Consider the following 144,179-nt stretch of genomic DNA (forward strand, 5'->3'; position numbering starts at 1 on the left):
TCCTTTCAATCCAACAATGTTTTTCATGATGTTCCTCAATCTGACTCCTCACGCGGTGACCTTATGAGTGGCTCTAATGATGTAAGTAAAGTGAAATCAAAGTTTCTTCGGCTCAATGTATCCCTCTTAAATCAGTGCTGCCGTTCCTGTTGAGGTTCTCGACATGAGGACAGCTGCCATTCACAGAGTTCCCACTGATACCAAAGCTGATTTCCCTTTGGAGTTAAAGTAACAAACAGAGCCTAGTGTATCTATTATAATTTTCTTTTCAAACAGTCTCGAGAGACCAACACCAGTGGCATTACAACAACCTCTGCGTCTTACACGGAATCAGTTTTCTTTGATAATTTACATCATTATGTCACCTTGTAGGAGGAATGCAAATTACAGGCCTGCTGCGCCTTTGTTGATACGCTTTGCCAACACACTTTAGTAATGAATAAGGCCAAGCTTCAAACACAGACAGGTGCTGGGTGTCTAGTAACTCTCACTATGAACATCCTGAGTAGAAAGTCACACTGGGTCATTGTTGATTTGTTGCAAATTAGCACCATATGTTTTATCTTTGAGTTTACATATGAATGAGTCAAAACACAGAAATGGGAGGCTGGAGGTGGGCGAGGGGATGAATATCGATGATTCTTCTGTATGCCTGGTCTGTGGAAGATGTGAGACAGGGGGGTGAAATGGGGGCTGCCATTCAAATGTCCATCATCTGTTCAGTCTGTGAGGTAGGATAGACAATGCCGGTGACGGTTGGTGACAGAGACAGCTGGTTTGTCCCACTAGCCCCTGCCTGTGATCCAATGTGAGGTGACGTAGCAGCCAAAAAATGCAAAGAAGAAGGCCAAAAAAAAATGCTCAGAATAATCAAAACAGTAGGTCTGACTTGTGCCAACAGGAGACCAATGCCCGACTGGCACATCAGACAATACCTTCCCTGTCACGGCGCCTCGCTGCTCCTTCTTCTTTCCATCTGCCCTTCTCCAAGTCTTCAGCCACCAGCGTAGGGGCACTGGGGGTTGTCAGTTAAACCAAGTAACCTTTCTGCTCTTTCATTTCTTCCACCCCAAATTTGAATATGAAAAGGGACTCTCTTACCCAGTCAAAGACCATCACTTTAATGACATTTGGCAGTCATTTGATTTATTAGGTTTTAGAGGGTGGAGAGAAGAAATCCACTAAATATTTCATATGCCATGCTAATCCTTGTAATATTGCCAGCCGAAGCCGTGTACCTGCATCGCTAAGACGTGAGGCACATGGATTTCTTGCAGTCAGATGGCTGGAAATGCCTGTGAGTCTACTGAATAATAAAATAGCAGTATTGAAATATTTAGACTTTGATTCCCATTAAAGGAATCTTTAAAACATGAGATTTACGTTCCAGGAAGAAAAGAATAGTGATAGCGGAGACGGAAATCACAACACACTCACGCAGAAGAAAAACCTTCAGCCAGCCTGAGTAACAGTGTCTCCCTCTGAACTCCTTCTAAAAAGTAAATTTGGCGAGATCCAGACGGTGCGGGTTCAAACAAAGAGCACGCAAGGCAGAACAAATGGCTCACAAGGAGCCGTTTGCGTGATGGCATGTGTTGTGTTTCCACGGTTGATGTCGGGCGGAAAGCACGAGTGACGAGAGATAGGGCCTGCACATATATAAAACATTCTGCGACAAAAGTAGCTTCAGAACTGGGAATGAAAGGAAATGAGGTGTCAGCAGTTTCATCCCACTCGCAACACTTCTCTCATCTCAGCCCTGTTTGACATTTCCACAGCTGCTCTGAGCAGTAAGCGTTGTACTGAGGATACCAGTGCTGCCTTTGTTCACGGAGCTTTTCGTCCATTTGACGGTGTTCCAGAGAGTCTGAGAGACGAGACAAAGAGTGACAGAGACGTAAACGGAAGCATGTGGTTGGATATCTACATCCTCAGACCTTGGGGCCTAGAGTTGGCTCGCAGCACACAGGCCTGATGTGGAGACACTCTTAGGCGAATTTGCCACATGCTGCCTCCTTGCCTCCAATCTCAGAGCACTTCTGGTTAAATTTGTCTCTTCCCCACAAGTTCTTGGCAGCTGCGACTGCCCCTTTTATATTTGACATTGACCTTGCTGTGACATCACCCCCTCTGGGCAATGTGGCATCACCGAGAGATATGATGAAAGAAACCAATGGCAGGCCACCATGACTACACACAAAACAGTCACCACTTTGAACTCTCTGCCTCCTTTTGTTTTCCCCTGCAGTTTAAGAGCACGGGTGGTCAGAGCCATGCGCTCGTTGCCACATTATGCGGCTCACATGTGGCCCGAGCCTGAGTAATGTGCAGCTTTTTTGGTCGGGCCATGTCAAGAGACACGCCACAAATATCCACTAACTGAAATAACAACAACTGTACGACAGTAAGTGCCACACATCTGAAATTTCTATTTTAACCAACCAAAACCAGTGTGCTTTTCTATTCTTTTCTACATAACTGTGCTGCTGAAGGCTATTTGCAATATGCAATACCCAAAGGCTTTGGAGCTGGTAAGACGAGAATTTGTTCTATTGACTAGAGAAGAGACTGTGATCTTACTTTTACCAACACGCTCCTTTACTTTGGGAATATGTGTCACTGTGGCATGTGTCACAAAATAGTAGTGTTTGTAAGAGTGATAGCTGTGCTCACCTCCATTGCCTTTAAGAAGAGGCAATGCAGATTAAAGGGGATGTAAATTTGAAGAAGTATATACAGTTCTTCCCTTATTAACCGATAGCTCCTCACAGCTTATTACTACAGAATATAAAGCCCCCTAGGAAGCTTAAAGAAAACGAAAACCCAGTGGAGACGCTGTTCTACATTTGCAAGGAGCAGTATCGTAGGTAATGAAGTAGATGCGAGTAAATTTGTGTATCTCTTGTGCGGTTTCTGAATTCAGATGTGGACCCCGTGCGTGCGCGTGCAGCGGCGCTCGTGATGGAGCTGCTAGTTATACGAGCTAATCAGAGCTACCAGGTGTGTAATTGGACATAACGGGCATCACTCGAGCAGAATGGGCGGGAAGAGGCAGTGTGGCTTCTTGAAGGCCCAGGCAGCTAATTTGCACACAGTGATATTCCCGCATTGACAACTGGAGGCAACTAAATGAGCTGGGAAAAGGCAGCCAGACAGTGTGCCACCGCGCACCCCCTTGCTTGATTTGCCACCAGGGCTTCTGCACCCAGGTAGCACAATTACTGCCCATTCTATGTCCCTAAATTGTGAAGCGGAAGGGAAGTGACACCCATAAGGCGTGCGTCACTGTAATCGAATCTAAATGAAGACTGTGCATAACCAGAGCTCCCACCTGAGACAGTGGGAGAGATGTGACCGCGCCAGCCTGTCAACACCGTGTCAACACACCCGTTCACAGCCCCGTCTGCATGCATAATCACACCAATCATTACAGTGTCAATGAAGATAATGCAAATATAAAGAGTGGAGGCAGGAAGGAGGAGGAAATGGAGTGAATCCAGGAACGGCTCGACTTACACCGCCGATGTAGGGATTTTTCAGCAATGCAGTGATGGGGAGAGAAAATGTTCAGTTGAATTTTGATCAACTACACCGAGGTTACTTTACACCTGTTGGTAGGAAGAGCACATCCATCACACCTACTGCATATCAGAGTGAGGATCTCATGTTTCATTTTTAGGAAGTAAACATGTCACCATGGGACGACTTAGCTAGACAATAGACATACAGTTTATCTTCTTCGTGGAAGTGTCCTCTCATTCTTTTAGGCAAATAAGCCAAGCTTTCTAACGGAATTAATGTCATGCTATCAAGAGATCAAAATATTATTCTTAATGGCTGTTGGTCTCCACCTAAACTAAATCTTGTCCAATTACTGACAGAAAAAGTAGGTTATTACAACACAAAATCGATGTGCACTTAGGGAGCTGAAATTTTGCCAGTAATAAGAGTTTTATTAGACACTAAATTGCATGTTGCGATCTGAAAATAATGAGCTACGTGCATAAAATATGTCTTGGCTCATGGTTTGACATGCTCAGGCTGTGACATGTTGTAGCACAAGGTGTTGCGTATGCGCTCGTGTCATTAGCCGGTTAGCAAGGTGGCCTGCTAGCTCAAAAGATGCATTAAAATAGTTACAGAGACAATTATTGAAATCTTTTCCAAAAGAGACAGTACATCCAAATATGATGGCATTAGTTTGTTTTTTTTTTATTATTTTTGTCGGCGTGTCAGTCTTGATGCACCATGAAGTTGGCTTGTTATTGAAACATTCAGCTGATGAAACCTTCAATTAGTGTGTAACAGCGAAAATAAGCAAACGCATTTCAAAACAAACCCAGTTTAGGTTCACAAAATCTTACCATTAGTCTGGGATTTACTAACTGGTCATGTGTCTATTAAAGCATGTTGCCTACCTGGGAAATATATAAAAATTAAGAATGACAATAGATTAAGTGGAGCATCGTCTGGACAGACATAACTGCGCTCTTGTAGCTGCTTCTCTCTCTCTCTCTCTGTGTGTGTGTGTGTGTGTGTGTGTGTGTGTGTGTGTGTGTGTGTGTGTGTGTGTGTATATTAACTTGCTCACTATTGCAGGAGTTTAAATGATTGCTGATGTCAGAGGGGACACGCTCCATGCCACCCAGCATCATTATCAGCACGGCCTGGTGCCAAAGGGAAGCATTAAATCTTCTGCAGCAGTCCAGCGATTGAGACTGCCACTGTCATTAACCTGAGGTGACGTCGGCGCAGGTCGTTTAGCCTGTTAGCCGCAATACCCGTTGACATCTACAGAAGGCTAACCCGCCAGCAATAGAGACGTGCATGTCTTTGAAATGCAGAAACCAGCCTATTATGTTACTTTATAATTAAAAATAACCTAAACAAATTGATATATGTCTAATTAAAGAGGAATGATAAAGAGTCACAGCTTCTATGAGATATTTTGGGAAGCTTTTGCGCGGTCGCTAAGGACTTGAGTGAATTTAATTACAATTAAACACTTTTTAATGCTCATTATCATCTGAATAAATGAAACAGCCTCACTAGAATATTAGTGAAAAGCCTCCTTTGTCTTCTTTTTTTATTTGAAGTCTCCTGAGTAGCCCAGCAGCAAGGTGCTAAATTTGATCTGTGTTTTCTCTCCCGTCACTCCCACATTTCACTCATTCTGCTGGCCTAAACAGTCTCCTCAGCGAGCAATTTCTTTTCCTGTCATGAATACCAGTTTCAAAAAAAGAAGAAAAAAAAAAAAGAAAAAAGCAATCGACAGCATGGCTCTGGTCAAAGTGAGCATGGCAACACCCTGTTTAACGACGACAGTGTACTTTGTGCTGTAAGCGTAGCACATGATTTTTCAGTACAGCAGATTTTTATTTTAAGAGATCCAACTGGCTCCTCCGGTGATGATGAAGTGGCAGCGCGGGGATACAGGAAGTCGGCCCGTCTCGGGAGGCTTTGACCAGACACGTTTTCCTCTTTCTTTAGCCCTCAATTAGAAGCGATAGTCTCCCACTCCCGCGATGTCTCCCTCTCCTCAGCAGAGATATATTTATCTGAGGATAATTGGCCATTAAATCCTCACTTGACAACTGTGAAAATGCCACCCCAAGAGTAATCTGGCTGCCAGAAAATGACAACGGTTGGCAGAGCTGTCGACTGCTGGGAGCCGCATCAGGAATGGATGGATCTGTTCCACACACACGTGCACGCATACACACCGAAACAGAGCTGGCTGTACTAATCAAGTTCCGTCCTGTTTGCCGGCTTGTTATTCTCGTTTATTTGTTTATATTTTTATTTTGGAAAAAGGGGGAAACCCCTAATTATGATCCCTATTAGGAAACAAGTCTCAGCATTAAGGATGAAACAGGATACATTTAAACCCTTCTGGCAGCTAACTGAAAAGCGCTTTTAGCTGTATTTATTTTCATTAACTCTGCAACCTCCCCTGCTTTGATCACTTTATCTGGGCACTCTATATTCAATTACAGATGCCGTGCTTCTTTGAAAGCCCCTACATAAAATTGGACTCTTCTCGGCCTGACGTCTGTCTGACTCGAGCTGATCCTTATCGTGAGGTTCAGAAATATCTGAGCTTACCGGCTTTTTGTGGCTGTCGAAAGAGGCTGGCAGAAGAGAGTGGAAAGACAAGCGTAGCGCCATAAATTTCTGTCCCTTACGTCCAAGTGTCTTGGCTGTCTCTCAAGCGGCTAACAGGAATCAGACTGAGCTGCAAGATACAGTAAGTGTAAATATTCTCATAGGACTGGGAGAAGAACGGATCTTTGATGGTGTTTGAACCTTTCGGTCTTCGGTAAACATACAGAAGAAGTTTGAAACTAAGATCATCTTCCGTTTTGGTCAAACCTTGAATGTAACGTTTTGCACAGTCGCATGGGATATTGAGAACCTACACTTAGAATGTGTGTTGTGAATGATTCTTAGCGACTATCACATCACATTTGACCTTGATATCTGTAAAACTGACTGAGGTACAGCCATTTTCTGTGCTAAAGTTGGTTGGCAGTGACAGCCATCTTGAATGGGACTAACTCTAAAAGTGAATCAGCTATAGATGTACATCAAATATTTATTTTCTGAAAAGTTTAATGAAATCCATTCTGTGATTCCTGAGTTTTTTTGCCAACAGACAAACAAGGTTGAATCCAGCAGTCAACGCTAAAGTTTCAAGCAAAGATCTTGTGCACAGAGTAGCACTTGAGTATGTGTTGTGGAGTAAATGACTGAGATACACCAAATTTTAGCCCAATATGTGTAAAACTGACTAAATAGTAAATTCATTTGGCTGTGGCAGCCATTTGAATCAGGTTGTCTCCAAAAGTTATTCTGTTGTAGATTACTTTCTGTATTAAAATACATCAAGAGGTTCATGAGATATTTTGGTAACAGACAGACACATAACCACACACATACAGTACACAGGCAAAAACATTATTGTCTGCCTTCGCCTTTTGATAATTAGAGTTCAGACATCAAGAGCCTTTGATAAGAACTCGCCAAAAGTAACATTAGATGTGTTGTTTGGAACGTTTACTGTTTTCTTTTTTTTTTGTTTATTGTAAAAGTAAAAAACCGCTGACCATGACAGAGCGGTTGCCACAGGAATGTGAACTTTATCTCTCAAAGAGGAGGCTCTCTTTTTTTTCTTTTCTTTATCTGCTAAACATGTGCTGAAAACGAAAGGCTGATTGAATTACTGTATTTACCGTGGAGGCGTGATGCTATCTCTGACCGAAAGGCACTGCTGCCATAAACTTTTTCTACTCTGTCGCTGCCCACTGCATTAAAAGTGGATCCACTCAGCTCCCAATCTAGGCCAGAGGTCGGCTGTGATGCTTACAGCACGGCACTCGGAGGCTTTCAGTCCAATGTAGCCGAGAGAACGGCGTAACACGCCTTCAGCAGAGCCCATCTCTTGAGGTGTCATTCATGTTGCAGATCCTGGGCTCGGTAAAAATCACAGCACCGTGGCAGAGCACGATCTCTGTCCAGGAGCCTGAGAGCATTCTCTGATACTGCTCAGATGATGACGAACAGCAGGGCCGAGAGCGAAGAAGTATTATTACTAATAATACAGCTCGAGGCAGGAAAAACGGGGAGCCTCAGTCTAAAAGCTCCAGACTGTGTTGTTTATTAATTCAGAACAGTGTTTCATTTTCACAATCCATGTTATCAAAAATTCCAACATTGTCTTGAGTGCTAACTCATGTTGGAGCGATAATGGGACGGAAAGTACAGGAAAGGTGGATAGAAGCATAAACTATTCACCAGAGAGCTCAAGACAGGTGGAAAGGAAATGAGAGAAAACAGTGTTTTTGCATTCCCCTACCTCTATCCACCAGTGACAACACCCAAAACAGATGCGCTCTACGTTTTAACAGTTTGTCAGAGGAGCTTTTGTTTGTTCTGTTGTATTTTTTTTTTTTTTCTGCTTCCCACCCCCTTCTTTCACATCAGTCCATTGCTCCGGAGGCTTCCTCGCTGCTCAAAAACAACAACACTCTCCCAGTTGACTCTGTTTGATGACCTACATTACATTCGCTTTGCATGGAAGTACAGCAGCCTTACATGTTTGTGCGCGCATAAACTATGGTGTAAATGACTCAAACAAAAGGGGAGCAGCAGGGATATGGGGCTGAATGAAAGTGTGCACCATTCTAGGGGGACGCACTGCATCAAGAGAGCTCCTTGTAGTCCTAAACACCACCACTGAGGGTTAGTGTCACTGATGATGGCTTGTGTTCGGTACATTGCGTTTTTTTTTTGTTTTGTTTTGTTTTCCTGTGTGTGAACGCACACAAACCGGACACGTGTACTCATCACCGCTCATGAAACACAGCTGGCGCTCCTCCGGGACCAGCCTCTTCCTTTAACGAGATCTGACGCGTTTTGTGTCAAAACAGTGTACAGCGGTGCAGCGCGTCCTCTGTTTGTCTTTGAGGCCGTGCGCTGGAAATCTTCAACCAATGCTCATCTGTGGATGTGATTTGCAGAAAATGAGCCCAAATGAGTTTCATGTGGCTGGACAGTGAGCGCGCCGGGATGTTCTTTGATCGTAAAGTAAGACCATATTGTGCCACAATATACCCGGTTCTATTGTATGTACAGTCGCTGTGCTTAGCAATCCGGTACAAGCCTCTGACCAAAACCACATATGTTCAGCATGAATGAAAAGTCAACTCAGTGATGTTCATCCAACAACAGCTCCTTTGATTACTGCCCTGTAGACACGGTGTAGGCTCCCCATCTGAAACACTTGTCTTTAGAGTGCACCCATGGCACTGTTGCAACTTGCGTAACGTATCATGTGGACTTGGAAAGCAAAAACGCACTTCTGAAAAAATAAAAAAAAGCCATCACACAAATTAAGCCCCTTCAGTTCCCCCTGATTTCGAAAAACTAAAAGTTTTTTGTGTTATCCCTGAGAGCAGCACTGAAGCTGAAAGCCAGTTAAGCCCCATTAGGAGCCTGCGTGCTGTGACGATCTCATTGGAAGTGCTGGATGAAAATTGCCTGGATTAATGTGTTAATCCGCCTCTTTAAAATGCTAATGTCCATTTTATGCCCATTAAATCTCAGTGTGCGTTTTCTTTGATGCATGCAATTTCTATCAATTAAACACAGAGGAGTGAAACAGGCAGGAGGGAGATTAGTTCCTAGCTTCAAGCATGAATTTCTCCTTCTGGTTTCATATTTATCTCGAATGGGCAGGGAAGGGGGTGTAGTTTGTTTGGAATGGGTTTGTGAAATACAGAAAGAGCAATGCTGAATGTGAGGAATTCTGGAAGCCCTGGGTGTCTTTCAAATAGCTTGAAATAAGCCTCTAAACATCCACCAGGAAGAGGAAATGTGTAAACATACTGTACTGTTTTTAATTAAAATCAGAAAATCAGACACAACATTTTACCTATTTAAATATGCAGCTGAAGGAGAAAAGGACAGATAACTGGTTACACACTATGTACATATAAATGTGTATATATATTACAACGTTCGTTCAAAAGGCAAGTAATAATAAGTGTGTTTGTGTGTCGGTCAGTTAGCAAAATATTATATGAACAGATGGGTAAATTGGTAAATTTAAAATGAACCTTGCAGAAAGTAATAATTTCATATACAACTGATTTAATTTTGGAGTCTATCAAATTCAAGATGGCTGCCACTGCTAATTAATCTTAGCAAATACCAAAAATGGCTGTAACCCAGTCAGTTTTACAAATATTAAGCTAAAATGTGTTCTGGTAGTAGCTGTGTCATTCACATCACATATTCTGGGTGTGATGTCTTGGCACAACGTTATTTTTGAGGTTTGACCAAAACATAAGATGATCTTAATTTGGAAAGAAACGTGGTTGGCAATATGCATCCCTTCAACGAATGCATGGCCTTTCATTTTGTTGTTTTGGCAGCAGTTTGATTGTTAACTGCTGTAACATCAAATAAATACAGAGAGCATATGCATAATTTCACATGCACCATATGACTGATTATTATTCAGTTTTTAATTAAATGTGTATATTTTATCAATGGCACCCGCCCACAGCAGTTTAGTCGTTTGCATTTTCCATAACCCAGAGCTGATTCCAGAACATGTACAATGAGATTCATGACGGCAACTGCAATAAACTTTACACGTGAAATTTGGCATGCCATTGGTAGAACCTTCATGACTTCAGACACATTCAGCTAATATTTTTTTTTTTTTTTTTTAATGTGAAATATTGCAAAGAACAGCATCCATTCAGGAAATTTGCTCTGTTTTAGTTTACTTTCATCAGCTTTGCTTTTGCACACATCAAGAAGCTGTTTTTGATCAAATAAAATGTCCCATGGAGCAACCAGACTTGAATGAGTTCTGAGTAATGATAGCTTCACACTGCAAAAAAAAAAAAATGCATCTAGGTGAGCAAAAGAGCCAGAACTGCTGCTGGATCCCAAAACAACACTAAAAGAGGAGTCTATGGTTTGGATTTACTACATTCATAATAAAGCAGGAGTTATGACCCCAAATGTGTCTTGTTGCTTCATGTACTGTAACTGTTATTTATGGATCATGTAAAAGATGGACGCAAGCTGCCAGTAAATCACCCCCAGGTTTGTAGCTACTGTTTGGTACGACAATGTATTAGAGACAATGTATTATTGCTCAGAGGAAAAGAAAAACTGAGGAGAATTTGGTTTGATTCTGAATTTTGAGATTAAAGTCAAAATGTGGAGAAAAAGTTGAAATAGTGTTTCAAGACTAATCCTGGGGAAGCAGGAATGTAAAAAAAAAGAAAAACGAGTGAGTTAGTGAGTTTCATTTTTTTAAAAACCTACTGCTAGTCAGAAGGTGGTCTGGTGAAGAGGTTTTTTGGGTGACTGACAAGCTGCTGGGGAGTCAGGCCAGAGGGGAGTGCATGTTACATATAACCACAGTTTTATTTACGCTTCCTACTTATTGGTTTGATAAAACTCTACTCAGTGATAATTGGCATGAGGACAATGTAAGCCACCTTGCTTTATAAAGCTAAGGCTTTGCCCTTCAGGCTCTGTGGGCAGAAATAGTGTGCAGTACCAGTCCTTATTGCAGTAGAACCAAGAAAGTTTTTGTAAACCGCATGCACTGATATACAATCTGTGCTCTGATTTCAATAAACCATGTGCAGCAACTTGCTAATTTTTTTTTATTAATTAATGCATGTCTGCAGTCAGCCTTAAGACAAGAGCTTACATTCATGGCACACCCAAATTATCAATTATTGTTCACACAAATATGTTCCAAAGTATCTCCGGGAATAACAGGAGACAAAATTGTGTCAGACAAAAAGGTCCTATGTGATTCTGGTGACACTACAGTATGTTCTAAAGATCTGTTTGAATAAAAGTTGGGTAGGCAGTTTATAGGAAATCCTTAAGCCCTCATCTGGCAGTCTGTGTTGTGTTGACTTCTGTTTTACAATTAGGACTCGTTTTAATTAAAATGAGCCTGTAGCATGTTGTCTACTTTTCCTAAAGTTGAATGTAAGTGAACATTTCTACTAAACAGCGCTTTGTTTAATTAGACTACGTCCAACTCTAGTTATGGAACCCAAAAAGCTATATTTCTCATTCTCAAACATGATGAAGTCTGTGAACTAATACAGTTTACCAAACTGAAAGGACAGCTTTTGCAAATCAGTTTGCACAGTTTTGCTAAACGGAATAAAATGGACTGTAAATCAATGAGAACCATTTTTTTTTTTCTGTTTTTGGTAATCACAGGAGCCTTTAGAACTCAGTCTTTTAACTGAAAAAATAAAAAAACAACAGTAAAACATCTTTATAGAAAGTGAAGATAAACACAATAGGACTGGAGTTACTCCAACAGAGCAATGCTGTTGAGACAATTAGAACAGTTTTATATATCTAGTTGATATGCAGGTGTATGGTAGGGCTGAAGATTTCAGTTACAACCTTATTTTCAAACAACTTTTAAATATGAGTAAAATGGGATTGCAATATTTAACTTAATCATTTGAACCTGCTGTGGAAAATATTCCTGTTTTAAGAAAAACACAATGTACTTTGTGCCGAAAAAGTTAGAACATGGCCATGTTTATCAATTTGCTGTATAATCTTAGAGGGTAAGTTTTATGATTTCACTTTGCCATTGGGTCGGCGTACATATAAGCCATCAGTGTTGGTATTTCAGCTATAATTTCGTGTGTAATGACCAGAAATAAAAGTTAGATATTAACCGGCCTGACAACCATAAATGTTTTACCTGGATAAGACCCTGGGGAAGGAAGCCACCATCACCCTTCTCCACCAAATCAGTACCTTTCCACTGAAACTAGCAGGCCTTTGACATAAACTATAACTAAAAAATAAAAGTATAAAAACACAAAAACAATAATGAAGGAACAAAAAGGATTACCTGAAAAACAAAACACTGACAACACATAAAAAGTGTCACCCTCTGTTGAGTTGAACGCTAAAAAGATGAAGTGACCAGTGATTTGAATACTGAAAATATGAAATGATGAAGGTAAAAGTTTCCCCGAATTTGGGGCAACCACTTACTCGCTGCTAAGTAAATATATTCCTACCAGAGTGTGCATCCTTTCTCTTGCTGCTTTCCTTTCATCTTCTGCTCATAAATTCTAAACCGCTGTCCTGCAGCGGTCCAGTTTGAATGAAACAAATGCATGAGCACACGTGTCTTTTGGAGCGAAGGAGATTTTAGCTTTTCCTCCAATAAATAACACATTTTCTTTGGTTGCAGAAGACTCCCACGGAGAGAAGGATAAAATCTGAGTCCAAATTGGTCCATTTTATCTGAGATTTATGAGGTGTTTGGAAAGCTGCACCCTGGTTTCACTTTTGGTTTTGGATGTGTTTTCTTTTGGTTTGAGTTGCAGCTATTTACAGAAGTTTCCTAAGATTGCACATTACTCCTTTTCACATAATTAGTTCTGAGATGTTCCATCATGTGATTTTTGTTTGTTTGTTTGTTTTGCTGCACAAAATGTTTTCAGTCTTTTGTTTCTTGGTTCCGACTCATGAAAAAAAACTTTTTTTAATACAACAACAATTTTTTTTGGCCTTACAATCCTAAAATCACTTAATTCTTGAAGTAAGGGAATGGACAAAATGCGATTGTGACACACACCACTTAACAATCACATACTTTATTATGTCCAAGTCATTCATACATGCAGTAAAGATCCTGTAGTTCACATCTGAGAAAGCATGTCTACTTCAAGTTTGACCATAAAATACAGACCTGGGAGTTGGTGAGGTGATGCAGAGTTATCTTCCGATAACAAAGAAAAATCCGTTATAAGATTAGTACGTGTCAAGCTCCAGCAATCCCCAAGTATTGATTACAAACCACAGTGATAATTTACTGAGTTGAATCATGAGTCAGCGGGAGGCTGCAGCTGTAGCTTAGACGCAACTGAACTTTGTGGTGAAAACTGTGGAATTTTTTTTTTTTTTTTTTTTTAAATCCCACAAATGTCAGGATGACTCGTGGATGCCCTTCGCTGTTGTGCAAAGCATTTTAAGACCAGGAGTGTCATAGTTTGTCCAATCACAGAGGCCTCTGTGGCTGACCATAAAATGCTTCCAGATTTGTTACACACACACATAAACACACAAGCAAGCGCAGCTTCATTGTTCAGAGTTAAAATGCTTCCAGTAAACTAGCATTTATCATGTGAGCACTATTTTTGAGGTAGAACACAAGGAATGATTTATGGAAGCATTTCAACTTCTCTCACACTCACCCTCCATCATGAGCAAAATGTGTCACCATAAAAGTAAAATACACCCTGTGCTACATGGTGAAAATGTACTAACACATATTTTATTTACTCAGCCATTGTGTGATAAGTTGGCGAACTCCAGTGGAACAGTTGATGGCTTTTTAGAAGGTCCAGCAATATATATATATATATATATATATATATATATATATATATATATATATATATATCAATAAAACCTAAACCTGGATAGCTTCTTGAACTCCAAGTTCAACAAGCATCTAGAACTAATTATGTTTTTTATTTATCTGTACATTTTCCATACCTTTTAATACACTGGCCTCTCCACAGGCACAAAACCCTCCCTCGGCCATAAGCATATGTGGACTGTTCAGTGGGATGGGATATTTTATTAAAATCAACCTAATTTTCCGTGATATATTAAATCTCTGCCTCAGTAAACGCGAGCCCCATTCCATTGAGCAAATTAGAAGCTCACTGCTTGGTGCGATCAGAGACCTGGAAAATGAGGCCTGGACTGGTATTAGAGAATGTTCACAACTTACTAATGGCCAGGGGATGAAATAGATTACCACAGCATTTATTACAGTTCAATAGCACAGCTAAGCAGCCAAATATAAGCAAACAGTCAGCTGCGACTATTTGAACACGTGATTGTTAAGGATGACCATTTTGTAGTCTGAACCCCAATGACATTTTGCCACATATCTCTAAAAAGCTTATTTGATATTCCATAAAAATGTAATTATATTGATATTAATGAAGTTTTTGTTTTAAATTTAATAGCAAAATGTTTTAGCAGTTAGTTTCCTAAAGAAAATGAAAAAAATATGTCTAATGTTTTCTGTGCTGATTAGGAAAACTTGTTTGTTGCTGTTATCTTCATTTCCCATTGGCACAGAATGCAATGCAAGCAAAACAAGTGTAAATGCTGTAAAAATTGGTAAACACCAGGCTCAGTCTTAGACATAGGGTGAGGAGCTTGTCTGGGGCATCTCAAAGAAGAGCTGCTGCTCCTCCTCACTGAAAGGAATCAAATGAGGTGATTCGGGCATCTGATTAGGATGCCTCCTGGGCGCCTCCCTCCAAAGGTTTTCTGGGCACATCTCACTGGTAGGATACCTTGAGGAAGACCCAGAACTTACTGAAGGTGTTCTGTACATCCTTCCTGACCTGGGAACGCTTGGAATCCCCCAGTAGGAGCTGGTGAGAGTTACTGGAGAGATGGATGGCTGGATTTTCCTCCTAGATCTGTTGTCTCCAGTACCGGACCACAGATAATTGAAAGAAAATCGATGAATGGATGGATGGAATCATTGTTTTAAATGTTACTTTTAGAAAACAACAGTTCTCAATGTTAGCCTCTCAAAGCTTTACCAAAACATAAAATATATGGAACAGAATTATGACGTGACCAGCCATAACTCTGTACATTGGAGGTTTTGTTGTGCAAAGTCTGGCCAGTTCAGTACCTGACTTGCATCAAGATTGTGCCAGAAGGAGGCATCAGTACTAAGAAAATGTGTCCAATTGAGAAAATTCAGTAAACCATTTTTCCAATATAAGCTCAAGTAGGATCTCTGAAAAAAGGTCATTTGTATTTTTGCATATAGCAATAATGTGCTTTAAAGGTTATGTGTGCACGATAACACATAGCTGTACAATCAAATAAAAAAATAAAAATGCACACCAAATGACTGCTCAAGTTTCAGGGTTTATTTTTTTATATTTCTCCAAACTGAGATCATTCAAAGAGCTATCTTCAACAAGTAAGCTATTAATTGTTCATAGCATGTCCACACAGCACAACTCTTTAACACTGAATTATTTCCTAACCTTTTGTAGCGTATAATGATCTAATCTAAGGTCCTGATCAGCAGTACTAACATAGGTATCAAGTTACCACCAAACTGAATAAGCTGCCTTAACTTTGAGTTTCTTTATTACCTATACAGAAAAGTTGCCAAAAAAATGTGCAATATAGCTCATGGTAAATGGTATTTTTCTAAAAACTCTTCACAACCCAGCTGAAAGTGGATAGCTAAAAGTTTTCTTCTCCTCCCAACCACCCAAACCTCAGGAACATTTTTTTCTGCATGAAAACAGAAAAAGCCTGCCCATTGTCATGTTGTTCTGCTTGTTTTAGGGTTGAGGCAAAATTAGTTGCAACTGAGTTTGAGGTCCAGAGACAACGTGCTCCGACGATGTTCGGCCCACCATTTGTCATTATGCAATTTGTCTGAACTATTTCAACAAACAGGAAGTCCCTTAAAACTAGCAGATGATCTGGCAGGGGCATGTTTCCCCCTGACAGGCTCATAGGAGAGCAGTGATTGAGCTGGACAGATTCAAGATGGTGTGGTTATATCTGATGCCTGAGACTGTCCTCCAAGTTTTTTTTTCATGAGAAAGAGCCAGCACATTTTGGACAGCCTGCCAGGCACTATAGCGCGTGAGAGCTCTAAACCCACAAACAACATTGTCATTCTTGTACTCTTTTTGCCTCTGGTTTTTCTCCCGAAACCCAAGCAGCCATGTGCTCCAATAACTGAGGCAGCGTTTTGGTTTGCACTCCCAGATTTCCATTACTTCCCCTTCCTGTCGTCCAGTGGTTCCAGCTGGTGTTATTGGATTGCATATTGCTGCACGATCCCAAGGGAAGGCATTGTTATGGAAGTTGGGTCTAGTGCACTAGAATCTATTCTAACTTCATTCAACAGCCTCACTGTCTTAACACCACAGCTGTCAGCGGTGTCACTACATGATGAGCTGTGACACCACCGAATCTAGCAGCGCTTTGTCACCCTGATACACTTAAACAGAGCTCTGGCTCGGCAAAGACATGCTGTCAAGTAAGGAAAGACCATTATCTGCAATAGACACAAAAGTACAGGGGATCCCTGCAGACACAGAGATGATTAAGGGCTAAGTGTCATTCTTCCTGTCTTGGTGTATTTTTTTTAAAGAGCTCTGTCTCTTTCTGTCCTTTTTACCATACACCCCAGACTTATAGCCCTATCTCTCGCGCCTGCTCTGAAAGGACACAGACCCTGACAACCATGATGGAGAATTATCCAAAGCACGGTCACACGCCACATCTTTACAAAACAACAGAAGAAGAAGGACAAACGATGAGAACAAATCAATGCGAGGATTCGGATACAACTGGAAGGCTATCTTTGATGAGCACAAGGGGAGTTGAGTGTGAGTTAGATTTGCAGATATGGAAAGCGTTTGAGGAACGCACGCAGAAGAATCTGCGTCTTGGTTCTCGGGACTAAAAATAATGAAGTTAAGCCTTGTCGACATGGGCTTGGCTCTAGGTGTCTGATGGCTCTTGCAGGCCAGTAAAATTGCCCGATTAAAGAAGCGTTTTCCACTGGCATGGGGATGCTTATGCACTTAGTGCAATTAGTTCCATGCATGAACACAAATCTGACGTACATATTCTGATCACGCTTTTTTCAGACAAATTTCAGAGAAAGCTCTTACGTGTTTGAATTAAACATACATTTCGTTTCCATGAAGATAAAGTGCAAACATTCGACTCTATTAACTAGGTTAGCCAGTAAATGTGAGCCTACATCTAGCATATGCACAAAAACTGGAAATTAACTAACAACTTGACCCCGTTCGCCCACACACTACTTCAGTCAGGTGTAAAAGTGAATATTTTCCACACACAAACAAAGATTTTAGCGAGAATTTGATGTCTTTAAAAGCGATTCCCAAAGCAGAGATTTTTTTTTAAAAAAACTTCATTTTTGCTATATTTCTGTCTGGACAGGAAACGCGGAGCTTTTGAGATCAGTGCACAGAGAACCCAGCCAGCTAGTCTGGCTCTGACCTGAAATTCAACTAATAAAAAAATAAATAAAACAAGTATAAAAAGCTAATTACTTAGCCAGTCATACTTGGATACTTTTATCTGCCTAAAGACTACAGATGAAGTGACAAATCAATGAAACAGCAACTCTGTGTGGCCCCAAAATTGTTTTCTAACAAGAAAAAATTAAGCAAATGATGTAGTGTGATAATTACAGAGAATATAGATGGCAAATAGTTTCTACAACACAGTTGAGTCTTCTTTTTTTGGGTATTTGGGCTTATTTAAGATAACAGTGTGTACACAGAGGCCTCGGTTTATTATTTTAGATGCAACAATGCTATTGTTTTCCCTTATTCATATTCCCAAAAAAATTATGTCCTCAAATATTGAACTTCTTATTAAAGTCAGTCAAAACTAACGCGCCCCGATCAAAACTAAACTGTAGCAGCCTCAACAGTGCTATTAGTATTCAGAAACAAATTGACAGCCAGGCTTCAGTCTATTTCAATCAGCATTTGTAAAAATCTGAGACACAGCTGTATCAATAAAAAATCTCATATACAGCCTAACTCGAACAACTGCACCTCTTTCAACCCGACACTGTGGGTATCAAATGTTCTCGGAATAATGAAAAACAATTATGTGGCTAAACAAAGACGAGGTGGTAATAGGCTTTTGTTTTATATTTATTCTCAAATTGAAAATAGATTCTGCGGCTGTTGTGTGGTTTTCTTTTTCAATATCATGTGGGTCATGCTCGGGACATCCTCCTAATGCCGGTCTGCCTGCAGCATAATTATGTCGGAGGTTTTCAATCTAGATGAATTAGGCAGCGAGTCAGTGTGAGAGCCGGGGACAGGGGCAGACAATCCGCCTGAAACGGGGAGGAAACAGAAGTCGGCTGCTCAGATTGTGTCTTAATTAATTATTCAGAGGCCAGATTTTCTATCCAATGACCCCGGTAAAGAAGCACAAATTATTTAGCGAGCTGCCACATCAGAGCTTGGTGTGGGGACATGAAGCGCGGTCTCTCACTGAGGTCGCCTATCACAGGAGGCATGTGAACCTCTGCTCAAGAGGCCCGGCTGCATGGCACACGGCCTCATGGGTATTGATGGCTGTATCAGGGTACAGGGGTAGAGTTTCTCTTTCTGTCAACCATCCAACCTGTCTGCATCTGCCAGGTCTGATAAGAAGGGTGAAATGTACGCCCTTGTAATCAACAGTGACTGATTTGGACAACACAAGATCAGATACCCGTTCCTGTTTGAAAAGGAGCGACAGAGATCCTCAAAGAACAACTGATAGCACAAGTCGGGGGGAAATAAAGTATTTCTGAACGCTCCTGGTGAAGTCTCTAAAACTGAGCCCCACTCCGACGAGGCGACCGCAAACATCCCTGTATAAAAATACGACGAGACAACTCGGTGTATTTGTGCTGCATGCCACCAACAAAAATCTTGAACTTCGACACACAGCGAGAGGAGAAAACCATGTGGCGGGGTGATTGTCACCCTGTTATTTTTGTTGCTCTTAAATATGTTTTCCATTGCCAGTCAAGATGTGCTATAACTTCAGAGTGTGCCAGACAGGGACAGAGGAGGAGAGGCTGGGTGAAGAGAGGGGGACAGACACACACACAGACACACACACAGCACGTTTAGGTGTGTGTGTGTTTGTAGTCTCTGTGATGTGATAGAGAGTTAGCCTTGATCTTGTTAGTGGTGATTGGGGTCTCTGTGAGACCTCACACACTGGGTTGTGGGTGTAATTGGCGATGGCAGGCCGGCCTGTAACCATGTGGAGGGAAAGGGAAGAGGAACGGGGAGGAGAACGCAGGGCCTTTGTTTGTGGCAGCCGCCACATGTCTGCCTGTGTGGCAGTGCCGCACTGTCGTGTGCACGTGTGTGTGTGTGTGTGTGTGTGTGTGTGTGTGTTTGTGGAGGCTTGGTTCAGGGAGATGATTGTTATAGCACTCACGCTGGCTTTAAAAATGCCTTTTTAATGGGAATGCGTTTCACAGGCGAGAGCAACGAGGTCTGGGAAGCCAACATCACAGCAGCAGGGTACAGGAGTTCAGCATGTGCTGGCGTTAGGACGCTGCTCAAAGGTGGAAACAGTCTGCCATCTGCTGTCTGCTACAAGTATAACAGACACACTTTGCAAAAATCTCTTCAAGCTTGTGTTTTTCAGATGTTTTCTCCTCTCCACGACAGCCATATGCCACTACTGCTTACACAAAAACCAGATAAATGAATAAACTCCCAATTCACGTTGAATAATTACTCCATAAACATCTCATAATTGTTCATCATAACTGTCTAAAACTTGTCTTGACTTTTCTATCATCGCTTCTGTAGCTTTTGTCTTTTCTGGCTGCTAATTCTGCTTGTAAACAAATGTGACGAACATGTCATCAGTCGTGTAACTGTGGTTGCAAAGTACCTTAATTAAAGATCCATTCAATACACGACCTTTTCCACTTACCTCAAGCACTTTCAGTGCTTTTCCTTAATGAACAAATAAATTATGCAGTAACCCAGGCTCAGCCAACAAAAGGCATTTGCTGCCTAATGTGTTTGCCTAAATAGGAGTGAGGAGCAGGCCTTCCTTTTAAGTGGATAAGGTGCCTCCGTTCAGCTTGTGGGAAGTGTCTCGTTTAATTTAATTCAATAATCCCGATAAATGAAATAAATCCCTTTTGGGACATCCATTCCTTGAGTAGCGAGATAATAAAAAATGAGGTTCGCAAAGAAAAAATTAGGACATTATGGTTGATTGAGCTTTTACAAAAAGCAGAAATATTAATACAGAGATATTCTTTATGTTTATAATTTTGCAATAATGAATGAGGGCATCCATGTGGAAAACAATCAGAGCCGAAAACGGATGACAGTGATTGTGGGGGGCTTAGTGAAAGAATGCATTAGCCTTTTCACGCACCCGCGATGCAAATTGTTTCACTTAAACTTTTTAAATACCATTCTGTGTTCTGACTTCATTTGAATAAGTTTGCTGATAAGAAAGCATAAGCATGAACTTGAAAGGCAGATCGTGAGTCTCAGCAACGCATTTATTCACAGCGTGATTCACGGGAGGGGAGGAAAAAAAGAGAAAAAAAAATTGAAAAGAATGAAAGAACATGATCTTCATTTGAAATATTCAATTTTGTGCTGAATTGATATTATTTGAATATAATGAAAAATACCCATATCAAACATTAATTTGAATTTAATGTGGATGCGTGTTTGAATGAATGAATGCACCACTCCGCCCAAATTAAAATGAAAAACTGGCCTTTTTCTGGAGGCTGGCACAGGTTTTATTGAAAAGATTTCAAATTTACTCAAGCAATTCTGTTTGGGCCGAAATTCATTTGATAAATGTGTTTTTGCACTACTCATTTTTGATATAATTAAGTGGCTGGCCTGACTGTGTGTGCAAGTGACTCAGCTAAAAAGCCCAAGTCTTTTATGGCATTATGCCGTGTTTTTTTTGTCTGTTTGTTTGTTTTTCAGAATGTGCTCACCCTGTTATAAATATATACCTGGTTTATATTCGACCCATGTAGGAGCTGCTGTGAAAACGTAAATTTATAGGAGCAATGACTTTAAACACTGTCAAAGCCTTCACTTGCTGCTTCAAACAGTAGCACTAAATGTTACGATCAACTTAAAAAAAGATTTGAGTGTTTTTGGATCTTAGAAAACCTGTCACGCCTCTTTCTTAATGATAGACCTACTCTAAGTAGGTCTGTTTTTGTGCTGTACCTGCTCATTACCACAGCGAACCGATTTTATTAACCCCCACCACCCCCAGCACACCCACGCACACAAACAGACTTATCACTTGTTTCCGGCAACTGCAGCCTCTTGTAAGTCAAATTGATTGAGCCGTTCTTGAACATCTGTTGTTCAGCCGAGCCTCAAAGGTAATCCCACTAATGGCCCTCTAAGCTATCCACATAAACACACACATAAATAAAAATGTTTCCAAAGAGATTTGCTCATTGACTCGCCGCTAATCAATTCTGCAGCCGCATCTGTTGATGAAGGTTTGGGAAGTACAGAGCAAGATATATGCAACGATCAATGGCTGGCACGAGGCGGACTGGGCAGTGAGTGGCAGTCACAGCTCCGCTGGGAGTCAACATTTACACACAGATGGACCGGGCTCGCCGCTTGTCTTGCCAAAAAGCTGCTGTATATATACAGTATATAAATATATATCTATATACAGTATATATACACACACGTGTACATGCAAAGCAGAAACACTGACTGGCAGAATGTTGTCCATCAATGACACAAGAGGTAAAAATTACGACTCTTATGAAGCGAAGTCTGTAAAGTGAACGAGTAACATTTACTAAATCTGAGCTGCCGAGTTCTGGCACAGACTGATACGACTGCTGCTGGATGAATGCCACTTCAGAAAGTAGCTTTTGAAAATTTTGAGAAAAGGCAAAGGCGGGGGGGTGGCCTTTCAAACTGCTGGCCATGCTAATTTTTCATCTTCTGTCACTGACTAGAACTGATTCGTGTATCTGAGACGTTGTGCAGCGTCCACTTAACGAGGATTAAAAAAAAAAAAAAGGGTAATTACCAAAACTGAGCAGCAATTCTAAACAAAGTCTGGGCTCACAAATACCAACAGGAGCTTCAAAATGGCCCACCACCAATTACCGGAGTCTCAACCTACAGTTAATGTGTTGTAACTATGCTTTTGTCCTCTTCGCAGGAACGCTGTTAATGAAGATAAGGACAGTTTCCTCCTGTCCGGTCTGGTGTAGGTACTCCGAAGCTTCGCTCTCGACTTTTCCACAAAGACAGCCATACCTGCCGCGCTCTCAACGTGCTCTCCATAAGGAGAAAGTCGGAAATTTCACCAACACTTGGGATTAGACGAAGAAATATCTGCATATGACAGACCAAGCTGGGCTTTTTTTGGATCACTCCTGCTGCCAAGCAATACTCATAAATTTAATTTCCAATCTGCTCTCCTTTTATTAGTTTGGGTGTTATTAAATGAGATTGCTTCATCTTAATATAATATATTTCCAGAGCCTGTGAATGTGGCTTGGAGCTGATATTCAAATTCAATAACATGGCCTGTACTTAGTACATGGCACTAATAAATGCCAATGTATGATGCATATGAAGACGGGGCTCAGCCTGGAAGTCGCAGAGGGCAATAATAATGCTGCGGATGTCCTTCAGAGGTGAGACATGCCTCACTCCGCCCCTGGTGCTCCACTACTCATATACCTGAAGAAGCCCAGGTGACCTACATAGAGAGCAGTGCTGAAGACAGGGGGAGACGGATGTTCATATCGCCCGGTGTTTTATTAACCAGACGAGACAAGACAAATCCCCGAGCAATGTATACACTAGCTGTGCTGATGCACCCCAGAGAGGACTATGTAAATCACAACACTCGGCCGACCTCTAACCTTCATCACTGCACACTGAGGAGAAAGTCCGTTCTGAACAGACATCTGGGCCGTTCGGTGTTAGAAACAGGAAAGCGTGTGATCAAAGTACAGTAGCTGGGTTGCAGTTTCTCACCTCTTGACCTCTGTTAGGTTAAAACTTGGCATCTCTTCCTTCTTTTTGATTTCATCACTGGAACCTGACAACTGCTCTTGCAAAGGTTGCAGCTTAGAAAGCTTAGCTGCAGCAGCGAGTGACCTTTACTTTTATTACGAATCTTTCCGTTTCATCATTATTATAAAGAGAAATCTATGCATATGATCAGCACAATGGATTTCTTTTTCATTAGTTGTGTAAAATCCCAGCCAGTGAATGGAGGGGCAGTCGGGGCTGCCTGCCAGACTAGGTACCCCTCCTCCTTCTCTTCCTCCACTGGAGGGATCTGACAGTTGGAATTAATATGCGAGGAGCTTTCTCTCTCCTTATGTTGGCTAAGGTTTTCCAGGCAACTTTATCAGGGGTAACATTATCGAGAGCTTTGCCGCGAGCTTCTTCATCATGCTCACATCCGAGCCTGCCCAACACTTGTCACTGTCAATCACAAGGTGATAATACATCAATGATTCTCTCATTTGGTTTAATAAAATCTCCAGGCTTATTTGAACTGCAGTCATTACAGCGAATAATTGCTGTACATTAGGTTCTAGCCAGGCCTTAGCCTCAGGGATGAGAAAAGACTATTGCTATATGAAGGTTTTCCCTGATGTTTTTTCCTTTTTTTTTAACCTTTACTCCCTAGTCGTTCATATTTCCAAAATGAATATTGCATTTGAATCTAGATTTGGCTTACCTTATCCAAACTAACATTGTTATTACATATTATTTGGATGTGCAGTCATCTGTTTTCACCTTTTTTTTATCTATATGCTGTCAAGACGGATTTCACCCGGGACTGCCAATTGTAATATTTAGCTGTCATTTAAACCGAATTGTAGATCTGAATCAGCAGCTCTAAAATTCTCTGAAGGAATGCGCTGACAGAGAGGAACATATTTTATCTGAGATTTGAATTCTGGCACCAGCTGTAGGTGAGAGGTGGGAGTTTCTGCTGAACCCACAGTATATAAATCTCTCAGAGAGGAGCAGTCAAACAATAAAGTGTCCCATTACACTGACGCCTGTTGCAAATAAGATCTGTTTGTGATGCTTCCTATTTGAATAAAAGGCCCAGCGTTCTTTGGAGGAATGCATATCGCCCGGCACCTTTTGTGTCAGAGTTTTAGACTAAGAGCTTCTTTTGCTGAGAAATGACAAAGTCGTGGCTGTTTTAGTTAAGTTTTGAAAATGAGCTATCTCCTGCGACATAACGAGATGCTCATTTTTGTGTGGGCTAACGTCAAATCGCTGCGGTGGCCGTCTTGAATATGGTTGACTCTAAAAGTAAACCAGTTACAGGTTTTCCAATGATTAATTTCTGAAAGTCTCATTAAAACCTGTCAAGTACTTAAAGAGTTATTTTGCTAACAGACAAGGCAAAATCCTAAACAAAGACATTGTACAATCTATTAGCACTCAAAATCTGTGCTGGGGATCCATTTTTACCACACCAGATTTTTGTTCAATGTCTGAAAAATATATTGAGTTATAGCCTTTTTTTGTGTTTTTAATGTCAGCTGGCTGTGGCAGCCATTTTGAATTGGGCTGACTCTAAAGCTTAATAAGTTGTAGATGTACGTCCAGTGGTTAGGTTCTGCAAGCTTTATTACAATTTGTTCACGTGCTTCATGCAATATTTGTAACAAACAGTCACACAGACATATGTGCACGCACACACACACAATCATGGGTAAAAACATCATCACCCGCCACTGAAAAGTGGCAGGTTAAATAATATTATTCCCAGCTTGAAGTATGTCTCAGCACCTACTTTGCTTTACAAAATAAAAATGAGGGCTAGGTTAAGGTGGTATTTCGATGCTAAAAAACAAAATAATAACGCTCGTGTTTTCAAGCAGCAAACTTTTCAGTTTTCCAGTATAAAAGCAAATCCAGCTCAAACAGGTCACATATTCAATTAGACAATCCAATCTTCACACTTTAATTACATTCATCACAGTATTTGTTTGACCAAACAAGGTCACAATAATTGATTAGATAAAGAATCAATGCCAAAGGCAAAAAGAAAAAGAAAAAAACTCATTACAGAAGCACTGGTGTGGATACTCACACCTTTGTTTGGGTCAGACAGTTCATCTCAATGTCGATGAAGGAAAAGGAGGCAGAAACTTGTTTGCTCCGAGGGGGTCTTTGATTTGTACATGTCAAAAAGAAGTGATGGTGACCTTTCATCGTCGGTTGCACCAATAAAGACGCAGGGACACTAATTACCTTTGTCAGTGAAGTGTACTTGGGACAATATACAATCTGATAACATTAATGGAGTCAATAATTTGTATTTACTCAGAAACTTGGACAATGTCCTTTCTTCCAATTAGTGCAGTCATCCATGCATTAAATTAGTTTTTTTTTTTTTTTTGCCTTTCACCAAAAAAACTAATTAGGCGTAATTGTCAGGAATCAATCAATCAATCAACAGAATGAGCCTCCAATGAAGCGTGATCAAAACTAAAATAAATAAATAAGTGACACAAATGGCATGGAAGTGTCTTAACCTCGGGGGACTGTTTGAAACATTGAAAAGACAATGGAAAAGTGTGCACTTTTGTAATGCTTAAAATTATAAGGCACTTACAGATGCACATCTTTTTTTAATCCTAAAAGCTTTTCCACAAAAAAGGTTTACGTTTAACTCTCTAAACTCAAAGTGTTTATTGTTTTTATTTAGTTAGTCTACTAACATTTGTTTAGTTAACCTAAACCGCTTTCCAAGGACAACGAGTAACCTCATTATCTAAACTAGGGGTGGTCAGTCCTGGTCCTGGAGGGCCACTATTCTGCATGTTTTGCTTGTTTCTCTTCTCCAACACACCTGTTTTGAATCAATGGGTGATTAACAGGCTTCTGCAGAACATGAAGAGGTAATTTAACCACTGAATCAAGTGTGTTGGAGCAGGGAAACAAGTAACACATGCAGGATTGTGGCCCTCGAGGACCAGGATTGAAGACCCCTGATTTATTTAGTAGTATCACACACAGACACAGCAGAAGAACTAATTTCTATTGTTTTAAAACTAAAATAGAGTTACTATTGGTAACAAAGAGTTTGGGATTTACATACAAGTAACAGAACTGCCAACTGGCAATAAACAGTTGACCTGTTTAAAGAGTATTTTAGTAAAATCTCAGGTCTATGTGTTTATTGACTGACAACCCACAGCCTTTTCATACTGTTACTGTCTCTTTAAGGCAACGCATTTGTTTTTACAAGTGACAGAAATCTCAACAAATCAACAGTGAGTACGTTTATAGTACCAACCAATGAGGAGCTGCAATCGTCCAACAAGAAACGCCCCTTATTATGTTAGATTGAACTCTGGTTTTCCTGTCAAATTATTGAACCAGTTAGCTGTATTGACACCTAAGTAAGTGGTGGCAAGTTGTTGTTTTTATTTTTTTTAAATCAGAAATTGCGTGAGTAACGAGTTAACAACTGAGACATTTACAAATCTCAACTCAACTCGGTGAGTTACGTCGCTAAGCTTTTTTTTTTTTACGTGCAGGAGCTAAAATTAAAGGACCTAGTTAGCAACGTCAACACAAGCTTGCACGCTAATGCTAACGTAAATTTTTGAAGAGAACAGACAGTTTCTATCTGGAAACGTTAAAATTTGGATTTTAACTCTTAAACCCTAATCCACTGAATATATATCTAACCGTAACAGTTGGTGTCAGGTAGAAATGATTTATTTTTTTTGTTGCCAAACGTAGTTGCTTTACGTTTGCTAACGTAGCACCTGCGTCTCTCTGGACCGATGCTGTCCTGTCACATAAAATAAGTATTCCTAGTGTGTTTTTATTGTACTATCGTGACCTTGTTACCGACTGTATTAGCTAATCAACCCTTTTGGACGTCTGCATCGATGCAGCATAAAAGTGTACTTCATAAAACAGCCATGCTAGCACGATGCTAAGCTACTTCAAACTAATCATCAAGTCATAAAGCTTTTATCACAGCTGTTAACTTTATCTGTTTGTTATGTGACAACGTCTGATAAATACGCATTAGGTTTCATATTTTTTGGGCTTAGAAAGGAAGGGTTTCTGAGCAAGTAATCCACTTGTTTTTGTGACCATAGCTGCAACAACAATCATTTCTTTAATGTCCTCTTTCGACAGCAGCGGATGGACCCCTCTTTTCACGGCATGGGACCTGCTTATGCAAAAGGGACTCCAATCTGAACCTATGAATGAGTAATGAACCTGAACCCCTTCTGGAGCATGTCTGCCAACACGAGTTGTAAGGTAAAATTAAACATATTTTCCTGTTTACTTGGAAGCACAGTGAACTCAGCCAGCACCAATTCAATAAGTCTGTATATAAAAAAACAAAAACACTGGCAGTACAATCACTGATTTCCTAAAAAGCTTTCTAGGAAACCTACTGCACAGGGCAGTCATGAGCTAACTGCCTTACAATTATTTGTTAGTGTTTTAGTCTGAAATGTACAAGGTGAACAAAATATTTTATTCCTATAGACATTTTATGATGACGAAGCACTGTTATAATAAAAATTAAGAAAAAAACAACTAGCTGGTTACCAAACGTGATGGTTATGATACTGAAAACAAAATGTATCTAGATATGAAATCAGTTGTTCTAGCCTGTCCTTATTACACTCCACATATCACTTCAGTTCTTTTTTCTTTCTTGTTTTTTTTAAGTTTCATTTATTATTTTTCAAGCCAAAAATCTTGTTTGTTTCAAGAAGCATTGTAACTAGAATACCATGAACTGTATGATCAAATAAAAGGTCCTTTTACTCAGTTATTGTCACAGATCACACTTGTGGCCCTGTGTGGAAGCACTCCAACCCTAGTTATGCCACACTTGTGGTGGATTTTACTGGCAATAACTCATTGCTAAAATTCTAGTGATTTCTTGTAGGTCTTTTAGCAACCTGGCCGATAATCAGTTTTCAGTTACCCTGCATGTATCTTACCATTAGTGTGATTAAACTGCAGCTGTTACAACCATGTTTAGGGTAATGATCACTAACTGGCAGTCCACCGGCCAAACTCAACCCATGAGCTTATTCCATCTGTCCTACAAAGTATTAAACTATCTGAAAAATTTGGGTGTGACTCAGACACTGAAAGACTGTAGAGAGGTTACATGCTGCTGGACGCTCGAGTGCTGCGTGGCTGGTTAGCTCGCTGGGATGTGAGAAGTGCTTACATGCGAGACATTTGGGTTTGTCTCCTGTTCAAAGCCTTATTTTTGTCCATACTGTGTGACATTGGAATACTTATATACTTTAAAGTTGAATTTTAGTCTTATTAATTTACTCTTTGGGTGAAAAAAAAAAAAAAAAAAAATGGTAGTAAGTGGACTTTCATTAGTGGCTGGGAGCCAATGTTTTTGCATAACATCTGAGCAGATGTCTTGAGGAAAATGTTATTAACTCAAAAAAGTAATATGCCCTGGGCTTTTTAGCATGCTTTGCCTTTTTTTTCTAGTTATAAGAACAGTTCTGTTTTCTGAAACATGTCTTTCAATCACGTGTTGTTCATTGGCCGACATTTGCCGCATCCGTTTTAGGTTCAGCAGTAGTTTGTTGTCGTTTCTGGTACATCATGTCTTCCTGAGGCCCAGTTCTCTGTGTGTAACTGCTCTTCTCCGGACCATCGGGAAAACGCAGCGATAGCTCTGCCTCCTCGTGTCTAGACTTGGGCTCCCAATTAGTGTCAAACCAGACAGGCAGTGTAACCGGATAGGTTGGTCCCGGCTCATGACTCCAGCCCTGAGCCGCTGGTCAACTCTGAAGTCCTGCAGCCCTCTCTAAGCTGAAGATAATATTTTCCTCCTTTTTTGTTGCTCAGTCTTTACCAGTTTGTGTTGTGACCCTTGTTGTCCCCTCCTTCCAAACCGACAGAGATCTGATGAGGAGCAGAGCGGGCAGCCAGACCAGAGAGCCAGCCCAGCCCGGACTTCTTACAAAAAGCACCTTCCACCGATTCCTAAGAATGCAGTCCCCATAACCAAACCAGCATCGATGGGCACTCCAGCCCACTCGGCCAATGGCACACATGCCTCCTATGGCCCCTTTTACCTGGAGTACTCTCTGCTGGCTGAGTTGTAAGTATTTGTCTGGCATCAGACAAAGTAATGATCTCCGTTGTCTTTTCATATGTTCTGATTGACCTTCTTGTCATGTGACCTGCAGCACACTAGTGATTAAGCAGAAACTCCCTGGAATTTATGTCCAGCCGTCATACAAGTCAGCACTAAGTAAGAACATTCTTGGTTTTAAGTCTCATTCAGTTTTCTAAATCTTCCTTTTTTTGAGTATTAATGTCACTTACTACAAAAATAACAGTTTTAGTTGCTAAGAATTTGTTTACCATTTAATTTTTTTTAAAAGGTCAATAATATACAGCCTGTGTCAATAGAATTCAGTGATGGAAGTAAAGGTTGTGTAATGCCTTATATCTCCCGTTGTTCAGTGTGGTTTGGAGTCATATTCATCAGGCATGGTTTGTACCAAGATGGTGTCTTCAAATTCACCGTTTATATTCCAGACAACTATCCAGATGGGGAATGTCCTGTAAGTTTGCTTTTTATTGTTTTGTTTTGTCTTTTTTTTTCAGGTTCTGGTTCTCTAAGTCTGTCCATTTGATCGTTGTAAAAATAAGTAGAAGTCTTCAGCGTAATAAGCAGTACTTCAGCACTGATCGTTAAAAAAAAAAAAAAAAAAAAGATTCTGATTTGCATTAAAACTAATATTTGAGGTACATTGAGACAAATTGTCTGAACTGTTTCAAACGATTCGTTTCAGAAACTGGTGTTTGACATCCCAGTCTTCCATCCCCTGGTGGACCCCGTGTCTGGAGAGCTTGATGTCAAAAGAGCTTTCGCCAAATGGAGGTAAGGGTTAACTTCCTTTTCAAGAAACGATTTCTCTTTACCATTAATTTTGGTGTTTGTCTGTAGGTGTTATCTAGCAAATGGTTTTGTAGGAGACTTCCTGTCAAAACCGATGCACTTAAACATAATTAAATATTTAGTTGTCAGCTATAAATATTAAACTGAAATGAATTAATTTTATTTCCTGAAGTACACCAGTACAAAGTACGTTAGCGTGAGTCCTTTTAAACTGGGAGTCAGGTTTGTAACGATGGTTGAAAAAGTATTCAGCGCACATTGTTCTAAATTAGAGGAGATCACTGTTAAATTTACTCCCTATGGATACATTTCAAACAGTTATCATTCTGTTTGACCCAAAGCTCTGAAGCTATGAATCAGTGGATTTAATCAAAGTGAAATGTGTCCTGATGAGCAGCTTGTTGGAGTATCTTTGACAAAAGTAAGAAGCCACAACTGAGCAGACGCCAGTCGATCACTTCTGACTGCACATGAATGAGAAATCCTCATGGTCTGACGGTGTTACAGCCGTTACGTTACACTAACAGAATCATACGGTGAAGTGTTTGTGGAGTGCCTTTACAGTGCTTAAGAAAGTTTATTAATTGTTTGGAAAATGGCCTGTATTTTAATAGCTCTTTATCAAGTCTGAGGACTCCAAAGCGCTTCACGCTACAATCAGTCATTCACCCATTCATCCGCTGATGGTGGATGAAGCTGCCATTCAGTCAGCGCCACCCGGCCTACTGACCACCACCAGTCGGCAAGTTGAAGTGTCTTACACAACAAATGAGACGACGGGAGCTGGGGCTCGAGCCGGCAACCTACCGGTTACAGAACAAACCCCTACCTCCTTGAGCCACCCAAAAATCAGTAATGATGCTGTGAAAAGTTTTTCTTTAAACAAATATTAAAATGTCACACCTTTGTGTTTTTTGTAGGAGGAATCACAGCCACATCTGGCAAGTCCTGATGTACGCACGCACCATTTTTTACAAGATCAACACAACGGAGCCACTCAACCCAGAAGCTGCTGTGCTGTAAGGTTCTGGGCCTTCAAGACTCAAACACTCAGCAACCTGTCCTTGAGTGCTTTTAGATGATCAGATTATTTTTTTGTTTCCTACTGTTCAAAAAAATAAATGCAAATTAGACTTAACTGGATCTGTGATCCACTAATCCAAATTATTGGAGTGATCTGTTTTTAAGTCAATCTTCATGTGTGGTTCTAATTAGGAAAAAGGTCAGAACCTTCTGCTTGTTATTGTTGTGGAATTAAACTTATTTGTTTTTACCCTCTCAGGTATGATAAAGATGTGCAGCTGTTCAAAAGCAAAGTGGTAGACAGCGTTAAACTATGCAACAGTCATCTTTTTGACCAGCCCAAGATCGATGATCCCTACGCAATAAGGTTAGACACCCGTTTCCATTTTTGACATTTCAGTGCTCACCAATATAAACAAACACTTTGAAATTCAGTGTGTGTGTGTGTGTGTGTGTGTGTGAGTGTGTGTGTGAGGACAAAGAAACTGAAAGGGTAGCAAAGGTTTCTGTCTCATTTCACTCATTCATTTCATTTTAGTTTTTCTCCATGGAACCCAGCCGTTCATGAAGAAGCAAAAGAGAAGATGTTCATTCACAAAGTAAGTTGAATAAAAATAAAGAAATGACAGTTCTCTTGTTATATTCAAGCAGGATTCTTCATTTTCTTCACTTGGGTTAAGCTGAAGACAACCTTGAGCTTATCATTGTTATGCAACCTTGAGCTGTTGCATAACAGAGCAACTTCTTTTTTTTCATTTTTTTTTTTGTCGCCTTAGAGACGGCCCGACGAGCACCACAAGGGAACGCAGGTGTCGGGGTTATCTTGGGTGAAGCCTGGTTCTACCCAGCCCTTCAGCAAAGAGGACAGTCCTCCCCAGAGTTGAACCTGCACTGTGGCCACTAGAGGGCGGCACAAACCTTCGAAGCTGCTGGCTCGCCTCAACTATTTTGTATGAAGTGGAACGTTGAAACGGTTTGGGAGAACTTTGTTCTCCCCTTTCTTTCTAAGCTTTAAAAGCTATCCTGGCATCGCCTGACAAAGCTCTAGATTAAGTAAAACTAGTTTTGTATCATCTGTAAATTGATGACAAATGGATGTCTCGGCTCATTTAGGCTGTGATGCAATCAGTGCTTTTTCATTTATCTCCCCAGTCCATGCACATTTGGTTAGACGGTAAGGTTAATTCTCCAAAAGAAGAGGTGAAAGTGAAGCACTTTGTAGACATGTGGTGTTTGTGATGGACTGCATGGTGAGTACCACTTGTTGAAACTGGCTTAGGGCTGTTTGTCAGACTGGGAATGTCATCAACTTCAGTTCTGAATGAAACCTCCTAACCCCAATAACATGTTTTATCTTTCTTATTGGATATTGATTTCTTTTTGTCTTTACTGTTTTTTTTTTTTTTTTTTTTTTTTTTTTTTTTTTTTTTTTGTAGCTTCTAATATATAATTGTTTAAAGCAGAACAGGTGGTAAGTATGTTTTTTAAATAAGATGCTACAAAAGTAAGCTTGGTTTTTATATAGTCAGATTTTAAACAATTTTGAATGCTTTATGGATTTTTTTTTCCCTCCCTCCCTTCTTTTTTGTTAATGGTTATTAAAGGTCTTTTGTGTAAATAATGGATGCTGTGCTAAGGTTCAACTGCCATTGGTTTTCTTAAGATTTTTTTTTTTTTTTTTTTTTTAGGTAATCTAAGCTCCCAAATTGCAAACCATACTGCAGGATTTCTACCTTTTTAAGTTTAAGAGTAAATATATTTTGATAAGGTTTCAGCATTCACCACTATCTGAGGAGCACAACATTTTAATGTACAGAGTTTAGTTGATATTTCCAATTTTATTTCATACTGTCACCTTACCTTGTACTGGATTTTTTGTGTTCCAATGGAAAAAAATCAGGTTTGATGATCGAATGGCTCGTTCTGCTTTTCCGAAACGGTTGCTGAAGGACTGGGATGTGCAAATCCTGTGAGGAATGACCACATTAGCATAGCAGATAAGGTGCTGAACCTGTTAGACCTACATATACCTCCTGAGGAAGGCAGCGACTAATTATAATGTACTCCACACACGGTCATTGGGCTGTCTGCATCTTCAAACATGAGTGATGTGTTTTGTATGGAGCTGTTCCTTCTCTGCTGCATAAACGACGAGGGAAATAAATCTTTACTCTGAGACCAATAAAAGACTCTAAAGTCAGTCTTTGTGTGGATTTTAGTGATCTAGTTTTTTTTTCTTTCAAATATGAAATGTAAAGTGGGCGGATGTTTTGTTTTCAAGGTACTCATTGCAAACTCTGAAATGAAACATAAAAGGGTTATCCTTAGCCATAACAAATGGCTCAGTTTAGAGGAGTTTAGTCCAGTAGTTTTTCCCACATATATTAATATGTAAATCCTGGAATGTGGCTATGCACTCACTGTAAACAAAGCATTTTTATCTAACAAATTTGAGTGTAAATACATACAGATACATCAAAATAGTTGGACTTCTTGATCCCATAGGTCCTAGAACTGTTACCAGTCATTGTGGTTGTTTCTGCAGGTAAACAAATGCTCGTTTTTGTTTGTTTGGACAGGTTTTCATGACGTTGCAGTGAGTTTCTGAAATTACTAATCCCAAATGGTTATTACACCAAGCAATGATTAGTGTCAAAAAATCTGCTGATTTTAATTTGTCATAGCAGAAAATGCACAGTAGCATCAATATCTGGAATCATTCGTAGGTGAGGATTTTTCTGTTTATGGGTCAGAGACTTTTCAGCTTCCAACCCATAAAATAACAGTGACAAAGGTGTGTGACCCCATCTGTTGGCGGATTAAATATCCAAAAGTGCTAATGATCATATTAAATAAGGGCATAATGACAACACAAACAGTCTTAGCATCCATTTTGCTATTTTTTAAATCATTAAATGACTTGTATTTCAATTCTCTGTTACAATTATGGTGTAAATATATCATAAAAACTAGGTTTTTAATTTTAACTTGATATCTGGAGAGTATCTAAGGACCCCTACTTGATGTTGGGTGACCCACACTGGGGTCCCGACCCCAACTTTGGGAATCATTGCTATAAATTGTCATGAAGACCAAACTTTAATGCTTATTTTAATGACATGTAAAGGTGGTATGTCATTGCAGCGGCCAGCCACCAGAGGGCGCTGTGCCCCCGCGGTGGAGACGCCGCTCCCACTCCTGTCACGTTCGCATGAAGGAGAGACTCCGGTCCATGTGCGAAAAGTAAAACCTCTCCTGATTGGCTGCGGCTCGGACGCGGCCATCTTATGCACTCTGTCAACACGGCCACTTTTCCAGCTGATACCGTGATTTAATCAGCGGCTTTCCGGGCTCAGGCGGTGCGCCGCGGTCCCGAGAGCACTCCCACGGGAAGAGTCGGGGTCCGGTTGCGCTTGGATTCGCGACACTTTGGCAAACTGTCGCCTGTCCAATCACAGAGGGACTCACTAATATGCAAATACGGCGTTATCGGAGTCACGTCAGCAGCAGCAGCAGAGCCGCTGTGCCGCGGTCGCCAGCAGGAGTACAACTAACAACACGGCTACAACTTCGCCGATAACATCCCCCCCCAACCTCCGTCTACATTGACGCCCGGAGTTGGGCTTCGTGGTTAGTTTCAGGTAAGAAACGACTCTCGCCTCGTTTGTTTTGTTGTATACTCGCTCCGCACTCGGGAGGGTTTCGTCTCATTCAGCTTGGGGAGCTGTCAAATATCGGACAGTCGAGATAGAGTGAGGGGGTCGACTCAGCTGATGACACCGCTTTAGCCGAGAGGGTGTCCTCCCCCGGTGGAAGCGGGGCTGCGGAGTGGCCAAACTTAAACTGGGGGGGGGGCTTCAAAACGCCATGAAAGCGCGTTAAATAAGACATGTCATTGTACTTTTTAGTTTGCGAAGTAAGGAAAGAAAGAAAGAAAAAGGAGACGCGTGGTTCCATATTGGAAACACGGTGGTCCTGAACTGACAGCGACCAACTGGGCTCAGTCGGAACCAGCTCGCTGTTGAATAATGGACGTGGAGCAGGACTAGTGTGGTTTTATTTCAAACTGTGGGGTAAGGAAAACGAAACTCAGTCGAAGACGACTAACTAGTTAGTTGCGCTATCACGGACACCTTCACTGACGTCCTCTCCATCTATCTCTCTATCTCCGGCCTCTTCTTCCTCCTCCTCCTCCTCCTCCTCCCTCAGTCCGTCCGTGACAAACGTCACGACACCTTTTTTTTTTTTTTTTTGAACCCAGAGTGAAGGTTCGGCTCGGGCCACGTGCTCCTAGTTTAAAGTTGCGCATTCAAACGAGTTTCTGCTCAGCTGGAAGAAAAGGAGGAGGAAAAAAAAAGGAGCTGAAGCCATTTGTGCTGGAAACAAGGAGAAAAAAGAGGAAAAAAAGAAGAAGATGCGACTTGTTTCAGAGTGCAGGTCTGTTTCTGGAGATGTAGAGCGAGAAATCTGAACCAGTTTAAATAGGTTTCTTTCGAATAAAATTTCCAAAAAAAAGTAAAGTGGTTAGAATTACGCGTGCTAATCCCGGGATTGTGTTACCGGTGTCGCAGTTAAAAAAAATGCGCCGAGGTTGTTGTGTGTGTAATTTTCTTTACTTTTTTTTTGGGGGGGGGAGGGGGGAATAAAACCCGTTTATACGCGCAGTTCTTTTTGTTGATATGCGCGTGCTGCACGTGCGTGGAAGGCGCGTGCAGCGTCATGGTTCTGGTTCTGGAGGAAACAGCTGGAAACCAGCCGGAAGGGGAAACTCTGCACCCTCACGGTCAGCTGGAAGGTGTTTTAAAGTTAGCACAGACTGGCTGAGCACGTGGGGCCACGTGACCCAGACTGACGCGTTCGGGGATGTTTTAGAAACTTCTAAGATTTGTTTTGTTTTTTTTTTGCATGCTTTTCGTTTTGAACCAGTTTACTCCTCTGAGTTGATCTCGAGTGCTGTCTCCACCTCCCCAGCTTCTAGCGCCATTTCTCACACCTGGTTTGCGGAACATGCCCTTGAATTTGTTTCAAACAGGACACTGATGTGAATCAAGTTTATTAGGGGTTACCAGGGAAAGGGAGGGGGGGGGGGGAATGGCACAGGCATTGAATTTGTATTGATTGATTTTTGTTTGGGACCAACCCAGTGGTGTCATTCCAAAAGATCGGCGCACACCAGTGCATCATTGTAACCCAAGTACAAGAACAAAAGCCAGGATCTCACTATGCTGCCAGTGTGCAGAAAAGCACCGGTGAGGGAGTTTCCCAAAGGTTTGGAAATGTGTGCAGGAGTGCTCGATGTCCTCGCTTGAGTCGCATTTGTGTCCCGTGGATCTTGAGCGTTTCTTTTGCTTGTTTTCCAGGCAACTTCTGTCTTTAAATAATTATGAAGTTTTTGGGGGTCTGGTTTGTGACAGGTTCCACCCTCAGTAGCTTCTCAAATTAGCTTTCGCATGTCCAAAGTGCGAGCAGTTGGCGTGGCCGCTACATCGTGACCAGTTGGAGACGAAAATAAGACTCTTGCCTCATATCCTCATATCCTGCCCCCAGCTGTGCAGAAAACACCCGGCTGGGGAGAGTCCCCCTCCTCTCCCCATGTTTACAGCACATGGACCAGGTTTTTTAAATCAGCATGCGTATCTGTCACCCTAACTCTGTCCACAACATTTGTTCAGTGATTTGAATAGTTGTCCCCTCCAAGAAACAAAAATCTAAATTATGATGTGTGACCATTGCAGGACTGTCTTAAAACTCTCAGGCAACAAAACCTCAAGTTCATGGTGAATTTGAACTTGTCTAATACCAGAAGGTTGTGAGACGTTCGGGTGACATCCATGCGATATTCTCAAGCGTATCGTACGAACAAAACCAAGAAGACCTCATTTAATTGGTCTGTTTTCTCACTGTTGTCCCATAGTTTAAAGTTGCCAACTATTCTCCCAGCATTCACAGTCAGGTGAGATTCTGGCTCAAATAAATGAATCCCAAAGCACTTTACATACGCTCTCACACTGTTTCACCCCCTCCTCTGGTTCCTTTTTAAGATTTTGACAATTTCGCTTAGTTCATCAAAGTTTGAAAACAAAACAAACATTGTTGCTACGTTTTAGCGATCTGAGACAAATAATCAGTAAATGACACGCCTCTGCATGGTCTTATTGGTATTTTTCAGAGCATCAGCGTCACAAGAGTAAAGACTCAAATGAATCCTAAAATTGAACCATTGCCAAACCAAAAACAGGAATAGCTTCATGCTTAAGTGACATTGTTTTTTTTTTTCCCCTGGGACTTCAAGTTGTGTGGAGAGTGACGTTTGACCAGTTTGTGACGGCAAACTAACCAGAAATGTGCTTAGTCGTTATGACTTAGGTTATTGACTGGATGGTTAGTTTGGAATTGGGCTTTAAAATGTTAGTTTAAAGTTATTTTAAACTAACGAAAATGAAATTTATTAATGCAACTATACTCTGTAAAAACAATTTCATTTAGGTACGAATGTTTACTTTTGTTCAACACTGAACGCAACATAGTCAAAATGAAAGTTCCTGTCAGGCACGCATGCAGTTTCGTTGATCTGGCAGCGATTGTCAGCTCCGTTGTCTGAATGACCATCCTGCCGGGGCGGTGGCAAGTGGTCAGAGAAGTGACGCGCGAGTTCTGCTGTGACGCTCGTGTGTAACGGGAAACGTGTGCACCTTTAACCACAGTGGGGGTGGGGTGGGGGGGGTCTTCAGATGATCCTGGGAGAATGATTTAAAGCAGAACTTTACTGCACAGTTGTGAAGCTTGGTAGCTCTTACATATGGGCTTGTTTCGGTTACAAACGTGGTTAATATGTTGAATGGAAGTTTACACACAAAAGTGCTGCTACTATTGTGTGAACAGTCAGAATGTGCAGGGCAGGCAGTAATGTTTAGAAATCCACCAGGAGTGAGTGGGATTGGGATTAAGAAAATCGTTCTGGTCAGGGTTGTAGTCTGAATATTAGCTGTTTGACACACACACACACTTTCAGACACACACACACTTTCAGACACACACACACACATCGGTCTAGAATATGAATAATTAATGAATCTAGAATAATTAATGTTGCTGTCCAAACCATTCTACTTGTGTGCATTCTACTCTACGGAAGATCTTTTTCAGAATTTTAGAGAACTAAATAAATGCCCCCCCCCCCTTTTTTTTTTGAAGTCCTTAGTTTTCTTGTGCTCCATTTTCTCCACTCCGACAAACGCAACACAAGCCCCTTCCATACAACTTTTTGAAGCTGGGCTTGCCATGCCTAGTTATTTCTGTATCAACGTGGTCCAGCCTTGAGCTGGCAACAGACATAGTCACAGAACCAAATGACCTATGTGTGTAAGCGAGAGGTGGGACCCTGGCCTGAAGGGGAGATGTAGCAATGATGTATGGAAGTGGTGTCCAATCCTGGTCCTCGAGGGCCATTATCATGCATGTTTTACTTGTTTCTCTGCTCCAACACACCTGATTTGAATGACTGAGTGATTAACAGGCTTCTGCAGAACATGAAGACCTGCTGATGGGCAGGGAAATGACTAAAACATGCAGGGTAGTAACCCTCCAGGAGCAGGGTGGAACACCACTGATGTATGGTGTTTTTGTGATCAGCCAGCTACAGGATGAAGTTATGAATAATCAGCTAAATAATGATTAGCATTCACACAAAACATTTAGCTTTTAACTTTATTTTTTGAAGCATTCAATTAGAACGGCCAGCTAAATGATCTTGAAAATGAGTTCATCTACTAATATTGTTTTAAAAACAAACAGACATGTCTGATGCACATTTATTGTGTATTAAACGTTTCACACCACACCTTTGATTTTGTGATGTGCTGTAAAAGCACACATTGTTGCAGGACTTGGCCAGCTTGGCTGGTTTATGGAAATCAACATTGTGGCTCTATTATAGAACCATAATGTAAAGGGAAACTATAAAAAAAGTGCACCCAGGTTGAATTAAAAGCCTTTTTTTTTTAGATGTACACAGCTTTTCTGTTAATCAGGTGAGAACTGAATGTATTGGTAATGTTTGAATATTTTTACTTTGCTGTTACATTTTACCTCAGAAATCAAAGTAGAGAAGACAGAGTATTATGTGTCACTTTTCACACTGTACAAGTCTGAATTGCTGCTGTCACATCAGCAGACTAACAAGCGCTATAGAGGGGGGTTGAACTGTAATCTGATCAGCTATTCAGAGGAGTGCAAACAGTTGCATCATTAATAATAACAAATACAACTTTCCTTATTGGGTTTGACTGTGATAAATTGCAGCAGGATCTCATCTTTTTTGTGTCTAACAGAAAACTCCCAACATTTTAGCATGTTTAAGTGTACGCCTGCTGCCACGAAAGGTGGGCGATCATGCCTATATCTGCATTTGTCTGTCTGTTAGGAAAATATCTCATTAACCACTAGAAGTATTTTAAAGAAGCTTTCAGATTGTATCCATTGGATATACATCTTCACGTGATTAACTTTTAGAATCAACCTGATTCAAGATGGCCACCACAGCTAATCAAACACAAATATAACTCTAACTTGCTCAGTTTTACACATATTGAGTTAAAAATTGCCACAGTACTAAATAAGACTTGTTGGCACACAGTCTGTAATCACTAACACATTGTGTATGTAAGGTGGTGGGCAATATGCATTCATTCAAAGAACATTACGTAGTTTCATTTGATATGAAGTTTTCTGATAAACTGCTGTAAACTCTCAGGATTTAGATTTAAGATATGCTACAGTTTTTCATCTCATACAGGGATCATGGTGCAGTATCCTTTTTAATGAAGTCAAGTTACAAATTTCCTAAGCTGATAACTCTTACGCTATCAAAGTAGGCTAATCAAACACTTCCATGCATAAAATGCAATCATTTGTTTGTCACATGAGTAAATCTCAGTGGTATATGCAATGTTGCTGAATGTTCATTGGCAATAGTTGGACGTAGAGATCTTAGGATGTTTTAGAAGAATTTTCACTTTACATTTTGAGACTACTGCAGTAATGTTGTTGGGGTAAATGGGATCAGCTGATTATTTCACAGCTTCCGAAGTTAATTATTTTGTCTGTTGCCTGTAAACAAAAAATGAACACCACAAACTTTACAGTGCATGCAGCTCTTACACTGACAAAGAGTGGGGAAAAAAAGCTGTCAGAGACAAGATATTTTAAATATTTTTAGTTTCAAAATTATAGATAGAAAGTAAGCAGACAAATTACAGCAGCACTCCTGCCTGTTCTATAATCCCAGGCAATACGCAGTACCACCTCTACGCAAAAACATCTAAATCTCTAGAAGGAGTTTCTTGAAATGTAAGGGCTGGAAAGTTTGAGAGTTAAAAGATTTGTTGTTGTTTTGTTTTATGGTGAGAAGTCAAAGTCCGAAGTCTAGCCACGCCCCAATGCTGTGATGAAAACTCAAGCTTTTGATCACTTTAAATCCCCAGTGCTTTGTAAGTATATTGACCAAGTTTGAAGTCAATACTTTAAAACCTCCAAGAGTTCTTTCAAATAAGAAAATTTTAAATCCTCAAATTGGTGTCTTTCAAAACAAAACAGCCAACTTCTGTTGGGTTTAGGACCTACCTCAAAAAGGCAAATGTCAGACGAAGTAAAAGTAGTTCTCAGGGATGCAGAAAAGGTAACACTGTTGAGCCTTTTGCCACGCCTCTTTCTGAGACCCTTTTGACATTAAAAATTTCACTTACCTTTTAAGCTGTTCCCAAAGTTTCACAAGTTTTTGAATATGGAAAAGGGCACCAAAAGGTAATTCATTCAGCATAAGAATAACAGGAAATACTGATTTACAATAGGCCTTTGCATCGCCTGTTGAAACTATACGCCTTGAGGTAGTCACAGAGTTGAGTCGACAGCAGAGCTCCTCTCCGACTAGCAGTGCTGATGTAGTCTGAATCTTTAATGTCAGCTTCCCATGTGTAAGCACATACTGCCATGACCCAGAGCTGCCTGTCTTCGGTATGTGCAAATTAACTTAAGAGAACAAATCTATGTAAGAACAGTGTTTTTATTTCTTTTCTTTTTGCTGATTAGACAAAGTCTGTGTGTAAAGAGGGTTTCAACTTACCTGGGAAAGACGCACTGTCGAATGAAGGTTAGCCAACAGCACCAGTGTGAAACAATCTGTGATATTCAAATGCGAAACATTTGGTGAAAGCGTTTGTCTGTACTTAGTACCTACCTTAATTGAGTTTGAGGCCAAGTGTACCTTTTTAATTGTTTATCTGGTAGAAGTCAACATTTTCCATTTCTGTTCATGTTGTTAGGGATGGCTTTGGAAATTATTAGGTAAATTAGGTCAAAATATTTTGGGTAAATCTTTCTTCAAGAGTTAAGGGTTAGGGTTCACCTCTGCTGGCATCAGTGGTAAATTGGCTACTGTGGTTTTTCACCAAGTCATGATCATGTGTTCATTTTTATCTGCGTTATTGTTCCTGCGTTATTGATTGGGCTAATGAGCTGTACATTAGACCAAAAACTGTACGTGTACCTTCATTTTAGACCTGGATACAGGAGAAACGTCTGTTTGTTTTTCTATGTGGCAGTCGGCACATAATGACTGACCTGGGAAGGCTTCTGTCATCTTCCGCTGGCCTGTGGTTGCAGAACACTTAAATGCGCGTGCTCAGAGGGCCTTGTCAGCCTCTGCCCTTTGCTGTTGAAATCCTATCAGCTGCCTGCACCTCCCACACATTCTGCAGTAGCAGGGCAGGCAGCTTCAATGCTTTCTAGGTGGGGGGTTGAGGTGCGTGTGTTTTATGTGTGTGAGTGTGGTAAAGGGGTGGGGGTACAGGAAGAGACACCTGCTGGTGGCTGGCGGTTGGTTTACACCAGCTGCTTTGCTGCACACATGAAAGGCAGTGCTGATTGGTGACGAAACAAAATTTGTAAAACAAAAAAATGACAACGTGTATAAAGAGCTGGTTGAAAATTATGATTTATTTGTCTTTGGTGGATTCTAAATGTATTGTTTTACTGGTCAGCTTATAATTAATTTACAAACAAATCTGCATTTTACCTTAACAGAAATTTAGAAAAGCTTTAAAATGTTTATGTTAATGTTAAATTTTAATCAATATATTTTTCTCTTCCCTTTTTGGCAGGTATGAACTATAATGGACATGCTGTAACTCTGTAGACAGGCTCATCGGGACCATCTTGGATTCGGTGGTGTTTCCAAGGTTCCTGTCACATTCTGACGTCTGCCATGGACTTCTTTGACGACCCCAACCTCTTTGTTGGAGGTTTGGAAGGGCTGGAGGAGGATGGCTTCTCTTCAGCACCGTCACTTGTGGATGAGCTAAATCTCAGTGCTGACTTTGAACCCCTTCAAGTGGCAGCACTTGGCCCAGGGAAGCATCAAGACATGATGCCACCAGCCTCTTCTCAACAAGGTTTACCCAGTTACAATCAGCCGATGGCTCCATACATTGGCACAAAGGCACAAAATTCTATGGGGCAAGCATTTTCTGGTTCTCGTAGCACGGGGTGTGGCATGATTGCAGAGCAACATGGCCAGTACCACAACGCCACCATTAGCCAAGTACCTCAATCCAATGGGTTGTTCTGCAACAGTGGAAGTCCAATGTGGGGCAACCAAGACCAAAATGGAAACGTGTTCCACTCTTTGTCTCAACAACAGCAACAGGTTTGTCATCCACAAATGCACAACCAACAACTTCATGTCAGACAACATCCTCAGCACCATGCTGGCCATCCTCATCATCATCATCAGCAGCAGGAGGAGCAGCAGCACAGAATGCGGCAGCAACAGCTGCAGCAAAGGCACAGTCATCCACAACAGCTGTTAAACCAGCACCAACAAATTGGCACACCGAATGTTTCCCTGCAGCAACAGCAGCATCACAATTTCTCCTTTCACCAGGGAGGTCAAGCCAGCGGGCATCAGCAAATGCACCATTCTCGGCAGCAGGTTCAGCATCCGCTACCTGCAAGAGAGCTACAGTTTCGCTCCAAGTCTTGTTTGGAAAGTCAGAATGCATCTCAGAGTGGGACCTGCTTGCAAACACAGCAGCAGCAGGGTAGCTACCAGTTGCTCAGAAGAGGTCAAGCCTTCTCCGGGTCAGGACTGGAAGACTCTCACCTGTCATTCCCCATGCATTCATCATCTGTAGTTCACTCCCTGACAACATGCTCTGTCAGTTCTGCTAATGCTTACCAAGCAGCTGAGTACCCTGCCTACCCTGGAGAGCCAGAAATACCCAGTCTCAGTCAGCAGTCTTTATCCTCAGTCTCAACATGTAGGCCCATCACCACTGCACCACATACATCTACAGTTCTTGGGCTGTCAGGGGAAACATGTCAGTTTCAATCCCCAGCACTCATGAGCCAGCTGCACTCTAGAACAGCAGCCAACCAGGCAGAGGAGTGTCCCTTCAGAGCCCTGCGTTGTCCTGGAGAAACCCAGGGAAAGTCATCTGAGGTGTTTGGTGAAGCAGTGAGTTGCTATCCCAGCATTGCAAGCCACCTGCCCTCTGAGCAGCCTCTGAACTGTGGGGCTATCAACACTAATGGCTACCAAGCTTTTGCAGACAGTTTTCTTCCGTCAGAGGCCCAGGATGGAGACTTGGACGAGCTGGATCCACCTGACCTCTTGCCTGACCTGCTGCCCCAGCTGGAGGAGGATTTGAGGGAACAGGACAAATCCAGGATTTCATGGATTGAATCTAGTCAGAAGAATGGGCATGAAGATGTAAAACCAACAGCTTTTGAATGCAAGGATGAGAAGGTAAAATGTTGTATTTTTTTTTGTCTAAAGCCTTTATTTTTACACACATCATTGCAGAACAACTTTCTGATCCCTGTATTCTCTCTTACATCTTTTCAACCTGTGCTTTGTATTTTAGCTTGTTTTAAGTTTTTACTTCCATGTTGAGCTATTTGACTAATAGAAAACAACAATTTTGACAATTTTTGCTCTTTTTTTTTTTTGTATATCATGGCACTTGATAGCAGTCATTTGTGTAATGCTTAACTGTCCTTAGTAGAACATGTGCTTGTCTGCTAGGAAACCTGCAATCAGCAGTGGAGTGGGGGAGGGTGGATATTAGGCAGTTCCTTGAGCAGTTTGAAAGCCTCCTGTAAGTGATAATGGTCAGTCTAGCCTGGCCTGTCTATCTGCCCTGCGCTCTGACAGCAGGTCAGGCCTGATTAGGCTAAGAGTGTCAGGAGTGTCTTCAGGACTTAGCTGTAAGCATACTTAGGGCTATATCAAGATGTGGGTCAGGGCAAGCCAGAGGCACTTGCACACTGCCTCGCTGGAGTGTGGGGGAGGTTGCTCGCTGTTGTGGTTGCTGCCACAGTTTCTGTGTGTCTCGGTGCGTGAGTGCATGTGCACGTGTGAGAGAGCAAGCGGTAGGAAAAGAGCTCTGTGCAGGAGAGTGGTTAGCACTTGAGAGAGAGTGGGGGAGGGGGGTTGAGCGATGGAGAGGGCAGTAGTTCATGGAAAAAGAAGGGAGAGCTTAGGAAAGACGGGGAGGGTAAGAGACAGCGAGGAAGAGCATGACAGAGAAAGAGAGAGAATAGAAGTGGAGGGGGAGGTTGAGAGAATGCATTAGCTGGCTGTAACAGGCTTCAGGCGGTTCTTGGACCTCACTTGGCTGGTAGCTTGGCAGCATCCATGCAGCTTCCTGGCCCATGAGTGACACATGACCAGCAGCAACAGTAGATACTTCATCTTGCTCTGCACATTTACCACATGTGTGTGTGTATAGTAGTGTGAAAGTGTTTGTCCCACCTTGATTTCTTATTCTTTTGTATGTTTGTCACACTTAAATGTTTCAGATCAAATAAATTTAAATAGTAGACAAAGATGACCCAAGTAAACACAAAATGCAGTTTTTAAATGGTCTTTGTCATTAAGGGGAAAAAAAAATCAAAAGCCTACATGGGCCTGTGTGAAAAAGTGATAATAACTGGTTGAGCCACCCTTGGTAGCAACAATGTCAATCAAGCATTTGCAATAACTGGCAGTGAGTCTTACAGCACTGTGGAGGAATTCTGGCCCATTCATCTTTACATAATTGTTGTAACTCAGCCACATTGGAGGATATCCGAGCACGAACTGCCTTTTTTTAAGGTCATGCCAGAGCAACTCAATCGGATTCCGGTCAGGACGTTGACTAGGCCACTCCAAAGTCTTCATTTTGAGAACAGGTGTGGCAGTAATCAGGCTAGAGAAATTGAACTCAGCTTTCCAAAAATATGATAAACCAACGTGTTTAGCACACAGGTGCTTGAAAGTTAGGATTTATTTAATTTAAAAACTGCGTTTTTGTTTACTTCTGTTACCTTTGTCTAATTTTTAAATTAGTTTAATTTGAAGCATTAAAGTGTGGCAAACATGAAAAAAAAACAAAGGGGCCAAACACTTTTTCACACCATTGTATTTTTTAAATAAGTGAACTTTTATTTTGTAGTAAACATTGTGACTTCAAGAAATGACTTCAAAGTTGCAGTACCAATTTTACTGACTAGTTTATAATTTCCAGACAAGGCAGCAGACATATTATGTCCCTCACTTTGTAAACCAGATATTTGCCCCTAATTCAGCGCGCAACTGGTGCTTTGAATATCTTGACTATTCCCCAGCAGGCAACAACAAAGCTGGTGGTCTGCAAACCAGTGCTCATCCTTACTGGCCACCAACTCATCCGCAGAGGTCTGCGAATTGAAATGGGGCCTTGAAGCACAGCCATCTGAACGGGCCTCTCCCTGCCTGTGTCAACATCCAGCCCCGTGTTGATGCTTACAGGCTGACTGTGCTATTCATGTGCACTGATGTGTGAGAAGCCCGCTGATACCGTGTTTGCTGAACAGGCAAGACATCAGGGGATAGCAGCCCACTCTTCACTCTCCTGCAGTGAATGTGACTAATTAGGGTTTCCAGTGATTGTACTGGTCAGCTGCAGCTGCATGAGCACTCAGGGTTCGACACAGAATAGTTGTTCAAGGTTTCCATAATATCAGCTTAAATGAATAAAAGTTCCTCAGTATTTTTATTTTGTTTATTATTATATTTCATATATATAAAGATATTCAGCCTGAATTACACATTGTTTTTTTTTTAATCCTTTTATAACCACTAAAGGCTTCAAGATGATGCAAAGCAGTAAAATTAGTCCTTTTTTTGACCTGGATGCTAGTTTGTGTAATGTTGGTGTGTTTGCATGTAGTCAGCAGCTTGGTTCTCTTCTGTGTCTGGTCATGGTCTCAGACAGGAAGACTGATGTCTCTGCAAACGCTGCACACTTCAAAGAGACTGACAAGTGATTGACATTTATTGTTTGGATTGGTGTGTGTGTTTTTCTGCAAAGCCACAAATCATGGATTCATGTGGTGGTAATCTATTGACTTTACTCTTATTATTAATTTTATTTATTTTAATTTATTCCTAAATGTTACATCATCATTCTTGCTGTACCATAGCCCTGCTAATGTACTTAAATTTAGTGTGTCTCTTAGATCAGAAGTCCCATTCACTAAATATTTCCCACAATCAAAATCTGAAGGATGTCTATCATTTTGACAAATTAGAACATGGTAGCAATGTCCACGTTGTTACGCAATTTACAGAAACACGATGGCTAACAATACATAGACCACTTGTTGAATACCTACTGTCCAGTTCAGGGAAGCTCACAGGGTTGGGGAAAATTGCAGCAAAAGCTTTTGTAGTGCTGGTACATCCAGTCTCCAATGTGGGGAATCAACCTTTTAGAGTAAAAAGTAAAAGGCCATGCCAATCTGTCTGAGGCAAGGAAACAAAACCCCCTGTCATTCGCTTCGGCTGCAGTTTCTCTCTGTGATTTTGATTAGGCACAACCCAGTATCCACTTCATGAGCCAGACGAATGGCTATATTCAGCCTACAACGTGCTGACTTCATTTCTTGCATATAGTTTACTGATGTTTCAGTTGTATTTGTGCTTTTTATTATGAATTCCAATTCTCATATTTGCCCATTTAGCCATAACAACTGTAGTGTCTTTAAACTCTGTAATCTTTCATCTGTTTCATGTGATGTTGACATACAAAGTTAGAGCACTTTCCATATTCTCCATATTCTCCTCTGTGGCTGTATTAGGTAATAGCCAAGTTTATGTTAATTGTTGTAAGCCTGCACACTAAATAAAAATTAATTAGCTGAGTTTTCAGATTGACCAGAGACTAACAGACTGGGGACCTTAAAACTATTTTATTTTTCCCATTTAATATGTGGAAAAGTATAACCTTTTGTAGATTTTTATTTTAATTATTGAAGAAGAGACAGTTAGCTTTATTACATATTTGCAAGCTGTTAAAAAATATAGTCAAAAGAGGCACAAGGCTAATAAAACGAGCAGTATTATTTTTTTTAATGGAGATTGGTGAATATCTGCTTTATAGTTCCAGCTGTCACCTAAACAGATGAGTACTTTACTCATTTTGTGACACATTTTAAAACCAAGGGACAAATTCAAATAATTTTTTTTTTTAAATACTGATGAACATTTGTATATTTTTTGTGTGCAATTACAAAAACTCCCTGCTACTTGGAGCAAAAGTAGTTGTTTGCCCTACCCTCACATCCAGAGTCTGTGTGTGTTTGCTCTTCAGCTGAGTGTGTGTGTTCTGCAACGAGTGTTGTCTTTACAATAGAAATTATGTCCTCAAAGTAATCAGAAAACACATAAGTGTTGGCAAAGTGGCAAGAATAAAACTACTGTGCAGTAAAAAGCAAAATAGTCTTCTAAAGAAATGTATCCATAATGATGTCAGTAAATGTACAGGTGTATGATGGCTCTGCCCCACTCTGTCCTACAAATATGTTCTCTACCACTGATAACTGAAGAGGGGGGAAAAAAACTTGTCAGCTGCCCAAAGTTGTACAAATAAGATATAAAGATCTATATATGGTCCAGAAAAGCCTGCTAATTCATGTCCTTGTGGAAAGCAGTGCGTGTTTAAGATAAAATGAATGTTAGAGTTCGACAGATCTAACAGTGACCTGCATATTGGGGGTGACTGCCATTTTCTTTTTTAAAACTGCATCAGATTATGAAGACTTACTTGCTCCTGCCTACAGGAATTCTGCTGGTATGTTTTTCAGAACGTCTTGCAGAGCTAACTACAGATACTCGTCAGATGTTTTTGTGTCAAATTCAGCTGTCTGTTTTGTATAATCCCAGAAACACTACATGATGTTAAGATTAGGGCTCTGGAGCTAAACAATCACTCCCAGGACTCCTTGTAGATCGTAAGATGGTTCTGCTGGAGAGTACATTTGGGGTCAGTCAGATGTCTCCCTGATGGTGCTGTAGGGCTGATTAGTATCTGCTTGTATTCCTCAGTGGTGAGGACACCATTAATCCCGATCAAATCCATAATTGTATTTGCAGAAATGTAGCCATACATTTATAGGCAACCTGCCTGTAAACAAGCACTCTTATTTTATTTTTTACCATTCTCCAAACCCTCAGTGAACAGAAATTATTTTATTTGGAACATCTAGTCCCTTACATGGTTACAACATTGGTCCATTCAGTTCATCCTGTCACTAACTGGTAGCAACCTTGGTGTAATCTCTGAGTGGGCCTTTAAATTTGATTATCTCCGTTAAGATGAGTGACTTTGAGACAGTAATTTATGTATTCATTACATCTTGCTTGGATTACTGTAATTCTTTGTGTTGGCCTTGATTGATCTGTCAACATTTAGAAGTCAGGATGCCTCAGCCCACCTTCTGACAGGAAAATACACCTGTACTCAGCCTCTGTGCTGGATTTCTATCCAATTTAAAAAAATTGAATTATATATTTTTTCCTTATAGAGTTTAAATGTGTGACAAGTTTGTACCGTACTTGTCCAAACGTTTGAGCCCTCAAATCAGAGGTCAGTCCACTAAAGTCGACAAATCAGCTGCTTTTGGACATTCCTGATTGAGCCTCAAAAACAGAGACATCAGAGGCTTTTCAGCGAAGACCTTGAGCTGATGACACTGCTGGATATCTTCTGATTTTAAAGAGAAGTAAGCATGATATCTCCCAAGAGTTTTTTTTTTTTTTTTTTTGGCTGACCTCTGTAACATGTCTCTGGAAGAGACATTGCTCATATAGCATTGTCTTGTTGTTGTGCTCAGTCTTGCCATGTTGACATGAGACAGACTTCCACATCCTCACCTTGGTAACTTAGTTTGGCTGTTCTTCACCCAGTTTCAAACCTCCCATTTTTGTTAATGACTTTCAATCTACGCATGAAAATCATGATCATTAACATGTTTGTATATTTGGTTATTCACACACCTGATTATAATCTTGCAAAATGTTGTGCTTGTGTACTATTTTAATGGCAAAAATGGCAAAAGGTAGCGACACCAAATATGAAGCTGATTTTTATTGTTCTTCTGTTAGCTCACTTTGCATGTTGTAAATTGACTAAAAAATAGCAATCAGATTTTTTTCTTTTTGTGCAGTCATTTTAGCTTCACAGCAATTTTTCACACCTGCTTTACACTTGCATAGTGTTTTACAAGAAGCAAGATAAGAGTGTGTAAATAGCTGAATGAAAAGCACATTGTTAAAGGTGTTAAGAACCAAAATGAGCTTATAACTGCGCTTTATAAAAAGCACGGCTGATTTCTCTTTGCTGTTCAGGAATGGAGCTCTTGGTTGTGATTCAGCTTTATAGATAAGTGTACAGTTTTCTTGTGATCCAAACTTCAGACATTTAGCTGTTTCATTTCCAATAATGTTTTTTTTCCGCTTTTTAAATCACAATCTTTGTGTGAATTTTAATTTGACAAAGCTAAATATGGGTTCAAATTAAACTAAGCCCCAAAGGCACAAAAATAACTGGTTTTGAAGATTTGTGGGACAACAGCAGTATTTTTGAAACTCTCGAGCAGCAGATTCAAAAGATTTTGGGCGATCTAATATCAGTCCTGACTTTTTGTTTCTGAAGGATTCATCTTCATTCAGAACTGCTATAAGCCATCCTGATTGTGTTTGGAGGTTGGTGTAGGAAAGTGAAGACTGCTCTGAAGTAAAAAAAACAAACAAACATAACTTCAAAACCTGGTTATGTTAAAGGGATAGTTTGGCCATTTTAATGTGATGTTTTGCCAAAAAGTTGCCAATAGTTAGTACCTTATCTGCTGCAACATCAGTCAGACTGCAGAGGATAGAGAAAAAAATCTGATCAGCATGTTTAGGCAGTCCGAAAGTTTACTGAACTCCCAGTGGACTGATCCATCCAGCAGCCTTAGCACACCTACATTTGCATAGTAATACAGGCATTATTCAGTTGTGGGGGAAAAAAACTAAATCCACAGCAACAAACTTTATAACAATGTCATGCAAAAGTGTATAAGTTTAATATCTAATGTAGCATTCTGTCACACGTCTACCATTTTTGGGAAAAATTGTTTTTTAATTTAGGAAAACGATATGAAAACAGGCCCCGATTTGATTAGCTATTAGCCTGCCTCCTGGCGAAAACTTCAGCCATTTTCTTCATAGTCCATGTTCTCTGACTGACATTCCTGTCAGTCAGATTTACTTGAACCACATCACTATCTGACCCTGTCAGCTCTTTATTCACACTATTGAACTTTTTAAAAAAATATTCTGTACAGACAGATTGATAGATTACAACCTTTAAATGCTTCTCGAATAAGTTTTTTTTTTTATTTCTTTTGTTCTATTTTGCACATGAAGGCATTTGTTCTTGGACAGATTGGATTTTATTCTGACATTTGGTCATTCAAGTGTTTAGGAATTTTTCGGCCACATATTAAGCCAATTTAAAAATAATAAAAATAAAAATGAAGTCTATTTTGGTGCAGTATATCAGCCACATATTAGAAAGTTTGGCTTTTTGGACTGTAGCAGTCTTTTTTTGTTAGAAATTCATTCCAATGAAAAATGTCATTATTGAAAAGGGTGAGAGTGCAGGAAAACTCCCTCCAGGTGGTCCTAGTTTAAAAAATGGTATTGTCATCCTATAGTGGGGCCTAACTGTAACTTATCTCTATTCTATCAATATTATTTTTTTAAATCAGTTTGAAGTAAATCCCATGTTTTGCATGTAAAAGAAGAGACTAGAAATGTGAAACAGTTTTTGGAAAAGATGCTGTTAGGCTTTCCTTTTTTATTTTTAGTGGAGTCAGGTGTTGCCCATGTGATTGAATATCAGTCGTTTGTTCTTCTGTGGTAAATATGTACCCGTAGTTGCCATTGTTATGACACTTTAATGTGTGGTATGCTAGCTTTGTTGCTTTTACAAATGCCTATGTAATATATACATTTTCTGCCCTACTGCTGCATTCTACCGTTCTACTGTTTGGACTTTTCATCACACCGAAGGGTTTAAATGTGAAGGCGCCTGTGGCTGTTGTGCTGAGTAGAACAGAAAAAGAGATGGAAGTAGAGACTGATGGACACTGATGGATACTGATTGCCTAGGCAGCTGTAGCCACTAGAGGCCCCCCGGCAGTGACAGTGAGCAGGTGCCTCCTCACTGCCTGTCTGCTTTAGATTTATTATCTGACTAGCTGCTTTCCCCTCTCCTCCCAGTATCAGCCTGTGAGTTGTGCTGAAGGTAAACGGCAATTTTATTTTTTTTCCCCTTTTCCCCATAGCTTTATTGCTTCCCTGGGGTTCTTGAAAGTCACAGCCCACCAGCAGAGCAGACCGGGAAGGCGATGCCATAGTCAGCCCTGAAACATGACGCCAACCATCACCCCACTAGCCCCACCACCCACGTGCGCCACACAGAAATGCACCCACACAAACACAAGAACATTTTGCACACTCACACCCCTGGGAAACCTGCTGCTTCTACTGCGACCACATGGCGATAGGCTGTATTTATTCACACACTTTCTCTGTTCACCTCCCCCAACATTAAAACAACCCACTCTCCCTCCCTCCCTCCCTCCCTCCCTCTGCCTCTCCTGCTCTCCGAGGCGCTCTGCCTGTTTCATCCGGCCTCATCGTCCTGTCTGTCTGTCTGGAGGATTGCCAGATGAGGGCGGAGGCGAGGGATAACGAAGGGTCAGAGGTAAACAGGAAGTCAGGAGCTCTTTGCTGTGGGCGGAAGGGGAGGGCTCAGAGGAGGAGGACGAGGTGGGGGAGGAGTGGGGAGCAGAAAGGGAGGGAGGAGTTGCACTTGGACTGAATGTGTCAGGAGCATGTGGGAACGCTGCCAGCCCCAACTGAACAGTAGGTCTGAATTAAAGTGTGCTCCTTTATGCTGCTTTTCAGTCTCTTCTCCTCTCTTTGGATGCTTCCATTGAACATTCATTGGCTTTGAAAATGTTTAGGGTTAATTAGTTGGTGTTTGTTCTCTCTGGGGTTAAATGTGGAGTTTTTTTTTTCCTCCATGCTTTTGTATGCGACTGGAATGCGATACTTTCCTTGTGAAGTGAGTCAACCTCTTTGAACTCGTGTTAACCTTTCATTGGCAGAAAGGCAGCACCTCTGATTATAGACGCAGTGGTAAGACGACACATGAAAATCACTTGTAAATTAGCTCAGAGCTGTGTGCAAGAAACAACATGAGGGTTTGATGACCTTATTGTCCTTGTGTTTACACCTGACACAGAAGGTAAAGAGTTGTCAAAGGGAGAGTCTGTGAAAACCTTCTTTAATAAAACTTGTTGGTATCAAATAAGTTAATTTGAGTGAGACAACATGAGGCTAGTTAAACTTTGTAGAGTTGCAGTCGGTCAGTCTGTGTTCGAGTTTCTGGTTTTCTGCACAAAGCTTTGACTTTGACATAATTGTTGTGTACATTCACCACAGGAGTAGCCAAACAGCTTACTAGTTACTGATTTGTAACTTCAGCAAACGGGTTTGTGTCAGTAGGAAGTCATAAGCTCGTTACCATGGATGCCTGCGTGAGTGGAGGCTTTGTTTGTTGAGTGTTATCACTGTACAACATTCAATTTTAGTTGACATAGCAATTAAATTGGTCAATTTCCGTTTTACGAAGCTTTCCTTATTAGTTTGCAATGACTTTTTGTCAGTATCACAATACATTGCACGTATGTTTAAATGAAAATAACACTATTAAGACTCAGAAATCACTTGTCATTGTTGAAACAGTGACTATTTTGACTGTATCTAAAGTTTTGTTCAAAATGTTTCTCTTAATTACTCATTGACAACTAGGGTTGGACATTGAACAGTTCTGATTCCAAATCAGATTTCTTGTTTTAATTCTGATTCCTAACATTTCTTGATTCTGATTCTTTGAAGAAGCAATAAATGCTGTAGCTTTTCTCTGGCACTCAGTTTGTTACACCAACAGCTTTCCCTTGGACCGTATGGTGAGCGGAGTAGCACATCACGGAGTCGGGTCAACTGCTTGGATAATGTTAACAATTTCAGGTCGTTTGTCTATGAAAAAAATACATGAGCTAACATTAGCTGGGTATTTACATTTGAATCGACCCACCATTTTACGTTGAGTATAACTTGCTAGCTGCCTCAATGCATATTTTATTGTTTTACGTACCTGATTCTGACTGCAGGACGGTGTTGGGCTGAGGGTCGGAGCCGGAGGATAAGGCAGGCGCAGTGCGTCACAGATGGAGCACTCTGTTACTTCTACACCATGAACCCGAAGGTGTTTAATCATGTTGGTGGGGTTGCACCCTCCTTTGCTCGATATAATTATATTGCAAGCGTCGCACTGAGCCGACTGATCGTTTCTTTTATTAAAGTTAAGCCACACTTTCGATCGCCGCTGCACACTGTACATGGTTGCGCGCACACTTCCTGCAAATTCTTCTTTGTTGGTTTTTGGCAGCGTCTTCTTCTGGTTGGCAAAATGGGGATTGAAACTAGGAATTGAAATTTAAAAATTTAATTGATTCCAGGAGAATTGGCTACGAAAGATGTTATGAAATTGTTTTGATGGGTTTTTGTTCTGATAAATCAGCCAGTCTGTAGTTTTCATGATATTTGACTTAAGTTGTAAGTTAAAGGCAATTAATTTGTGCTGTTTATAACATAAATAATGTGGAGAGCTGTGAACTGTCTCAGCATGGTCCTTGTTTTTAGCTTTTAAATATTATAATGTGGTAAACATAGATCAGAGGTTGGGGTTTGTATATTATTCAGTTTTCTTTACATTAAACGGAAGAAGATATGTCAAGTAAAAGCCAATGTGCCTCAGCTTTCAAGCAGAGATTTACTACACACGTTTCATGAATCAGGAAGTGAAAATCAGAGCGGAGTAAAAGAAAATCATTGCTTTATCATATTCTGAAGTCTGTAGGTTCTCGTGCACAAACATTCCTTACATTTGCCTCACTGCGTGTTACTCCACATGCAGGCATTGGCTCTGCTCTCCCCTTTGCACCGCTTCAATAATGAAGGAGTTGGAAAGGTCTGGCAGTGAGCCCCTTACTGACTTCCTCTCCCTTCCCATCATCCCTCCCTCCCTCCCTCTCTCTATCTCTGTCTGGCGCTCTCTGGTGCTTCCTAAGGGACCTCCTCTCAGCTCCTCTCTTCAGTTTGCACCGATGTTCCTGTTAATGAACAGCATCATCCTGCTTGCTTGTTTTGCACGGTTCAGCTTTACTTCACACTGCCTGGCGTTTGACCCGCTGTGCCATCTTTGATGGAGAGAGCAGCACATCATTACTCTGAACAACCCCAGTTTAAAAACTAGCCTTAAAGAAGACAGTTAAAATTCACAAAAAGCATGGGCTGCAAATTACATTTATTTCCTCTGCAAAATTGCTACTTCTTCAGGCCATACTCCTTTTTAACTTCACATTATTTGGGAGGACTCATTCAAAAGAGCAAGCTAATGAAAGTTTAGACCTGTACGTGGCAGGAATTCATGTAATTTTCTGTTCCACCTTTTTAAAGTCGGATTATTCCAGTTACCGATATAAACCTTTTGGTTTTATTTCTTAAGATCCTTGTCAGCAGAAACATTGATGACTATGATGTTCAACTATGTAGTGGAGTTTTATTTAACAAGGGGAAAAAACCCTCCGATTTTACTGTAATGGGCAGGCGGCCTCTCCTGGGTAAACCCTGCCTGCCACTCAGTCACACCTGAGAAGCTGCAGGCATCATTTTCTGAAGTCTTTGGCTAAAATTTCACAGCAGCACTTCCCTGTGTGTGAAACTGACACGCTATCCCTGATGTTTTGTAGCAATTAAGCAGAAAACCGTCAACTTATTGATGTCTGGTATGTTTAAGATCTTGCTAAGAAGTGTCCTTTTACGCCTGCACGGGCTTATGCTCACTAGTGCTTGCACTTACCGCTATCCCTTAAAATATCCTCCTAAATCTTGCCGAGAGGCTGCCCTCTGAGCTGACTCTTGAAGATGTAAAAAGAGCATGTGTCCTAGTTAGAACCGCTGCCTGCTCCTCTTCCTTGAGCCCGATTGACACTGAGCCAGGCCTAAGCTATTCTTTCTAAACTCTTGTTGCTGAATGTGTATAGCCTTTTAAAATATGCCCCCAGTCAAATAAAATTTGAATCCACAAATTCTCTGCTTTTGTGAATATAGACTTTTGAAGGCTGCTGAACAGTTTAACACTATAGTTTGGATTGTATCAGCTATTCTAGAAGCCATAATGTCGTCCCAAAGCGCTGCTCTTTAATATTTATCTTGTGGTATTTATCGCACTTAAGTTCCCATTTGATTTTAATTTAATTAACTTACACCCTACTACTTTCAGTGATCTGGTTCCGATTTGAAAGCCCCCTTGCTTAAAGATGACAGAAGACATTTCTCTTCATGCTCCCTCGTTGCAGTCACCCTCTAGTGTACAGTTCTGTCCTGACTAGATCAGTGGCTTCGGCATGCTATTCTTGCAGTCGTTCACATGGATCTGTCTGAACTCTTAAACCTTTTTGTTGGCAATACGAAGGTATGTGTTTTGAACTTGATTAAATAAGGGAATAAGTCAATTAGCTTTTTGGCTTTCTCAGAGCTTCTTGGATCTGTGCAGCTTGCAGATGGAGCAGGGTTATATGGGTAAAGAGCACTCTTACCTCAATTAGACCAATTACATAAATATTTTCAGGACAGTAATTGACTTATTTGCTTAAAATTAAGTTGGGTAATGATTGTCGATCGTTAAAGTGAATGTGCATTCAAGGCAAAGGGTGGAAGGAAACAAACATCTGCTCTTGTGCATCATTTATTGTATTTAAACTTATCTATAGAAATAAAATATTTTACATTTGTGTTTATGATAAATATTTTGACCAGGTGAAACAACACATAGACACACACTTTTAGAATTATGTACTAGTTGTTGGTCGTTTCCTCTAACAACCAGTGCAGTTGTCGGTCTTGAACTTTGTACGTTTGTTTTTTTTTCCTCCACATTTTGGACCTTTTTGAATGTTTAACCATGCAGATTCAGCATACAGTGTGTGTGAAACGGTCATCATACTTTATCTTATGAAGCTAACAGTGAGCTGGATGATGCTGATGGGCTGTTTCCAGGTAAAGCAGAGCCACAGTAATGTAAACATGATGAGTAGTGTTAAGTAGCTGACTGTTTAACACATTAAAGAACATAAAACGACCTCAGTGTTTTTGTGCAGGTCCTGAGCTAATCATTAACTTGGGTTGTTATTACTGCCAAAAAAAATGTCACAACGTTAAATGGATAAAATAAAACTGAACAGCTGGAAAGCTTGCTTGGGAAAGTAAATGAGGTACCTTGTCACCTTCATCTAACACTTGACTCAACATTTAAGCTCCCGTTGCTTGTTGTGAATCGCACACTTTTTGTGCCGTGATCTTGTTAGCATCCTGTCACAGCACTCCAGTAATAATCCTTCCAGCAGCCTCCCCTCAGGGCAGCATGCTCTGCCTAGCTAGTCATACTCCTGACCCCGAATAAAAGATCATTAATGCATTGTGCTGTATTTAATTGGTTGAGGAAGCGCTGCCATGCATCATGTCTGCTTTCATTTATCAACACGGCTGCTACCTGATTCTCCTGTCTGGCTTGCAAACCAGTATTTTGCCACTGGCTATATTAACAGCATTTTTTTTCTTCCACACATAGCTGTCTTTACTGTGGAATAAATGGGTATGGCTTTTGTTAAAGATTTTTTTTTTGTCAACTTTTTTATTTCTGTTAAAAAGAAAAAAAAACACAGTTCATAAAGAAGACTAAAACAAAAGGCTTAAACTATGTTCTCAAAATAACAAATTTTAAAGCAAAGGAAAGCGTCACCTGCAGAGCAGTTGCTTGTTTTTGTATTGGTTCGATGGCTTTACATCTCTGCGGGGTCTTCCACCAGTGCAAGCAGCATTTCAACCAGTTTGTTTTATTGCTCAGCTGTAAAAGTTTAAAGCTGAAAGATCAATTTATCAGATCAAATATGCATTCTGGCTGTAGTTGTATTGTTTCAAAAGCCTTTTTTGCCAATCAGTCCAGTTAACCATGTCGTCATAAACCCTGGTTACCTTTTTAGCCCACTCCTGGATAAGGATTTTGTTTTTCTCACTGTTGGCTTTGAAGCACTGGTGAGTATTTGACATCTTGTCAGCTTCAGTCGGTGCATTGCTTTCTTTTTCTTATTTCCGTGATGGTTGGTTAGTGGACAGTTTTACCCAGGAACAGGCTAAACATGCAAGCAGCTCCTCACTAATACAAAGTCTTTGATGAGGAAGTAATGGTGTTCAGAGACAGACACCTGTGTCTCTGCAGCCACCCTGCCTCTCTGCCACATACATTTTTTATTTTTTTCCATCCCACTTCCTTTCACCAGCACTGCCTTTCCCCTCCCCTTCCTTTTCTCCCCTCCCCTCCTCCTCTTCTTCATGTGTCCTAAATGGAAGCCACTCCCTCTCATACAGAGCTGCCAGGCTTGTTTGCATATTAACTGTCTAGCTGCCAGAGAGCTGTGGCTTTGTGCCACTTAACCGTTAAAGCATGTGTATATTCTGGAATTTACTTTTTAAGGCAGAAACAACCTTTCTATTGACAACATATATTTATATTACCACTAAAAGACACAAGTAATAGCAAAGGTTGTGTTTTTTGTTTGTTTTTACCATAGAATTCATTTAGAGTTTGCAAAGGTTTGTCACTTTTTGCTGATTGTGTTGGGTCAAGTAGTGAGTCAGCAATTTCAGTCTTATGTTTATCAGACTTCAGGAGAAAAACATGTTGAATATATGCGTATAGGCTGCAAATTTGTGCAGTTTTGAGTTTTGTTGTTGTTGTTTTTTTCTTAAATTTTACCATTGAACTTTTGAACAGAACCATTAGGAGACTTTTTGTTTGAAAGCAGAATTTATTCAGCTCATTTCTTCGTGCATATGTGTGCTCGTGTGTGTTGGGTCATCCCCAGTTTCTGTACCCTGGTGGGCATTATCTGACAATGGATTTGTTTAGCTTGTAGGGGGACGCTGCTGCTCAGCTCACGGCAAGCATGTGGTCTGCTTTAAAGTCCAAACTCCAAAGCCTGGGCTTGGCAGGTTGATCCAAAGCCCGCTGCTGCCACTGCTCACATTTACCAAGAACAGCCGTTGCTTTCCACACCAGGAAGCTATCTCTGTCTCCGTAGGAGATATAAAGCTGGGTGATTATAAAACAACACAAACCACAGAGAGGTACTGAGATCCTTGATCCTTAACCTGAATAACTGTAAATTATTAGTCTAGTTCCTGTTTGCCCTAAAATAAGCAATGTAAAGGCATATTGTGTTGTAACCTGCATATGCTCACCCACATACTTCACACCATATTTAAATAAACTCACAAGTTGGACAGTGAGACGGTGGATTAGAATAGAACCATATTCAAGTAGCTTACATAAGATGGAGTAGGATAGCTGATAAGTGTTGGTCTAATGGAGCCAAACTGTCCATAAAAGCACTAAAATGACATTTGATATTTATCCAAACCTGAGTCTGACTTGCTGTGCATGATCTTGCATTTGCTAATCTCTTTAAATCAGTAACCCTGTTGTCGGATCGGTTTGCCAGGAGATGTACAGCAATGGGTTGTATGTAGAAGAGAGAATGTTTTGACTCATAGATCATAGTTTATTTTTAAAATTACAAGGAATGCATAGAATAAAACAAAAAAATGTTGTATTTGGGTATGTGTTAAATCGGACATAAGAGAATTGTCTTCTCCTGTCTTAGGCTAAACTGAGCAAAACGTTATTGGGGAAAAGTGTCTTGTCTCCAGGATTTTTTTTTTTGCGCAGTAAACGGAGAGGAAAACAGTCTTTACTGGGTGTCTATTAGTAACTCGGGGCTGACCTATTAGTGCTGCCTACCTGGCTTAAAGCCAGCCATGTGTTCCTGAATAATTCCCAGTACCATGTGCCAGCCGGTGCACATGGCCTCAGCATCTTAGTGTTGAGAATTTCCTGAAAGGGAGTCTCGTTCAAGATTTTATCTGGCTCACAACATGTCTTGGACACATCCCAGCTTCCTCTTTTCTGTTTCTTTTTTTTTTTTCTTTCTTCCTCCCCAGAGTAGTATTGTGACCCAGCCATGACCTACTAAGGGTGCTGCAGTTGAAGGGCTCTGTGACCAAAATGGTTAGAAAGAAAGAAGACTGCCATAGTTTGCTTGTTTCTTAAAAGTCTTGAACTTTGTGCATTGTATTATAATTTTATCCTTTGGGAATTTGTTTCTCTTTGTGTTCATTCAGCTCTTTTGGATGATCTTTGAATAAATCAGCACATCAGAGGCAGCAGCCAGCACGAGGACTCCAAAAGCTCAGAATCTGCCAATCTGTAGCGTGGGAGAAATCCAGTACTTCGGGGGTTAAGTTGTGGAAGTTAATGTAATAACTGCTAGCACCATCTGCTGGCCTACTTCCTTACAAAGAGAGAGAGAGCGGGGGGGTTGAGTGAGAGAGCGAGAGAAAAACGAGTCTGGGTTTTAACGACATCTCTAATATTCATGCTGATGCATTTTGCTGCTTTGTGCTTTCATTTTCCACCGCTCAGTCTGCCAGAGTCTCGAGCTTGCCACACACACCCCAGCCAGGCAGAGGAGAGGGCAGCCAAGCAACCACCAGGAAAAAGAAAAGTGGGGAGAAAAAGGAGGAAAACCCAATCAACCAAACAAGTGAGAAATATCAAAGGTTGTTTCTGGGTGAGAATAGGAGTAACCTACCTTGAATCTGGCTGGTGGAAAAAGGACGAGGAGAAGCACAGAAAAGAGGCGGAAAGAGCAATAAGGAAGAATTAAGAGGACTGAGAGAGCCACTGAGAGCGCACACAAGAGGCAGGAGGAAAGAGGAATCAATGAGCGGGGGGAGGAGAGAGGAGGCAGGGTAAGGCGACTCTGACACATACACACGCGCAGAGAGAGAGTAAGGTTGAAGCCGGACGACAGCGAAGCGGCACGCAACGGCACAATGAGAGCTTCCTGGACTGCCACGCACCTCCTCTACCGCCAACAGCGCTGCTCCCTCATCACCCTGTGAAGAGACGAACGAGGGAGGGAGAGAGAAAGAGAGCGAGAGCTCCCATGCGCTCCTCTTGAGCCCTGCCCGCTGGGGGAGGAGGCGACGAAACAGTTCCAGCACTCTCGCTCTCGCCCGAGGAGAAGAGTTGACCAGGAAGGAGGAGGGGAGGCAAACGAGGAGCGAGGGAGGGGAGGGGGGGGGGACACCACAGCTCAAGGAAGAGTGGGAGAAACCGACTGTGGAAAGGGAAAGAGTGTTTGTAAGAGAAATAGTGAGTGAGCAACAGAAAGAGGAAAAAAAGAACACTGTGAAAGGGCAAGGTTTTTCTTAGCTGGCTGGAGAGGGAGTGTAAAGAGGAAGGAAAAAAAAACACACCATGTCTACAGTGAAGAGGCCAAGAGGAAGGGTAAGTGAGCTACTCTCAGAGCTGGGAGGGAGGAGGGACGAGGGGGAGGAGGAGGGGCCCGGCAGGAACTGAACAACCTCCTCTGCTACTGGCTCATGCTGCACTGCCGCCATCTTGAACTCATTGCTGCTTTTTTTTTTTTTTTTTCTCCCTTCTCCCCTTCATTTTCATTTTCTTTTCTGTATGAGAGCTTATTGAGCCACACTACACCTTTTTTATATTTCTCCAACTCCACTGTCTTTTCATGGCCATCACATTTTCATTTTTCTTTTGATCAAAGCGGTCCGGCTCTGTATTTCCTGTACACTGTACGGTGTGTGTGTGTGTATGTGTGTGTCTCTGTTTATGTGTGTTTGTCCTCCATGAGTTGAGCCCGTCAGTCACCAGAGAGCTCACTACATGTGGAATTGAGGAGTGGGAGTGAGGAAAAAGGTGTCCAACCCAAATGGAGCTTACTCTACTTTTTTATCGTCTGTGATGGTCCCCACCGTTTTTCATGGGACTGCGTGCTGCTAGAGAGATTGAAATCACTGCAGTGCTGGCAGGCTGTAATTTCAGTTATTTATAGATGTATTACACAGCTGCAGTGCTCCTCGTTTTGGTGCATTTTATCTTTTCTCTCTCCCTCGCTCTAGCCTTGCTGATAGAATCCTGCTTTCATATTCTTTTTTTTTTTCCCTACTTGCTCCCTCCTTCTTGTTCTTCTGCTCTTAGGCATTACTTTCAACTCCTCCCTCTTTTTTTTAACAATAACTTGAATAAGAACATTCCAGCATGATCCATTACATTATTTTCCTAATAGCCTCAGCAGCGTAGCACACGTGAAAATCATAATGCAGCTTTTGTATGTGTGTGCCCCCCACCCCCCTTCACTTTCTTCTAAATGAATCTGTAGTTATTCAGAACGCCCTCCACCCTCGATACACACACACTCACTTTGTGAGGTTCATGTCATTTTTTATTTTGCGAGCAGTGTGTGTGTGTGTGGGGTGGGGGGGGTGGAAGGCATCCAGTCGCGCCTGAGCCATGTAGACGTACGCAACACATTTTTAGATTAGGTCATCCATTTATGGGTTTTTCTTTATATTGGGCTCAAGGCCCACAACAAGGCACTTGTGCGAACATAACTGCAGTCCCGGCATCTATTATTCACATATTATCATGTATCAGGCAGGCTGGATTATTTATGTCTGCAAGGCACAGTGTAACCCGGTACAAGAGGCGAGTGTTTTACTTTGCCTTTTGTACCCGAGTTAAAAGAATTCTTTTTGAGTCGGACTTCTCGTGTCACATGGTGCCCACCTGATTCTAAAGTAAGTCTCAATTTTTAAACCACCAGCTTTCCCACGAGCAGACTTTTGATTGTGTTCTGAGAGTTGGAGTGAGTAACAGGCAGGGTGATACAGGTCCACCCCCCACCCACAAGCTCAGAGAAATGAACAGTAACATGCTCTGCTGTCTGACAGCCTTCAGAAGACTTTCTGAATGAGTGAGCAATACTTTCCTTGGTCACATTTCTCTGTAGTATACTATATTGTAAACTGAAAAAGAGTTGGTTTCAATCACTTGGTTTCTGACTTCATCTTTCATAGTCAGTACGTTTAGCCATTTGTATAAGATAAATTGCACGTTAAGTTATGCTCATTTAAAAAATTGGATTAATTCATTCATCTGTAAGTGCTGTATGACTTTAATAGAATCATGCTCATCACATCTTTAAATAATTTATGCTTCTTTTACATATTCACTCATGTGTTATAAAACAAACAGTTGTTCTGCACCATACTTTAAAATTATTTTTTATTAATGTGGCTTTAAGAAGTAAGAACTATTTGTGCTTAAATAAATCTAATGTCAAAACTTGGGGGGTAAAGATGACTTGGACATGTCTGACTGCAGGTGCTTTTAAGTTGTTGAATAGACTGAACAAACTCAATGAATTTCAATGTAATTTTTATGACTTGATTTGCTAAAAACGGATAATGTTTAACAGCTTTCTGTTTAAAATTCTTAGCATGACCTGGCTTTTGTAACTATATGACTAACCACTGTTTTAAGAAATGTATTTTTGGAACAGGCATCAATATATTCACTTTTTTTCTCCCTCTCCTTAGCCTCGAAAGAGCACCAATGGTCCTGGTAACCAGGTACGAGTCCTCAGTCCAACGCTGAAGAGTTCTTCATCCTCCTCCTCTTCATCTTCGTCGTCATCCTCACCCAGCTCCTCATCAGAGAAAAGGGCACTACGGAGGAAGCATCATCAGATGGAGTCAGCTCTGCAGGACAAGCAGGAGAAGGCCAATAGGATAATATCAGAAGCTATTGCTAAGGCCCGGCAGAGAGGGGAGAAGAACATCCCTAGGGTTATGAGTCCAGAGAGCTTCCCCAGCTCTTCGGCTCAGTACAAGGCCCATTGGGACCGTGAGCATAAAGGAAACGGCAAGGCTCGGTCCAAAGACAAGGCCTGTAGGAAGGCCTGCATTGTACCCTCCTCCAAGTCCAAGCAAAAATCCAAGATTGGGTATGTAGATGGTGTTGCTCTTTAATAATGTAAAAAAAAAAATCCACTAAGTAGAGCTTTGATCTTATTTGTGTTAATTCAGCGCATGCTTGAATCACTGCAGCATTTCATGAGCTTGAATAAGCATGTGACATTTGCTGCTGGTTGACTCTCTGCCACTCTGCTGCCTTATGTTTTTAAAACCATTGCAAATACTTCAGTTTGATGAATAATCATTTGTTCCATTTTTCCTTTCTAATAATTAATTGCTTGTTCTTCAGTAAACCAAAGAATACAAACTTTAGTTGGGTGGACACAGTATGCAGCTGAAAAATAGTATTATGAAAATAGGAAATATCAGCAACATAACCAAACCTCGGTAGGATACAAGCAGTTTACTTTGTTTTACTGACTGAAGCTCCTTCTCCACTGGTTGTTTTTATGTTGTTGTTGTTTTTTTTCCTGGTTCAGTTTCTCTTGCATATATTTTCTTCCTGTGGTTGCCAAGGTGGAAGCTCAAAGTTCAACATTTACTGCATGCCATAACAATAAACCGGGCTCAGTCATCAACATAGACATGGGAGAACAAGCAAAGAATTTATTTACATGTGAAAATGTACTGCCTAGTTGGTTTAGGCAAGTACTCATGATGTATAGATACCTTAATCTGGCTCCCATCCCCCTCTGTTAACTGCTATATGCAAGTGTGCAGCTATAAGCCACAATCCCACACAAGCTATTAAAATATCAGCATTTGCAGATGTGAATGCAGTGGAGAGGAGACAAAGGAGTGGGCTAATGTTTAAATACAGTAATAATGGGGGAGAAAAGCTTTTATTTTTAAACGGCACAGAAAAGGCTGGTATTTTTGGACCTTGTGTGAGACTGACAGCGGTCAACAATTTGGCTCGCAGTAGCACTGATTGATCTTTAAATGAGCTTGGCACACAAGAAAAGCTGTGGCATTTGTCATGTTATGTGCCTGTGTGCATGTGATAAAATGTTGAAACGGTGTAACGATGGAGGCATCAGTCATGGAGGCATGTCGTCCTTCGAGCTGCTTGGTGAAGCTTAGATTAACTCTGATGTCGGAGTCGTTCAGCCAAAAGATTGTTGATCATCTAAAAAAACTAATTTAGTTTTGATCATGTTTTTTTTTTTATTTTTTTACTTTTGATGTATTTTTCCCAAGACCCAACATGTTGAGGATCAGAAAGCTTGAGTCAAGCCTAGTGAGTTGAGGCACAAGTTTGTTTATTTTCACCTCCTCACTACCTTTCATCCATGGAGACTGTAATAAAACAGTCTAATTTTAATCAGATTTTACCTGACTAGTTAGTTTTGAAGGGCATCTGTCAATTTGTTTTGTAGTGTCATTCAGACGTGTTCATAAGATAATTTGTGTGAAGTAACCATACTTGGCCGACGTGCATGAGGGGGGAAAAGTACAAGATCATGATGTGGGCACGACAACTTGCTATAGAGCTTTGAAATATTTATGGTAACTTATGTAAATTTAGTCTGATTGCTGTGAAACAATAGTTTTCAAAAGTTGTGCAGCTCGGTGAAAACCAAAACTAGAGTCCATGATAACCTGTTTGCAGACAGTGTCTCAAACACGTCAAGGAAACTTGTAAAATTCCTTTAGCACCTGCTTTTAGTAGCTGTTTACATTTTGGTATTTTTTTTATTTTTTAAATTGGATTTAATTGAGAAAAGAGAATCAAATGCACAGGCCCTTAGCACAAATATAGCGGTGATGTTTAGCTGTCTGTGTATGATGAGAGGCTTGTGGGAGTGCTTGATTCTTTCATCTGAGGTGTGAAGATTCATGGCTTTGGAAACCATACTTGTTGCTAAAAAAAAACCAAGAAGGCTCAATAAGAAACTAAAGAACAGACAATTACATCTTACTCTTTTTAAAGACCAGTGTATTGATGTTTAAGTTGAACTCCAATGGGACTCTTAATTCTAGTATTAGTATAAAATGTAAACACAAACGACTTGGGCGCATGTTTACATTTTTGTCAGGTATAACACAAAGTAAACGTAGTTGTGCTGTAGTCCTTAAGTGGCAACAAATCCACAAAATATAGTTTCAGGAAGGCTTGTAATTCAGTGTTCTTTTCACAAGAACAGAAATAGATCAGTTTCCGAGTTGTGACACTGCAATGATAGCATGAAAACTACAGCAAGTACTTTTGTATTAACACCACATGATCTAAAGGTGAGAGGACTCATTCTTCAACATATTCCTTTCATTTTATTTCTTTACGTAACAAAAGGAAGTGTCAATTCAAACTTGATGTACACAGTTACAGTAAATACTTTGAAAACAGGGTGTGACTACCTGCAGCGATGAGCGAGACACAGGAGGAAGCTTTTGTAGCCCAGCAGAGCATTCAAGGGATAATACAACACCACAAGTAGGTGGTACTTGTTGTAACAGTAAATAGCAGTTTAAGGGCAGCATCTGCTGCTATGAAGTGCCTTTACACTCTTGTTACTAACCTGCATATTTCTCTGTTACGTATGCATAATGTAGGAAAAATATTTACGCTGAGGTTGTGAGGACATTGAAGTACCTTAAATTCTACCTTTTAGTTTAACCTCCATGCTAACTATAGTAAAATTTTGTGACTTTTCTTTTTTGCTTATGAGGATGATTAAGGAAAGTCTGTGAAAGAGTGGGGTTATTCTTCCCAAGCTCATTTGGATGGCCATATTTGGGACATTCAGTTGCCTTAAGTTTTGACATTTATAACATATGTTAGTTTATTACAAACTGTGTTTATGTGTATCGTTATTTTTCTTGCATGTTAAAAATGGCGTTAGATTTCAGGCATCTTTTGAATTAATTTCTGTATAGCTGGATAATACATGTGAGAAACAAAGTATTAGCCCTTGTCCACAGGCTGGACTTTGCTCGACATGACGCAAGTTCAGAGTCTTTCCGTTGAGTTGTCCCGCCCACTTTTAGCTCTGTTCTTAACCCCTACATCACTAGCGGCCCCTGTACCAGGGGCAGCAACAAGATCAATCCAACAGGCCTTGGGACTAACCTACTCGGCAGGGCTTCCAAACAAGCAAAGTTGAGCTGAAGATTTGATGTCATCAGACTGCATGCCATTGATTGGCCAGAGAGCGACATCAATCACGAGAGTGTCTCCTTCACAAGAAACCCACCCAAGCAACCACAGCATTTGTTTTTGTTATTTACTTAAAAAAATATATTTATTATATACAGTAAAATGGCAACACACAAACCAACAACAACGTGTGGATGTTTCCATGCTTTTTGATTGACGACAGAATTCAGACAGCGCTAGACTGAATGGGCTCTATTTACAGACTCTGTCTGGCGGAGGAAAGATGGCCTCATTTCGGTCATGCCATTTTTGGAAACCGTGGCATAGAATGGTGTCTGTTTTGTGTCTTTATTTCACCTATTTACCCATTGGTGGTAAATTTCAGGAGGCTGCCAACATCAAGGTGGCAATCAGTTGTACGGAAAATCAACTAGGCCATGTAGGGCATGCAAGAGCCAAGTAACGGCAAAGCGAGCCATGCTGAGACAAGACACTGAAAAAAACGGCTTATGTACTTGTTGCAAAAGTAATGACAGTGGTGCTCAAGATAAACCAATCTTGTAGTGACAAGATGTCTCTGGTGAAGGTTTCATATTGTAGGAGAGTCCTGTTCATATGCATGCACCACTAGGATCTCTCCATCAAATATTTATATTTCCCAGGTGCAGAGGTGCTAACCGTCCTCTAAAGGCTTATCTTTAGCCTCTGTCTGATGAAGGGCTGTGCAAGACAAAGGTGCAGAAAGCTTAAGGTTGTATGTGGTGTTGAGTGTGAGCTCACTCTTCCATTGCCTTTTCTGACAGTTCTTTAAGCAGTGAATGGAGCCTGAGAAAAGACTATTACCCTAATTGTCTGTGTACTTATGGGTCTTTTTTCTGTGACCACTATACCAACACTATTAGCCGTTTCCACTAGAATAATTTCTGTTCACTTCTTAGCAAGTGTCTTCTGGAATATTTAGCTTGTTGCTCCTCTGGCTGATTGGGAAGAAAATGAGCCATCATATTATCATATAGAAAAACTATGTGACAGCCATGATTTTTTTTTTTTTATTACATTGACTTCAATCTCTGTGGCTGGGCTAGACAATTATCTAAATCGAAAACGCAGTTAATCAACTCCAGTTTCTTTCAGTCAAATCATAACACCAACGTCTCTAAAAGAAGTATCCCTGAGCAGGTGGAAGTTCTTACCTTTTAAATTCTTTTATCTATGGTTTTATATCCAAAGTCAGATATTTGGATATTTGTGTGAGAGTCTCCTTATTCATAGAAACTATATCATGTAAAATTTTGTTCTATATATTTTCTTGTGTTCAGGTTTGGTAGACCTATAGCTTTTTTTGAAGCAGTCATTTTATGTGTGATTACAAGGGTGGTTCAGCCAGTTCATGCTGAGGGATATAAATTTAGTTTCTCTTTCATGAGAGTTGAATCAACATTCGAAACTGAGTCTGTAAAATATGTTTGTGTGTTTATATTTCAGTCTGTCTTCTAAAAGAACCAACTCTTAACATGTGAAACTACGGCTCTGGTGGATGATACATTTGGTCTGTGTTTGCTGTACAGGCACATTTCATGAATCAAAATATTACCCAGCATAATTTTCCCCTGGGAGAGGCAAGGGTTATTTTATAGGCTAGGCTTGACCGATCACAGGACTCTGCAGGCTGAAATTTGCTTTTCCAGGCAGCTTACCTGCTGAAAAGTACCCTCATAATCATCAGATGAAAGCACTGTGCCGCTCATTCCATCTTTTTGTTTCTCCCTCCCCCTCCTCTTTACCTATTTTCTGTCTTTTTTTTCCCTTTTTTTTTTTCTCCCCCCAATATAAATTTAGTTCTTGCAGCTCTCTCAAAGCGGTGCATCCAACGTTTCCTGTGAGCGGACATGTTCCAAATATGCTTATATTACACAGCAGCAGGGAAGCAGGAAAATATCAAACAAAATGGTGCTTGTGAGATCAATTACATGATAGAAAATGGAGGTTTAAGTCTATATGCAGCAGTAGTGTATAGCTGTTCAAATTTCAGTGCTTGCCTCCTAGGCGTCTAATCTTTTTTTTTTCTCCCCACTTTTTTCATTACAGAAAGCTAAAGCTATTAATTGTTTTTCTAGTTAATCCCTTGCAGGGTGCAAATGTCTGTTCACATGTGCTGGTGTGTGATTTATTTAAACGTGTGTGTATGTATGTGTGTGTGTGTGTAGGAGAGTGAAGAGCTGCCCGTTTTTAATGTTTGCTGAATAAAGCTGGAATCTTGTGTGGGCATGTGCACTGTGCTGATACAGTATTTGTCTTTGAGAGGGGACACGATGGTGCCGTTACTCCCATTTCCACTTGTTAGCCGTGTGGCACTGAGATTACAGCCTTCCATTCATAAGATTGGGGATTTCCCAATAAGGATGAGCACTACAGTGTCAGTAAACCCCTCAGGATGAGGAGCACGAGCAAACACATATGCACTTAATAGCTGTTCTGACGATGAGTCGATCATACATAATGACAATTGTAGACAATCTAAAAGGCAGTGCAGGGAGTTTCTCTGACATGCCGAGGAGCCACCATACAGTCTTGGCCTGCAAAGTGTTATCCAGTCCTGAGTCTAAAGACAAAATTAAACCCAATACCTTTCCACTGGCTGCATGCCAAGTAGGACAGAACAATACTGAGGGGACAAGTAATAGGGGTTATTTGGCACAATAGCAGGACCAGAGCCAAAAAAAGCCCTGAATGGCAACTAGCTCATTACTCTTAAAGAAAAAACTCGGGGTAGCGGATCATTGGAGATCAGTCGTCAGTGTCAGATTAGGCTCAGCTGTACTCTAATTTGAAAATTAAGGTGGCTGGAAACCCTGATGGAGAAGTACAGAACTTTGATCTGCGTTAGTAAAAATCATGAAATGTATGCAGTGTTAAAACTAGAGAATACATATTTCTCCTGGATTAATGGTGGCAGGAGGTGGAAAGCCCAGTTCACTCGCTGTCTGCTTGATCGTCCAGTTAGCTGCGAGACCTGTGTGTGACGGAAATGTCATCGACCTTATCAGCGAGTGTCCATCAGGTCCCTCAACGGTTAACTGTGTGCAGCCCAAGATTATGTGACTTCACAGACCGTGCATGCAGATGCATGGGTGACAGCATAACTCTCATTCAAAAGCTTGTGCCAAACACACAGCAGACAAAGAAGACTAAGTGAAACCACGAGGAAAAAAAAATGCTTATTTAAGAAAATAATATGAGAGGACATGGCTGTCTACATGTAGACAGTTTATCTCTCAGGTCCCACAGGGATACAAAATTATCTAGAACTCTTGGTAAGAAATCACTTGAACATTTAAAATGGGAAGCTGATAAAAAAGAGCATTATTGCAGTCTAAAATTGGAGACCCCTAAATCGAACACTAGTGTAGACGAACCCAAAATAGTATGAATATTAAGAAGTAGCATTCCTTAAGAAATGCATTTGACCTCCTGTCTTGCATGACAGTGTTTTAAACAAAGATGTCGCACACTCTTTTTGCACCTAAAGTATGTGTCAGGGATGACTTGACTACTACTATCACACCAAATTTTAGATCAATAGATGTAAAGTTGAGCAAGTTATAGCTGGTATTGTTTGCTAAGGTTCGGTTCTGTGGTTGAGTTAAAAAATGTGTGTTTTCATTGTTGTTAATACTTCTATTCTACTTGCAGGGAGGCTATCCAGTCAGACAACGAGCACATTAGTACCAATGTTATTAAACCCCTGGGTGGTCCAGATTATCTGCCACGGCAGGGTGGAACAGCCTGTAACCATCACTAAAATGTGGTTTCTGCTTTGTGTTTGTGTGTAGGATGTTGAGTACACACAGAGAATCCATGTACGTTGTATACTTTTCATTTTGGTAAGCCTCAATTATTCCAGGCCATGTTTACCAAGGTAGTTTATCAACATCAATAGTTTGTCTGTGTTCTCTGGCCGGTTTATGTTATGATTTTGATTCCCTCATAAGTCACAGTTCAAGTTTCCTCATACTAGGACTAGAAAGATGCTGTTAGCTGTTGCCCGATGATGAGACACTGCTGACCTGCGAGGCCCAGACAGCTTATATTTGTTCAGGGAGGAAAATTGCGTTCAGTCTCATGAAGTTGTTTTGTGGTTATGTTTATTCGGAGTATCCTTTTTTTTTTTTTTTTTTGTTCATTGTGTCACTTTGACCCGACACATTGCTCAGTCACCCATAGTGTTAATGGACGCGAACCGCTGCTGATGTTTTTCCACAGGAAATGATGTTGGTATGACCGTCCCCGCCCACATTACCAAACGCACTCCCATGGGATTGTTGCATAGCAACCATAAAGTGACACTGTCAGGAGGATTTGTGAAATGTGATATCACCCAGAGGGGGCAGGGACACCTGCAGAGCGAACAGCTCCTCGTCATTGTGCTGCTTGAAGAATTGACTGTTTTTTTCTATTTAACAGAGCCGTTTTTATTTATTTTTCTTTTTATCGGTGAGCAGGCAGAAAAATGTCGAGCTCCGTCAACCACTTTTTCTTGCTTATACCGTACTTATTCTTAATTGGATTGCACTTTGCTATTCAAAGTGTTGCTGCTAAAATGACCATCTTGTTAATTTAGAGAGGGAAAACTCTGTCAGCTATAAAAATCTCGATAAATGCTTAGGTGTCTTTTTTTTTTTCTTCATATTTATTCCGTGTGTTTTTACCTACAGAATTTGCACAAGTTTAGTTTCATTCACACGGAATACAAAGGTGTCTCTGATCATAATGAGACAAACACGGGGCTCCATAATTGCTAGAAAGAGTAAGAGGAAAGTTGGACATTTTATTTAGATTTTCTTTTGCTTACAGTATTACATTATCCCTTACATGGTTAATTCCATGTTTTCCACAGGAAACTTTAAATTTGGGATGGCTTAAAAGGCTTCTTGATGGCTTCTTTTTTCTCGTTGGTACTTTAATCCTTTGTAGAACAGACTAATAAAAAGGCAAAACATGAGGAACTGATGGTCATTGTCAGTTTCTATGTTCTCATTCATTCACTGATTCCTATGTTAGGGTCTCCAGCAATTTATGAAGGGAGCCAAACACATCAGTGGAAATTAGTTTTTTACATCTACGCAGTAACAACACACACAAGTCTGGGGGAATATCTTAACTGCATCAAACACATTGCATCTGTTGACAAATCACTACTTTATAGAAAGATGAGAAATTTTATGAAAATGTGTAAAAATGCAGCATTGAAGTTGTATGAACTAAACAAATGCGTTTTCATTTAAAATGAAAATGCCTCTCGAGACACTGACTCTTTGTCATGTGACGAACAAGCGTTCTGAATCAACGCTACAGCAATACCCTTTAAAACAGCCCAGTGGCTCTGTGCGTGCGTGTTTCTTTACCCTCTGACTTGGAACAATTGTGTTACTGGAGGAAATAAATTTAGCTTTTATGCATCTTAAAGTATGTTTTGAATAAATCACAAGTGTTACACTTTTACATTTGCAGATCACTGCAGTGAATGAATGAATGACTTAACTGCGTTCAAGCTGGTTCAGATTAAAAGAAAGTTGTTGTTTTTTGGATTGTCAAAGGACAAGCTTTTGTATAGAGATTGATATATACAGTTTCAATTCGTTATTATATGCTTTGAAGACTTCCACACCGAGTAACAATAAAAAGAATATCAAGTAGCTGTTTTTATAGGAAGAAAAGGTATTTGATCATTATTTCAATTTCATGAATCGGATTTAGCCAAATTAGTCTTCTTTTTTTTTTTTGATAATTGTTTTTGATTAATTGATTGATTGATGAGTTATTTATTTGTAGGTACAAGTGAGACCTCTAGTATAAAAGATTACGAAGCACCACCTTATGTGATTTTGATTTAAACAAGCCATACAGAGACATCCTCCTGCCTGGGCACATACCTGTTTGTGAAGTGGTCTCTCTGAACAGGGTTTGATTGGGGGGAGATTGGGGGGAGGTAAAGGCGGTGCTGTCTGACAGTGTGATAGCAGGTTTTCATGTTTTTTCATATTAAAATCACACCAATCTAGACATTTGGTGCCAGTGACTTACTAGAGATAAAACTAGGGAAGCTCGAAATAAGAAGTGTCTGCACGTGCACATGTCTGTGATGTAAGAATATATTTGGAAAAGTCACAGAATGTTTGCCTGTGAATAAAAAAAATAGAGAAGTTGCGATTGAAACGATTGCAGAAAGTAAAGCTTGTCTGTTCTTAGTGCCATCTGCTGATATTTGGGCTCCTGGATGCCAAACATCTAACAGTCTGTCTTGGTACTATAGTTATACATTGATCAGAATCTAACACTCACAAACCAGCAATGTTGATGTAAAAAAAAAAAAAAATCTAGTTTATTTTAAATGTCATCGGCATGAATTTGTGGAAAAGGAAGGAGCCTCTGCAACGCACTGAATTCCAAACTCCAGAAACACAAGCAGCTCACATTGTAAGCATGTTAATACCTGCAGGCATTCCCTGCAGTCCTTCCACTGCTGTTATTGTTTGTATATTTGAGCTAAAAATTGCATACTGACAGATGCACAGGAAGATTAGTCTGAGAGTATAAGGCTGTTGTTGCAAACGCATCTGCTTGTGATGAAGTGAGATGTAGTTCAGCTGTTTCTTGACTATTTTACTTTTTTTTTTTTTTTGATGGCAGAAATCTGTAGGAGAAGCCTGTAGGCTTTCAGTCAGTTGTCCTAATAAATGTCTAAACATCCTTCGTAACATTTCTTACAGATGGCCTTTCACTCAGATGGTTCTTTATCCAACTTCTGAAAAGCAGTTTTACCGTCTGAATGTAAAGTTCAGACGGTAAAACTGTTGTAAAATAATGCTCTCTGAATCAAATTTGATTTCCTCTTTTCCGGAAGATTTTTATTTTGACGAGCCGCTACATAAACTTCTTTTTAAAAGGACAGCTCCTACTTAATATTAGGTTTCAGCAGTTTTGACTTGGACAAAAGAGATTTGCTTTCAGACACTCCTTGGTGTAAAACTAATCTGGGCCTCTGGGCCTCCTGCAGTCTGTGTATGAAGAAATACTTAAGGAGCTACCAATCTGATGTACCCTTTGTTGCTTATTGATAATGACACACTTTGCTCTACAGTATCTTCATCTGTGTGCTTTAGTTCACTGGGTGAATCTATATTTATTTATTTTATCAATGATTTATTACCTTGGCAAGCCTACAGCATTACCTTCATCTTTTAATGCCAGATTTTAGCATCACTTTACAATGCCCACATATTTTCAAAAGTAAACTTGGAAGTAGCTTTTATTTTCCTTTTCTCTCTCTCTCTCTCTCTCTCTCTCTCTCTCTCTCTCTCTCTCTCTCTCTCTCTCTCTCTCTCTCTCTCTCTCTCTCTCTCTCTCTCTCTCTCTCTCTCTCTCTCTTTTAGGAAAATTGTCATTAAGATTGGAAAAAAGAAGAAACGAAAGCCAGCGTCTTCAGAGGAGGAGTCTGATGATGATCCTCCCCCTCGTCACGCATCTAAGGACGCCGACTCTGTGAGTTTCGGTACACACACACACACCCATAAACACACAGTACTGGTTGTGTATGGTTGAACCGTGGGCTGTGATGATAGCAGCACGAACACCCAGCCTTTACGCTGCACTTCGATGCTAGACGAGAGTTTATTACGCTTAATTTCATTCAGATGCAGTTTGGGCATTTTTTGCCTGTGGTGTCGCACCTCTGTTCAAAGCATACAGAGACGGACACGGACTCTTCTTCTGTTACTACTCTGACATGAGTGAGTGAGTGAAGTGGCGCCGTCAGCCTGACTGTTCACACTGCTGCTGAGCAGACAGGAAGACTCGCAGCTTTAGCTCGAGCCTGAAAGGATCTACTCCGGTTCACGTGGAGGTCATGTAGTGGGTGACTGACTGAAGTACACATTCCTCTTTTGATGTTGATGATGGAAACAGGGAATAGCAGAGTTGTGTTATTTAGCAAATTACATCATTATTTAGTCATTTGCATCTGTGAATATACACAGTGAACCTTACCCTAAATAGGAAGTTAAATTGTGTACAGTATTATTCATCATTTTGATTTAGGAAGAAAACAAGTTCTTATTGCAGCCTGTAAACTTAAACATCCTATTTTGTCATAATCCATTTTTGCAGAATTTTTTCTTTTAGTGACATGCTAGAGACAGGTTCTCTGGTTATATGTAGTTCAAAGTACCACCCCACCGTCCCCTATTTGTTCCTGCAAGCTGTCAGTCAGCTGTGAACAATGGCAGAATGAGGAAAAAACCCTGAACCTTTCAGCCAAAGTTAAATGGTAGAAAAAAAATTTTCTAGAGCCAAAAAAACAGATGTTCATGGCTCATCTATCACAGTTGTGCCACCCATCACTCTTTTTAAGGTAACACTAATGTCTGTAAGAAGCTGCAAGTGTTAGCATGTCTATTAGTGAAATAAGCAGCCAACTGCAGGTTTATGACCCCGTTTTTTAACAACTTAACATCAGCTTATCAGGCTCGCAGTGCTACTTTATGACAGAGGTTTAGCACGGTAAATTATTTTATATTTTTAAATTTTTTGTATTAGTACTATAAATACAATTATCTTGTATTGATTCTGTATATTTTATTCAAGTCCACCACCATTGTTTGTATTTATTAAAAACCACATTATGTTGTTGAAATGGTTTGCTGGTTTTCTGGTGTTTCAGCTCACAGTAAAAAATCGTGTTCTGTCACTCTTATGTTGTCTGTGCATCAAGAAAACCAGAATAATACTTTTTTTAAAAAGCAGTTTTAAAAAGTGATTTGAACTGTATTATGAATGTAGCAATATGTGACTTTGTTTGAAGCGAGGACATTAAAATACACTGAGCTACAGGATCATTCAAGCTTCCTGTACTGTCAGAACTTCAGTTTCCATGTTATTTATTTATATTTTTAAAAATGCTAACAGTGGAGCCATATTCTTAATTTTACATAGTGAAATTTTAACTTTGATAAAGAGTTTTATTTATTTATCTTTTAAAAAAAAGGACTTCATAATGAGCGACATTAACAACATTTGCAATGCCAAATGTGCTGGCCTGTTAATGAACACATCGTAGGTGATTCATGAGTTGCTGCTACATTTCAACAGCTGTCTGAGATGTGACGACGTCTGAATGACCGGGCCTGACATTTGGTTCGGTCTCCTCCTACGCTCCACCGCCCCTCTCCCCCATGTCTCAGTCCTATCCGGACTATATCCTATGACATAATTACCCTTATTAAACGATGCCCCTGGCTTTAATTAAAAGCGTCTGTTGATGACTCGTTTAAGACGATCAGGTGACTGAAGTCGAGGCGGCGCGGCCTGCAGCTTGAGCAGGAGCATGGCCGCCTCGGGGCATCAGTCCTGTAGTCCCGACATGTGGCAGGTTTGACTCTGCAGCGGCTGGTCAGCCCGGGTTTGTGGGTGTGAGAGTGCATCTCCTTGGGGATATTATCCTGCACACCTAATTAACTTCGGCTCAGTGGCATTTATTCCTAATTAACTACATATTATCATTAGGAGGGGCTCATGTATTGATGCAGGATACAGCAGCCCACGCATATGATAATTACAAAGACCTGACAGGAAGGACTAGACAGAAGCTGTTTAATGTGGAATTTTACTTCTTTTTATGCACTTGAACAAGTTTGTTTAAGGTGCTATGGAGATCCTACTTGTATGTTAAAGTGTAAAAATTTCACTCATTACCAGAAAATGGAAAAAAAAAGTGATAATTATGAAAATTTATTAGACTGTAGACAGCCTGTAATTGAAAATGCCAGAGTAATAATGGAGAAGGTTCTGTCACAAAACACATTTATGATGAACATGCATATAAATATTTTCTAATAACAAGATTAACCTCCTGAGACCCCGTGTCCTCATACAGACATTGCGTTGAAAAAAATTCTCACCTAACAAAAGCCTGGCTCTCAGGAGGTTAAATGATGTGCCCAACTTGAGCGCAGCAGAGCGTTTTCAGAAGATTTGGTTATAAAATGACTACCAGACGGAAGGTAGATAACACTAACTTGTGAATGTGATTGCTAGTGAAATGTATTGTGTACGTGCATGTTTGTTTTTAATTTGTGTGTAAATGTCGTTCTCCAGAAGAGGCGGTCTAACCGACAGGTGAAGAGGAAGAAGTATGCTGAAGAGCTGGAGGCCAGGTTGTCAGACGAGGACGTCAAGGTTATCGTCAAAGCCAAGAAAAGCAACACTGCAGCATCCAAGGAACCTGCTGTCCAGCTCTTTGTTGTGAGTAATTCTCCTTTTAGGTTTTTTTGGCTGTGAAGCTTAATTTGACTAAGGCTAAGGCGTAACATCTTTCAGACATTTCAAAACAAGATTCTAATTTTACAAATTTCATAAAAAAGTATAATTTAGTGAAGGCAGAGAAGTTGGAGGGCATTCTGCTGTACAAATAGATGTGCTCCTCATATACATGAACTTGGACTTTACTAAGTCCAAACTGTTTTGGACTGAAGTGTTTTCGATGATTGAGCCCCTGACAGACGACGAGTAACGTTCCAGTTACTGTAAAACTACTGTAACTGGAAATCCATACAAAATAAAACTGAAAATGTGTTTGTATAATCGTAAATCTAAATGAAAATCGCAATTTGATTTGCAGATTTCTTTAAAGAAACTTTTTTTTAATGAATGCAAAGACCTTCACTGTAATCCATTATAAAAGCATGAAAACATTTTTCAGAATAAAAACATCTGTTAGGTTCAGTACAACCTTTTTTTTTTTAAGCATCACATTGACACATGAAAACAAAACAGAGCCATTTGGAAGAGAGAATATTCTTATTATGTCCCTGTTTTTATAATTTATATGGTTCAGGAGTAAATTAAATGAAGATATTTCTGCTCGTGAAAATAGTTTTAAAGTGTAAGAGATTGTGCAACGGTTTAAATTAGAATTTTGTCTGAATCTGATGTCATCAGTGCTGTAAAAAAAGGAATTGGTGTGTAAAGCTTGCAACAAGCTCTACTGCTTAGGTTTTTATTTAATTTTATTGTTTTAAAATGCTTTGTGAGTCTATGATTTAAACTTTGACTTAAAAAGGTTTCGTGTTCCTTTGTGTGTAGGAGAATCCCACCGAAGAAGATGCGGCTGTTGTTGACAAAATCATGTCTTTTCGTATTGCAAAGAAAGAGGTAACAATTTTATTTAGTTTTGTTCTTGTTTCTTTAGTCATTCTGAACCTATTATATGCTGTAACTGCAGTTTATTGAAAGAGTGAAAATTACTTAAATAATTCAAATTTTTTTTTTAGGTTTCTCCAGGGGTGATGGTCGAAGTGGAGGAGTTCTTTGTAAAATACAAAAACTAGTAAGTTTACGCTTCACTTGTAGATTGTTGATTAAATGTCAAAAAAAGAAAAAAAAATTAATCGGCGTAAAAACAAACACCTGTAGTCGTGTCGATAAATGTTGAGCTGCTTATTGACAATGTTCCTGACATTTGTGCTTTTGAAACCCACAATAAGTTGAAACAGAAGGAGAAAAAAGCTCATTGAAAAACTCTGATTGTCCACAGACGTGTTTAATCAAATTTGGCTTCAGTTTATTTTTCTTGTAAACTCAAAAGTACAGACTTGTTTCACCAACCAGTGTGAGAGTTACAAGTCTGATTTATGAGTTGTTGTGCACTTTGTGACAGATGATCGGTTACAAGGTAGATTACATTTATAAGTTTTCAGCCAAATGAATACAAAGATGGGTATGATGATGACACGGTTGAGATTTTTTCATTTAGACGTGACTTGAATCCGTTCATACTGTGAATGAGCCTGCAATCGCCTGCTTTCCTCAGCTGTTGTGTAGGAGCACTTTTGTCCTTCCTCGTCTGACGGTGTGCATTTGTGTGCGTTTCTCAGTTCCTACCTTCACTGTGAGTGGGCCACAGAGCAGCAGCTCGTGAAGGACAAGAGGATTCAGCAGAAGATCAAACGCTTCAAGATGAAACAGGCACAGAGGGCGCTCTTCTTCACAGATGTAAGGCTGGCTGACTGCGTCTGTAAACATACTGTTCTCTCTCTGTGTGGGCAGCTTTTTTTTTTAATCTTTCATTTTTGGGGTATTTTTCTTAAGACTTGTTCGCTTCCATACTTTCATGTCTTTTAGGACCAATATGTTCGGCCCATATGCAAACTAAGAATTTGTATAGATATTAAAGACCCTTTCTTGTTTGTTGTGTGGGCTTGCACATCTGTGTGCATTTATTTGAATCCATTTGCTTGCTCAGCTGATACAGTTGAGGGATTCATCTCAGATTCCAGATGGTGTGTGGGAACTTGCGTTTATTCTGTTTTGTGTTTTCTTACTTTGTTCATCTCAGATGGAAGAGGACCCTTTTAACCCTGACTACGTAGAGGTGGACAGAGTGTTGGAGGTATCATATTGTGAGGACAAAGACACAGGAGAGGTAAAAGAAATCTTTTTTCCTTTTAATAATATCTGAGAAGCATGTGTGTTTGTTGTTCTCCGGCATCTTTTTCCCTTCATGTTTTTGGTAGTTTTGTTCCTTTTATTATGTGCTTCAAGCTAATGATATCTTTGAATCCTAGAAATGCCCAAGGCCACTCTAATAGGCTACCTTGCAGGCTTTGATAATATCACAAAAGCGAAGCATGGCCTCGCTCGAGTCTTTTCCACTGCTCATTCTTGTCTGCCTGCTACAGGAAGTGGTGTACTACCTGGTGAAGTGGTGTTCGCTGCCGTACGAGGACAGCACCTGGGAGTTGAAGGATGACGTCGATCAGAGCAAGATTGAAGAGTTTGAGCAGCTGCAGGCAGTTAAGCCAGACTCGCGCAGAATGGTAAGCCATGCCGACCAGCTTTTTTCAATTACCGGTTTCCTTTTTTTTTTTTTTTTGTTGTTTGTTTTTGCTTCTGTTTTGAAGAGCTGTTAGAAATGTTCATTTCTTTATAAGCTCTTACCTTCAGAAGTATTTTTTGCATTTTAAATGAACAAATATGCCAGAAATTTAAACCTACCCATCAAAGATGACACAATTAAGTGGACTAAAGAAAAGTAGGAAAAAAAAACAAGATTTATTACAGTTTCTATCTGGAAACGAAACACAGCGTTTCTGTATATAGGTTCATCCAAAGACTGTTTAAGTGTAAGAACATTTCTCAGTTTTACTTTACATTTTCCTTCACTAAGCAACAACTACCATGTATATTATTTTAGGACCTGATAGCTCTGGGATCAGTCGGTAAACCTCTGCTACCAAGACTCCACAACCTAATATCAGCTTTTTGCACTAGCCATATATTCTCACCTGTCTACTACTTTAACACCCTCAGTTAGCTTATATTTCTTTAAAAACAAAACTTAGCATAACTGGTTCTGGTCTTATGTTTAAGCTGCGACAACTCATGGAATAATAACAATTAACTGTAGTTTTTGTATTTTAAAACACAATGGCTGCCAAACTGGTTCGACAAGTTTGACTGTCAAATATTTGCTCGCACTTTTTACTGTACTTTTTAGTTGTGTTTTGTCGACGACTCAAACCTACATATTTCCCTGTGACATCTCTTTTATTTAGCATCCATTTGTTGGAGTGGAATAAAGCTGGGTGGTTCAGTATATCCACTTCTTACTTTATGTATAAATTTTTATCACATAGTTGGGGAACTGAATAACCCATTTAATACGGATCTCAATGTATGTAGTTTTCCTTTCTCACGTCAGAGCCACTTCTCTACTTTCCCCACTGTGATTGTGATTGAGACGGTGTGTCGCAGACATGATTACAACTTCTTCCAACTTTGTGACTCTGTCTGCATACTTTTTTTCAAAAGACCAGCTAGCATTAAATCTTGCTGCATGTTAAAGACTGTGACTACTTTGCTTTCAACAGGGGGCCCAGAACAAAGTGAGCACTTGCTTTCCTTCCATCATCCCTGCAGAGCAGCAGCAGCAGTCTGACCTCAGCTGTGCTTGTTTAAAAAAAAATATTCTTTTTTTATGTAAACACAGCAGGAAACTAAAGTAGACATAGTTAAATTATGCTTACTTTATAACTAAAGATTTGTTGACAGATTGCGAATCTACACCAATTTAAGTGCAAACCTAAATATAAGAAACGTTGAATAAATTTAAAGGTACGCTTTAAAAAAAATCTGTAATCGTCATCAATTTGTGCATCAAAACCTTTAAGACTTTCAGCTCATTCAAGACAACTTGTAAATTTAGGAATATTTACTTAAATGGTCACAATTTATGTTTACATACAGATGTTGCTTATCAGATCAGCATTGAAACTCCATTTTATGTCAACAGAGACAGTGTAGTACCTGAAAATTTACCCTAATAAAAGCAAATATTTGAAAATCCCAAAATATTAATTGTTAAAGGAGTTAAAACACCAAATGGCCCGTTTTTTAATATGCGTGTATCTCTCTTTCAGACCTGCATTAATCGTCTAGAAACAACATTGGCAGCTTTTTTTTCCCCACAAAATTAAACAAATTTGAAAGTAAAAAGGTAAAATCTGCTTTTACAATTTCTCACTGTAGGAGCGGCCTCCAGCCAACCTGTGGAAGAAGAGGGAACAGTCAAGGGAATACAGGAATGGCAACACCCTCAGGGATTACCAGCTTGAGGGGGTCAACTGGCTTCTTTTCAACTGGTACAACAGGTTAGTGTTAAGCTATTGAAGACCTGTGTAGACCTAACGTGGGTTGTACTGTTCTAAAAAACAGTTTTCATCTGTAGTACTGATTTTAAGCGTCACTTTTTGAGAGTGTGACATAACTGCAGTGATACACAAGTTCAATGAACAAAGCATAACTGATGTTTTTAAAAGTAAAACAAATGTTGAACTAAACATTTTCTTATTCATATCAATAAAGGCAGAATAAATAGCATTTGCAGTTGTTCCTTTAGTATATCACTTTATATTATTTGACTTTCTACATAGAGATTTTGTATTTCGAGATGATTCTTTTGTCCTTTGAGATTGCAAATTATGAATAATAAATGATTATTTCCTTTTTAAAATGCTGAGTTTGAGGACCGTGCTTTTATGAACTTGTGTATGGGGTTGCAAGGAGTGTCAAATTTGTTGTCAGGGTTCATACTGCAGTGAGAATGGATTGCTTTTCTTCACCCACATCCTCTAAACGAAGCGCCGCACGGTGCATCTGGAGTAAAGTGTCAGGGTACTCGCATTAACCCAGGGAATTAGTTTAGCTATGTGTGAGCGCGCAGGAGCTCGTGTATGCCTACGCAGAGATTCATCAAAAGTAGAGGGCTGCTTAAGAGGCCAGTGGGAATATCTGCACGTTGCAATTAGCATCAAGACATAATACCCCCACCCACTGGACAGCTGAATAAATGGAGCTCACCACACAGCAGTACAAATCTGTTGGATTTCAGACTTTTTTTTTTGCATGTTATTACTGCTGATGATAATGTTTTCTTCTTCTGCTGTTTGCAGTTTATTCTTATGGTATCATGGGAATTTTTTAGCTCCTTTTGCCCTTCGACAGGTTCTCGCGTTTACTTACATGTAAAAGAAAACCTCATGATAAATACACAACATTTTCTCCTAATAAGGAGAAATACCTCATGCTGTATACTTCTCACACAAAAGGTGTTCTGTACACACTAGTGGTGTAATCCTTCTACTTATTGAATATTTTTAACCATATCTGTGTCGTTTTCAGGCGCAACTGCATCCTGGCAGATGAGATGGGCCTGGGAAAGACCATCCAGTCCATCACATTCCTTGAAGAGATCCATCGTATCGGCATCAGAGGCCCCTTCCTCATAATCGCCCCCCTGTCTACTATTGCAAACTGGGAGCGCGAGTTCCACACCTGGACTTACCTCAACGTCATTGTTTACCACGGAAGCATGATCAGCAGGCAGATGCTGCAGCAGTACGAGATGTATTTCAGGGATGCACAGGTAAATGCACACCGCCCACAGAAATGTCATGAGCAGCTTTATTTACCCTCACTGGGGGCAAATTAATAAATAATAGAATGTATTATGTCGACACGCCATTCAATTGGTTTGAGGATTGCTTTTATTGAGCTGGCTGTTTCTGAATGTACATTTCAAGTAAGCTTGCAGATAAAGCCTTTATGACAAGTACTTATTTTTAATGTTATGTTTTTTTCTGTTGGTAGAGCACTGTAGCTTTTGATAGTATGATGTAAAAAAATAAATAAAATTCGCACCCATCAGAATTGGGTTTATTTTGTTCTCTCAGTCAGTAGCTGCTAAGGTTTCATAGCTTCCATCTACCAAACCAAGATGAAAAACTAGCAACAACAGCAGACCACCCTGCTGTGTCTCCTCACCAGCACCTGGAGGAGAAAATAGCTCTTGAACGCAGCACATAGACTAGATCCTTCTGCTATTAAGAACATAAAATGTATACAGGCACAAGAAGACATAACTTTGCTAGGAAAGGTGAAGTGGCACTCCATAAATCATACAAAAAGTGAAAAATATTAAAGTAGTGTATGTATTAACTTTGATTATTAGTATCCACTTTACCATATTACTTTGCAGTTTAAATCGAACACATTTTAAAATTAGAGCATGCTGTGATTTTTCCTTTTTATCAAACAATTTCATTTTGTTTAAAAAGTGGAACAGTTAGTACCACATTATGGTACTACTGAGTTCTTGTGCTATTCTAAAACACCAATTAGTGCGATCATTCTTCCTGGTTGACCAAAAAGACGATGATGGGGGGAAAACCGAACCAGAGGTTCTTGACACACTTACAAAAACAAGAGCGAGACAAGCTGTCGACTTTGTGTAAAAGGTTGCTTCGATAAGCCTTAAAACATTAACTTTGTAAGACAAGAAACAAAAGAGGACATCAGGCATATCTCACTAATTCAACACAAAAAAAGGGGAATTTTCAGAGACCTTTTAGTTCACTGTAATACGTTTAATCTTTACTTTTTTAAAAGCGGGAAGCCAAAAAGCAGCGCTGCTGTGCTTACCTTCAAAATGGAAAGCAATGATTCACTTTGATTAAAATAATCACAGTGCTTTTTGAAAACAGCAGCAGTGTGTCAGCAATGTGAAATTCTCTGAGTAATGTAATTATATGATTCAGAAGAGGTCTGCCTACGACAATAGGAGTCAGATATTAAAATGGTTGGCAGAACGTGATTACCATATTCAATGTGAACCCAGATACACTTTACATTTTTGTAACTATTGCACAAAATCAGTTACCACAGTGCAAAAAAAATAATAATAATCAACTGTAGAGAGAGGGGGGGAAGTAGGGCTGCAGTATCTCTTCTGGGCAAGATGTTTCAGCTTCAGTCAGAATGGGAAAGGTCAGAATTTTTGTGGCTTAATAGTTACAAGTCTGTATTCATTAGGACGTTCTGTAGAGATCAGATGTTTGAAATAAAATATAAATCACAGCTTTGGCAATCAAGTTTTTTTTTTTTTCTTTTGCTGAAGATAAAGATTGTTCAATGTGTTGGGAGTGAGAACATTTTAATGAGTTAATAGTTTGCAGTAGTAAGCTGGCACGGGGCGCTTGCTGAGAGGCAGTTAGTGAGCCTCGAACAGAGGCAGTCTGTGGTTGGCAGGCCATGTGATGTTTTGCAACAGGCAGTTAGAGCTCTTAGTGTTCAGGCGAACCGTAGCAGGAATTAAGGTGAGAACAGAGCGGAGCCGCCACCAGACTCGCTCTCTAACGTCGCCTGTGATGTCACAGCCCTCCCGAAGGAGAGCGGTCTGTCAGCGCTGCTCAGGCATACCTGAACGAGTGGCTCCTCCACAGCAGTCTGTTAGCTGGCTGGCTGTGGAGATGGGTGGGGGGTTACAGAATAACTAAGTATCCCTCGAGGACTGTTGTCAAGGCAATAGATACAAATGGAGAGGCATGGTAATGCACAGCCATCCTCAGACAGACAGACGGGCAGGAGCTTTTGCACAGGTTCTGCCATAGATGGGTTTCTGACAAAAGGTTTTCTGTGAAATTTAAATTGATAAAACAGTTTTCTGGGTAAAGCAAATTACTGGAAGTTGATGGATTTCTGATGTTCATATGTAAAAAATGAAATAGCCACAGAACTTCCCAACAAACTCGGTATACACACTAATTTAAGATATTTTTAATGACAATTCACATTCTTCATGAATCAAAATATCTAAAGGTTGTGCATAAAATTACTGTTCTCTCTAAAACGTCCACATGTCACCACTCCTCGTCTTCAGGGCCGTGTGATACGAGGTGCCTACAAGTTCCAGGCTGTTATCACCACGTTTGAGATGATCCTGGGAGGCTGTCCTGAGCTCAACGCCATCGAGTGGCGCTGCGTGATCATAGACGAGGCCCATCGTCTCAAGAACAAGAACTGCAAGCTGCTAGAAGGCTTCAAGCTCATGAACCTGGTATGCAAATCATCACCTCAGAGAGTTCAAAGAAACATGCTTATTTATAGTAGTTGAAATTAATTTTGACTTAAATTTCTGTCCTTTTTTAAGGAGCACAAGGTCCTGTTGACGGGTACCCCTCTCCAGAACACGGTGGAAGAGCTTTTTAGCCTCCTCCACTTCTTGGAACCGGCACGCTTCCCCTCTGAAAATACCTTCATGCAGGAGTTTGGAGACCTCAAGACCGAGGAGCAGGTGAGCGCACAGATTTGCAGAAATATGTCATGTTTGTTTTTTATGTGTTAAATGTTCCTAATAAATATTTTTTAGGTGTGCATATCCCAAAACAAACCTTTTTTTATTTAATCTTACTTCTATTTCTTTTTCATCCTTGACATAAATAGTCCTTCAGTAAAAATAGTACCCTTTAATATTTTCTAAGCTGTCCGCAGTGATATAAACACTAGAAGTGACAGATGGGGATGTACTTTGCCCGCATTTCTGGAATATACAAGAACAGAATTTCTCTAAAAGAAAAGGCTTAGCGATAAGTGTTTGGAAATGTATTATTTTGTGTCAGGAAGATTAAACACATCTACAGCTAAAAACATACGTAAGGTAGAGCAGTGGTGCCCAGTCCTGGTCCTGGAGGGCCACCATCCTGCGTGATTTAGACGATTCCCTGCTTTTCGGCACTCATTCATTCAAACTGAAACTTCTAAATTTTCAGTGTTTCTCCCTTAGATGAGTATATGTGATGTAGAATATGAAGCTGTGAGTAAAATTATTTGGAACTCAGTATGTGGTCTATACAGTATCAAAAGCCACAGGAAATGTGTAATCATTTAGTAAAGGGTTGTGGTGTTAAGTGACAATTTTACTACATAACTCAAAATATAGCCAATGTAAAAGAAGTTAATTTACAATATGTGCAATATACAAAACAGTGGCTGCTATAACACTATCATGACTTTGTAACTTAACTTTTCAGTGTTCATTAAAGATCTAAAGTCACATCACAGGATGTGTGCAGTATTAAATAAAACAAATACTTAACATTTAACTTTTTTGCTTCATAATCAAATATGATAAAGGTATTTGTTTTTGTGAACTAATTGATATAAAAAGATGACTTTAGTCTACATGTAACATATGTTTGATGCTATTAAATCAGATATGTTTTTTGTGGGATACAGGTGGCTGCCTAATTTAAATATTATCATTGAACTTCTAATGATTCTTGGTCACAAATCATTAGAAACAGTCACAGTTCACAGATGGGAAACATACATTTCTGTTAGTGATAATCAGTCTATATGACTTCATTTATTGTTGTGCTGCAATTATTTTATCTCCTTAGTGCAATAAAACTAATGAAAACCAATAGTAATCATTACTTAAATGTGACAAATACTTTTTATCTTTGTAATAACAGATGATGTGATGTATAACACATTGTACTGTATTTCATCAACATTTTAAATCGTTGCGCCTGTTTATACAGAAGCTTTTTCTGGATGTTCTAACTTTCTTTTGACCCGTTTGGGCCGCAGGTTCAGAAACTTCAGGCCATCCTGAAGCCCATGATGCTGCGGCGTTTGAAAGAAGACGTGGAGAAGAAGCTGGCCCCTAAGGAGGAAACCATCATTGAGGTTGAGCTCACCAACATCCAGAAGAAATACTACCGGGCCATCCTCGAGAAGAATTTCTCTTTCCTGGCGAAAGGAGCTGGTCAGGCAAATATGCCCAACCTGGTCAACACCATGATGGAGCTAAGAAAGTGCTGCAACCACCCCTACCTCATCAAAGGTAGGATGGGACTGAACAAGTGAACTGAAATGTTTAGCTAGAAAACTAGAAAATATAAGATGTTTTTGTAGTTGCAATTTGTTTTTGTTTTTTTGCTGTTTTTACTCAAATTGTGTATATCTCACAAACACCTAAAAATAAAACTTTATAGATCTGGCTCTTGTTTTAGGTATCTATACTTGTAAAAAGTGGGTTATTTTATGTGTTTGTTTTTTAATTTGTGGAAAGGAAAACGGAACCATGCACAATACAGTATTGCTGATGGATTTGTGTCTTCTATTTGTTAGGGGCAGAAGAGAAGATCCTGGAGGACTTCAGGGAAGTCTACAGCCCTATTGCTGTCGACTTCCACCTGCAGGCGATGGTGCAGTCTGCCGGGAAGTTGGTTCTTATTGATAAACTGCTGCCTAAAATGAAGGCAGGAGGACACAAGGTGCTCATCTTCTCCCAAATGGTGCGCTGCCTGGATATCTTGGAAGACTACCTCATTCAGAAAAGGTACAGGAGTGTAATTAAATGTAACATAAAGGTGCTGCTGTTCAGTTACGTCACACTTATTCTCAGACTACTTTATAGAATAAAAAATGCACTTAATTCATAGTGCACATCTGAAAGGATTTTAAATTGCTGGGACTTTTATGGTTGCATATGATAAAAAACTGGACACTCCATTTTGTGTTTTAGTAAGTAACCAGGGTGAGCAACAGGTACCAGCATCAACAGAAAAGGCTACAGAGTTTGTTTTTTAACAAAAGCACTAAAGTCAGCTTAACACTTTCAGTCTTCCACTCATCTATTTTCTGCCCTGTTTACCCAACTCTGTGAATCATACATTGTGATTATATTGATGACAATGATTTGACTTTAGACTAGCTTTACAAAGCTGCTGTCGACAAATCAAGTCCTAATTTTAGCCATGTTTACCTTTTTATTATTGTATTTTTGTTTAAAGCCCAAAATAATTCCATTATAATCAGAAATGGAGTTAGGTCATGAATTTTAAAGTTTGACAACATTTAGGACTTTACAAATATGACTGAGAGTTGAGGTGTATTTTTAATTTTACTTCTTACTGTCTTTGACTTTGCTTACCTTTTTGGAGTCTTTCTCTACATCCTGTCATTGCTTTTTTTTTCCTCTGTGTTTATTCTTTTCTCTCCCTTTCCTCTGGCTTCTTGCCAGAATCTGGAGCAAAGCTGAAATTGTTGTAACCATGTGAGGAGCTGAACGGCACAGACCTCAGTCAGGGTTCAGCAGCAGGTTACAGAAGCCCTCGGGGCTCCACCACATCAGACAAGCCAGAGAGTCTGTGAGGTTTTTCTTGAGTGGAAGTGGATTACCCCAGGGAGGGCAGGGGGGCCAGATTGTGGGAGGGGGTGAGAACGGACTTTGAAGAAACAGTTTTTGAGGGTGCTGGTTCTCTGGCTGAGAAAGGAAGGAAAATGAATGCCTAGTTTTTGGTGCATTCAAAGTCAACATGCACTATGGCTATGTTAAAAATAGATAATTGGGTTATTGAAAGATGTCTAAAGGCTGAATAAGCTTATAGCTGAAGATTAAGTGCTCAGTCTATCATGGTTTATCATTTGCTGTATAAAAGGGGAACAGTCATGTAATTGTGTGTGTGGTCATTTGTCTGCCTGTTAACAAAATATCTCATGAACCTCCAGACAGATTTTAATAAAGCTTTCCAAGTAATCATTGGATGTTCATCTACAACTGATTAACTTTTGGAGTCGACCTGATTCAAGATGACTATCACAGCTAATCCACCGTAGCAAACACAAAAACTGCTAGATTTCAGTCACTTTTACAGATATTGAGCTAAGATGAGTCATCCCCGACAGCTACTCTTTGTTTGGAACTTTGTCATGCAAGATGGCCGACAACGTGCACTTCTTCAAGGAATGCTAGATGAATTTATGGATGTTTCCTTCTGTGGCGTCCCGTTGCAGGTACTTGTATGAGCGTATTGATGGTCGTGTTCGCGGGAACCTGCGACAGGCTGCTATCGACCGCTTCAGTAAGCCCGACTCGGACCGCTTTGTTTTCCTCCTGTGCACAAGAGCCGGTGGCCTGGGAATCAACCTCACTGCTGCAGACACCTGCATCATCTTCGACTCTGACTGGAACCCACAGAACGACCTGCAGGTAGAACGTAACATTCATGTCTGTTTTGTTCAATAAATGGTTTGCCATTTGGGACTTCTGACATGTCAGTTCAAGATGCTTGTTCTATTTAATTTTATTGTGAATTTTCATGTTAAAACACGTCATTCAAGTCAAATATGTTGAGACATATTCCTTCTTTACTGCATGTGTATGTGTTGAGCATTTTAACTAATATTTTTGTGCACTTGACAGGCCCAGGCTCGCTGCCACCGGATCGGTCAGAACAAAGCGGTGAAGGTGTATCGTCTTATCACCAGGAACTCGTACGAGCGTGAAATGTTTGACCGCGCCAGCCTCAAGTTGGGCCTGGACAAAGCAGTGTTACAGAGCATGAGCGGTCGAGATAACAGCCTGGGAGGAGGCACCGGGGGAGGGGTGAGTCCGACAACTGTCCGAATGGTCAGGAATAGAATCTGAGCAAAATCATGGGGTTGGATAAATTTGGTCTTGGCTAGAATTTATTTATTTATTTATTTATTTATTTTTACTTACGTTTTTGTCCCAGCATCCGATCACTACAGTTAAACAAAAATGTTAGTTTTTATTACAATTTAAAAATACTCCACACAGTCATCTGTTTTTCCCCTTTCTAGTCTTTCACTAAGATATTTTATTTTTTTTTTCATATAAGTAACAGGTGAAGGTTTTTAAAGGTTAACAAAAAAAAAATTATTCAGATTTTCCAACTAAATAAAAATGTCCTACCCACTGTACTGAGAATCGCTGTAGGAGGTGGTAAACAATAATATGTCATAAACAAGATTATGAAGGTCAGTGCTAAAATTTTCTGTGTGTAACGGATCCTGTTAGTATAATCTGCTGGAGAGGCAGTGTGTCAGCAGTGTGTGAAGTGTGTAGGTGGAAGTTGAACTGCAGTTTGTGTCCCTCTGAGATTTGTCTGAACTATAAGAAGGTTGAGGTATTAGTTGCTTTCTGCAGCTGTTCTGACTGAACATATTTGCATGCCAAACAGCTGCCGGGGTTAGATACAGAGCTGTTGATATTCCGATTTGAATAATCCAACGTGTGTGTGTGTTTGGCTGTGTGTTTGCATCTAACTGTCTATTTCTGTTCACCTTGGAGATTTGGCATATGTTTTACAAAAACAAAAAGTTCAGGTGTAATAAACAATGAAATGTTAACGTCGTGACATAAACTGAGCTCTGTTACTTCTCAGGCTGTGCAGCAGCAGCTGTCCAAGAAAGAGATTGAGGACCTGTTGCGACGCGGCGCCTATGGGGCCATCATGGATGAGGAGGATGAAGGGGCCAAATTCTGTGAGGAAGATATCGACCAGATCCTGCAGCGTAGGACAAAGACCATCACGATTGAGTCAGAGGGACGAGGATCCACCTTTGCTAAAGTGAGGAAAAATTTTTGGGGGAAGCTTTTTACTTCAACTTTATCATCTAGACGTTGTTCCCAAAAAAAGTCACTACCTTTCCCTGATTTCTGATCAGACAAATCTAAAAACATAACAAAACAAAAAAGCTCCACAATTATGTTTAGAGCTTGAAATGATTCTGATCTCTGCTTTCAGGCCAGTTTTGTAGCATCCGGAAACCGCACAGACATTTCTCTGGATGACCCTAATTTCTGGGACAAGTGGGCCAAAAAGGCTGACATTGATATGGACATGGTCAATGGCAGAGTAAGTACTGCACTACAGTGGATGTGAGACTTGGCCGACAGGATAATAGGGACGCTCAAAGAGAGTAGGACTGTACTTTCCTTTGACAGAACTAAAGGCCCGGAAGATCACTGAAATTTTGTAAAATCTTTTCCGTCCTCCTCTTCCTCCCTCTGCAGAACAGCTTGGTGATCGACACTCCTCGAGTCAGGAAGCAGACGAGACCGTTCAGCGCCACCAAAGATGAGTTAGCAGAACTTTCAGAGGGTGAAAGTGACAGTGACGACACCAAGCCCAAGCTGAGACGAAATGATCGGCCCAACAGCTACGGTCGCACAGAGTGCTTTAGAGTGGAAAAGAACTTGCTTGTTTATGGGTATGATAATAAACTTCACCCAATACTGTTGTTTAACCTATATGATATAGTGTTAACAAGTGCATAAGGAATTTAATAACAATTTAAGATTTGTGTTTATATAAGCTCTACATTTAGTCCCCTAACGCTTCGGTTTTACAGCTGGGGCCGTTGGAAGGATATTCTCAACCATGGTCGTTTTAAGAAGCAGTTGACTGAGTGGGATGTAGAGTCCATCTGCAGGTCCCTGCTGGCTTACTGCCTGGTTCATTACCGTGGCGATGACAAAATTAAGAGCTTCATGTGGGACCTAATCGCTCCCACTGAGGATGGACGCACTAAGGAGCTGCAGAATCACCTGGGTAGGTCTGAGAAGCGAAAAACAACATTAACTGTTCGCAATAATGGAACCTTACATGCCTTAAAGCAAGAGTTTAGGAAAATCACTTTCTGTGCAGCACAAGTAACTTATCTTCCTCCCTCATTTCTTTTCTCTTTTTTTTTCCCCACCACCAGGCTTGTCAGCTCCGGTCCCTCGAGGCAGGAAGGGTAAGAAGATGAAGACCCAGTCGAGCTCTTTTGACATCCATAAGGCTGAGTGGCTTAGAAAACATAACCCCGAGCATATGCTTCAGGACGACGGCTACAAGAAGCACTTGAAACACCACTGCAACAAGTAGGTGTTTCCCTGTGCAGCTGCTGTTGTTACACAGGTTGTAGAAATTTAGTTCATCCAGTCAGGTGTGCCTAAAGGTACATTATGTTATTGGCAACAGAGGTGTAGAGAATGAATCTTCTTCTGTGTATAAGAAACAATTGCATCTTGTCTGTATAAGTCACTGTGCACATGGTGTCTGTTAGCTGTTTGGTTGTTTCCTTTTCTTGTCGGTAAAAATGTGTTTGTTCTCCTGACTGTGTTCAAACCTTTAAGCCATTATAACAGGTGGCAGGTGGTCATTATTCTCTCCTAACAGTGATTGTCTCCATTTATATTTAATAGAACGAAGCTTAAGTGAATGAAAATACAATTTGCATGTGACTCAGATTTTAATGTGGCACTGCCAAGCCACAGTAATTAGGAAGCACTCCAACATCTATTGGAGCTGACAGCCTACTGATTGATTAACGAACGTTTATCGCATGGAGCCTAAGCTGGCTGATAAGAATCTTCATGAGACTTCAGGCCAGCTAATGGCCATCATAGATCTCTCTTATATTCACTCGAAGGGAGGAGAACATGGCTGTTATTGAAACATTTGGGATATAAAGCCAATTAAATGGCTGGTCCTTTTTAAAAGAGAGGCTTGTACTTGTTGGGCTTTGGATGGAGAGCACTGCAGCTCCCATAGAAAGTTCTCCATTGTCTCTTTGTCCAGTTTTGCTGAATCCAGAGATTGTCTGATATGTGACACACCGGCCAACTGGGGACACGCACCAAGCAGAGTTTGCTGACTTTTGCATTCTAACTCTTAGGACATGGAATGTGACCGATGGCCTGCGGGTGAGGGGTTTATCGGCTTCCTTAACAGGGCAGCAAATATAGGACACAGCTACTGTGCTACAGTGACAACTTAGTTGTGAATGGTTTCCAAAAAAAAATAGTGAAAGAATAAAAAGTTAGGAAGTGAAATAACTGTTGGCCCTGAACGGTTTCTGCTTTTTACTATGAATACATATCAGCTGATCCCTCAATACATATTTTAGTAAAAAAGGAAACTAACAACCTTTTATAGCTTGGGTGTGTTTTCATTCAGAATACCAACTATGAGCAGCATCTCACCTCACTAGTTTAAGTTGAGCAGAACATGTTGTTCTGTTTGGCGTACTTGGCATATTTGTTTAGAAAGACTGCCGAGCCTCTCTGGGTGAGCCTCGTCTCCCAGACACCACGCACCAACAAAAGCTTGGAAAAGTGGTGCTAAAGGGTTGTGCTGACCAGCCGAGGACTCAGCAGCTGTTTCTGAGCAGCTCCAGTCAGCACAGGCGGAGGGTGGGGGGAATGGGCATCTCAGGCGTCCGTCACTGACACAGACTGAAAGTCCTCGGAGCCGTGCAGTTGTTCTTGGTTCTGTCATTGAGTCGGGAGGGTTCAACAGAGGCAACAGAATAGGTGATAGGTTTTAAGAGTTCCTTCATATAGAGAATCCAGGCATGGTTGCAGTTAAATCTGGTAAAATAGTTCTCATATTTTTGTTTCTAAATTTGTAATTTCTCAATTCTTTTACTTTATGGTCTTGTTTGTGCACACCAAGTTTTGAAAAAGCCATAAAAATATTCATTATTTGTCCCGTGATTGAATCCAGTTATTTGTTTTGAAAATTCCTGAAACCTCAGCACCATTTCCCCCCCCCCACTGGATATCAGGATGAAATTTAAAATCATTTTTATGTGCAAAGTTTATTTTTCTGTCTTTCTTTTTGCATAAAATTGGTTTGCAGTGAAATAAATTCTCAAGTCTTAGCAGATGTTACCGCTTGGCACACCACAGATCCCACCACTTCACCGCGTCTCCACTTAAAAGCTGCTGTCTGAGCGATCATGCATCACAGAGCTAATGTCTCCCCTGTGAGTCATGCTGTCTCTGTGTTGTCAGCCTCGGCTTCCCAGCCTTCATCTGCTGCCTGAGTACAACCACACGACTACTGCGGAGAGACACTTGTCTGTTCATTCAGTCCTCCGAGTCTTTCTGTAGGTGATGCGGTATCTGACTAATTTAATGGATCAGACTTGGCGATCTGATGGTCTCTTATTGAGAGTTACGCAGACTTAGTTAGTACAGGAAGTGGTTTAATGGGTGCTTCCTGGGCCTTTTGATTTGTAGCTGTACCGTGCTTGATAAAAATAACAAGCAAACATTCACAAGTGTCTTTGATTTGAATTCTGGTGAAAACTATTGGGCCGTCTCTGTACAGTACATGTTTTGGATTTCAGCTCAGTTGTCTCACATTACTCTCATTTGCATTGGATATAACAGGTGTCTGCTTGTGTGTGTGTGGGTGGGTGTGTTGGTTATGCTTGCTCAGCATTTGTGTGTGTGGTCAGGACTTTGTTGTGACCAGTAGGGGTTTTCTTTCCACAGGGTGCTGCTCAGGGTCAGAATGCTCTACTACCTGAAACAGGAGGTAATCGGAAGTCAGGCCCAGAAGGTGCTGGATGGCGTCGACTCCAGGTGAGCTCAACTTCGACCTGTTCAGACGTTAACTTAGGATGATGCCTGCTCTGAGAGGTCAAATCAGTTCTCTCTGAGCCTAGAATTTTCCGCAACATTTGCTCCTCCACCTTTTTTTAAATAGCTGTTTAAGCCCAATTAGAGCTGCCTAATACCAACATTTTAATATTAATTTAAGGTAGAACAGCTGCTTTAAACTGTAGATTTTTTTAGTAGCAAGCGCTTATTCACAAGCAATATCAACCTGTTGAAAGAAGAAACGCACACTCAGCAAATTTACAAGAAAGACATAGAGCACCCCCTGGTGGTTAAAGATGATCTTTTTATTTAAATTTTTTCCTATAGTTAAAAGCCAATAAATTGGCTCATCAGAACCACAGAACACAAGGAAATCACAAGGCAAAATCAAGCCAGGGTCACTTCATTATGAATGTATTTGGCTAAATGGAACACACAAAAAAGACTAGTGAGCATTCTGAAACATAGAAACATTCCTTCCTAAAGCATGTCTACATCTTTGGCTTCTCTTCCTGCACAGTGAGGTAAAGATCTGGGTGCCAGATCCGGACCACTCCGAGCTGCCAGCCCTGTGGTGGGATGCAGTCGCCGACAAGTGTCTGATGCTCGGTGTCTTCAAGCACGGTAAGGAGCTCTGTTCATCTGAACAGCAGGGTTCAAACTATGTCTAACTTCAGGGGGTTTGGAGTCAACAGTCCAGGACATTAATGTCAGATTTTATAAAGCTGTTATTTAACAGATGTAGCTGGTATGATTGGTGTTTGACCAGTCAGATAAGTCCATAAAATGTATGTTTTGTTTGTTTGTTTTCTTGAGAAATAAGTCAGTGTGTGTATGTTTCCTGCTCCATGCATCATCTTTTGCTAACACTTGTGTTTGCCTCTCCTTCTGCACACTCCAGGTTATGAGAAGTACCACACTATCCGCGCAGACCCGACCTTGTGCTTTTTAGAGCGTGTGGGACGACCGGACGAGAAGGCCATCGCTGCCGAGCAGAGAGGCAACGATTTCATGGATGGGTGAGTACACACCATCAGTATGGAGCCTGAAAAACATGCTGCCTTTGTTTTCCTCGCTTGTTGAACTTCTTCTGTACAATACTACAAGTAAAAATACATTTTGCGTGAATGTGCAGGGATGTGGATGATCCAGAGTACAAGCCTGCTCCAGCCCTTGTAAAGGATGACATGGAGGTAAGATCACTAAAGTGAAATGTTGTTTGAACTAAAATGATTAAAGCCTGCAGTGAAGACTTTCCAGCTCACATGGATGTCCACTGCAGTTGTTGTTCTGGTTAAAATAACATTTTTTTACTAAATGCAATAATGTATTATTTAATTATTATTATTTTTATTATTAACAACAACAACGTTACTTATTCCTCCACCCTTGAGCAGCACTGTGCCCCAAGTTTAATCACTTCAAACAAGTTGATAGAAAGTCGTCTTATTTGCCTTTGTTTTTTGCAGCTTTTCCAAATATTGCTTCAGATTTGATTTCTATTAATTGTAAATAAATGTTATGTAGCTGATGACGTGTCACATTTATGGAATAAAATACAATATTTAGACAACATCATCAATAAAAAACAATGGGATAATAAAGATCTGAAGTGTCATTTGACTTATTGTGTACATTTAGCATCTTCCCTAAGCTACCAAGAGGAGCCAGTTTAAGCCATGTATTTTTTCTCAAACTATATTTCCAGATTATATCCCGCATTGAGGAATTTTATGTACAAATTTTTATTTTAGTTAATAAACGTAATTATAATCATCTGAGCCAACATTTAGTGCTTTATGATTAGTGTAGATTCAGGGAATGTAATTATTTTTTTGTTTTATATTTCTATATGGCCCTATGTGTCTTAGATTAAGGTATTTATTTGTCACACAGGATGACGCCTCCTCTCCTGGAGATTTAGTGGTTGCTGATAATCCTGGAGGTGGGTCGTGCTTCTTTTTAATCCGTAGTGGAATTATGATGATGATCATAAACAAAAGCTTCACATGCAGAACAAACGTAAAAGTTAAAAATAGTAACAGATGTCTCCCTAATTTATTAAAAATGAAAATAATGCCTTCTGGTGTTTAGAGTTTGATCTTTTTTTGTTGCTTGGATCCAGATGCAGCTCCAGTGACAGAAGGCCAGACTACCTACTGGCCCTCCCCCTCGGTGCTGACAGCCAGACTGAGGCGACTGATCACAGCCTCTCAGCGCTTCACCAAGAGCCGGCAGATCCTCCACATCCACCAGGTTCAGTCTCAGTCCCAGCAGCCCATGATGCTGTCTACGCCACTCTGCCCGCTGCCCCCCACACTGAACGACACTCTAAATCCCAAGATGGTTGCAAAGCTCGAACGACAGCAAAGGTCAGATGAGACCAGTGATGGATGAGAAATGAATTCATCAAAAGGTTTTGAAGTTGTTTGAATGTTTGTGTGATATACAAATGTGAACTATAACAATATTTTGTTATGAAATCCTTTTAATCAGATGGACCAGAAGAGAAGAGGCTGACTTTTACCGTGTTGTCTCGACTTTTGGGGTCGTTTTTGACCCAAACCTCGGGCGCTTTGACTGGACCAAGTTCAGGGCCATGGCTCGGCTTCACAAGAAAACCGACGAGAGCCTGCAGAAATACTTGTGCGCTTTCACCGCCATGTGCAGACGGGTGTGTCGCCTGCCACCTAAAGAAGGAGGTCAGAGGTCTTACTTACTACTTGACTGGTCTCACAGACACATGCACATGAAGACATTTAGTTTCTGTGAGCTTTCACATAAATAGCAGATCCCAGCGAGTATTTATGAGATGTACAGCTCAATTAAACAGATTGAGTAAAATGTCTTGTGTAGTTTGTGAACATTCATTCCTATCTGTGTGGGTTTGTTTGGAGAACAGTTGTGACACCGTGGTAAACAAGCTGCCCCAGCTGTACCAAAGTAGAGGGCTGATAAGGTTAATCATTACTGGACGGACAAACTCTGATGTACCAGCTCCAGGCACAAACAAGTCTTACTTGTAGAGAAGCTCTGATTTCCTCACATACCTCTTTGTTTTTGTTCCAGACTCTGCGGCGGATCCTTCCCTCACCATCCAACCAATCACAGAGGAGCGAGCGTCTCGTACCCTTTACAGAGTAGAGCTGCTTCGCCAGGTGAGGGAACAAGTGCTCAGGCATTCGTTACTTTTCGAACGCCTCAGGCTGTGCCAGATGAGCTCGGACTTGCCTGTGTGGTGGGAGGTCGGTACTCATGACCGGGACCTGCTAATCGGTGCTGCAAAGCACGGCGTCAGTCGGACCGACTACCACATTCTGAGAGACCCTGACCTCAGCTTCATGGCTTCACAACGCAACTACAGCCAAATGAAAGCCACACCGCAGCAACCACGCACAACCGCGCCACTCTTGCACCCTCAGTTCCAGGCTGCCAGCTCGCTGATGACAGGCTCCCCGCTGCCCCCACCCCCTCAGAGGGACGCGGACCCCTGTGGGGTTGTGCCCAAAGTGGAGCCGGCCTCAGAGGACGAAGAAGAGGCCAAAGAGAGGCAAAGAGGGAGTTGGAGCCCCCCTCACCCGCCAGCGACTCCCACAGGTCTGGAAGAAAAGCCTGTTTCCATGGTGAGCGACAGTGAGAGGCAGATGGTGGCAGCACGAACCAAACCGCTCACCCCCAACTCCTCCGAGAGGAAACCCAAGAAGGCCAGCAAGAGAGGCCGCAGGGAGGCCAGGCGAGGCTCCGAGTCCGACTCAGACGGGTCCTCATCAAGCTCTTCATCACGCTCCTCCTCATCTTCATCATCATCCTCTTCTTCATCATCACATTCCGGGTCCAGCTCCTCGTCCTCATCGTCATCTTGTTCTTCCGGCTCCTCATCCTCATCCTCATCCTCCTCATCCTCATCCGATGACAGTGAAAGTGAGGGAGAGGAAGCAAAGAAGAACGGTGAGTAACTCTAAACTCTTTTCACTGTGCAGGACCAAAAAAAAAAACATGTCAGTGTTTGGTTCGATGCTGAGGAAAAACAAACTTAAGCTTTGACTCAGACCTCTGTTTTGATCAGAAAGGTCTTTACACTCTGGAGTGCTTTTGAGGTGTGTGTTTAACGTCTGAATGTGTGACGTTCACAGTGCCTGTAGCAACAAGTGCGAAGGGCTTTGATGAGGACAGTGTGGCCTCTTTAAGCACTACACTAGATGAAACACAAGACACCCATGTGGCTGAGAACGGTGTCTCCAACAGCTCCTCCCATCCTTTCCAGGGAGGAGGGTACATGCTGGCTGCGTCTTACTGGCCAAAGGTAAATTACTCGACACCTGTTTGCAGACCAGGCATTCGCACAGTTTAGAAAATTGCAACATTGCAGAAATCTGGTCAACTGCAGTGCTGTAGTCATTTCAAATAATATGATGTGAATCATAAAAACAGTATGTGCATGTATGTCAGCTGTAAGTTATTTTTCTTCTTTTGTTTGTTTGTCAGGATCGTGTGATTATAAACCGCCTGGACAGCATCTGCCAGGCGGTGCTCAAAGGCAAGTGGCCGGGCCCACGTCGGGTCTATGAGCCCGGAGGCGCAGTGGCCTCCTTCTACACCACCAAGCTGCTCGACAACGCTAACAGCCTGAGCGAGGACCCCTCTGCTTCACCACAGGGGTCAAAGGTGACCAAGCATGTTGCAGAAAACAAGGAGTTCTCAGTAAAACTCAACGATGTATGTTGATTTCTCCCTTCCTCACACTCCCTCCCTCTGCCTCAGCCCTAATCGTAGGACCCTCTCACTTCTGCTGCCATGAGCGGTGTTAGCTGCCGTGTTCAGCATGTTTCTCTGGTCTCTGGCCTCCTTTCCTTTGGGGATGATTAGCGGTTTGGACTGCCTGGCAGGAGGAGAGATTAATTTAATAACAGCTTTCCTCTCTTTTCCCACACACTCAATTTGAATTGGGCTCTCAGGCTGTGATTACACGAACACAAATCATTCAGTCATGAGAATATGATAAGGTTCTGTTTGAAGCCTCTCTAGACTGAAGGGGTCTTGCTAGTAATCTAATTGAAATACAGGCCTCTGCTGTGGGTGTTCTCTAATATGCTTGTTGACAATATGGCTATTAACTCAGCGGGATTCAGATTTGCTTCTATGTATTCTTTGCTTCTGCGGCTTTTTGAGAAAGATCCAGAATTGTTGGGTTTTACGATCAGACCTACACACACCTGCTTCTTACCCCTAAATTGGGACTTTATAATGAATGCTGACAGCAGCTATATTTCTAGCATGGCTTCTAAGCATGGCCTGAGCTTTGAAACCCACTTTAGCGCTACTAAGCACTGCCCACTGTGTGTCCATGTCTCTCAGTTATACTAACAAAAAAACCAGCCTGAACTGTTCTTGTTATTTGATATTTATGGGGGGGATTTGATAGCATTTATTACAAATCAGAATATTTTTAAAAGATAAAGCAAGGGAGAATTAAAGACAGCACATTTGTTCTCTAGTAACAAAATCGAAGGTTAGTAAGATTTAATGTTTTCAAAAAGTGTTTTTTTTTTGTTTGTTTTGTTTTCTTTTGTTCATTCAGTACAAATAAGAAAGTGATCCAGTTGAGCATCAAATTTCATCTCATGAACAGCTTTATGTGTGTATCATTTAATCCGTTTTCTCAGACTGTCTCACACTCTTGTGTCTGTGCATACAGCAGGAGGGAGGTCTAAAGCTGACCTTCCAGAAACAGGGTCTGCCCATGAAGAGGCCCCTGGAGTCTGAAGAAGGCCCCCATGCCCAGCAGCAGTATCTGGCCCGCCTGCATGAGCTGCAGAGCGCCTCGGACACGGGCCTGGCTGACATCACCAAGCCTCAGAGCAGCTTCCAGACTGGTGGGTTGATTTCAAAACAGCATCAAACAAAATGTCTGCTGATCCATGCCTGCCCAAAGTCCTGTGTTTTCTTTGCAACCACTAGATGGCAGCAAAGCATTTTTTTTGGTAGCATAGATGTTTGTTTACATTGGCCTTTTTGATTTGATCACCTGCATATGTAAGGAAAAAAAGGGTTGTTTATAGTTGAGGATTGTAGAAATATGGTTTTAATTTGAGTTTTCTTTTATGCGTGATATGCTAGTTTCTAACTAACAGGCTTCTTCTCCTCCTCCAGTTCCTCCTGCTCTTACTGATCAGATGAGGCTGAACGGAGCACTGGATGGTCAGCCCCTGGTGAAAAAGCGAAGAGGCAGGAGAAAAAATGTGGAAGGGGTGGACCTGCTCTTTATGAACAGGAATCAAGCTCCTACTGCTCCCAATCAGGTTATTATTATTTATTTATGTCACTTTTTTGTTAATTTATTATGATATTCGTCCCAGTTCCTTGAAATCCATAACTTTGCTGACATTAAAAAAGAGTTTCCTGCCAAGCATGCCATTTATGATGAGTTATAACACACTTTCTGTTCTCATGTCTTCTTAGGCGGCCTCAGGATGGGGGGGGATTGGCCAAGTGGGCTTAGCTGGAGCTGCCATGCCAGGATCCAGTCAGAGCTCCGGTCAGGTCTCTGCAGACACAGAGACCAGGGTCCCCGTCATCAACCTCAAAGATGGCACCCGCCTCGCAGGGGACGACGCCCCCATGAGGAAAGACCTGGAACTGTGGCTGAAGGAGCACCCTGGCTTTGTGGCAGACACAGGAGCTTTTATCCCTGTTAGTATTATTGTTCTTTCATCCCTTTAAGAGGCACAGTTTGTCGACGGTGATTGAAACAAATATCTTTTCTTTTTTTTTTCTTTTTTTTTTCCTTCAGGGTGTAAATAAAATGCAAATGCAATTCCACTTCCAGGATGGTCGACCCAAGCAGAAAAGGCACCGCTGCAGGAACCCGAACAAGATCGATGTCAACAGTCTGACCGGAGAGGAGAGGGTCCAGATAATCAACAGGAGAAACGCCCGCAAGGTAGGTTTGAGTCAGGGTTTTTTTTGTCTTATTATTTTTTTCTCTAAACTTTTTTATAACCATCTTTAAACAAATATAAAACTTCTGCCTTAAAGAAAACTTAAAAAGACATAACCATTTTATGATTTACTGTGAACTTGCACTTTTACCTGAATGATTCGTTTGTTTTGCACGTAAGTTTTCATGAGATCTTTTTTTCTCTTCTGTAGGTCGGCGGAGCCTTTGCTCCTCCTCTCAAAGATCTGTGCCGATTCCTTCAGGAAAACCCAGAATATGGAGTCCCGCCTGAATGGGCGGATGTAGTTAAACAATCGGTGAGTCACTACATTTGAAAATCAGAACCTCTTGCTTACAATAATTTATGGGCAGCAGTAAATTTACCCAGTGCTGATGTAGTGTTATCTTTTGGAGAATTACAATTTGAAACTAAAAATAACATCTTGTTTTATTAAGTTGTAATTTTTATGCCACTGAGGCTTTCATAAGTTTCTCATTCAACATTAAATCCATGATATTGATAGGTGCAGGCCTCTTGTATTTGAAAATATCAAATGAAAACAGAGTAATTATCCCAGGGTTAGTTCACGCAATGATGCTCGCAATAAAATCTCTTTATGCCTGCTCTCTGCTAAACCTGCACGTGTTGCACTTTCTCCAGGGTTACCTCCCAGAGAGCATGTTTGACCGGATCCTAACGGGACCCATCGTTCCTGAGGAGGTGAGTCGGCGAGGTCGTCGACCGAAGAATCCTCTGGCAAAGGCGGCGGCGCCCAGCCCGGCGGCCTCTGCTCTGGGTTTGAACCCTCTCCTGAATAACGGCCTCCTCTCTGGGATGGACCTCAGCAGTCTGCAGGCCTTCCAGCAAAATCTGCAGAGCTTACAGTCCCTGCAGCTCACCGCAAACCTGATGGGACTCCCATCCGACGCCAGCAACCTGGCTGCGAGTAACCTAGCGGCCATGTTTCCCATGATGCTTTCTGGTATGGCGGGACTGCCAAACCTGCTTGGCATGAGCACCTTGATCGGGAAGCCGGCTCAGGAAGGCGCAGGAGGCTCTGAAGAGAGGACAAAGGGAACGGGAGAGCAGTCCAATGCCCCCTCTCACACTTCTGACACCAAAGGAGAAAGGACAGAGGGCTCGAGCATGACTCCTTCCTCCACTTCCAGCTGTGCTTCCTCTGCCACCACCACACAAAGTGCTTCAGCTGCCTCCGCAGCCTCCAGTCACTCACTCTCTCTTAACCCCTTGTTACTCTCCAGTATGCTTTACCCAGGGATGCTTCTCACTCCAGGCCTTAACCTTCCTGTGTCTGCCACACAGCCTCAGAGCTCCAACGGTGAGCCTTCCAGCCTTCCCCCCGCTGCTGCTCCTCCTCCTCCACCTGCAACCTCCCTGTCATCACCAAAGGAGACGGAGCTGCCTCAGGCACAAAGGGACGGAGAGGAGGACGACGACGAGACGCCAGAGGAAGCTTTGGACGAAGACGAAGAAGAAGAGGAGGAGGAGGAAACTGCTGATCAAAAAGAAAACAGTGGTCCTGAAAGTTCAGTGAAAGCGGAGTCGTCTTCATCAGAATCTGGGAGCTCTTCCTCATCCTCTGATGATTCCGACTCCAGCGACGAGGACTAAACTTTTTGAATATAAAGTTATAAATTTATTTATGTATCACCTAGAAATGTAAACATTTATTCACATATATATATGGAATTTCCAGCACTTGTGTTGCGATTTCTTTACATGTAAATAAAAGAACTAACGACAACATTGTGTAATAAGGACTTTAATATTAAAAACTCAAAAAAAAAAACAAAGAAAAAAATAGAAAAAAAGCAAAGAGAACTGACTTAAAAAAAGACAATGTGTCTGTGTTTGTTCACAAGGTACAGTCTTGTTTTGACACATTCTGCATGTCATACTTTAGTAGAATTTCTGAACTTTGTGAACTTGTACCTCCTGATTATGTACAATTGCAAAGAAAAAAGGCATTCTGTTAGGATTTAATTTTATTAAAAAAAAAGTGAAACTACATAAATGCGCTCGTTGAGCAGTACATTTAATATATTTTGATTGTTTGGGGGGGGAGGGAGTTTTATTTGTAAATAGCCAGAAATTTTTTCAGGTTTGTTGACACTTTTGCTTTGCAGATGTTCTGTTGGAAATGTCAGCAATAACCTGGGCAGCTAATGAATGTCACTGAAACTGTAGATTCTCCCCGTCTGCCATGTTTCCACTCCCGTGCACAGCACTTACAGGCTCACAAAGCTGTCACCCTCATTGGATCGTGTTCTCCTCCTTTTCTTTTTTTGTTTTTGTTTTAAAAACTCATTAGTTCTTGTCCAGTTTGGAGACAGAATTACCCTATGTTCTCTACTAAAGCAGAGTTCGGAACAAGTTTGTTTTGTTTTAAACTGAAAGAAGAGTAAATGTTGACTTCAGAACGTCATTATTTCATCATTTTTACAGCAAACGTGCATCTCGGCTCCTCAAAGAAAGCATAAATGTTCACTTGTGTATCTGTTGATTCTGATCTAAAAGCTAGTGACAGAAAACTTCTACTGTGTGCCAAAAAACAAAAAAACAAACAACTGCCCTTTGACCCTTGGAGGTCCTGACAGTGTTGTAAAAACTGTTTCAGCCCAGTCGTATTTATCTGCATTTTTACCTCAATTTTTGCTGAATGGATTTGCTTGACTGTGCAGATGTACATGTGAATGGGTGTATTTTCCTGCTGTCTGCATTTACAACACACTCGTTTCTGGATTGTGTGTGCGTGTGTGAGAGGCCAACTTTTCTATCTCTCCAGCGGGGGGTTCCACCATATTGTTCCTCCTCTCTGGGCTGGTATCCACTGCTTCCACAACTTTCCAGTCTGAATGTTGTCAGAGGCTTTACGGGCCACATTGCAAGTGTTCTTTGTCTTCAGTCATGCCTCATCAAAGCTTTGGAGAACATTGAAGTCATTGAGATTGTGTGCTGCATGACATTTTGTGTTCAAATATATACATGTGCCACAAGCCCCCTCGAGGAAAAAACAAACAAAAAAAGGATCAAATCCTGGTTAGGATTGTGTTGATTGTTCATGGTAGTTGAGTATTAAAGCTGAGAAAAGGGCTTGATCATTTCAGCTGGTATCGCTGGGAGTCTGAGGCTTTTTTTTTTTTCTCATTTCGCTCCACTCCGATCTCGACCCCGCTCTGCTGCCAGACGGAGCTTCAGCTAGATGTAGAAGTGCCCTTATCCCACACCTCGTCCTCTCATCCTGCCGCTCACACGCTGTGCTCGCTGGCCTCGCCTGTGCGTCTCGTTCAGCATCGCTGCACATGTCCATTTCAGAGCTGTAATCAGAATACACACAAACACACACACACACACTGGATTACACTCAAGCCGAAGTACCTTTTTGTAATTCTGTCTGGCACAACTGTGCTCGTTCCAGGACTGCTGTTACACAGTGGACTGTTAGGTCTTTCTGAGAAGACGTTCTTGAATAAACTGTTAAATATCTGTAGCATCTCTCTCTCTCTCTGGTGGGTTCAGTGATGAAAAACTGCGACGTCTGAAGACACGTCTGTTTTCTGATGTTGCTTTAAAGTGTTTTCTCTGTATGCCTGTTCTATATAGACCTCATTATGGGTTTGCTTACAATGCAACTGCGGTTTTTTTTAAATTATTATTATTATTACTACTAACAGTACGGTATTTTTGTATGTCACAGCAATGGACTTAAACATGCCACTGTCGTTTTCTTTTTGTATATCTGCGCCTCGGCTCTCTTCGAACTTGCAGTGCCCTTATTCAAACACCGCCGCTTCGTCTGCTGTAAGTGACTTTGACTGACTTGTCGGCCCTCAGCGGTGCATCGATCTCTGTGCTCGCTCCCCAGGACACGAGGGAGGGGCGGGGAAGAAAAAAAGATGGAAATGTTTTACTGTACAAAAACTCCTGAAGCGCTCTCGCAGTGCTGACATGGGTTTGAAACGAGCAAACGGAGACCAAGGTGCAAGAGGAAGGACAAAAAGCGCACTACTGCTGTACAGAGGGGAGGGGGTCAGTTTCCACATGTAAATCACTGAGAGGACACGACTCCAAACATGGGTTTTGTCATTTTAGTTTGAGCTTGATATAAATGTCACCATGGTAAGTTTTGTCTTTTTTTTTTTTTCTTTTTTTTTTCTTTTCTTTTATTTTTTTCCTCCATTGGACAGTTCTTGCAAAAATGTGGTCTGTGTAGTCAAAATAATTAATGTAGTGCAGGAAAATATGTCTTAAAGTTATTTGTAATTTATTGGATTCATTTCTATGAAGTTCTATAGAGGAAATTGAGGTTTAATTATTTTTATTAAACATATTCTGACTATTCAGCACACGTGCCCTCCTCTTTTACTTGTCAAGATACCATAACAGAAACTAGGGAATTTTTAAGTTGCATTTAAGCTGAACAATCTTTTTATTTTATTTTTTATTTTTTTGGTAGATATGTTTTAGTAGCAGAATTTGATGATTTGGTTTCACATGCAGCTTTAAAGCAAAGATGAACAAGCATTTAATTAAGTTTTCTGTTTTAAGGAAGCTTTATGAAATGTGTCGTGGGCAAAAACATAGTATAGTTTAGTAAAAAGGTGGAGGCATCCACCCACAGTTTACAGACATGAAAACGAGATGTCCACCTGCCTCACTCTGAAGGCTCTAAATGTTTCTCTGGTTTTGACTTTAAAGGTGATTAGGTGAAGATATAATGTTATTCTGGGTTTTTAGTCTTACACTGCTGCTTGTGGGCCTTGGTTTGGCCCATTTTGTCAAATATGAAGACAACTCTTTGTCATTAAGTTTTCATTTTGAATGGTCCTATTTCTCATTTGGAATATTTTTTACTTATTTAGTTTCATTTAGCAGTCCTGCAGAGTGACTCAGACAATATGATAACCAAAACTTTTTTTTTTAAATTAATATATACACATTTCCTTTATTTTATATACAGTCATTAGAGTTGGAAGAAACCTGATCATCAGGGTCTCCATCACTTTTCAGTGAGTGTGCTGCCCTCTTGTGGCCACAGCAGGAACTTGTCGGTAACGGGATTCCTGTAGGGGGAGTGTGTGAGCCGTGAGAGAAGCCACAGAGGAGATGCACTCCACACTCGCAGAAATTGAGTTTTTTAATTAGTGTTTTTCACTCTTTTGCTGTAATGTAAAGTGTTTGTCATACAGAATGACTTTTGGAAGTCAGGACAACCATGCTGACAACTGATTCAAGATAAAAATCTCACAACAAACATTGATTCGGAGCAATAATAGATCATCTCCAAGTGTCATGACAGCTATACTAAAAGATCAGTGTGAAGAACATTTAGTAAACCCAAAGTATTTACAGCACCAGATTATACGGCTAGTATGAGATTATTCTACGGAAAAGGTGCCTTTGGTTTGTAAAAACACATGCTTTTGTGTTTTTACAAACTAGTTTTCCCTGACATCGCACCAATTCTTGGGAGCCTGATCCAGTTTGTGGACACAATGACACCACAGCAGTCACAGACGTTACCTGCACAACCTGTGGTGACATTTGGAAGTACTTTGAGACGTCTTTTTTTCATTACACTGTCTGCTCTTTGTTGCTCTAATAATTAGCTCCTATTTTGCTACCCGCCGCTGAAAAGTGAAAGGGCGGAGAATTTGTGTTCATAGTGATATTTTTTTGATATAAGATCAGTGTGGCTTTTTGTTCCAGGGTTTTTATTTCCACACAGGCAAAATCTGGTCCATCCTGACCGAAACACTTATGAATGAATGCACTCTGAACATATAAAATACATTCCTCCCACTGTGGGAAAGTTAAAAACCGAAACTGTTACTCAGTGTTTATTAGTAACCATGCTTTGGCGCACTTCAGAGTTAATTCTCAACCTGTGTTGCTCGGGAAGTTGTTTTTTTGTTTTGTTTTGTTTTGTGAAAAGGCAGTATAATCCCGCAGACAAAGGCCAGTAAAATAAAACCAGGTCAGCAAACACAACGAGGCTGCGTTCTCAAGGCTGCCATACAGAGAGAACAAAGCCAGTCGAGCTCACAGCACTGGTGGAGATTCAAAGGCGATAACTTCACACATCTTAGGGCTCCATCAGTTAAACACCTCTCTGTGCAACACTGGGAGTTAGGCAAATGGGTTGCAGCACGAGCATAGGGACACTGCTGAGGTGGAGTCAATAGGAGAGGTCAAAGGAGACATCTGCAGAAGAAAAGCAACTGATGTGGGGGGAAAAAAAGAGTGCTGAGTGCCATGGAAATAAACTCATCTCCAGGTTAGAGACCGTACTGAAAAAGGCTTTCTTAAACTTGATTTGAATGAAGTGTTTGACTTATTAGCTCACGTCCTTTAATTCTCCTTGCAATTTCTCCAGGGAGCGAGGACAGAGTCCTCCCCGTGTTGCAAGCAATTTATGACCATTGCATAGGGGTCACTTTGATACAGTCACCTCTGTAACTTGACTGCCACGTCTCCCTGAGGCCGTTTGACATGACAAATGGGTTGTGTGTGGCGACTGAGATGGGCTGCGCGGTGTCTGCAACGCCGTGTACACAGATTGGCCTGTCTGAGGGTGAAGGAGGGCCTGTCAGCACGAGGATGCCACGCTGCACTACTGTCCATCAAGGCTCGGGTCCCCGCACGTCTGAAGACATCCAACTCCGAAGTCCGTTATCCAGACGTGACTTTGTGATAAATGCGTGCGTTGCCGCGCTCCTGTCCCGGCCGGCCTAATGCTTTTTGTTTTGTAAGCTTTTGTTCGGCTCTCTCATGCTTTTCTCCTCTTTGCTTGTTGCTCGCACAACTTTAGGGCCCGTTAAGAAGACCGAATGCTCGTCGTGTCAGAAGACTGCTGGCATTTTTTTTTTCTGTCAAAGACAGCGAGCATTTACACAGGAGACGAATCGCTCCAACAGAATAGATGGGGGGGAGGGGTTGCATTTGGTGGCGCTCGCCACCAGGGAGCGTGGACAGCCGGACCGTCAGTTCCCACGGACGCCACCAGGGAGCAGAAGCAATCTTCCCACCGCGCTGCGAGACATCTGAGACTGGCTCCATTTGCTGAAGACATTTAATCTGAAATATAGGTTGTAAGTTTATTACCAGCCATTGAATGGAGCTGGAATGGAATAGCCATTTTTACAAAGGCATATCAAAAATACCCATCTCTGAGGCAGTGGGGAAAAAAATGACATGAAAATATTACCATTACACAAATGGAAAGCGTGATTGAATAATGTGCTGGGGAAGATAAATGAAAAGCACTTTGTTGGAAAACGTGGTGCTAAATAGGTTTTTAATTTCAGTAGTGGGATAAAAGAAGCATGCTTTTACCCCCATTTCACTGCCAATTGATTAGTGGTTCCACATCTGCAGGTAGAGAGGAAGGCCTTATCGTCTCATTATCAGTTAATTAATATGCGCGCGCACATGCCAATTATCTTTCCTCTGCCATTTAGCAGAAATAAGACATTGATGTTTTAATGGTGCCAGAATGGATAACTCCTCTGTTGCTTTAAAGACAAGGAAGGCACATTGATTGACATAGCTGAGAAATGTTAAGAGAGACAATTGAATTAAGAGCAACCTGAAACGCCTGATTAATAAATTAATACTTCTCAGCAGCTGAGCTGTTTTATGTTGCTTTCCAGGTGCTGTAATCCCGCGATCTGGCAAAGTTTTTCATTAACTTGCTTCGGAAAGATATAAGAAGGGCAAAGCTTTTTGGTGTGGCGTATGTATAAATATATCTCCAAATGAGAATCCATTATGGAAACATTTTATTTGAAGGACATGCAGAATTACATTTTTCCACTGTTCCATGACTATTAAAGGACCCAAGGCCACAGCAAGTGAAGCAAAGCCCAGATGAAAGTTATATTAATCATTACTCAGTTTTGCTGTACTGTGTGCTCTGAATTTATGTCCACGAGTCAAAGGACAGTGTCATGTGCCAGTGAAACAGGCAATATTATGGAAGGAAGCTCTATTGACATTTTTCATTTCTGCATAAATGCACCTGGTTGCACATTGAGCCCAAGGCTATTAGGTTTTACACACACACACACTTAATAAGTGGTAGCTCTGGACTGTTGTGCAACCAATAGAATTCTAGGGTTTCTTAGGGTCTTTTTAAAGTTTACTTTGGTTCTTTTTTTTTCTTTTACTGTTTTCACTCCACAGTATTTTCAAAGCAGTGGGTTTCAACTGAACCACTTATTACTGACCCAGGAATCATTCAAACATAAAGAAGATGAACCAGTTATGTGTGTACACATAATAAACAACTGGGCAAAAAAATAAAAAAGGAAAGTGTTGTTACTACCAGCGTAATGAAATGACACGATTCAATTCTTTATTTCTTTAGCAGCATCAGGGGAAAAAACAAAACCCAGACATCACAAAAATAAAAAAAGTTTGATAAGGATAAAAGTATATTTAGCAACAAGTTGATTCCCAAAGAGCTATTAGCTGAAAACTCATTAAATGAAGAGTAATGCATCTCTAAGGACCTCGGATCATTTTTTGTTTTGTTTCTTAAAGACATGCGTTTTAGACATTGTTTATTCATTGTAGATATTTTTACAAGCTTTTTGTCTTGCAAAGGAAGGGGTTGCAAAAGCTATTCGCCCTCTTTGGCACGCTCAGTTTAACTAACTTATAACCAGGAGCTTAAAAAGAGTTTTAATTTAACAAACATAACGGCCACGTTTAGCATGCATCCCACTTTCAAGTGTCTATAAGACTCCAAAAAAAAAAAATTTGCTATGTTTTGCATCAGACATCTGTCCTTTAAATCTCACCGGTTTGTCAGTGCCTGCTGACAAATGACATCCCCACAACATGATGCTGCCACCACCATGTTTCGCTATGGGGATGGCGTTCCCAACATGATGAGAGATGTCAGGTCTGTGCCAGGCATGGTGTTGGATCCTGATGACCAAAGTGTTCTATCATAGTATCATCTGACCACAGCGCAGCCTTATTTGACTCTTTAAGCACCAGCTTTTTCCTAGTCACTCTTCCATGAAGCTCAGCTCTGAGTAGCTCTGGACAGATTCTCCCATCTCTGCAGAAGAGCTTCCCATCCATCAGGGTTCTCTGCGGCCTCCCTGACTGATGCCCTCTTTAACCGGTCTGTGAGTTTTGGTGGACGACCTTCTCTTGGCAGGTTTGCCGTGGTGGCATCATCTTTCCATTTTTAATATTGAATTTAATGGTAGACTGAGGGATGTTCATGGTTCTGATTTCTTTTTTTTGTTTGTTTGTTTTAATGAACCAACCATGATCTGTTCCTTTCCACAACTTAGTCTCTGACATTTTTGGAGTGTTCCTTGGTTCTCATGCTGTTTCTTGCTCAGTGGTAGACCTTACAACTTAGAGGTGTTGAACTGGTGTTAATTCTGAGGGCTGTAAGAACAGGTGCATATATACTGACATTATTTGACACTTTGATTGCTTGCAGGTGGATTTATTGAACTAATTCAGTGGTTTCTGAAGGCAATGGTTGGGGTTTCAAAGCAAAAGGGGGAAATATGGACATAGGCATGTACCACTTTTCAGTTTTATGTGTTTTAGAGTTATTTAATGTGAGCCTTTTTGAAAAAAACCTTTAGTTTAGTTTGGGGCAACGTATTCAATTCAGTTCAGTTTATTTATATAGCACCTATAGTCACAACAAAATTCATCTCAAGACACAGTACAAAAACATTCACCTACATTATAAAATGCCAATTAGTAAAAGTTAAAGAGCCTGATAACTGACAGATCTGCCTCCCATTCTATTTTTGGAAACTCTAGGAACCCAAGTAAACCTGCAGTCTGAGACTGAGAGCGAAGTGCTCTGTTAGGAAAATATGGAACAAGATGATCTTTAATATAAGATGCCGCTTGATTGTTGGGAGCTTTGCATGTTAGAAGTAAGAATTTAAATAAATAAATAAGTTATAATAGGAATGAGTTCTGGTGTGAACAAACCAGTCACTTTTCTCTGCTAAATTACAACCCAATATCCTGTCCCCACACATTACCATCACAGAGGACAAAATGGTGACACTAGATGCAGTTGCTCATAGTACTATACCAATAAAAGAGAGCTAATAAAAAATGAAGGGGGAAAAAAAAGCACTTCTGGTGCTTAATCTTCTTACTCAGTAATGGAACATTTATATGGTACGTGTAATGAGCTGCCACAAATATTCACAAGTAGTGGTCCTATTTTCCACTAGTCTTTTATTTAAAAAAAAATGCTTTCTTCATGGAGTATCTTTTGTGAATATATGATCAGAGGCACAACAGCTCTGCTCTTTAATCTTACACTGGCCTTGAAGAATGTCACAGATTCCAACAAACCACCCTCCTCCTCCTCCTCCTCCTCCTCATCCTCCCCCCCCCCAGCTGCAGGCTACAGAAACCGTCCCGTTCACATTGTGGTGCGCCAACATTTCTCTGGATCAGAAAACATGTAAGGGCTTCTTTATTCTATAGTTTAGAAAAAATGATTATTATACAAGCTTCCATCTGATCTCAAAGTGCCACTAAGCCTTTTGGAGAGCTGGTTTGTAATCAGCTGACAGAGCAAAAATAGCAGCAGCTCCATCAATGGGCTGCCTGCTTTGAATTTTGTTTTGTTCACCCCCCCAAAGACATTTTTTTTATCTCTGTTGTGACTCTGATGGTTTTCAGTCTGGTCACTTTAAAGGCAAACATTTGTAGTCTGATTTATGTCTAGAACAGAAAAACTTAATAGGGCAGGATTAATTAACTTCAGCCAGCACACAGAAAAAAAAAAAAAATCAAAAAAACAAAAAAAGAAAGTGGAGCTCTGTGTAAAACTCATTTATGCAGCTCTGCATCTGAGCCTGATGTTAAAGAACAAAAGTCTGTAAAAGTAAGAATTGAAAAAAAGTAAACCATCCACCATTTTCCATACAGAACAGCTGCAAAGCTTTAAATTAGAATATTCTAACAAATTTAGAGGGAACTGAAAAAAAATAAATAAATACTTGGATCGACACCCCTGATCAGTTCAATCAGACACTTTTTTTATTGCTCCTAATCAGAGTTTTTCTTGAGTTTAAGCTTTTGTATTGTTGGTGATTATCATCTTGACTGAGATTAAGCCATTTTGAAAAGGTCCAGTGTTTTAGTATTCATCGGATTTTGGAGGTCAACTTAAAGTTCTGCAGATTAAAGTTTCTTTCAACTGAAATATCATTTTAAGTTGACACTGGATCCTTAAATATGCACATTATAAGTGTTTTTTTTATTTTTGTCTGTGATCCACACAATAATCATGTGCATTGCAGTGTCTACCCAGGTAAAAATAATACAACAATCCTGAAAGTAGCATTTCTTGAAGTAATACATCGCCCACTGCCCTGCATGTCAAAGTTTTAAACAACCAATACTGTATAAATAACTCTATTTGCAGCTGTCATGATCAAGCTGTTTTTTTAAAATGCTTGTGTAGTCCTTACCCTATTTTCTTTTATCTCCTGTTTCCCCCCCCTCTCGTCTTTGTTCTCTGAGCTGCAGTGAATGATAACAAACAGCTCAATAAGTACTTTTCTCCATTCAAATAGCCTGAATGACTCATAAGACGGAAGACCTATGTGCTGCTGATGGGAGATAACAGTGCACATGAATACATAACCACAATTTACTTGTCGATTTTGAATTTCTCCAAATTAGTTCCCCTCATCTGAGGTAAAAAACACATCTGAGAAAACACTGGTGACAACTCATCCCGTTGTTCTGTAGACCTTAGCTTGCAATTGTTATCCTGCAAAGTTTTTATTAATCTTGCATGATTTCTTTTTTTCAGTTTTATTCACAGTTTTTGTCTCTGCTTTAATGAAGCAGACGTATAAGATGCAACCTCTACGACATACAAATGTCCCTGAAGCAGAGTGCCTCACAATCCATCTGCTTCCAGAGAGGTTCACTAAAACTCTACCTCAAACAAACATGGGGACTGAAATATCTTCCTATAAAGTTTTCTTGTCAAATGTCATGGCAATGAAAAGTCTGCAGGACCCTGCAAATAGATTATGAACGAGTGGAAAACTCTATAAAGTCCTGAAGGCAAATAAGATTTAACAGAAGATAAAGGTCAGGGTGCTGGAAGAGAGATACAGGGAGGCACGAGGACAAGGATGACTTGATTATCCTGGACGGGAGCACAAGGAGACATGTCCTTTTGCAGCAGGGTTATAACATAAATACCATCTTCTCATAACAGAAACAAAAGTGCCAGATATTCATTTTTTTTTAAAATATATATATATATAGACAGGAATTGTGTAGTCTTAATCCTAACTGGCAATATAAACCAGTCACATGAAACAAACTTCTCCGTAGATTATCATTAATTTTACCAGCCGGTGTTGAAACTTTGGTCCACTTTGTGTCGCCAGGATTTGGCATGCCCAGGACCTCGCCCTCGCCTGCCACCCAGCTTACAAAGCACCCGACCTTAGTGGCTCTCACTGCAGGAGATGGCTCCATGGGGAGATGGCTTCCTGACTACTATTTCTTTTCAGCTTGGCCTGATCCAGCTCTTGCAGCCCAGGCTTGACCACAAGGCTATCACCAATGGGCAAAGTTGCCTGTTGCGTGTGGTCATCCTCCATCGCTAAAGTCTTTGGATCTTTCTTAGTCTGACTCCTTGCAGGCCAGATTTGGGGAGACCCTAATGCCCCAAACTCCTCCACCGTGCCTCTCTGTGGAAGTTTTTTGCCCATGTCTCGCTGGGAAGAGACCCCAGAACTGGTGCGGTGGATTATGAATCCTCTCTGGTCAGGGAATTCCTTGGAATCCCCTAAGAGTGGCTGGAGAGTGTCAATGAGAAGAGGGGTGTCTGGGTTTCCCTCATGGACCTGCTGCCTCAGTAACCCGACCATGGATGAAAAGGAATGAACCGATAAATGGATGTTGAAGCTTTTCAATTATTATTATTTTGAGATACTAATTATGGATCATTGTGTTGATGACTGACTGATTATTCAGATTATTCATCATCTTATGTCACTGAACAGGTGTTTAGGGGCAGCTGTAGCTCTTTGAGAGTGTTGGAATATGTATTGGGGATGTGTGCATGTCCTGTCATGTAGTGTAACAGCTTTTAAAGGAAATGGTGAAAATAAAAAATTGTGCTCTAAATGTCATTCATTCAGCTTGGATGTCGGGGTGACCTTCAGCAGAATCAGCTCCTCTATTGTAAATGTGAGCGAGTGCTCTGAAAAATCAAGTTTGATAAGAAAAAAAAGAAGAAAGAAAAAACCTGTGTGAAAGCAAATATGTGATGGTAGCAACTATATGATCAGTGTGTCAGATGTGGCTGTTATCTTCACAGATTGGCTACTATTGTCTATGTTGTTGCTTTGTTTTGGTCGTCAGATAACCTCTGTGAATGTAAGATAAAGCGCACGGAACATTGATTTAACTTCATTTCTCTGAGCTGGACATTTTAGCTCTGGGTAAAAGAAGGATCATGTCCCTCCAAATCAAAACACTAAAAAAGTGTAATGAAGGATAAGAATTAAAATACAAAGAATTTACCTTTATTAAAGGAACTGAAAGAGGCACACAACTTTAACTGGCTGCTAGAAATGCCAACTTTTGAAGTGCTTCTCCCTACTGATTTCCTCTTTTTAGTAAACTGGTGTGTTTTAGATTTCCACCTGGGCTTGTCTGATCTTATTTTGTTTGACCTTCTGGATAGGAGCAAACGGCCTGAGAGTCAGTCTTTTGTGGAGGATGTGTCAATTTACTAACAGCAACATCTGCAGTCATGCTTTAATCAGCGATTTTCAAGTGCAGTGTGGTGATAAGGAAACCTATTTAATCCAAAACAAATAGTTTGGAAAAAAAAGGCCCAGTTTAGCACATGTGCATACATGACATGTGATCCATATAAACCTGGTTAAATACCCCCTGCTTGGCATACATAGTAATTAACAAAATGGTTACTATTATTTCTTAAACTTATAGTTTTTCCTCCAGGGGTTTTCAGATGTAACCGGTAGTTTCCACATAAGTTTGTTTTCTGTAAGATTTTGACACAGGGGCTTTGTTGAACCTCATAATGAGCACTTTTTGATTTGCACAACATCCAGCAATGGTGAGCAGTTGCTGCCAGCAGTCTGGTAATAAACGCCCCACCTTGAGATCATGAGGGGATGATAGGTTTGAGATGGCAAACAAAGGAACAAACTTTAACAAGATTTGCCCCACAATCGGCCAATCACATAAAATAAAAAATTAGTCACGCCTGAATTTTTTTCACATGAAGTGAAGTTACTCCAGTTTTGGCACTTTTACACAACTGTCTGTTGAGCAGGAGAGATAATTATAAAAAAACAAAAAACAGATTCAAGGCTTCTCTCTTTTAGCAAATTCCACAATGATCTAACTTCTGCTTGTTTTCTCTTTCACTCTGAAGTACAATGACTCCTGTATAGAGTTTTTTTTTTAAAGGCTGGGAGAATGTACCATAGTCTACAGGACAGAGAACTGAAAACAAAATAATAATAACAATAATAATAATAAAAGTCAGCCACAACATTAACACATTAACACCACAAACTAAGATAAAATAAAAAAAAACTAAAGACCTAACAATGTGCATACATCTAAATGAATGAGTGTGTCTTCTTTGTTCCTCTAATTTTCTTTGGTGTTCAATTTGTATCATTACTGGAAATAAATCCATCAGGACTAGAAAGCCTTATTATCACAATACTTTTCCCCAACAGTTTGCAGGAGCCTTTGTGTTCACCATGACAACAAGCCTAATATCCTGAACATCACTAAACCATCTGCTGAAGGGTTTCTTTACGCACATCAAATAACACTAATAGTCTGCTAATAGCATTATTGCCTGCTGTGTCATCGTGACACAGTTCTGTATGCCTCAAGGGAAGAGGGAGAACAGAATCTGCTCTGTTGTTTCAAAGTACAATCTTTTGTTTGTTCTACTCGCTGGGATTCTACATTTGTTTGTCTGAGTTTTATTGCTTAGACAAAATATGCTGAATGGATTATCTTTCAGCCATCATGTTTGTTTGCCTTCAGATTGTTAATAACAAGCTATTCTCTCCTCATGATTAGGCCATGAGGAATGTGACCTCATCTCTGGGAAAAATAATGAGGACAAGAATTCAGAGTACACTGAAAGCAGGATTTCTTTTTTTCTTTTTTTTTTCTCCACCAGATAGGTTCCAGTGATAGAGCAGAGCTGGTGCTACAGCCGGCTGACAGGCTCTATGAAGAACATTTAAGAGCCGGTTTGGTTTTCCACAGTCTGAGAGCCAACTCGGAGCAGCAGCATTTTAAGTCGCATTAAACTTCCAGGGAATGTTTGGTCCTCCTTCTGGTGCAATCTGAGGCTCCATCTACAGATAGATTGAATCATGCAGACAGAGAATTTTTTGTTTTCCAAAATGAAAATTTTGTTCTCATTTTATGTAAAGATTTAAAAAAAATCCCTCCGGCTCCGTCTACAAGATTCTAGGAAAAACACCGAAATACCCCTACTGTTCCACTCTTTGACATTAACAACGTATCAAAATACAGAGAAAGAGCATTCTTAGCTTGGTCAAATGTTCACCAAAACATTTTTTAAAATTTGTTCAAATGTTTACAGTTTCCTCTCAGTTAATAATAATTTCCGCACATTATCAAAGTTTGACAGCAACAAGATCAGGATAAAGCAAGACGGACGCAGAAAAAATGGTAAAAACTGCTCTGTTATTGTTGTTGTTGTGATTTCTTTGGCACAACGTGATAATTAGCTTGTATGAATTAAGCTGCTGAGTCATTGTTTCTGAAAAGCTTCACACAGATAAAGAGCGACAGATTATATATAGATCACAGGGTTTTGTCTTGTTATATCCCTACAGATGCCATAACATCTGTAGGGATACCATCAGGATTCATAAACACCAGCTGCCGATATGTAAATGTGATTTTTTTTTTGTCTAAAATAAATTACGGCATTAAAAAATGTTGACAGTTTCTTTTTGCTCTTTTTGGCCAGTCCAGAGGCCATGTAAAGGAGGAGGGTTTAATTGTTACATTAAATATAATGTCAATTAATAAAGAAAAGTTTACTTGTTGTCTCCCCAGTGATGTTATTCCTCTCTCCTACAGTGTCCATCACAGTAATAATACATCATGTAGTGACTCCTGAAACGTTTTAGGACAGCCAGTAGCTACTTTCCTTACTGAGAAGCTGTTAAAGCAGCTCTATAAGTGCTCAGACCTACTTTCACTACACAACTGAAGATTAAAAGAAAACACACACACACACACACAGACTGAAACTGCAGGTTTTAGTCTGTGTCAACAACTAAAGATGTTATTCCCTGCTAATATGGCTTTTTATTAATCCCGAAGCAGTGCAGTTTTAAATGGTAAATGGACCTCAGTTACAGTATATAGAGCTTTTTTAGTTTTTTCTGTCCACACACCAATGTGTAGATTGGAGGGGGACTTGGGTTTCAGTGTCTTGCCCAAGGACACGTTGGCATGTGGCTGGGAAGCCAGGATCAAACTGCCAATTCTCAGACGGACAGCCATCCACTCTTCTTTTCCGAGCCACAGGCACCTGTTCTGTTCTTTTTTTTGCTCTGTCCTAAATTAATGAAAAGCAAAATGAGTCACTGTGCTGTCTTCCATTTTGCCTTGAAAGTTGAAGCCCAGATCTGGGAATGATGTCAGACCCAACTGAACCTTGTTCCAGTTGCAAGTTAGAAACCAGCAGGATGAGCTAATTGTTGTGCTCAGTCACCAGGCTAACTACTGTTAGCAATATGAGACAATAACAATGTATTTCTCTGTGCTGTAGCAACATGCTTTTTAACAGAGGTGATACAGTACTATGTGTCGGAAAGATATAATGAGAGACAAATTACAAATACTACTGCAGCAATCACCACTTTTTATGTGTGAGGCAATACTGGATTTTGAGGATGTTGTTGCCCAAAAATCTCCAAGTTGGAATTCTGACCTTAAGAAGGTGGGAGAGAGGAATGGGGTGTTTGGGTCCAGTTAAATTTTCCAACTCAAAACTGTGAAATTCCAACTTCTGAGTACAAATTGAACACAACATTAAACGTGATGCTCCCCATTTTCATTGGTTGTTGGTTTCTGTGAGCCTACTTTCAGCTCCTGATGAAATCTTTGTTTTTGTTTTTTGTTTCACCCTGCTGAGATGGCACAGGTTTGTTTTCAGTACTACAGCCAGAGCTTTCAGCTGTGGACACAGAAAGATATGGAGCTAAACATGCACTAACTCTGCCACAGCTTGCAAAAACCCTCACAGCAACTCTGCACAAACACAGTCTTGCTTTTTTACACTTGCCGCCAACTTTAAAAACCAGACTCAAGCAACATAAACAAAGTTTATGTCCTGTAAAAGGGACGATTAGACAGAAGGGCATTTTTAGGTCAAGGCTGATGAGATTTGTCACAGAAATAACCCAAGTCAGAAAGCTACGTGTTTCCATTTTGCCATGCAATACAATAAGCTTTTGCATAGGACTGGTATTGCCTGTTTAGCACTGCTTTAAATCAGAAAAAAAGCCCACTTGAAAACTGATTATTACTGGCACAGCGAGTCTTGTTCCATATATTGCTTGTGCAGGTGAACAATTCGCTTAGCATGCAAACACAGGCACAGGCTGGTGTTCTAATAAATGATGAGCACACAAAAATAGACTAACTCTGATGTCTGATGCTTTGATCTTGACCATTCTTTCATCATGGGAAGTACGTCTCTGCCTATTGTTGCATGCATAATGGTCATTTGGAAGCTTCAGTGTGTTAGTTTTTTAATTAGCTGGAAAGTCTTCAGCTAAACAGCTCTCTTCATTTACCACCCTTCAGCCTCCGAATAAATGGTGTAATTGCCAAGGTTGGCAAAGCTTTCCTCTGTGAGGTGGCTGCATTGATAGGTGGTCTAATGTGTATTTGTGATTTGTGCGCTTTACATTGCAGAACGTGGTTATTGCTTTTATCACAGCTTTATCAATGAAATTGTCCCTTTGATGGGTTTGCTGGGCGTTTGCATCTTTGTTCTCTCTACCCACTGGGGTCAACAGTTTTTGTGACTGTGAAATGTTTATATTGCAGCCATAGATGTACGTGTGCGCATGCGCGTGCAGGAAGCATCGCTTGTGCACGCGTGTGTCTATGTGGCATCTGTTCGTTCTTGGTTGAGTGGCGCAGTGTGTGTCGGCTCTCAGGTGCAGCTGCTCTCGTCTCCTGTTGCTGTGATCTCTGAGCTGAGAGGCATTATTAGCAGCCCGCAGCTCTCGTAGCCTTTTCCACCCTAATTACATACCCATCATTAAAATGCTAATTCGGAGTGTTAAAGGGGCAATTAAAAGGGTAATTAAAAAGGCTTTGTTCCACCAGTCTACCTGCTTGAACAGTCCAACCATTGCTGGTTCTCTTTTGATCTTTACTCTTCCCATAATGCCTGAGGCCTAATCCCTTTATACAGGTTCAACTGGGTGTCAGCGGGCTACTGGTGAGGCCACTTCGGAAGCTAAAAGATTACAGTGTGGAACATGTCAAATATTGAACATAGTTACTGAATTGAAAAAATTGTATACATGTGAATTTTAAATATTCTGACATTCAGGTGGAAAAAAGGTGATTCAAAGCAAATACTGTAGTTTATGTCCAACACCAGATTATTGTATCACCTGGTTATATTGTGTCCATTTAGTTACAATATCTTTGGTTTTCTGCTGTTTGTGAAAAGGTTTTAGACACCTGTCCTACTGTATCCCAAAAGCAGAATATAAACAGAAACGAACATCATGAAGCTGAGGTTCATTTCAACACATACTAACACTTAAACGCCTCTCAATAAAAGCAGAAACTATAAGAGGCATTGAGTGGACAAACACACAGGGATGTCGTAATCTATGGAAAGACTGAGGGAATAACCCAGTTCTGAGAAATGCCTGACTGTCACCCAACGATTGTGCCATTTCTGAAGTGATTTCATTGTAAAACACAAATAAGAAGTGAATTGCCTCTCAGGTGCATAGAGAAGCTTTTACAAAGCATCAAAATGAGTCTCATCAACAAAATGAGAGCAATTTGAGTTTGTATTTGATTTATTTTTGTTACTCACAAGAATAAAACACAAAAAAAAAGCAATCACACTGGTGAAACAGTGTTGTTTTAAGTTGTATGTTGTAAAATGCTTTCTTGGAAAAAGAAAAACACTTGGAGGTGTAGGATTAAAACCCTGGGTAAGACTTGGATGAAGCCAATGAGAGACCACTCACTGATTTGTGAATTGTCACAATCAGCAGTCTTGGGAACTGGGAATCGTCTCTCCTTGAGAATCAGATTCTGACAGTTATACTGGAAATCATTGTGTTGATATAATATTTATTTATTTGACTGTTTATATTAGTCATTATATTCTACGTGTTTAAAAATATTGCCACATGACCATCAGTGTAACTTCACTTAAAAGTGCATATTTCTTTGTCTCAGGATTAGTGGCTGCTTTAAAAGATTAAATAAAAGCTCCCATGTAATGTCAACTTATTTTTTCATAGGATGTCTGACATCTAGATGAAATATCTGTGTCATAATTTGGTTAAAATATAGGCTGCTCTGTTATTGTTCCTGGAAAGCTCCATTTCTCGTCTACACAGATACATCACAACAGTGGCTTTTTGTTGTTGTTGTTCTTTTATTTTGTAATTATCCATTTTTCTCACCAAAGACTCAGTTTGTGTATGAACAAGAGGTGCAAACGCATCAGAAAAATACCCATATTCAGTATCCAGAGTAGTGATAATGAGGCTTGGTATCACGTAAACTGATTGTGTTAATAGAAAACCAAATCTAACAAACTGTTTTGAGTAGTAGAATTAAAAATAAATTTAGAAAATTGTCTCTTCTATTCTTTCAGTTCAAGCTGTGAAATAATTCAAATGCTATTTTTTACATTGTTCTTTTTTTTTTGGTAAGGCAGAATCTAGTGTATTATAACACATACCAGTGTAAGTAATACCTGCTGATTTATGCTTAATGAAATGAGATCATGTGCTAAGTTTTAAACTACTTACATGTCCCCTAACTAAACCATGATCGTTTCCATGTGGTATGAAACACAACTGGACTTGATCAATTATTAATGCTGTTTTTTTCTTTCCTATATAAACAGACTGAGTGCCACTACAGCCAGTGTTAATAGAAGTTAGCCCAGATGGAATCTTCAAAAAATGAGAAATGATGGATTTGCACCAGCTTGCCAATTCTGCAGGCCCTATTTGGTTTCAGGCCCAGTGAAGTGTTGGTGGTTTAATTTTATAGTGCGTAGTTTTCCCTGATTTCCCCCCGGAACGCGGTGCTGCAGGAGAATCGGAACATCTGCCGCCACTCAAAGAGATACATATAAAAAACATCTTTTCTATCAGAGCCGGTTGCAGCCAAGTTGAGAAACACGAGCCATGCAGACATTAGAATAACTGCCTTTTTTTTTTCATGGTCTCCTCCTGACTCCTGGGGATTGGCAGACAGAAACCTATTAAATTATCCTCTTTTGTTACAGCTATTGTGGCATTTCAAAAATGAGCCCTAAAGCAATCCTGGCTAAAGGTATCAATCTGGAATCTAAGCTAAGCAGCACTATAATCCCTCATTAATGTTGTTTTTGTGACAAATAATCATTGTTGGAGCCTAAAATCTTACAACACATCAAGCAATGATATGAATAAATCACTGCATAATGTGCAGTCTGAACATGAATAAACATAAAAAAAGAACTTAATAACTTTGAATACCGAGATGGTTAAAGGGTGAAAAACAAAACATTATATTACTGTTTTCATTCTGTCTGGTTCAGATTCGCAGTAGCCCCTTTTGCAGAAATCACATTTCAGGAGATAATAAATTTAATTTCAAACACCGGTACGTTCAGTAGGAAGGTTTATCAGACACAACAAAACAAATCTGCGTGGCCTCTCTTAAATGCAACTGACCGAGACAAAATAAGAGTTATAAACGGACATTGCTTTTCTAATCATAGAGTCCTTGACATAAAAACAATTTTGCATTAAAAAAAAACAACCTAACTATTCAGTTTAAGGTGAAAACAACGGCTTCTTTTTATTGCATTGGCAACTTTAATCATGTTGTTTCTGTTGCTGTTCAGCTTTATTGCATCATGATTGCCTCTCCTGATAGTACTGCCTGCTCCTCTGGTTTGTTATTTATCTGCTGTGTGTGTTTTTTTGTTTTTTTTCACACAGAGGTTTTTCTCCTACTCCCGAGCTGAATTGGAAGTCATTTGCTCTGTCAGGTCTCCTTACATTTTTGGCAAATCAGGCGGCGGATCCTGTAAGTCATTAGATGAGAATGAAGCAACAAACTGTGAAATGTAATGTATACTGAGAGGGAGCAGCAAACAATGACCTTCACCGGGAAGACAGCATGGAAATGAATGTTAGGCTGTGAGGATGATCGTTTTCAGGAGTGATGAATAACTTATCTNGGGTGGGGGGTGGGGGGAAAGCATTCGAAACACAAGTGGTGTTTCTGTTATTTTCTTGTGTTTTCACTCAAGCAACTTATTTTTGAAACGTACTTGCACTAGTAAGAATCTCTATATCAAAAATGATAAGAATTCTGTTTTAAAAAACTCTCTATATTTTGAGTACGCCCGCAAATTATTTAGCAGAGGTTTCTGAACGCACCAGATGCTTTCTTTTATTGCTCTTTTCTAATTTTCAGACTTTAATTACCTCAAAAGGTGAGTTTAACACCTCAACCTTTGTAGAACAATGAAACTGGTAGGTGCGAGGCTTCGTGTGGCAATTTTTAAACCAACAAAGACTTAATTATGGTGTTTATTGTTGGTTGTATTAAAAAAAAATATTACTTGTCAATTCTGGTTATTTTGAAGGTTCATACAAAATAGCTTTTTATTTATCAGTGTGTTTATTTTTGTGTTTGTGTGGGCCAGGAAAATTGCAAATGAAACTGAAGTGTTATTGGGTTTGAATAACAACCATTGTTATGGTTAGTTCAGTGCCACAGTGTTCCAGAGAGACCTTGCTTGGAGTAATAAAGCCTACCAATGTGAGGAAAACAGGCGTATTTGGAAAGACGATATCTGTTTGAGTGCATAATGTTGTGTCATATTACGACCGTAGAGATAACGAGCAAAATATAAGTAATATTGGTGGGCTGGTCCGCATGGAATTGCAGTGTTCCCAAAATAATCTTTTTATTTGTTGCTTCTAAAAATATCAGTTTCTAGAAATGTCTTCATCCACATGAAGCATCAAAATCAAAAATGATGTAGTAATTATGCCAGGCCAACGTGTGGCGCTGTAATGCTGCCACAAAAAATACACCAAAAACAGGAAACAAGGCGTGGAGCGTGCACATAAGGTTTATTCTCCAGGAGTGAAACATAAACACAATAATAAGAAGAGGAAGCCCTCGGGTGGTAGGTTAGATTAGAGGTGGGGTTATGATGTTGTTTTCAAACAGGTTGTATTTTGTCTGTCTACAAAATAACAAAAAAATTCAAGATTCACATTTTTAAGATGTTTTTCAATCTGAAATCCATTTTCAAGAAATACAGTTTTGGGGCTTTTAAAACATTGTTTCTGTGAGGATGAAAGGCTGAAACAGAAAAACTTGTAAGTATTCCAGATTGTAGGGACGGTATTATGATTGTCCAACTAAATCTCTCAGCTGTCTATGTTTGAGTCCTTAGTTTAATTATGAAGTTAAACAAAGGTCTCACTTTGGGGAAATGTTGCATAAATTCTCCTCCAGCTTATTTCCTCCTCGTTTTCTGCTTTTCCGTCAGTTTGACCTTTCTATCACCATTTAAACACATCCATGTGTTTGTCGGTTTGATCAAGCTCATGTACAGTATTTTCAGTCACTTCTGTTCCCGAGCTCATAACACAGCTGGACCTCTTGTTTCACTGCTCGGCTAAACATTACATTCCACAGAATCATGGGATTTATGAGACAAGGTTTCCACACTTGATGGTGCTCCCTGTTGTCGGTGGCTCGTGGCTGCAGATGAATGTAATGCGGACCCGAACGTGGCCCCTCTCGTCAAAAAAAAACATAAGCTCCGTTTGAGGTCCTGAGATGCTTTTGCAAATGTCAGATTGGTCACAGTGCGGACCGGGAGAGAAGAAGACAAAGCAAATAGACAGCTGGTTCCAATTATGGTTTTACCAGGCGCTGAAAAGCCAGTAATTACAGGATTAGAGATGTATAACTGCACACAGCTTTGGGTGCTGATCCTCAAGTTTGGAGCAGCAGAGGAACGAGCACAGGCTGAAGGCAGTTAAGCTCAAACAGGAACGTTTGCACATTACAGCAGACTGTAGGTCCTGTACGCCACACATTGTGTCCACTGGCTGGAAACTTGTTGAGGTGGTGGCTCAGACGTATTTAAGGAGCTCCTATTAGAGTCTTTTTCCACATAAAACAAGATCATTGCAAGCTTTAATATCTTAACATCTACATATGTTGTAAGTAGTGTTTTTCTTTTTATTATTTAGCATTTTTGTAGTTTTTGAGCACTTTATCATTATTATTAACATCTTCCCTGAAGAGAATATCTAAAGTGTTTTAATATTTAGAGTCACATTTACTCCAAATGATTCAGTTTAATTCAGCATTCATCACAAAGCCATTTTTCAGGTGTTGTTTTTTACCCAGAGTGGTTATGATATCCAATTAGCTGAATCATTATTGTTGCAAAAGCATAAATTGCTTGCAGGTTTCAGCTTTTAAAAGTCAGAGAAATTAATGGCTCTGTTTGTTCTATGTAATTATAAACTATAGACACATAATTAGTTTATGAGCTGTAGATGAGACACAACAAGCAATCCAACTATGTCACAGCTTGTGTTCGTTCTCAGTAATGCATTTATTTTAGTGGATCTAAATGCAATTACTGTGTGTCCATATCTCTGATTCGGCTCTGCAGCACTGGGCCGTCTTGATTTCTCACAAACACAACCAGTGAGCGGATGAGACGAGGCGGTTGCAAACACAAACAGATCTCCAACCTTCTCTTGGCCTCAGGATGATCCCTTCGGCCCCAGTAACCGTGGCCCACATTGTCCTCCCGGATCATCTCGTACGGAGTCTTGTCGTGCTTCGCAGCTCAGCATCCCTCCTAAGGCAGAGCTTCTGGGAAACATATGTTAGATGTGACACATGGTTGCACTGACATACCTGTGTGTGGCATGCATTTATATGAACTGCAACCCCCATCCCTTTCACTACACACAGAAACATAAACACACGCTCACTTTCTGTAGGCCAACTAAAAATAACCCCGATGCACAATATTCAAGCGCAGTTACCCTACAGTATGCACTCGTTCTCACGTTGACCACAGATCTTCAAGCGTGCATCTGGATCTCCAGTTAAACAAATCTGTTTCCTCAGCAGCACACATCATCCCCGCCCCCACTCCCCGAAGGAGCAACGATACCATAGCAACCAGCTGGATTACATCCAACTTAATATGTATTAGATTTGATGGAGTCAAAGCGCTGGTCACAATCTAATTAAACCTAATGTGTTTATATTTGTGTTGTGTTCTGCTGATTACACTGCCAGTGAACAGCAGTAACGTGAAGCGGTCTGCGATTTGGGCTGCTCAGATGTTTTCTGTAGCTCCGGCTGCAGAGTAAGATTGCTCTGACTGGTTGGAGCTCAGCTCTTCGTATAAAACTGACAGGAATATGTAAAGGCCCGTGTCCACCAGAGACATTTCGATCCACTATTTGACGTGCATATGTTGGAGCTGACGTGGAGTCATTTCCTTCAGTGGTGCTGGGTGCAGCAGCCATAAATGTGGCATGACAGCCAGACTGCAGCCTCATGGCCATTTCGGCTTTGTCCATACCGGTTTAGTTTTCCCTGTGCCTAATGTTGCAATGAACTGTTTAGATTTGTGTTTCTGCTCTGCATTCCACCAAAAAGCTAAAACTGTACAGCAAATTGTTACTGTAATAAGCACAATTTCAGCTTGATAAAAAACAAAAAAACAAAATGCCTTTACATTGGAAAAATCAACAAATTGTTTCAACTGCTTTAAAATTTTAAAGTAAGTGAAAAAAAATCCAACATGTTCTTCTTCTAACATTATGCTGTCTTAATAAAAATTCCCTTTTAGAAATTAGTTTGTTTGATTTTGATTTGACCGTTGATTAAATTCCTGTGCGTAGTTGTTTGAACTTGTAAATCTATTTCAACCTAATTAAAATGATAAGTTGTTTTCAGTTGAATTGCTTTGTATTAGTGATTTGAACTGCTCGGTACAATTAAATCTGCAAATCTGTTTCGGCTTTATTAGAAGTGTCTGCTCTTCACTAAAATGTATTAATTGAAATAAAACAACTCTCGTCTGTTGAATTAGGCTTGCCTCGTCACAAAAGATATTTGTACAATATTTAACTTATCTTTAAAAACTTACCAACAAACAAACACACAAAAAATGGTGTTTAAAATGGAAATCTCAGTGTTAGATGGGAGAAAAAGAGCACAGAAAGTGATGACACAGACATTTAAAATCCACTCACCAGCCAAAAATGACAAATTGTGTTTGGTATGAAACTTTAAATTTTCCTCTTTCTTTTAAGAAGTTTTAAATAATTTTGTTTTATCACGACTTCACAAGCAACACCTTCACTCCTAGCTTTTCAGCTAGGTGAACGCCATTTCTCTGGATATCAGGGTTATAAAAAAAATAATAAATGCAAATACCTTGCCATAGTATGTTTCAAAGCATGCATTTTATAACTTACTTGCTTGCCATACATGCACGTCTTGTCTCTCTCCACTGATGCTGTGGATCAGGAAACGTTTCCACACTGCTAGTTTTAAAACAAACAGGTAGATGTTCAAACTTCTGCATGTTATTCTGAAGCAGCCATTTTTGCTTTGTTTGATGCAGAAAGCTTTAAATAATATCTTCCACTGCTTATTTTCTGTTGTGGCTTTTGCATAATGCAGGTAAACATAACTCCCTCTTGATGATATATATATATATATATATATATATATATATATATATACATATATATGTATATGTGCCCATCCAAAACATTTGTACCATGATGGTTTGCTACGAATACATGCACTGTTTACACCCAAGTTTTCAGTATATAGCTAATTGTCATGTGTACACATCTGATGGAACTTTGAAATTAAAATTCTGATTAAACAATTTAGTTTCTTTTGGAAGTGTCTTTCTTTCTAGTTCATCTTTTATAAAAAGTAAACAACTGAGGACACACGTCATCTCTAAAGTATGAACATAATAATTCAAGCTCCGACACCAAGATTCTGGCGTCACGACGAAGCAGAGTCAAGACGCAGCCAGGCTCAGCGTTGCACAGATTCACACACCCTCCTTTTACTCTTGTAAAGTACAAAGTGCCCGACTCTCGCAAGGTAACCATCTTTCTTGTCCGTCCGTCCAATTCACTTGTAAAACATAGCTATACTTTATAGGCTTGTTACTGTCAGTGTTACTCTTTTATTTATTAGGCTGTCCACAGTGAATGGATGTGTTTCTGTCTGTGAGCCTCTTGAAGTGAGTCTGATTCCTGTGTTGCTACTATCAGGCTTTGACAGGAATGCTAATGCTATCAGACAATCAGGCCTCTGCCTCTGGGTGGATAAGGCATATATGTGTGTTTGTACCCACATAGAAGAAATGTGATTTAGAAACTCTGGCAGGTAAATTGTTCCCCTCGCACATATTCGACTGTAGCTGTTTTAAAAAGAAAATAGCTCAGGTAGTTTTTTTAAGACCTTCTCCGTCTTTACGTGCCTGCTCAAACTGTTTGAGATGTCTGAACTTTAAATTTAGCTCTGTTCATTCTGCAGACTTTTAGAGGAGCTTGCCTGTCACACACAGAGGCTCGATGCATCTTGGACCACTGAGCTTCTGTGCACTGAACTCTAAGATAAATGATGAAAGGAAGTTAATCTTCAATGGCATGTTATCGAAGCTCATTTCCATAGCAGGCTTTCTCATTGTACGGGGATCAAATCTGAGCTGGCACAGAGCAGTTGTTTCCATTTGATATGCCCCTCTGCCCAACACACCACAACCGCTGGCCTGCAATAAGAACATACTTTCTGATGGCTGGTGAATATCCTGCAGCGATTCAACGCCCCCCCCCCCCCCCTCTGACGGTGTGTGTGGAACCCATTCTGTTTCCTCAGCTGAGTTCATCTCGATTTGGACAGGGAGCCAGAGGATGAAGGGGAGAAGAAAAGAGAAGAGATTTTTAGTGCACTCTCTGTTCTCTGCGATAATGAATGCTTTGTCAGGGAGAATCCATCAACGGTCACTGTGGGGGGAGGAAATGTCAGAGAAAGTTATGGTTTGTTGGCTTTTAACCCACGTGGCCCAGCCTTGCAAAGTAATTGAAGTACAGAAAATGTCATGTTGTTGCACTTCATCTATTTGTATTGCTGTCTCACAGGATAAATAGAAATATGGCTGAAGCAACACAACTAACAACAAGCGCAGTGTCTGTTCAGATCAGCAGAGAGTGGGTGGGAGGTTGATGCACCGAACAATACACCACATTGCACATACCCAATGTTGCAAAAAGAGGATCTCAATCGATTCTGTTTTTTTTTTTTTTTTCTTTTTTTTAGACTTTTTATGCTGTTGTGCCTTTATCAGAAATAGCTTCTCCTCCTTCTGTCAATTTGATACTGTGGAAACCTGAGTGAAAAATCAGGTGTTGGTGATTGCAGCCCTGTTGAAAGCAATCGGGTGTCTGTGTGATATGAACAGGAACAGGATGAGTAGTTCACAAAGCATGAAAGGCAGAAATCTGTGTATGCCATGTGCACACCCTCTCCCAGCTGTTCCTCTTTGACAAAAAATAAATAAAAATGGTGCTAAAACAGATAATCTTTCTGGCAGGGATTTGGAAATGACACTTCTTACTCTATTTCAGAAAACATTTCACTATAGACTTTCAATCCAGAAAGGTGTTGACAGTAAAAAGCAAAATTAAGAGACCAAACCCTTCTGCAAACATTTATTATGCTATATTCACATCTACGGTATTTAAAGTATATGAAATGGTTTTAAAAACTGAAATGGCCAGACATGGGCAAAATGAGGCCTCTATGCCAGAAGTGGCCCTTGAGTCACCTTAATGTGGCCTCTTAATCTGACATATTTACACAAAAATAAAACAGCTTGTAATAAATCAGTGAACACCAGGATTTTAGTAATGACTTCTGAGGAAAGTTAAAACAAAGTCTGCAGAGCCTTTTCAACAGAGTACTGTTTGACAAAAACAAGCCAATTAATAAACCAACTTTTCTTCGCCAAGGTTTTAAGGTCAAATGTTGTGCTAACAAACACTGATGAAGGATCAATGATTAAAGAGAAAGACTAAATTTTCCATGTTTTTAACCAAGATCCGATGTCTAATTTAACTGTCACAAATGTTAGTTCATCAGAACTATGTTTAGTAAGCTGAAAAAGTAGTTTTGCAATTTGACCAAGCATGGCAAATATGCTAACCTTGTAATTAATGAAAAGCAAAACAGAACAGCTTTGAAAAGGGCTCCAACACATCTGCCTGAATGAATAGTCTTCCAAAGCATTCAGCAGTCCAGAAACATGCAACAAATATTAGTTTTATGTTGTCGTGCGAAAGAGAGCAATCCTTTCTTCGTGTAATTTGTTGAAAATGTGATGTTTTGTATGATAAATGCAGGGAGCGCTCTGTGCTCATGCTTCAGTTTAATGTGTAGCTCGTCAATCTCATGAACTACTCTAAGTCAAAATGGTCCTCTGGGAAAAATGTTACCCTGTGGTTTACATTTCATACCTTGACAAAAAGTGTTATACATTGTGTTGTGTGACAGTAAACCAACCCAAATGCAGGCACACAAGATGCAAACTCTAAGTGAAGCAAGATTTTAATGACTTAAAGGCAACATAAATGGAGCAAATGCTGCAGAGAAAAACAACAAGATACAAGGACAATATCAGGATGATCTGAAAAAAGACTCAAACAAACAAGGGATATACACAGCGATTAGTGAGTGATTATGAGTGAACACAGGTGTTCTAATTACAAACGAGAAACAGGTGAGCATGGAAATGAAAGCAGGGACAACTGAAGGCATTTAGAGCCTAAACTACTACAAAAACAATATAACCAAAACTACTGTTAATGTGATGAAACTTAAGAAAATCAAAAAGGAAAACTTTAAATAAAAAAATTGAAACAAAGACCCAAAATTATGCCAAATGTCTCTCACCCCCATCTATCAAAATCACTAACCTAAAAGATTTCTTGACCAGGGATAATCAGGCAGGAGACAGAATTGCATCATATTGCAAAAGGGTTAAAAAAAAAAGAAAGTCACTAAAAATATGGTGCTCAACAAGGCAAGGTGAAAGCCATTATCTATAAATCTAAATAATCTGGTACAATACAAACCCTAGATGTGAACAACTTTTTTAAAATTCAACCAAAAGCATGTTGATAACTCATCCAGGAAGATGCATTATGAAAGTCAAGTTCACTCCAGGCCTTCTTCAAATTCCTCTATATAATCTGTCAAGTTTTTTTTTCACAATTTTAGTATACATAGGGTAAAATAAATGGCTTCCATGGTTGAGCGATAACCTAGAAAACACACGTTTGAGTTTGTTCATAACACACTGTTGTGATCTACAAATGTTTTAGAAGCATGTTTTCGGATGGCTTGATCTGAGGAAAGTTCATTTTAAATTTGCCACAATTCTCAAAATCATACTTTTTGCTGAGCATGGAGGTGGCAGTGTAATGTTGTGGGGACATGTTGCTGCTTTAGGACAATGTGACATAATGACTAACTAATGGAAATGTGTTTTCAGTTCTGACAGAGCACAGCATAGAGCCAGAATTCTGTGAGCTGAGTCATGAGAGCAAATTAGGATGTGCAGAAAAACAATGGCTCAAAGGAAAAAATGAAATAAATGAATAAAAGAAAAAGAAGAAAACAAAGTGGAATAGACTGGGATACAAATTAGAGTGGTTTGTGATCACAATCCCTCTAATGTAGCTGCAACTAATAGTCCTGGTAAAGATTAATGAATTTAATTTAACAAGTGATTCCTTCATCACACTGGTTATTTAGACACTATAAAATACTAATGCTTCACTGAAGCTTTGTATGTTAATTACTTCTGAAATACAAAGTTATCAACAGCCAAGCTTCATCTTATATTAAAGCTCTTATTGTTCCATATTTTCCTAACAGAACACTTTACTCTCAGACTGCAGGTTTACTTGTGGTTCCTGGAGTTTCTAAAATGGAAGGCAGAGACTTCATTTCTCAGGCTCCTCTCTTGTGGAACTAACTTCCAGTTTCTGTCTGTGAGGCTGACACCTTGCATTCTTTTAAGATTAGGCTTAAGACTTTCCTTTTTGATAAATTATGTAGTTAGGATTGGCTTGGGTTTCTTGAGCTATCCCTTAGTTATGCTGCCATAGGCCTTGACTGCTGGAGGACAAATTGACCACATTTCCTCACTGTGCTGCTGTCTTTAGTTGCTCTACTCTCCATGTTTGTAATTTGTAATTATTAAAATACACCTGGACCAGTCATTCTGTTTGTTTGTGTCCCCTTCCTGTTCTCTCTAACCACAGGTAAAGCAGATGGCCGCCCGTCCTAAGTCTGGCTCTGCTGGAGGTTTCTTCCTGTTTAAAGGGAGTTTTTCCTTCCCACTGTCTCCAATGTGCTGCTCAAGATGGGAGATTACGACAAAACAAAGATTCAACTGAATCTGCTAGCTTTATTAGACATAACTTTTACTAATTGCATTTTATAGTGTGTGAATGTTTTTTGTGCAGTGCCCTGAGATGAATTGTTATGAATTGGCATTATATAAACTGAATTGAATTGAATTAAACCTTTTACTTATGCAGGCTGCTTTGTTGAAAATCCAAGAGCTTAACTCAAACATTTAACATGACATTCAGCCACTGATGTGAACCGAAAAACACTGTTCCTTTAAGTTCCCTCTTTAATGATTAACTTAACAGGAAGAAATTTAAAGTACTGACTTTCAAATCTTCTTCCTCCTTAGAGTATTGTCAGTTTTAACACATTCATCTTGATCCTAAACCTTTTTCACTTTATCCATGTATGTCTAGGTGTGAGCTGGAGGTGGATATATTGCAGTTGGTTCTAAATGAAGACGGCCTGTCTGTGTTGCTCACTGATCCATGGATCGACCCTTTCCTCCAGTTAGAGGTAGCTGAGTTTGAATGACTGCTTCCATGTTAGTGAGAGCTGCACAGCCTCAGACTGATGAGCCTCTTAAACTGTTGAAGCATGGCTTCTTGTGAAAGCTGCCCTTCACCCTGCTTGCCTCATTTCAATTCTAAAGCCAGAAATAACAGGCAGTGTGGGTCCAGCTCAGCCTCTGGAATCCAGGTTCTCCGTCCACCGCTAAGGCCGACATTCTTTATGTGAGTAACGGGAGAGTGTTGTTGGGTTTTATCTGCTATCTGTTCCGTGTATTGTTTGACCAGCCTGTTCCAACAATGTAAACGCTCTGAGTCAGAGATCACCAAGGTCAGGACTGGTATTTATTGACCTAAAGTGAAGAGAAGAGGAAAAAAAAAGATACACGTTGCTGTGGCTTTAAATTTAGGGAAACTAAAACAAACACTGCAGTTTGAAGAAAAAAGAAAAACAACCTGAGATGACTTGTCACAGACATCACATGATCACGACGCAGAGCAGCTGATGTGTTTTGATTGTGGGACTATGTTGAGGAGAGCACAAAGATTTCATTCAAATGTTATGATTGGAAGGAAGAAAAAAAACAAACAAACTGCAATCTTCGGTAATTGTTCCCCGGAATGAAATTGATTCACACCCAACCGAGCATGAAATAACATTGGCAGATGACACTGCTGTTATTCTGCCTGAAACACTATACAAATCTAATAGGAATAATCAGCACTTTGTTACACAGAGGACATACACACATGCACAGACACACACACACAGACACCTATAGTTTTAAGTGATTACTAAGAATAGTTATTAATATTACCAAATTAATCCTGACTTATTGGGAAATGAATTACTGTGAACCTTCTTGATGGAATCCCTTCCTAACAGACAGAAGGAGCAGATTTTTTAAACAAAACTAAATACTATGACATCTAAAATCACTTTAGCTAATTTGAAGTTGATGTTTAAAACATATATTTATATGAATGATGCTTATTGATTCAAAGAAATGGCGTACATTTTACATCTTGCATCTTTTAAAAGGTTATGAACAAACACTATGTTGCCTGTTGTATATAGTGTTTCCAATCTTACCTTAGTTTGGAACAATAAAGTTTATTCTGACTGTACTGATGAGCTCATGGCTAGACTGAATGCAGCCAAGACCAAAGTGAGCTGCTGCCACGTTAAAGCAAATCTAATCTCAACATTTTCATACAAACTCTATTTTCTAAACAGTTTCACATTATATGGTTATTTTAACAAAATACACGCTAAAAATGTCCCTAGGTTGTTACTGGCTGTAATTTGCACTTGCTAACAACCATAAAATTTCATGCAAATAATCGTGTAATGCAAAACTGATGGTGAAGTGACAGTTTGTAAAATAGTGTTCACATGAAATGCTATAAGATCTTTGAGACTGGATTGGTTTTGAAAACAGCAGCACTCCACTTTAGCCGCAGCTGTGTTCTGGCTAGCCGTTAGCTCATGAATTCTGTCAAAATTAAAATTTGTTTCTTCAAAGTGAGAGCAATCAAAGAGCTATCTACAACTGTTCCTATTAATAATTGTTTGTAAACCTTTCACAAAATATCATCCCATAATGTTCAATGTTGTTAATCTAAGTGTTTTAGAGTTTAAATAATTGTTTGTAGTGATACCCCTATATTCATATTTACGTTTTTTTTTTTTTTTTACATCCACTGACATTGGATTGTTTGCTTAAACCAGTCCAGTTTTTCTGTTAAAAACAGAAAGAAGGAGCCCTCTGTAGAATATAGAAATATTGGGTAGCCCCCACTGCATAAAAGACCTAAGTGAAAAGACATTTGGTGCAGTATATTTAGAGAAAAGAATGCTTTCACTGTAAAAACCAGGCAGGTCTGCCATATTGAACTGAACTTAGTGTTACATTTTGTCACCTGTCTCTCCTGTTTTTAAAAACATTTTGGCTGCAGCTCATTTATTCAGAGTGGTTGCCCACAGTTTGGTTTCAGATTGAAATGTCTAAAAGTTTCTTAGCACAAGCTTTGACATCTGCAGTTTATCACAAAATGCAACATAATGTTGTTACATTCTTCCTCTGATGTACTTTGTCTATTTTTATTGTATTAGGCTAACCCAGCTACACAACAATGATACAGTAAATTGTTTAAAGCTATATAACTAGTTGAGAAAATGGATGGATCCAGAGCAGCCTAAATTACAGTGAAGTTCCTATAATGGAATTGCATTTATAAATGATGTTGGTGAGTTTGGCCTGGGGCAGTGGTACCTACACTGGGTCTGAAAACACTCCCCACACTCCTGCACAGCCCTGTGAACCCACTGGCTTTGTGAAGGCTCTGGGCTGATCAGTAAACAGGCTGACCTGATTCTGATGCCCTGCCTCCAGCTATTCAGCACAGACTCCTCCAGCACAGAGCTCATCCTGTAAGCTGACATTGTCTTGGTATTTAGATGGCCAATCCCAAAACAGAAAAAAATGAGGTACTCCCAATAGGTGTATATTAAGCAAACAAAGATTATTAAACTACTTCAGCGGTAACAATCAGTAGCTGTTACTCAATCAGTGTAAAAATGAACACAAAAGTCAAGGCTTAAAACATTTATGATGTTATTCAACTTTGCACTGAAGAGTAAAAGAGAAGAGGTAGAGGATGACCCAGTGTAACACAGATTTCATGCTGTCTAAGTCAATAAACCAGTGAATCTGTAACTCCCAAAGTGATTGTTTTTTTAACAATGAAAAGGCTCAGTAGCAAAAATCAGACAGGATCCAGTTCACTATAATAATATTGTGCATAAAAAATAAAGCCACTACACAGTTTTGCCTAATTTACCCCCAGTGGTAATACACAATCCAGTTTCCATAAAAATAGATTGCATTTTTACACTTTAAGAAACCTGAAATATGGAGTGTTTTACATGTTTAAATTTATTCTGCACATAGTCAACAACAAAACTCTGTAAATACAACCTGAATGAAATGTACTTTTGCTTATCCTTGGTTGTAGAACTTTTGTATCTATATGTTAGAAAAGCTTCACTGTAAGTTCTGTACTGTAAGCTACTATACTATACCATACAATACACATTGTTGAAAACCTAGACCATACAGAACCAGAACTTAAACTGCACAGAAATATAACTCTTGTTGCCTATGTGGTTTCTTTCATCATGTCCTACAACCTATGAACCCTAAGAAATCATTTTCTTTCCTCCCAGTGTGTCATGAATTCAAGTGTTTTTGTTTTGGCTTTGAGTCTTGGCGCTTTGTTTTTTCTGTTTTCAGGGGTTATGGTTAAAATATTTATCTTTAATGATTGATTTAATAGCACTATTCACTAATCCCTCTCTATTGTCCAAATATGGTTTCTTTTGGTTCTAATAAACATTCAACATAATGACGAAGTAACATTCATTGTCACTGTCCATCCATCCATCCATCCATCCATCCATCCATCCATCCATCCATCCATCCATCCATCCATCCATCCATCCATCCATCCATCCATCCATCCATCCTATACAGCAGTTTTGTAGTACAATACCACTGCCTCTTATGTCACTGTCAAAAACAACTAAAAGCTGTTTTACTTGTTAACGCAGACACCAGTACTATAAACACACTTGAGAACAACATATTCTTACCACTACCTACCCACTGAACTATGCTCAACCCTCCAAAAAATACACTCACTTTCAGTAAGAACAATGATTTCCGATTATCTTCTCTGCCTATCTCACATTGGCTTGGTTAACGTGAGATATGTCATATCTCTGCCTGCCTTCAGAATCAGCTCGCTCCCACGAGCAGCTGGTGAAACGTCTCCATTGTCTGTTCTGGAAATTAGTGGGCAAAGGAATTAAACTACAAGGTTAATTAAAAACGAGCTTAAATCACAGCTGCTAATCACTGTGACTTAAACACAGTGAAGAGTATCTGCAGTCATTTTTGTTGAGTGACGAATAATGATGCAATTCGAGATTAAAGCAGTAGGTGAGAGCCTCATTAAACTGCTAAGAGTCCTAATTTTTCCTTCGGTATAGTCACAAAAAAGGAAAATATATTTCTTTCCCTTCAAACAGTGTAATTAAAGGTCACTTTGTACTATAATTATACATTTGAAATTATGTTTAGGGGTGGGGGAGTGTGTAGGAGGTTGACAACAGTACTTGACCACCATGGGCAGATCTATATGTGTGTAATGACTTTATCTATTATAAAAGTTCATTGATTTGTGAAATACTGTCAGCACTATCTGAGCTTTTATTTAAGGCAAAATATGTTAATTTAATGGCATGTACACAACAAGACAAGATGACCTTTACAGTAAAAAGCTCAAAATATGACCCTGAACTACGTATATCTATTGGCTTAAAGATGTCCTTTGAAGAAATAAACAGTAGTAACTGTCTTAATATTGTTTGCTGCCAAAGGCAAACAGGTAATGTACTTTCCTGTGTCTAAGTGCAGCTAAGTTACATTAGCAGACACATACACAACCATATCTTAGTCATTTTTACAAATATTTAGAACAAATTTGGTGTGGTAGTTGAGTCATTTACCAACAGACACTCTCAGAGTTAACACATCTCCCAAGATTTTGCATGAGACTGCACATACTATCATTGACAAGGTTTGACCAAGATGGCTATAACACCATCCTTTTTCATCATAAAACGATCTTTGTTCAAGACGCTGGCATGAAAGGCAGCGAGCAATCTGCTTTCCTTTAAGGAATGCTCAGCTTTTTTATTATAAATGACTCACACATGAACCCAACTCCACTCTTAGAAGCAACTTTATGTCAGGCTTTTCAATTCTGCTAGTGCTGCTGGTTCAGTATATGTTTGTGGACATGATTTCTTTTTTTTTGTTTTTTCTTTGTTTTGTCCCTGAGCTGAGCAAAACGCTCATCAAGTCATCTGTATTTTATTGCTGCCATCCTGCAGAAAAGTCGTCTTGCAGGTGGGGAAACAAGAAATGTTTTGGAACAAAACCCAGAGCTTCACTCACGTCCGCTCTCAAGATCATCAGGATTGTGCTGCACCAGCTGCTCGAGAACCCCTCCCTCCCTCCCACCCCCAGTGTGGGAAAGTCTTTCCCCCACCTAATGGAAGACAAACACCTCGGAGAGCAGTAGAGATGGCATGAAAATGATTAAGGCGTGACTCAGATTCTGTTGTGTCTCTGGCCTTTCACTGTGGTTGACAAATACAGGAGGGGACCTTGCTAATGAAAACACTGAAGAAACACTGGATGCTAATGAAGACAAACAGCCTCATCCCAAGATGCAGCTGGCACAGGCTTTGACATGGGCGAGGATGGAGCTCGTCAAAAGACTATATGAAAGCTGAGAGGCATCCTTTGCCAAGAGAGAGAGAGAGAGAGAAAAATCAAATAATAAAAGATGTTTTTTTTCTGTGTTATAAATGTTATGGCAAAGCATCAGTGAAGGAAAAAAAATATATATTCCATTGGAAGGCCATCATGGACATTTTTTGACATTTCTGGGTGCATTTGCTTTGCACAAAAGAAGCCCTAAATCATCCTGCACTCTTACTAATAATAGAATTGCTCTAAAAGGTTTTTGTGGCATTTTTTGTGTATTCATTAGTATCAAGCCCTAAAAAGTGACTCAGCTTTTAACAACATCGAGTCAATAAAAGACTATTATGTGGCCTATCCTTCTTTGCAACGCTGTTATGTTGGCTGCATTTGACCCTGAATTTGTCTGCCGCTAATTACAGCACAGTTCAGCGCAAGCAGAACTTCCTAATGCACGACTTCTGTCGCTGTCAGTATCTGTTTGTCTTTAGAGAGACGGAAGAAAAACAAAATAAAAAGATTATTTCTTTTTTTTTTTATCTCTTTGCTTTAATCTCCCAGCCTTTGCTCCAGCTGAGCACTCTGCAGTTCAACGCTCCTAATTGACTTCTATTTGAGCGTTAATAGACCAGTTTTGTTGGTTGTTTGTTATATTCGGTGTGACTACCTTTTTTAACTTCTAGGAGAGAAGAAATGAGAGGAAAAAAAAAAAAAAAAAAAAAAAAAAAAAAATATATATATATATATATATATATATAAAAGAGCAAAAGCCCCTTGATGTTTGCTAGTGTTGTAGCGCTGTGTGATGGGACTCTGGGGAGAAACGCTCACATCCCAGCAGGAAAGTCAACCCACACCTTTTAGTTGTAGTTCTGTCTTTGTACTCTGGTGGGCTAACATCAGTGAAGGGCAAGAATGATCCACAGCTGATCCTGCTTTTGCTCTATAGATGCTTCAGCCCTAAGACCTGCTGTGTGTTTAGGATGTAGCATTTAGCACAATCACAGATAAGGAATACTCATTCCTCTATCGTGATCCTTATTCAATCCCTCCCCTGGAGTATATTCCTCTGGGAACCTTCCTTCTTTAAATACTCATCACTTTAAAGCCCCTCCCCTTTGATTAATACCTCATCCATATCTTTATTTTTAATCTGGTCTCATGGGCACTAATAAAGCCCTTTAGTTTTGGGGAGAAAAAGCTCAAAAAAATCCCATGTTGTCACTGATTTATGTATTTATTTTTGATTATTGTCTTTAAGTTTTGCTTAAAAAAAGTTCTGTTATCTAAATGTTTAAATGATAGCTATAAAGTGTATCCGTTTTTGTGGTCCACATGCAATAAAGCCCCAGCCATTAAGGATTCTTTCAGTAAATATTCCAGCAGCCCAGCAAAACATGGAGGAGCTCATTCCACTGTGTTTCTACCAACCCATAATGCAATACGTGCCTGGAATAAACAATAGTTTATAACCAAAGTAGCCACCAGGGGGCACTGACATAATACAGGACCCTGCCAATCTGTTATGCCTGGCTGGCCCACAGAGATGTTTGCAGTAATTTAGTTCCACTGCCAATATATAAATAGGAATTCTGCTGTTAGCACAAAAGAGTGAGTGGGGGTGGGGGGAGAAGCATACTGCCGAATGAATGTGAATTGCTCCCCTGCTCCCATTTCAACATCAAAGTAATCAAGGAAAACAAGCTTTTTTAATCGAAAGTATGCAATTAGAATAAAGCAGAACTGTCCTGGCTGTGCACGCTGCCAGGATGAAGAGATTAAATGAGGAAGGAGAGAGTGGAAGCACAATCCGTTCGGCAGCCACGTCGGACTGCAGTCAGAACCGATAATGTAGCACCTTTCAGTTCTGTCCTGTGCTGTTATGCCAAAGATTGAGTCAATTTTGGAGGCTCCAAGGTCAGATGAAACAGCAATCATCACAGACGGCAGCGATCCTTCTGTGGAAAATGCAGCTAATAAAAGCATGTGTTTTTGTGCAACAATACATGAGGCTTTGAGGGATGAAATGGTTCTGAACGATCACATAAACAGAGGAAAACAAAGGCGCGTGCCACGGAGACATGTCAAAGAGCATGGGCAAATAGTCTGTTACAATATAGCACTAATTTGTTCCTGTGCCATGAATGCATTCTGCAGCCCTAACCTCCCTCCACACATACGCTGGCACATAAACCCAACATTGCTGTCTATAGGCATACCCCATGCTGTCCTGTTCTATGCAGTGTCAAAACAATAATAAACATTTGGCTGCTATAGGAGCGCTCTGGAAACCAGCCAAGCTGAATGGGCTGTTTTGTTTCACTGAACAATAGCTCTGCTAAAAGTACTTAACAGCTGTGCTACTCTCCGGGTTCCCCACAGACCTGCAACAGCACAGCATTCTGGAAGTGTTGCCTTTTGCAGTTGTTCATTTCTTTATCCATCTGGGAGCTACAATATACATTCAAAATGCAGCGTTCTGCCTGAAGAAAAGGAGCAAAGGCTGCCGTTTCAAGCAGGTGCAGGATCCCCCCCCCCCCTTTTTTTTCTTGTAGCAACTGAAATTATGGCCCCCTATCAAATCTTTTTGTTATGAAGACCTTTATGTTTTTGTCAGCTCCAATCATTTACTTTTTATTGGTGCTGTTTTTTTCTATCTCTAAGAAAGTAAACTTCAATACCCACACTATAAACATGTCCATATTGTATGTTTAGTGTTGTCTCTTAAAGCCTTCTTTTTTTTTCTTTTGTTTTGCCATTTTCAAAAATGCATCTGCCAGAAGCTGTAATGAAACACACCTTTTGATCAAATCTTTTTCTTCCTGGACAGCTGAGCCCTGTAACTGGTTGTAAACCAGTCACTGAGCCATCCACGGCGTGTGGGTCAACTTCACTCTGCAGGACGGGACATAACAGCTGTCATTTTAGATCGATTTCTCCCCCAATCCCAGTGTAATAAACACTTGAGAGCATTTCTGTTTTGGCGATGTGAGAAAGTAATGAGGGTCTGTCACATGTAATGTTTCTGCCACATCTTCCTTTCTGATTCCGATCAGCCCTGTATAACTCTCTTCTTGTAAACACGTGGGTCATCATCACTGTTTGCCCCCCCTCCATCCTTCAGTAATCATACACAGTTTGAAACAGAAGTTAGTGCTGATTGTCTGGACAGCTCTGACTCCACGTTAATTTAAGCCATATCTACCTAACAATTTATTACAATATTTTTTGTATTTTTAATTTTTTGGCGTTGGAGCCTATTAAACCCAGACAATTCAATCTTAGGAAATTGGATTATTTAAACTAGTTTATGCCTAGGTGTCTGTTTTGTTGTTTCATTTTTACGGCTGAATTTTGCGTTTTCATCTCAGCCAGCATTTTTCTTTTATGCCGCGCTGACTGTCAATCACCTGACACCCACGGGAAGAAATGCAAGTCGCTGCCACAAAATAATACCTCAAACAAAAACAACAATAATAATACGTCAACATGTCACCTTGCAAACTTGTCACATCGATGTCTTCTTCTTCAGTCTGTTTTTGTTACAGGAGACAGCAGTTAATTTCCAGTTTTACACAGTAATGTTTGTCTTTTGACAACAACAAATGTCACAAAAAGTAAAAATGGAGAATTTGGGGTAATAGAAACCTACATAAAGACTGAGGCAAAGAGGCTTTGGTTCCTGATGACAAGCCTTTTATCTGTTTGTTCTGGATGTTGGTGTGTAGTACAAAACACTGCAAACAGTATTGTCACTGTGACACACAATTACTCATATATCTTGTGTGCTCAGTTATATAAAGCCAAACACAGAGGCGTAAACACAACTACACACATGATTCATCTTTCCTCCTTCAGATCCTTTTAATGAGCCCATTAAAAGTAAAACAAAACCCCTAATAAACTAAGATTTTTTACAGCTTCACATCTGTGATTGAGAATTACATCAAATATGGTGCACTCTATTCCAGCAGAAACACTGTTTTACAAAGTGAAACAGCAATGGCTGCAGGTAAAATGAAACTGCATTTGATCAAATGTTTTGGGCTGATGATGGCAATTAACAGGATCCGGCCTGAAAATTATATAGTGACTTACAGGATGAGTTTTTTTGTAACTTAGCATCAAACAAAAAAGAAATCAAGAACCATAAACTTATAGTTCATTATTCTACTGTGGTAAATTCAAGCCTAAGTCCTGGTAGCCTTTATTTGGTACAATATATTTGGCAGGGTGTAACATTTCTCCAACAGGTTCTAAACACTTAATAAATAAAAAAATAAACGTTTTACTTCTCAAAATTTTTAGGTGTTTTATAATAAAACCCTGTAAATATGAACAAGTCGTAAAAAAAACTGCTATAAAGTAACATATAAGTGACTATTAATTTTCTCCCAGAGTGAATTTTTTGTCTAAATACAACATTGTACATATATACACTAGGATATGATTTAGAATTGCCTGTTTGGCTCCCTTCACACTGTATAATGACCCCGTTAGACTCTCCACAACCTATGCGACCAATTAAAACATGACTGGAATGAAACAAGTTTAACCCTGACGCTGCTGCACTCTCAGTACTCACCGAATAGGTTTTGCCTTTCTATTTTCCATATCTCGAGCTGCTCCTCTGCCTCTTCATCAGTGCTGCCACCACGCTCCACCCAGGTCCCCAAAACACCGCTGCCACAGCCTCCCTGCTGATTTTATTTGCATGATCAAGACCTATCACGTGTAATGGGGAGCTCACTTCCTTCCTAATATGCTCCTGAAGACCTGGCAAAGACCATCCACGTTCCGGCTCTTTTATGTTGCTGCACAGTTGAGAAGGGGGCCCTAATTATTAAAGCCATGTGGTTGGGAAATCCTTTCAGTTTCTGTACTGCATTTATTTAATGTCAAAACATACTTAGCTAGCACTGTGAAATTATTATGTAAAAGAAGTTACACTGTTTCTGTTTTTTTGAGTTGCCTCATTAGCTTTATGGCTCTCTGCGTTAAAAACTATATACTTTTATCAGCCTGTCCAGTGTATAAAGTTTTGGAAAGTTTCTTTGCACACCTTCCTAGCATGAGCACCGACTTATCATACACCATCACATAAGTTGCCTGACATGCCTTTTTTGTTTGCTTTGTCCCAAAGCTTGTCTTGTCTCAGTCTTTTGTTAAAACATTTAAATACAACCTGAATCTGTGATTGACAGGGACATAAACTTGAGAGAATTGCAAAGTGCTGACAGAACTGAAGTGCTGAGTAGTGTGGTGAAAAACCTTCAAAATGTGTGAAAATAAAAAGAAAAGAAAAACGTAAGAATTAAGCTACTGATTGTCACACAAAACTGTGTTGGTTAAGATTATCTTCCAAATTGAAATGCAACAATTTATGCACTTCAACAGCAGAATATTTCTGTAAAAATCAACCAGTTGGTGTACAAGGTGAACACCGTGTTGTACTCGGTGTTGTGACAGATAACTCCTCCAACGTCCAATTAAAAAAGCTCTGCAGTACCAGGTAAGAAAAAATAAACAGATGAATAACAAAGCACATCAAACTGGGATGAGCTTTAACTACAAGCTGCCACTGTCAAGATTGTCTTCCTACAATTGGTTTAGCAGTTTTCACATTTTTATCTCTGCCAGATGTGCTCAGAAGCCGATCGCTCAGATCTTTATGAGTAATTTCTTTCCAGTTTTAATTTCGCTACAACATTCAACATGCATTTCCCCCCCTTATCCCACCCCTAATTAGAATGTTTAATAAAAAAGGAAACTTACTGATCAAAAATGTATTCTGAATTAACCTTGTTGGATAAGAATCTGACTGTTTCCAATGTATTAGATCTTTTCCAACAAAGTGATTATTCCTCGTATTGAAATCAAATTTAAAATATAGAGCTTATTGTTCACATTGGGCATTGACAATAGGAAGCTTAAGCACAACAGCTGCAGCCGCCGCCGCCGCCGCCGTGTGTGTTCTCCGACCTCAGCCCTCTTCATCGTATGCACAAATCGTCCCCTTCACTCCCGGTGCAGCGAGACCTCATTAAGGCAGGTTAAGTCAACCCACTAATGGCTCCTCTCAGAGCTAATAACATGGGGGTCACCTAATATTACACATCGCTTTGTTCGATTCATCAAGCTATTTATCACGAATTATTATCAGCAAGGTATCCTGAAATCTCTGCTCTAATCATGATGATGTTCTCATGGCTGAGGTTAGGACAGGCAGCTCTCGGAGTGTTGGCAGGTGGCTTTCTATGAGCAGCAGTCAGAGCTCCCTCAGCCTGATTAATATGTCACTTCAAACTGAGTTATATGCAACAACAAATCAGTATGAAGCTCTGATGGAAGGATTGCTTTTTGGTGAGGCCTGCAGTACATTTTGA

At 40.2% G+C, this 144,179-nt stretch overlaps 2 protein-coding genes across 12 annotated transcripts; both read left to right on the forward strand.

The window, feature by feature from the left end:
• Nucleotides 1–26,524: 26,524 nt before the first annotated feature.
• LOC108240246 (akt interacting protein) lies at nucleotides 26,525–33,326 on the forward strand. 3 transcript variants are annotated; one of them, XM_017423586.3, is made up of 10 exons: nucleotides 26,525–26,680; nucleotides 27,336–27,461; nucleotides 29,093–29,295; nucleotides 29,384–29,448; nucleotides 29,664–29,764; nucleotides 29,996–30,084; nucleotides 31,023–31,121; nucleotides 31,385–31,492; nucleotides 31,664–31,724; nucleotides 31,902–33,326. In XM_017423586.3, the coding sequence occupies exons 2-10, from the start codon at nucleotides 27,414–27,416 to the stop codon at nucleotides 32,007–32,009; spliced, it is 882 nt and encodes a 293-aa protein (XP_017279075.1). In that variant the 5' UTR covers nucleotides 26,525–26,680; nucleotides 27,336–27,413; the 3' UTR covers nucleotides 32,010–33,326. The 3 variants fall into 3 exon arrangements, with proteins under 3 accessions (XP_017279075.1, XP_017279076.1, XP_017279077.1); XM_017423587.3 differs by having other exon boundaries at nucleotides 26,526–26,680; nucleotides 27,339–27,461; XM_017423588.3 differs by having other exon boundaries at nucleotides 26,562–26,581.
• Nucleotides 33,327–34,473: 1,147 nt separating this feature from the next.
• Nucleotides 34,474–105,487, forward strand: chd9 (chromodomain helicase DNA binding protein 9). Of its 9 annotated transcripts, none has more exons than XM_017423609.3 (39): nucleotides 34,474–34,766; nucleotides 42,282–43,927; nucleotides 63,128–63,534; nucleotides 74,036–74,144; nucleotides 76,755–76,901; nucleotides 77,742–77,810; nucleotides 77,930–77,985; nucleotides 78,533–78,650; nucleotides 78,994–79,080; nucleotides 79,337–79,474; nucleotides 81,186–81,307; nucleotides 82,338–82,581; nucleotides 84,874–85,050; nucleotides 85,144–85,287; nucleotides 86,586–86,841; nucleotides 87,129–87,339; nucleotides 88,797–88,992; nucleotides 89,206–89,388; nucleotides 90,191–90,376; nucleotides 90,554–90,664; nucleotides 90,823–91,019; nucleotides 91,161–91,360; nucleotides 91,515–91,674; nucleotides 94,078–94,167; nucleotides 94,706–94,809; nucleotides 95,087–95,204; nucleotides 95,321–95,378; nucleotides 96,082–96,130; nucleotides 96,311–96,557; nucleotides 96,682–96,887; nucleotides 97,255–98,133; nucleotides 98,319–98,488; nucleotides 98,671–98,901; nucleotides 99,881–100,058; nucleotides 100,336–100,484; nucleotides 100,645–100,875; nucleotides 101,012–101,125; nucleotides 101,335–101,439; nucleotides 101,784–105,487. In XM_017423609.3, exons 2-39 carry the CDS (start codon nucleotides 42,386–42,388, stop codon nucleotides 102,753–102,755), a joined length of 8,961 nt encoding a protein of 2,986 aa, XP_017279098.1. In that variant the 5' UTR covers nucleotides 34,474–34,766; nucleotides 42,282–42,385; the 3' UTR covers nucleotides 102,756–105,487. The 9 variants fall into 9 exon arrangements, with proteins under 9 accessions (XP_017279098.1, XP_024863301.1, XP_017279099.1 ...); XM_025007533.2 differs by having other exon boundaries at nucleotides 99,884–100,058; nucleotides 100,976–101,125; XM_017423610.3 differs by having other exon boundaries at nucleotides 98,671–98,850; nucleotides 100,976–101,125.
• Nucleotides 105,488–144,179: the final 38,692 nt, after the last annotated feature.

The sequence above is a fragment of the Kryptolebias marmoratus genome, linkage group LG15 (genome assembly GCF_001649575.2).
Source record: "Kryptolebias marmoratus isolate JLee-2015 linkage group LG15, ASM164957v2, whole genome shotgun sequence".
Classification (NCBI taxonomy): domain Eukaryota; kingdom Metazoa; phylum Chordata; class Actinopteri; order Cyprinodontiformes; family Rivulidae; genus Kryptolebias; species Kryptolebias marmoratus.

What these genes read in the sequence shown, in the direction of transcription:
- LOC108240246 (XM_017423586.3), top strand. Translation starts at nt 27,414, where the DNA reads ATGAACCTGAACCCCTTCTGGAGCATGTCTGCCAACACGAGTTGTAAG. An exon ending in GTCATACAAGTCAGCACTAA is followed by an intron (nt 29,449 to 29,663) that starts GTAAGAACATTC and finishes CCCGTTGTTCAG; the next exon opens with TGTGGTTTGGAGTCATATTC. An exon ending in AGAGCTTTCGCCAAATGGAG is followed by an intron (nt 30,085 to 31,022) that starts GTAAGGGTTAAC and finishes TGTTTTTTGTAG; the next exon opens with GAGGAATCACAGCCACATCT.
- chd9 (XM_017423608.3), top strand. Translation starts at nt 42,386, where the DNA reads ATGGACTTCTTTGACGACCCCAACCTCTTTGTTGGAGGTTTGGAAGGG. An exon ending in CTTTTCAACTGGTACAACAG is followed by an intron (nt 81,308 to 82,337) that starts GTTAGTGTTAAG and finishes TGTCGTTTTCAG; the next exon opens with GCGCAACTGCATCCTGGCAG. An exon ending in ACACAGGAGCTTTTATCCCT is followed by an intron (nt 100,876 to 100,975) that starts GTTAGTATTATT and finishes TTTTTCCTTCAG; the next exon opens with GGTGTAAATAAAATGCAAAT.